This window comes from Acanthopagrus latus, chromosome 24 (assembly GCF_904848185.1).
Source record: "Acanthopagrus latus isolate v.2019 chromosome 24, fAcaLat1.1, whole genome shotgun sequence".
Classification (NCBI taxonomy): Eukaryota; Metazoa; Chordata; class Actinopteri; order Spariformes; family Sparidae; genus Acanthopagrus; species Acanthopagrus latus.
Window position 1 is genome coordinate 4,059,414 of NC_051062.1, and position 143,400 is coordinate 4,202,813.

The 143,400-nt window shown below is 45.1% G+C and overlaps 6 protein-coding genes across 9 annotated transcripts; all 6 read right to left on the reverse strand.

Moving 5' to 3' along the window:
• Positions 1 to 981: 981 nt before the first annotated feature.
• Positions 982 to 3,148, reverse strand: atp5pf (ATP synthase peripheral stalk subunit F6). Of its 3 annotated transcripts, none has more exons than XM_037091696.1 (4): positions 3,075 to 3,148; positions 2,240 to 2,409; positions 1,849 to 1,973; positions 982 to 1,089 (listed from the first exon to the last, which is right to left on the reverse strand). In XM_037091696.1, the coding sequence occupies exons 2-4, from the start codon at positions 2,407 to 2,409 to the stop codon at positions 1,061 to 1,063; spliced, it is 324 nt and encodes a 107-aa protein (XP_036947591.1). In that variant the 5' UTR covers positions 3,075 to 3,148; the 3' UTR covers positions 982 to 1,060. The 3 variants fall into 3 exon arrangements, with proteins under 3 accessions (XP_036947591.1, XP_036947593.1, XP_036947592.1); XM_037091698.1 differs by lacking the exon at positions 3,075 to 3,148 and adding an exon at positions 3,010 to 3,034; XM_037091697.1 differs by lacking the exon at positions 3,075 to 3,148 and adding an exon at positions 2,617 to 2,770.
• A 642-nt stretch (positions 3,149 to 3,790) lies between these two features.
• Positions 3,791 to 43,686, reverse strand: appa (amyloid beta (A4) precursor protein a). Of its 2 annotated transcripts, XM_037091692.1 has the most exons (17): positions 43,415 to 43,685; positions 24,333 to 24,500; positions 22,104 to 22,233; positions 21,741 to 21,853; positions 21,055 to 21,245; positions 20,385 to 20,716; positions 19,655 to 19,822; positions 15,794 to 15,927; positions 14,808 to 14,882; positions 14,553 to 14,711; positions 13,282 to 13,410; positions 13,081 to 13,180; positions 11,940 to 12,152; positions 11,407 to 11,460; positions 10,091 to 10,182; positions 6,830 to 6,976; positions 3,791 to 6,339 (listed from the first exon to the last, which is right to left on the reverse strand). In XM_037091692.1, exons 1-17 carry the CDS (start codon positions 43,472 to 43,474, stop codon positions 6,238 to 6,240), a joined length of 2,367 nt encoding a protein of 788 aa, XP_036947587.1. In that variant the 5' UTR covers positions 43,475 to 43,685; the 3' UTR covers positions 3,791 to 6,237. The 2 variants fall into 2 exon arrangements, with proteins under 2 accessions (XP_036947587.1, XP_036947588.1); XM_037091693.1 differs by lacking the exon at positions 19,655 to 19,822 and having other exon boundaries at positions 43,415 to 43,686.
• A 271-nt stretch (positions 43,687 to 43,957) lies between these two features.
• On the reverse strand, positions 43,958 to 52,385 carry cyyr1 (cysteine/tyrosine-rich 1). Its single transcript, XM_037091695.1, has 4 exons — positions 51,946 to 52,385; positions 48,616 to 48,715; positions 47,469 to 47,629; positions 43,958 to 45,428 (listed from the first exon to the last, which is right to left on the reverse strand). The coding sequence occupies exons 1-4, from the start codon at positions 52,016 to 52,018 to the stop codon at positions 45,295 to 45,297; spliced, it is 468 nt and encodes a 155-aa protein (XP_036947590.1). The 5' UTR covers positions 52,019 to 52,385; the 3' UTR covers positions 43,958 to 45,294.
• Positions 52,386 to 56,831: 4,446 nt separating this feature from the next.
• Positions 56,832 to 63,057, reverse strand: adamts1 (ADAM metallopeptidase with thrombospondin type 1 motif, 1). The gene is made up of 8 exons (XM_037091704.1): positions 62,026 to 63,057; positions 60,797 to 61,137; positions 60,551 to 60,683; positions 59,978 to 60,435; positions 59,631 to 59,817; positions 59,247 to 59,425; positions 58,789 to 58,964; positions 56,832 to 58,683 (listed from the first exon to the last, which is right to left on the reverse strand). The coding sequence occupies exons 1-8, from the start codon at positions 62,648 to 62,650 to the stop codon at positions 57,942 to 57,944; spliced, it is 2,841 nt and encodes a 946-aa protein (XP_036947599.1). The 5' UTR covers positions 62,651 to 63,057; the 3' UTR covers positions 56,832 to 57,941.
• A 2,503-nt stretch (positions 63,058 to 65,560) lies between these two features.
• On the reverse strand, positions 65,561 to 82,612 carry LOC119015605 (A disintegrin and metalloproteinase with thrombospondin motifs 5). Its single transcript, XM_037091768.1, has 8 exons — positions 81,151 to 82,612; positions 74,136 to 74,268; positions 73,743 to 73,910; positions 72,891 to 73,174; positions 70,950 to 71,133; positions 70,686 to 70,861; positions 70,428 to 70,603; positions 65,561 to 69,751 (listed from the first exon to the last, which is right to left on the reverse strand). The coding sequence occupies exons 1-8, from the start codon at positions 82,228 to 82,230 to the stop codon at positions 69,061 to 69,063; spliced, it is 2,892 nt and encodes a 963-aa protein (XP_036947663.1). The 5' UTR covers positions 82,231 to 82,612; the 3' UTR covers positions 65,561 to 69,060.
• A 2,706-nt stretch (positions 82,613 to 85,318) lies between these two features.
• LOC119015465 (sodium- and chloride-dependent GABA transporter 2-like) lies at positions 85,319 to 103,836 on the reverse strand. The gene is made up of 15 exons (XM_037091450.1): positions 103,343 to 103,836; positions 102,976 to 103,223; positions 102,553 to 102,687; positions 99,773 to 99,913; positions 99,594 to 99,681; positions 99,355 to 99,487; positions 97,244 to 97,378; positions 96,152 to 96,255; positions 95,538 to 95,662; positions 94,267 to 94,379; positions 94,013 to 94,150; positions 93,803 to 93,905; positions 90,303 to 90,403; positions 89,253 to 89,423; positions 85,319 to 89,126 (listed from the first exon to the last, which is right to left on the reverse strand). Coding segments are annotated over exons 1-15 (1,857 nt in total). The 5' UTR covers positions 103,345 to 103,836; the 3' UTR covers positions 85,319 to 89,006.
• Between the last annotated feature and the right edge of the window lie 39,564 nt (positions 103,837 to 143,400).

Below are 143,400 nucleotides of genomic sequence, written 5' to 3' on the forward strand. Positions count from 1 at the left end.
ATCTGATTAGAATGGTATCGCACACGAGGATAACACTTTTCTAGAGTTACCTACTGGTGGCCATCAGAATAAATAAGATTTAACATGCAGCGTGCATGTTGTGCCTTCTTTTACTCTGGACCCCGCATAGCTGCAAATCGGTGACCCAAGTCTTGGTCCATTTTCTGAGCTAGACATTAAAGCTCGCTAAAATTCTAGGCATCAGGTCAGAGGGAAACGCAACTTTTCAGATGCTTTTTTTTGTTTTGTTTTTTCAGTTTCAAAAACTCATCCTGGGGAGAGGCTTCATGCGTTTCTAACCTCATAATGCAGCACACTTCAGAAAGATTCAGAGCGATAGCCAATTTCAACCCAAGTCAATCAAAACCTTGACACTGTAATATATAAGTTATTAAATACATCTACATATCAATTACAAACAATTCTAATGCAAATTTAGCATAGTCTCACTTATGCTTAATAGCATATGTGGGTATATCTACAAGAGATTTCAAATACGGGTGCCATCTGTGATTATCATCCCATTGTCTATTAAGCTGTTCTCAATTCATGCGTTATTTCTTTGGTCGATAAAATGTCAGAAAATGGGGAAATATGTTGTTCTGTATTTTCCAAAGTCATCAAATGTCTCATTTTGTCCACAGCCCAAAGATCTTTAGTTTACCATCATAAAGGAGTAAAGATACTACTACTCCAAGCGATTAATTTAATACTTGACAACTAATTGATTCATCTTTGCAGCTCGACTTTGAGCGACCTTTTACTTATCTGAGTAAACACTTTCAAATCCATGGCATCTTCTAATTTTGGCAGGCACAGGCGCTTGTATCTGAAAATATTCTGACAGATCACAAAACATAAAATGAGATATTTGACAAGTTACACAACAGTAAGTGTGACATTTAAAGATAATGTGTGCAGTTATGATTACAGTGTCACAAAATGAGTGTGTGGGAATCATCAACAAGCAGCTTCACTGTGTATCATGGTTTAATCCACTATCTTTTTATTAAATACAACATATTGGTGACATGTAGGAGATATACAACATGGAAAGCAGTTACTTGGCTCCTTCATCAAACTTGGGATCTGAAAAAAAGAGACAACCATAAGTGATAGTTGTAGATTGAATCCCCTAGTGAAAGTGAGACGTACTGCAGCGGTCCAAACCCTTGATATGAGATTTTACATGTAGACACAGACCACAGGGATATATAGCAACTAACTAAATGTAGGATCATCAAAAATGCATTGAAGCTCTTAAATAAAGGCTTCCCAAACCAGTTTCAAACAGAATGAGAAAATCATCTGGCTTTGATATGTGTCACTATATATAGACACAGACAAAGCCCCAAATCACAGTGCATCTCTGCAGTGGCAAGGGATACATATTTATGAGGGGGAACTGTGAGAGAGCAAAGAATAACTTCAAAGCACACACAGTCATTCCGACTGTGTGGCACATCAAATGTCACAACTTTTCTCTCATGTGATGGACAATTTTTATCCAATATCTCGTTTTAGACATATGCAGCTTTCAGACTAAGATACAACAATTAAGAGATACAGTGTGTGTCACTTGGTCCTTCAAAAGCTCCTTTGTACGTCAGTAAGCCAAGGCCAATGTTAACCCTTTGCTGATTGCTCTGGCAATGCTATGTTTAAAAAATAAATCAGTGATCCCCGTACTCATTACTTCTAAGCAGTGATCAGTAAATTAAACCCTGTCCAAATTAAGAGGTCCTATTTTACACATTCCTGCCACTTGTCTTTTTAACTGATAAATATATTAAACAATCAGAAAACACTCAAAGTACACAGGGAAAACCAGTATAAACTCAAACTAACCTGTGAACTTGAAATCGGGGAACTTGACGAGGTCGCCTCCTCCATATAGCCTCTGCAGTTTGGTGACCTCCTCAGACACGTTCTTCTGGTAATCAGGTCCTGCATCCACAAGGCCGCCTGAGGTCCTGGGAGAGCAGAGGCATCAAATAAATATCACCAAATGTTCGAGGGATGAGTGTGATGGCAATAATACAACGCAGGACTCACGGTAAGTTGCATGTAATGCTCTAGAAGCCATACAGTAGTTTCAAACAGCTTTCAAGGGCATTGAGTTAATATTTCACTAATGGCCGAACTTCTATCTGTACTCTGATCTAAAAGCTAGCCTGCCCAAACAAATCAGGGACGTTTAATGTGTGTGTATGACAGAAGTTGTGTAGGATCCACTAACTTGCTCTTGCTCTTGTAGTCGCGGATCTTGTCCAGGAACAGCTTCTGGACGGGGTCGAGCTCCTTGGCCCGCTGGAACAGGATAGCAGACATGCCGATGTTCCTGCGAAGGGTGAGGCTCACTGCGGAGCGCAGCACGGAGGACAGCTGGAATAGCCGGTGTAGTGCCATCTGAAGGAGCAAAGATCCGTGTTTTCAGGACAATATACTGTCTCCACATTACACTTAAACCAATAGGAAACGCGTAGCCTGAAATTGCATTAGGAGGAAGTAACTGCTAGTGCACAACTAGCTGGGGTTTGGAAACAAAGTCCTGCAAAATGAAATGCTAAACCATTTAAATGTATCGAAACTTGAAGGACTCCGTCACCTACTAACCTCACAACATCACAAATATGGACGAGCTGCTGTTGGCTAGCTAGCTTTCAAGTTAATATGAGTCAGCTGCTCTCCTCAACATCGCTTAATTAGCGTAATGACATTGAGTTAGCTACACAAAAGACAGCTGGGGCATAATAAGCAATTATTGAAAGCACAATTTAATTGGCAATTTACATCAAATAGAGCCAAGAAAGCGTTATACGTGGCTAGAATGTTTGATTATAGCTTTCTAAGCTACATGTTTACAACTGCTATTGCTAACACGCTAAGCTAACTTTAGCTGACGCGACACAGCTTTCAAACTGTGTCCTCCGTCGTTTATTGAGCTACAGGAAATAATTTCAGCGTTTCTCTCATGATAGAAATAAACAAGCGTCTGTCAGTATGCACCGTTGTGAAAAACGGGGTCAGTTTGAAATGTTTGACAGCATTTCTTTCTGCAGCGCGGTACTCACCTTGGATTTGACACTTTAGCAGAGGATACCAAATGTGGAGGAGCGCGGTGGATTGTGGGATTGTGGGGGGGGGGGGGGGGTGAAAAGAAGGCGTTCGCGGACGTCAAGTTGGCAGCTCCTTTGCGCAGCGCTGCGCAGATTTAGGTTGACCTCACATAACACCAAGGTGTCCTCAACATGCTAATACAGCAAATTCTATAGGTTTATTTGAACTGGGAAACAAGTTTTTAATGTTGTCCAGATTCACTCAAGTATTTTTTATTCTGGCTTTTTTCTTGGTTTTTTTTTTCTTACTTTTAACCACACTATATTTGCAGTTTTCCTGGACTTACTAAACTTTTTTTTTTTAATGTCACTTGGAAAAAGGCACAAGTAGCCCCCCCCCAGGATCTCCAGATTTTATTTCATTGAATTTATAATGTATCATGTTGGTGTGGCTGTGGATTTGGTCCACCCATTTTGCAATAATAATTCAACCTTTAGTGAGATGAGCTGGGTTCATCTGTGTCAAGAAGCCCTGTCAGCTCTGCTCTGCTGTTTTCTGTGTGAGTCTGACCTCTCACCTCTTCTACATAAAGAAAAAGAAAACTGACCGACAGTCAGTTCTCACATTATTATCACCTCCCTGATATTAAAAGACCATACAAAGACACTAAGTATGATAATATGCGTTGTGAAGTAAACATTATAAAAAAAAAAACAACAAAGACACAGCATCTGTATGTACATTCAAAACTTTATTATGGAATACAGTGTAGAAAGCGTTTTCCCAGTCAATGCAAATGGCCTGCACAATATTACACAGTGGAAAACAAAACCAATATATAATCCACAGAAAAAGATAGAAAGAAAATCCTGCTTCCTCTTCTACTCTACTGCCCTCTGTTGGGCTTCTAATGAGCACCCTCTGAAAACCAAGGACCCACCCCACTGCAGCCTCCTTATGTACATTTCACTCACCGTTCCCTCAAAGATTTTACTCGCCATTAGCTCTAATGACAGAGTGAGGGGTCACACTGCTTTTCTTTCGATGACAAAACTTTACCATGAGCTGACAGTGTGAAGATGAACGGGGGGATTCTCAACGTTTTGCCTCGGACGAATGTTTGACCCCTGCTTTCACGTCCCCGCCTGCCTCTCAAGCTCTCCCACGGTGGTGAGCGCCCATCATCTATATACAGACTACAGTGCTCTGCCTCTGAGGAGTCAAGTGTGCATTGATGGCAGAGAGGTGAGCAGCATGCCTGAGGGGAAGTGAAGGCAAAGGATGGAGAAGTAAGGGAGGTGTTGTTGGGGGGGGAGTGAAAATCCATTATATATACAGACTGCCTGCCTAGCTGACTATCCATCCGGAACTGCAAGTCATTTCCTCTCTACCTCGCCACCCTCCTTCCTCCTCCTCCTCCTCCCAGTGCTCCACCTGTTCTATCAGCAGACAGCAAAATGATTACAAAAAATAGACAGCGTCGGCTTACAACTGGACGAAACACCAGACTGAAAATGACAAAACACATACAGGCAGAGATAATCCTGACCCCCCCCCCCCCCCCCCCCCCCCCCCCCCCATTCCCGGATTCCTCCTATTTTTCACGTTCCCTTCCCGCTCCCTTTAACCTTCACGCCCACAACATGCCCTTTAAAAAAAAAAGAGAAAAAAAACCCCACAGTGACATGGATTAAACAAAGAAGCGAAAATGAAAGGGGGTGATTCTTAACACAATATATCTCAGTGAATAATATACAAACAGAGATGAAGCCAGCCCCCCTCCTGTTAGCTTCAGGAACGTAGCATGGTTTAAAAAAAATAATAATAATACAAGAAATGAGGAACACACTTAATTTCCAAAAATCACAGACCTTGTTTTTTTAAATGTGTATTTTACATGATATCAAAGCAGAGCCCGTTCATCTAGATTTTATATATATTTTTCATCATTGTTTGAAGTCACGTGATCACGAGAAGATACTAAATGTACAATCTTGCTAGAATGACAATCTATACGTGAGAAAGGATCTCAAGAGAGAGAGAGAGAGCAGCGATAAGATCTTGGTTTTTTTTTTTCTTCTGTTTTTTCCCAAATCCTTGTTGTTGTCATCGTTGTCATGCACTACATAGGAACAGCTAAAGACTTCAGCATTACTTCAGTAACATTACACGCAATTTAAAAAAAGGACTTTACATCGGTTTTTGACTTCTTCTTTTTGATTTTTTTTCTCCATTTTCACTCTTTTTTGAAAAACAAAACTGGAAACGAAAGAGAAAAAAAAAATTAAAAAACAGCTCATTCAGAATACATAATTACTACTGTCGTCGTCAACATATTCGTTTATCATCAGCGTCTCCAGATATCCTTGAGCCTTGTGTGACTTAGCACAGCCCAGCTGTCGTAAGAATGCGTAAAGAAAAGAGGATGCAGGGAGGGATGGAGGAGGGGGAGGAGGGGGAGGGAGGGGAGGCTCACTTATACTCCAGTGTAGACTGTAGAGTGAGTGCAGTAGTGGTGCATCTTGTGGGGAAAACGCTGGGCTTCATTTATAAAAACCATGCTGTTTGGTTTAATTCATTCTATCATTACTACAACGAATATGATGAACCAAATGGTTTGAGATGATTCTGAAGCTTCCAGTTTTTGTAAATGAGGCCCAGATGAGCGTGTGCCAAAAAATCCTACTGATCAGTGGTCAGATTTGCCTGCACAAGTCCACACCTTCAAACCATCCCAAGCCAAAAAAACCCAAGTATACACTGGCCCTGAATCAGTGTGGAGAGAGCACGCTTCTTCCCCCAGAGAGTGGGTTTTGTTTTAATGCGCTGGGCGGGGCCTTCCTTTCCGTACATCAGCAGGCCCAGATGGAGCAAACATATAAAAACACCTTTCTTTGATTAAAAGGCGTCCTGCTCCGATAAAGTGAACAAAACTTGGTGCAAACTGGCTCGGCCCAGGCATAAAAACCCTGGCTACAGTCGCTCTGTGCGCTTGTGACTATTTCAGTCACGCAAATCATCTAAGCCACACTGCCTTCTGGAGACGTGGGACTAGTCTGGGAGGAGGAGGAGGAGGAGGAGGAGGAGGAGGAGGAGGGAGAGGAGAGGAGGTGCTTGATGTGTGGGGGAGGAGATGTTTGTGTGTGTTTATGTGTGTGTGAATGTGAGACATTCTCCTCAGTTCTGCATCTGCTCAAAGAACTTGTAGGTCGGGTTCTCATAGCCGTTCTGCTGCATCTTAGACAGGTGGCGCTCTTCGGGGGTGACCGCAGCATCCACCTGGAGGGGAGCCAGAGAGAGGGGGGGGGGGGGGGGGGGGGGGGGGGGGGGGGGTTTACATCAGCACATATGAATGTAAAGACAATTGACATTTTAAGACATTTGAATCCCCACTTAAGTGTTGTTTAATTGGAAAAGCGAATGAAGGAAATTAATCCCTTTATTATTTGTAAGCGGATAGAATTTCAAAATAATAGTGTGCAAAGTGCACAGTAAAAAAAAAAAAAAAAATATATATATATATATATATATATATATATATATATATATATATATATATATATATATATATATATATATATATATATATATATATATATATATATATATATATATATAAAAATCTGATACACATACAACAGATTGTACTCATATGTGCATGCATGTGCACAGCATCACCCCCACACACCAGACTGCGTGCCTTATAGAACAGCTTGTCCACACACGCACACACACGCGCACACACACACACAGGTCAGCCGTTTCTCACCTCGATGACTCCGTGGTGGATGGAAGTGTACTGCTTCTTCCTCAGCATCACCAAGGTGATGACGATCACGGTTGCTATGACGACACCTCCGACCATCAGGCCGATAATGGCGCCCTTGTTGGAGCCCACATCCTCGGCGAAGAAGACCTGCGGAAGGCGAGGGACAGACAGTGGTCGGCCGACCTGTCAGTCACATGCACTCGACCAATCGCAGCCAGCTGGATGGTTTTATTACATGGAAAGTAGAAATGCAGCGGCGTGGTCTTTTCTTGATACAGTTAGCTTCTTTATCTCATTGAAGTGCTGAGTAATGAGCGCAGTGTTCAGCCCAGCGGGACAGAGAGCTAGCCTTGCTTGGAAATACTTTGCATGTCACGTCTCCCGTCCCAGTGAGCTCCAGTAGCTGCGACTACCCACTGCTGGAATGTAGTACGTTTACTCAAGTGCAAATTCTAGGTACTTGTACTCTACACAAGTACTTTCTACTTCAGCTCCACTATATCTCAGAGGGGAAAATTGTACTATCATACATTTACCCGACAGCTTTACTTACTAGTTACTTTACTTATTACAGTTTGGATGTTTTGTTATACATTCAACTATCCAGCAGTTTTTTGATCAATGAGTCAATTAACAGAAAATACATTTTTAATTAATTTGATGATGGTTTAAGTCCTTTTTCATTTTACAGCTCTGCAAATATACTTTTCCTTTGAATGACTTAAATCTTTTGAAAGTTTTTTCAATCATTTTGTTATCAAAAAATAATAATTGTGAAAACAAAACAAACAAAAGTTTCATTTACATTACTCCTGGCACAAAATAAGCATTGTGAGGGCGTCACCTTGAGCCCTGAGTGACAGTATTCATCACTATTTTCAGAGTTGTTCCAAACCATAAATCAATTAATGGCGAAAAATAATCAGCTGATGAATCCATAATGATAATCATTTCTGGGGTTCACTTCAACCAACTAATACTGTAAAATCCTGCTTTTGACATTAAGGCATGAGTCATAATAGAATACTGTAGTCATGAGTCATAAAAGCAGGAAATCAGTTCGCCTTGTTGGTCTTCTGGTTCTCTCGCCAGGAAGCCTATGGGTTTTCTGAATTGGGTCTCAGTTTAATACCTTAAATAAGATGTGTGGTTACCATGATTGAAAATATTTGCATGTTTTATTCTAAAGACATTAAACACATCATTAAATGTCCCACAATTCAATTATACACCACTTATGTGTCTTATATGGCAGTTGTCAACAAGCGGCTAAATGAGACTACAGAAGTTGTCGGGGAATTTAAACATCATCACACTGAACACAGAGACTCATCAAGTCACTACTCCATCTTTGCAGGTGGATTTTACTGTACATTGTCCAGTCTATAGAAAATGTGTTTAATAACTGTGTAATAAGACGCCGAGTTGTGGTGGCGTTTAAGTCATGAAACCATATTGTAGTCTGATCACAGCCCACCATCAGCTTTTTACTTCTAGAGATTTAATTCACACTGCAAAAATCATAAAAGTAGTGAAGATTATGTTGCTGAACCAAACGTGCAAGTGTCATAACTGTGTGTTTGTCACGGAGATTATTTCCGATGATAATCCAAAATCCAATTGAAAAATCCCAAAGGCTTTCTGATGCTAACTTGTGGCTTAGCCCACCAAAACACGTCATCCCACCACCGCTCTATAGCCTGATGATACAATATAACAATGCAGTGGGTATTTTTTACTTGACATACCTGAAGTACATTGACCTGATTACACTTACTTCTATTTGTAACATATTCAATGCAGTACTGGTAGGAGTCATCCTGTAAGAGTAGCACTTTGACTGAACACTTCCTCCATCACTGTTACGAACTCTGGAGGAGATTAGTTGCGACCTTCAGAGTTCCATCCCATTTATTTCCACTTCTTTCCACTTTTCATTTTCTTAAATCATTTTGCAGTGCATGCTGTGTGTAATTCTTTTTGTCGTTTTTTAAAATAAAATCATTACGGAGTGAAATCTAGCGTGAAAATTACCCCTATGCTTCTGAGGGGGAAAAAAGATGTGCAACAGAAATACACATTAAAATAACTGTGGGGGACTTCTTGAGGGGTAATTTCACTGGCCGAGATTTTAATTTCTTCCTGCGGCTGTCAGGTGATTTACAGGGAGAGGAGCAGAACATAAGACAACAGGAATGCAGTATGACTCAGCTGCAAAACAATACGATTAAAAAAAGAAAATCACAAAAAGCAAATGAAAGCTTTGGCTCCTCTGTCACAGATTATGCTTCTCCGTCATACAGAACAAAGAAAATAGAGGCAAATGGCTTCTGAAGGGAGGAAAACAACTCGTGGTAGCTACCTGCGCTGACGGGGATAACGGGGCGGAAAACGCAGTCGGCTGGCACCAACTTCAAAACGGCACTAAACTGCAGATAATCTAACAGAAATGCGTGCTGACATCTCCGGCGCTGCTACCCCTGCTGGTGTCAAACACGGCACAGAGTGGGGGACTTAATTTGGGGCTGCTGAGCCTCCTCCAGAATAATCCTACAGAAAGCTGATTGGGGTTACCGTGAATATCAAATCAAGGAGTTGAGTTGAGGAGACTGTCGACACTCTGACTGCTCATTGTGAACGCAAGAAATGTGATATGTAATAAAATGTAGGGATTAAGAGATTAAAGCCTTTAGGTGAGAGGAATAAGGTACACGGATTTGGATTTGACTGAGGATGGATTGAGGTTTTTGTGCTGGCATTACAATGCTGGATGAGATTAATGAATGAATGGTGAAGTGGGTCAGAAAGCCGCGGAATGTTGAGTACAATCACCTGTGGCTGACCAGGAAAAACACTTACAAATGCAGATGGCACGGAACTTCACTCTGATCAGAGGACGGAGGAATTCAGAGAAGTGTGACGCACGCATTATAGTGGCCGTCTCCATGGACACCTGTCTCCATGGTGACAACCTTGGGAGTTTACCGGGAGGACAGAGTGGAGACATGGACCTGGCTGTGTGTGTGTGTGTGTGTGTGTGTGTGTTTGCTTGCTTGTGGATATTGGAGAGCAGAGTGCAAATTCCCATGTGTCAGTAAATGCATCTTCCTGTGTGTGTGTGTGCATGTTTGTGTCGATTTATGTATGAATCTGTGAATTTTAAATGAGTCTGCATGTGTCAGAGTGAGCAGCTGTATGTGTATGTGTGTGTGTGTGTGTGTGTGTGTGTGTGTGTGTGTGTGTGTGTGTTTGTTTGTTTACCAGTTTCTGGTGGTGAACTTCATATTCAGTGCTCTGTCTGTCCTCTGTCTCCATCCGCAGCTCAGGAATAGTTTCCATCTTCATTCCAGTCACTGGCAGGGGGAAGGAAAAGTACCATCTATTATGGATGGTGACGCTCAGCCGCTTTTTCTTTATCTCATAGACACACACACGCACACACTCTTACTGGACTCAAACTCACCCACACAAGCCGGACAGACAGCGGAGAGTTGGCAGTAACTGTGGTACGAACTGAATATGGCACATATATATAGCACAGTAAGCACAGACCCTGCAGCAGTGTCACAAGTCTCCTGGCAAACACAACGGGCTCCTTCACGGAGGTCAAGTAGAGTTGGCTGTGTGCAAATAATGATGTGGAGCTAGTCGAAACACACTGTCTGGACTTTACCACAAGAATGCACTCTCAAACGATCTCGTGATGTATTTTAAGGGAACGGACTTAACCAGAAGAAATGGTAGTTTTTAGCCTGGAAGCTTCTTTAAAAATCACTCTTCCACTCTTATACACTGTATGTTTTCATGACAACGCCTGCTACTAAAGCAGATAATATAATTTACTGTCCAGAAACATTAATGACTAACTACACATGTGGGTAGCATGCTCTAATGGAGCATCCTTTATTTTGGCTTCACAAATTACTAAGAGTGAAAAATGATTTACCAATCATATAGAGCAGTAATAAGCCACCTATGAAGTGCAATTTTTGGGCTGCCAGATTGCTGTTGAGTCGTAAGAAATGCCAATAATAATAATAAGTTCGCTACCAATTGTGCAGTTACACCTGTTCATAAAGTAATTATTACATGTTAATTAATGTATTATGTTATTGTAAGCCATTTGCTGAAGGTAACAGCAGTTATGGCAGTCAGTAAACAACAACATGGCAATGCAAACGCTCTTAAAACTGATCTCTGAAGCATCACTAGGAGAGAGTGAGTAATTCATCAAGGTTTTATTTACAACTTGTACACCCGTAAAGCTAAATTGGACTGTGCTTTTGAGATTAAATCAGCTGTTTAACTATAAGTCCTGCGGCTCATGCGTGGCCACCGAACCAGAGCTAAAGGAGCTCTGATATTACCACCAGAGGGTGCATTGTTTCATATCAAGACCCATCTTTACACATAAGTGAGCAAACATGATAATGGACCTGGAAGAAGGAGTCTTTGCACTTTAGAGCTAGTAGCCTAGCAACAGACTAATATCTGCAGGCCATAGACCCTATCCATCTGGTTTCATAAATACATTTAAATATGTAATATTGGCACAGTTGTATAACAATAGTACCAACCTGGCCGTGTGGGAATGCCTCTGTCAAGACTGGGGCGAGAGTCCACTGGTTCAACTAGAGAGAGAAAGAGAGAGAGAGACAGAAAAAATATTTATATTTTCTGCATAAAAATGTGAAAGTGTACAAATAAGAAGAATTTATCTCATGAAACCTCCTACAAAACCAAAATTAGAGCCCTTAATCAGGGTTTGTATAGTTTTGTAAAGATTCAAGCACTTTTCAAGGTATCTACACTATACTCAAAGCTTTTTTCATCACATCTGCATTGTTACTATTAATGCCAATGCAAAAAAATAAAGATTTGTGGATTACGTGAGTGATGTACATGTGCATGGATGAAACACCTTTGGTAATGACAAATCCATATTATTTCAGGATTATATTCAAATCAAGGCATATTACTTACTTAAAAACAAGCATTTTCCAATTTCTGTTTTTAAAGACTTTGTTCAGACCCTGCATGTTGCTTTACAGGCTCTAAGAGTTTCATTTCTATCAACTGTGATTCAAACTGTGAGAGCTTCAGTGAGTACCTTGGTTCTCGGTGTTGGGCTGGTTGAAGCTCTCAGGGTGGACGAAGCCGACTCCCCCCAGGCCCAGCGTGTCCTCCTGGGGCAGCAGGTCGGTCTGGCCGTCTCCCAGCTCCTGGTCGGGCATCAGGGCGTCGTTGCCGTAGCTCATTCTCACGTCCGTCTGCAGGTTGGCCAGCTGCTGGGCCATCTCCGCCTGCTCCCTCTGTAGGAGCTCTGGACAGAGACAACGGGGGAGGGAGAGAGGTCAGACGAGACGAGACAGAAGAGAAGTGGAGGGGGGATTTCTTCTGTCTTTGCTTTGATTTATATTTAACACTTCAATGATAAAAATATGGCTGGTGATAAAAGAAAAAAAAAAAACTTCTTTGGATCTTTTTTGGATGGAATCTTTAAAGTGGCTAATGTGTTTATATTTGTGCGGAAAGGACAGGCGGCCTCCAAGAAATGTTGTTTCGCTCTAATTTTGTAATAGACCTGGCACCTAGCAGTGATTGAATGGTGTCCTGTCTTCTGTGTGTGTGTTTGTTTTGCCGTGCAGCACAGAATGTGACAGTCTCCGAGACAGAGACACAGATGGCCGCGTGACGCATGCAACTCCAATAAACCCAAAAACCCACAGAAACCTTGCAAAACACAGGGCCTGGGAGGGGTGGAGGGAGGGAGGGGAGGGGATTTATCTTCCCTACAAACAGTTTCATTTGACTCTGAGCAGGAAGAATTAGGCCAAATGGCTCCAAAACCTTATCAACCCCCACAAAAAAGGAAAAAAAAAATTACATTTTTCTGCAAGCTGGAATTTAGAGCATTCAATCTCTCTGTTACATGCAGCACAATCAGGACAGTGTGTCTTCCCTCGTATCTCTCTCATGTCAGGGTCAGCAGGAAAGGCGTCCAGAGCTCAGATTTACAGGATGTGGTTCGTGTCATTCTGTCAGATTTTTACCAACTGCTCTCTAAACCAAAAACTCCTCTCTATTTTTCTCAGTTTAACTTCCATAGTTATTTGACTGTATCCTGGAAGTTTTATAGTCTCTATTTTTTCTGGTTTTACCTCCAGTGTTTACTACTAATTGGATTCTATGTTCAAAAACAGCAAATAGCAATGGATTCATTTTTAAGAACAACAAACAAACAAACTCACCAACTTGGTCCTGGATGTCGTCGGCCACGCCAGGCACCTTGTAGAGAAGTCCCAGAGACTGGTTCATACGCTCCTCGATGACGCGCAGGTGGGTCAACACCTTTCACACGCATAAATACATATAAAGCTGCATCAGCTTCTTCAGACAAAACAAAATACACACAATGTTTTTGTGAGTGAGTGTAATGTGTCAGATGCTACCTGAGGTCTGATCTGCGCGGCCTTCTTGGGATCCACCATGCGGACGTGCTCGAAGTGTTTGAGGGTGTGCTGCCTGTCCTTCTGCTCGGCACGCACGTACTTCTTCAGCAGGCTGAAGACGTGGCGAGGCTACAGGGGACACGCAGAGAGGACAAGATGAGACTGACGGCGAAGAGCAGAGGGCGGACAGCGTGGTGTTTCAATCCGAAGCCAAAATCCAAATCCAGAAATCAGTCAGTGACAGTGACTATGTTTACACCAACAGGACAATATATGGGTCATGTAAACAGCACTTTCCATATGGATATTCCTAATTAGGCTGCATTCCAACTGTAGCATCCTCCAACTGAAGATATGTGGGATATGTTGATATGTATGCAGCTCATTCAGAATGCGTGACACAGAGGTCAGCTGTGTGCGATAACTAGCCAAGGGCTCGACGAGAAACATGCCTGCTCTCAAAACATTATGAAAGACTTGAATATTAACAAGTTTGGGGATGTGTGCAGCTATCACAATGCTCACTTCTTCAATTAGGAATAGTATTAGGAATAATGTTAATTAACACTAGAGTAGAATATTGTCTTTTTCAGAATAAAGGCGACAAGGTTAATTAATATATTTAGGATGTTTATCAAACCTCACACATCTGTCAAATGTGTCAGAATGATGCGTATTCAAATTTCAGGACTTACTTTTATGTGTGTATGAGTTTGGTGGCATTTTATTTATTGTGTTAATTAATTGGAAAAGGACAAGTTGAGCCAAGTTTTAAAGGAGGAGAAAAATGGTGTTTTTATAGGTTGGAATCCTACACATTTTATCTGATTGCATGGCATCTTCTGTATGATGGGCTCCATTAGTTAGGTGATTAAAATGCCTTTATTGCCACATGGTTATGGTTAGGCTTTCTTCAGGGTGTCAAGACTAGACTATGGTGAACATCTAACTGTGAAAATAATGGCATATTAAAAGAGATCGCATTGGAGTGTTCTTGAGACTTTTAACTCTACATGCATCCCCATCTGCTTACAAACTCAATTTGGGTTCAGTACGCCTTCCTACCCTGACAGTTTTTGACATATCGCACTTCAAATACAAACAGGAACAAGAAATATATCAATGAATAGCTGGCAATCTCAAACGACAGCAACAAGGTTGGAAATGGCAGGACAAGATAAGATTTGCAAGAAAAAAAATGTATAAAAAGTGCTGATAGAAGGATTGCTTTGCTGTCAGACATCTGGCTGCTGAACTGTTATACATCGTACCCTGGGTGGGTCCTGCTGCAGCGCGGTCAGGTAGCTCTCCAGAGCCAGGCGGCGGCGGTCGTTGAGCAGGGCCTCCACCCGTGCCATGTGGGTCTCCACCAGCTGCTGCCGCTCGCTGGCCGCCTCCTGCTCCAGCGCCTCCACCTTCTCCTGGAAACGCTGCGTGCACACACGCGAAGGCATCAACGTTAACATCAGCCAAGGGACTCGAAGAACACGGGGTATATTTCTGTATAAGAGTCCAGCAGGTCTCACCTGGATGACAGCTTTCTTGTCAGCCCGTGGAAGGTTCTTCGCTTCCCTCTCAGCCTCCTCCCACTCTCGCATCACCTGAGCACAAGAAAAGGAAGGAAAACATTGATTAAACTTGTCAATCTGCTTTATCGCTCCATATGTTTTAACACAGTCCGATTTCACACTTGAGTGAAACATGTCGTCGCTCTGTGTGGCGTGGACGTGATGTTTGCACGGCTGTCAAAAAGGAAGATAATCTGACATTTTACATGGCTATGAAACGTGTGGGCTGCAGGAGGGAACAGTAGACCCTTGCTGTTTGAGTAATCCTGTCAGATTGAGAATGTTTATATGAAGGAGTTTCTGCTTTTTTTAAATCACAGGGGGTTTATATGCTGGGTCAGTGCAGTATGACACAAATCAACAGTTTCTATTCCCCTTTTTCTGTCAGTTACATCTTACATCCTCTGAGAGATGACTGTACATCCGGCCTCAGTTCCATCCTCCTTGACTGGCTAGCTTCTTTAATGTGACCAGGGACTTTACTCAAGACAATATTTCTGAGGGCAAAGTCAACTGTGCGAAATCGGACGACGCTGCGCCTGTAGCTACCCATGCAACGCAAACAGAGCAATCCAGAGTGACGCACAAACACATGAAAAAGATTTTGATCTTTGGAAACGGTGACGTTGCTGCGGACCATCTGGCTCTCTTCCGGAGAGCGAGCCCCTTGATTAAAGAATACAATTAAAGATGAATTGGCTCCGTCGGATCACCCGGGAGGGATTAACAAACACACCTATTCATTTTACTTGACACACCTCCGTTCTATTGATAGACATATCTTTGTCCTTCTCCTGGTCTAAAGAAAATCCTGCTTTCTGTTCTCCCTGCTGATCAGCTTCCAGTCTACTCAAATTAAAATACATTAACATTAAAAGTGTAACATCCTCCCTCCTCATTCATTCCAGTTATCTATCTAGCTATCTGCTAATTTCCATCAGTACCTGGGACATCCTCTCGCGGTGCTTGGCCTCCAGGCTCTCTTTGGCCTTCTGGAAGTGGGCGTGCTCATTTTCGTCAGCGGGCGTCTCTAGGTAGTGGTCCACGGCGTCAGGGGAGCTAGGTGTGGCTGTGGGTACTGTAGAGAGAGAGGAATAAAAAGGGAGGCAGGGAGGTGAAAAGACTTTCAATGCAGCAGCTTTTCATTTAGCTTATCTAGGACTGGCTGCGCAGCATAGGCACAGACAAAGACAAAAGGTCCAAAATGGGTTAATAGGGTTAGTGTTAGATCAGGGAAGAAAGAACACAAGATAGTAGCTGGAAGCCAGCACCCTCCAAAAGCAAACAAGTGAATGCCTCAGATGACCCTCAGTCCTTTGTAAAAGATAGACAAAACCGCTCTCTCATTTCTATAACTTTATTCAGTGCTGCTCTTGTGTATAAACACTGGCGCTGGAATATATCCTGTGGGCTCAAAGAGCAGACTGAGCTGTGGTCGACTCAGCAGCGAGAAATATAAATGGACCGCCAACTGCATGAAACCTGGGTTTAATCGGTGGAAAGTTGATTATCTTTCACAAGAGCTCTATCAAAAGTGGTCCGCGGTGCGTGTGTGAATCTGTGTGTGGCGGCTGTGCATCATGTGAAATTGGTTATGTCGGATGAGAGCGCATGACTGCACCAGACAGAAAAACAACAGGGAGATGTTTTTTTCCTTTGACCTGAGCCGAGTGTTTTGTTAGCCTCTGTTCCTTAAAATCACTCAAAAAGGATCAGTCCACCCAAGATACGAAGCATTTCTTCCTGGTGATCACAATCTTGGTTTTTATTTATCCAGTTTCAGAAATCTCTGAGATTTCCACTTCCATCTAATATAATGGTGGTGAGGGGGATTTAGCTAGTGATGCTGAAAAAACTGAAAATTCTGATTAAAAACAGTCTTGTGTTTTTGTTGCTCTGGATCATCCACAGAACACACAGGACACTTTTCACAGGGACTATTTCTGCATGGTTGGATAAACTAGGGGTAAGTGAGAATGTCCTTGTTTTGTAATTGGGTGAACTGATCCTGTACACTCCACTGCAAAGTGGCAACAAAAAAACCCCCCAAAAAACCGAAGCACGGTGACATGTCTTCTTTTGAAATTCCCCGTTTGCTACCTGATCTTCTATTCTATAAAGTCTATTGTACACAGCCTAAAGAGCAGGAGATGCTGTATACATAAGCACATATACTACCTCTAGCTAAATAATTCCCACAATGCAATGCCATGATTGTGTAAATTACAGTTATGAGACACTTCAGCTGTCGGTGTTGGCGCTAAGTAGGGCTGGGTAATTTATTGATACAGCATAAGTGTTTCTGTTCCCTGGTTTTAAAGGCTTCATCACAGTAACGAGATGCGATTTACTTAATGATACTTGCCTTTTCCCACTTAGTCATTATATTAATGATGATTATTTATGAAAAACCCATTGTGCCAATAATTAGTCAAAGTACCAATCCCTTGAATACTGTCGCAATATCATCACTGGGGCATTTTGTCAGAAATATGGGGGCATGGTATATCAAAATACAGAGGTAATATAAAATACAGAGAAAGATAAATCCAAGGCCATTATCTTAAGGCAATACTTTCCAGCACTGGTGCAAAGTGATGGCTTTTTGATACCATGTGTTTAAATGACACAATATTAAGCATTTAATGGTATCAAAAGTATCTTAGCTATAAAAGACACGGATGCAAAGTCGGATTTTCAACCCAAGGCTGCACAGATATGAACATTACTTGAAATGTGTTGGTATTTGTGGTCGGTCACTGTTTCTGTGTCTGTTTATATAATTATCATATGCTTTATATTTATAAAAACCTGCTTTAAACAATAGAACAGTTGTGAATCATTGTTAGTTAACCACACATGCAAGTGCAGTGCGTGTGTGTGTGTGTGCTGGTGTGGGGGATAAAAGAGACACTGCAGCACTTTCTCACCTCCACTATGCTCAGCAGAGCAGAAATCGTGCACACATGCACGCTCACACCTAAACACACAGACACACAGACACAGACACACACTCTGGATAAAATTAGATCAAAATAAAGGGAGATGGAGATAGCATGACTCCATTTCGCTGTGGGGCATATCATGCACTTCGTGACTCAGACACACACACACACACACACACACACACACACACCCACACACGCACACACGCACACACACACACACACACAGAGCAAGGTCGCTGAACCTTACACAACACTAAAATCATCATCAGAGCACTTAAAGCGCCTTCCTCTCCTCATCTGTAACACACAACTCCACCCCCCCACCAGTAAAAAAAAAAAGAAAAAAAAGAAACAGGAGTTACTATTTGGAATCCAATCAGTTCACTTTGTGACTGAATGGTCGCATCAGGCTCAACAGGAAGTGGCGAGAAATGTTGTTTCTTTAAAACCAAAACACAAACGTCTAATGGCCACATATAGTGACAAGATGAGAAAACCATCGAGCAGACGCCCCATTTTCCGTGTTGCCACTGAAAATCAATCATCACAGTGTGATGCAGCAGGCAGGTGTGTGCTGAGAGCGTGTAATGATGTATTGATGAGCTTTTTTGCCTTACCACTACCTTGGAAACGTCTCTTATTTTTTTTTTACGGCAATTTAACATTAACCGGAGCTGATTTCCTCCAGGAAAGGAGTGATGTAAGTGAGGCGGCGACGCGTCAGGGATGTGAGGCGAGGGGGGTGCAGGTGAGGATAAGTGCTAAATTATTTCTGCCTGGATGATTTTACAGCTCATATTCGTGTTAAAGTAATATACAAGACGATGCCCATGAGATGACTGCAATCACAAAAATTACAGAAGTTATCATACATGCTCTTAACACTGTAACCCCGAGTTTACTCAGCCCTGAAGGCAAGTCTTCTGTATGCAGCCGTAGTTATCAGGGCATACTGTGTAGTTTTCTGGCGCCATGTTTCACTGCTAATATGGATAGAAATCAATACATTTTAGGGCTTTGTCATTAACGATTAATCTTTAGTTATTTTCTTGATAAATTATTAGTAGTTGGTCTATCAAATGTCAGAAAACGGTGGAAAACGTTCCTCAGATGTCTTGTTTTGTCCACAACCCAGAGATATTCAGTTCACTGTCACGGGGGAGTAAAGGAAACCAGGAAATATTCATGTTTAAGAAGCTGGAATCAAATAATATGCCTCTTGTTTCTTAAAAACTTAAACCGACTGATCGATTATCAAAGTAGATGTGACGGTTGAGGTCTAAACAAGTCATCCTTGCAGCTCAAAGAAGTTTGACTTAATCAGAAACACCAAACCGAGGAGAATCCTTTACTCAGAATTCAGAGAAAGCTTTTCATCGCTGTGACTTTAACGTTACTGTTAAAACACCTCTGCAGCTCTTTACAGCTTTCAAAACACAACTAGGTACAGTTTGGCTCGAGGGAACATGTACTTCACAAAACATCATATAGCTTTCTTACACGCTACAAGGATTCCACCTACAAGCGTCAAACTGAGTGTGAATGTAGAGGGAACAGTGAGACAATCAGGTTGGTGGCTTTACGGATCCACGAGGGATTACAAGAAAGGTGCAGTCTGTTTTTAGTGCAAACATATATTTGTCTGACAGACACACACAGAGACGGTGAGTGAATAAGTGCAGGTTAGCCAGGAAAGGAAGCCGACAGGGAAGCACACCGAGTGAACATTTGTGAAGGTCTGGAAGCTAGCGGACAGCTCAGAAAGACGGTCAGTGAACATGAGGGTTAGAGACAAACCAGAGATTGAAACGACCGGCATTCAGAACGAGCGAGCTGCCGGTCGAGGTCAGGACTTACTGACGCTGCTGCAGACAGACAGGCAGTACTCCTCTGACTCAAAGTTATTCCTGTTGCCTCCGCAGCCGCCGTAGATAAACTGAGCACAGCGGCCCTCCTGGCGGTCAAAGTACCAGCGGGGCAGCATGGCCCGGCACGGACCGGTCTCTGCGTTGGCCCAGCACACATCTTGGAGAACACACATACACACTTGTCACCACACTCTTCTAGCTCACCAAAATCCCTTTTCAGTGCGTCATCTTTTAGTGGCGTGTTCACCTACAAAACATGCCACTTCAATTCAGAGACACATTAAAAATCACAAGACTTGATGTTACAGAACAGGGCGGTCGAATTGAGGAGCAATTTAACACTGAAATGAAGAAAACAAGGCTGGAACAACCAATCCCGGTTCTAATGGGACGTAGCTAATAGGAGCTCTGAGATGACAAATGAGCACAATAAGAAAAATGACAGCGGGAAATTAATTGTTGAGGAACACGAGGTTCAGTTGTGTTAAGCAAAGCATAAAAAATGGAGAAGAAAACATGTTCCGATGTTGTACTGCTGAGCTTGTTCCAAATTAATCTAAATGTGAAGAAGCCTGTCGTCTGATTGCTGTGTTTTCTTTCTTTTTTAAATTTGAAATGGTTTCAGAGCTTTTCAAAGACCTCAAGGCAGCCTGAGAAGTTTATATATAAGATTTAGACCAAAACTGGACACGCGTGCCCATGTCTGAAATGTTCCTCACCTCTGACAACCTCCTCCACGGACTCAGTGGTGGTGGTGGTAGTGGTGGTCGTCATGGCAATGTTGGTGGTTGGCTCATCGTCGCTGTCGTCCAGCGTGTCGATGATGTCATCGTCATCGTCTCCCTCCTCCTCCTCTTCCTCCTCCTCCTCCTCCTCCACTGGCTCCTCGTCCTCCTCGCCGTCTCCGTCCTGGTCGTTGTCCAGCACGTCCTCCTCGTCCTCCTCTTCCTCGTTGTCTTCCTCGGGTGCCTCCTCCTCTTCCTCGTCCTCCTCTACCACAGATGGCCTGGTTTCCTCTTGCTGCTCTGCTGGCTCGGGCTCCCGCACCATACTGAGGAGGGGGGGAGGGTGAAAAATGGAGGTAAGGGAGGGACAGGGTAAAGAGACATATGGAGAGAACATGAGCAATTTAGGGAAGGAGAGGTGACAGAGAAAGAGGGATGATGAAATGAGGAAGGCGGGGAGGATGAATAGGAGGGAGGGAGGGGAGGGAAGAGACTTTAAATTAGAACCAACCTGCAGTTTGCTTCCAAGGAGAGAAATTCTATCCTCACGGCAATGTTGAAAATGAAAGTGGCAGTATCTATGATCATCTGATGTATTACTATGCTGCCGCTGTGCCCTCATTTATCTGTGTCTGTGTGTGTGTGTGTGTGTGTGTGTGTGTACCTGTTGTCAGAGTAGTCAGTCTCCGCTCCACCCCACCAGACATCGGAATCATCAGCGTCCTGCTCGGCGCTGTCGGCGTCACGCTCGGCCTCGGCGGGACAGCACACAAACTCCACGCCTCGGAAGCGGTCGATGCCGCAAGGAAGCAGCATGCCGTAGTCATGGAGGTTCATGGCGCGGTCGCCGCAGGACTACACAGACATAGAATAAATCAGTTGCTGGCCCTGATAAGTCTATCACTACATTTCCACAGAAAGCACCAGGATCTTTTAGTCCCAGGAACTAAAAGGCTTGTTGTTGTCTGCGTTTGCATATTTTGTGTCTTGCGCAGGAGAATGCAACAAAGATTGACAACCGCTCTAATGAATGCCTTTTTTCTGTAACTGAAGAACAAAAGCTGCAGATTTAAAAAGGAAAATGGTAGAACAAAATGCTGCAAGTGCCCGTCCAATCAGAAATGTTCACATCACAGCAAGCCCCACCCTCAAAGTTGCTGTACTCTCACAAAAACACTACACACCACAGGGACTTTTTTGGGGGTAAAATTACGCCTCGGGATCATCATCATCTAGACCCTGATCCCTGCGGTGGAAAAACATCGGCTTCCTCTGAAGGTTCCCAGTCTCTGGGGAAAGTTCCTGCAGTGGAAACATGGCTTGTGTGTCTGTGTGTGTGTGTGTACTCACCTCCTTAGCTACAGTGTGCCAGTGCAGGTGGCTCTCACACTGGTTCATGCGCTCCTGGTGCAGGAACTTGCACTTGTCAGGCACCAGCAGAGCGTCGCTCACAAATTCTCCCACTGCAGCGAAAAAAAAAAAAAAAAAAACAATATTCATATCTATAATTCATACACAATGGGCAGCTTCAGCCTGGCTTTCTGACGGCTTAAAGACATACTTTAACTGACGCTGACAACTCCCATTAAAGCAGAGCTGACTCCAGCTCCGGTAACCACAGCGAGATCCGGCCTTCTCTTGTCTCTCTTGCTTTCCTAGAAATGTTTCACGTGAGAGCTAAAACTGCAGATCAGTAAAATACACAGGACTCACCCAGGCAGCGGTAGGGCACCACAATGTGCATGTGACTGCGACACTGCTTGCGTCCCTTCTTGCACCAGCTCTGGATGCTGACTGGCTGGTTGGCCTCCACCACGTTGGTAATCTGGAGCTCTGGGTACACCTGCACGCACAGAATTTATATCAAAACGGTGTCACGTAGTTACAAGCATCTGAAAAGCGCTTAATAGTTTGAGATATTCACATATTGTGCTCCGATACTTCAGTAAATTTGTATTTTCTCCGAGGTATTTCCATCTTTACATTACCGTGGTGTTCCCAGATGCTGTTTCCGCTCGGCAGACTCGGCTGTGTTTACCTCTATGTTCCTCTCAGCCATGCATGACATCTGCCTCTGCACAATATATTCTGAGTCGACGCGTCGTCCCTCCCCAAGTACCTCTTCCCCTCATTCTTTTTCCCGACGCCTCCTCTTCTGTTTTCTCTCCCTTCAAGCCTCCCTGAATGCAGATATTAATTCCCCCTTGGTTCCTTGTCACTCTCACGTTTGCCAAATCGGCTTTTCCATTCAGCTCCGGGCGGGGAAAATCCTCCTCTTCATATCTCTACTTTCAATTTTTGATATTATAAGTTCAAAATGTTAAAACGTGTAAAAGCTGGGACTTTTAGACCGATTGTTTGTTATCGCTGGATTTATTATCCGTGGTAACAACGGAAAGATAGCTTATCTTCCTCTGAGTCTCTCTTACATGCTTTTCAGAGCAATCTCATTATGCATCACCTCTTATCACACAACTTTTCAGATATGGCGCATTTGCTCAGTGAAAGCCTGCTGAAATATTCTACCACAGACACGTGGTCTTGCGGTTTGACGACGACAGTAGCTGAAGGCTACTTCCAGTCACCACAACAGTTTATTTATGACCGTCAACCATGTGCGGTGTGTTCAAAGCATCAGTTTTTCTTTGGCCAAACAACGAGGTCACTGTGTTATGTTCCTGCCTTTCGTTGGGTTGCTTCATGCTGCCTAATTAAAAGCCCTTCCAGAGCTTTTAAAATGAAGTCACAAGGACTTAAGCAGCTTGTTTACTGAGCAGAGTTTTGGCTTCGTGTCATCCTGCCAAATTGGGGGATTTTGGTGAGTAAAAAACAAATCTGTTTGCAGACTCTATAACCCACTCACTTTGCTGAGCTCTCATATCATCTCAAAGAAGCGAGAACGAACTGTTCTGTCTGCCCTCTAATATCCACAATACTTTTCTTTTTGCTGATTTGCTTGATTGTAGAGAGAAGAGTGGAACTTTTACTCCAGGGAACGTGTTTTTAAAGAACAAAAGGTTCTATTGACCCAAGAAGATGAGGCAAATGCGTCTGCTGAGGTATGAAAAGCTGTCGTTACATCATCATGATCAGCATGACAATCCAACAATGCTGATCATAAGTCCATTTGTTGTATGCGTTTTTCTGTAACTCCATATTGATGTGTCAAAGCACAATAAATAATTTGGTCGCAGATTTTAAAAAATGGTTCCTGAAACAAAATGCCAGTAAAAGCTGTAAGTCCCACCCCAAAAGTTCTTGCTGCTGAAAAGTGCCACCCTCTCGAGCAGGGACTTTTTTGAAACACAGAGAAAATCTCCCATTCTGAGCCTTTTTTTTTTGATACCATTGGAAAAGTGTCCTTACTTGTCCAAACATGTCAAAATAAAATTGTAAAACTCCTAGAAATTCAAAAAAAAGCAACAACACACAATCCAATTTTGCTTGCTGTGCACTCCCCTAAAGTGTTCTCAATAAAGTAGCTGCGCTGCTACCTGCTCAATCATTCTAATTTGCGCTGAAGCTGTCAGCTTAATGGCTGAAAATGTAAATTATCCAACCCAAAAATCCCTCTAAAATGTCACGACTATAAAAATTTATCACCCACGGCTTATTGCTCTCTCAGAACAAAATAAACACTGGGTAATTACAGTTTAAGGATTCCATATATCACAGGACACGTAGCCAAATGAGAGCCGGTTTGAGGGTATGACAGGCACTAAAAATGATGATTACAAATGGTCACTAAACCAACAACCCCTACATTCTTTATCTATATATCTATACCCCTTTAGGCAGATTTAGTAGAATACACAATCGTGATTCATATGGGCTTGAAAGGGTGGATTAATACGACTGTGTGATATCAGATTTAATTGATTCTACAGGGGAAATAAACATTTGGGGGTATTAAAAATCGCCTGCACACTCCCCACACTTTACCTCCTGGCAGTATTGCAGGATGCCCTCCTTGGTGCCGATGCAGCTCTTGGTGCCCGAGGGGTCCGGCTCCCACTTGCCGCTCTGCACGTTGATGTGCATGTTGAGTTTGCCGCAAAACATGGCCACCTGCGGCTCCGCCAGCAGACCCATGGAAACGTCTGTAGGCACCTAGGAGTGGGAACACAGACAGGAGAAGGCAGGTTTTAATGAGATATACCACTCGTGTTAAAACCTCCTTGAGAACTTGTGCTGAAAAAGATTCAAGACGGATGCAATTAAAATTTATTGCTTAGATAGAGACGGAAGAGGAGAGGAGATTAGCGCGTTTGATGAAAAGTGAGATGAGAGGAGAGACGAAGATGAGGGGCTGAGAGGAGCACAGGGGCGAAATTCGCCTCTTCCGATCGCATCGACATTTCGGGTTTGATCTCAGTGTTTTCCCCCTACCATCACAACTCCTAACCACTGCAGTGCTAGCATCATGCTCCACACCTATGTTCATATTTGGTGTTGGGAGTTGTCAAAGATCTTGTTGAAGAATGCTGGTAAAAAAAAACAAAACAAAAAAAACGCAGTGATGGACACAAGAATCAATAGCTTCAGAGAAATAAATTGCCTCAAACAACAGGCCTGGAGCAATCCAGTACACCCTCTGTTGTCTGTGATGTTCATGCACAAGAACACACACCCACGCAGCTGCCCTGCGCAGTGCCATTTATGGGAATAGTGTACATCTCTGGGTCCGCGCAGGCTTTTTAAAAAGAGTGCTTCCAGGACAGTATAGTGTTTATGTAACCTCTGTTGATTTGTTTTCGGTTCATTTCTCTCTGTTAGCGCAGCACACAGTGAGCAGGTTGGCTGAAGGGAAGGAGAATGTGCGTGTGTGTGTGTGTGCATGTGTGTATGATAGCGAGTGAGAGAGAGACACAGAAAGTCCGCCCCTGGCATGCATATATTAATTTTTTGTGTTAATTTACGCTCCTGTGTGCTGGTTTCTGCCTCTGCATGTGCGTGCGTATGCGTGTGTGTGTGTGTGTGTGTGCCACTGCTGTCTGCCTGCATGAAGAGGTTTTGTGCTGAAGTTCCCTCAGGAGAGGAGGTGCAGACAAACCACTGAATGTCTGCATTGTACTGGCAAATGAGCGAGAACAAAATGGGAGGGAAAAAAGGGGGGGGGGAGAAGGAGACAGAGGGAGGGAGGAGAGGGACTGTTGCCATTGTGCGCTCCCTAATCTTGTTAATGGTTTTGAAGGCCCTGGCAGGCAAACAAACGCTGTTTTGTGAGATGGATAGCATATTTTTTCCTCCAGACTTGAAGCGGCCGGGGGGCATGAAGGCCTCTCCTCCAATATGAGAATAGCTGCTGGGGGCCATCGGCTTGAATACAAGCTCGAATCCTGAATCAGTTTAGCAGGCGTCTACCTGCTCTATCATCTGAAAGATGAACTTTATCAGTTCCTATTATTTATCATTTATACACATCAACTGTATTCATACACTAAGTGGAAGAATAGGAAGACGACTCAGGCTCAGAGACGCAGAACGGGAGCTTCGGATTCACATAAATCAACACCTGTATGATTAATTCAGCTCTGCGTCATATTTTGTCGAGCCTCCAGAGGCGAAAGGGTGCGGATTGGTGGAGGTCACGACAGATGCAAAATATTAATAAGATTCACAAACAAAGAAGTTATTGTGGGGATATTGCGCTGGATTGCCTGCGAGATCACCTGTGCATTACCTGATGCTATTCCTATCCTGCAGATTCACACCTGAGACCTGCAGACATCACAACGCATTCCAGGTGATAACTTTGTATCTGTGCAGGCAAGAGCTGACTGTCAACAGTTGGGAATTTGCTCATTCAGACCACGGACGCTATATGAAATCGACTAAAGTAACAGCCAATCACTCATTTAGTCATGTTTCTCTTCAATCAGGGTGTCCACAGGCATTACACTTCATGCTTTTAGGAGCTTTTCAAATTCATTATTCACCAAATTTAAGATGTTTCTCTAATCAATGCGCAGTAAAAAGGTAAGTGTTCCTGGATGTGCAGAATAAGGGTTTTTGCGAGAATATGGTTATTAGAGTGAGTTATGTTTATCTGCGTTTTGCCAACGGGTAAGTGCTGATATATGGTAAATACACAGCACTCGGTTCAGTGTTATGTTTGAAGATCTGAAACATCAGAATGGTGGACTTTCATTCAGAGGAGCTTGACTCATTTTTGACAAAAATTAATGAAATATGGTAATTTGTGTAACAGACATTTTGAATATCTGTCTGAGTGATAAGAAACAGAATGACATATTTTCTAAGACTGAGCAGAGTTTTAAAATATCAGTGATCACTATTCCATCGGTATATTACAAATTTCTCCATCTTTACTAATACGACTTTTCCCTCTGACTTATTTATGTTTTCAACATTGAACACTGCTCTTTTCCATCTGTCAGTTAGCACATTCCTCCTGCTTGCTTCAGCCTTTAAGAATGCCACCAGAAAGTAATTGCAAAATGTGTTTTGGGAGTTCACGAACTTGAGTCCCACCTCTGGTGTTGAGAAATACACTCAGTGAGGCAGTTCAGGATGGGCGTGTTGGTTTATTATGAACTATATCAGAGTTCATCGAGGTTTAGATCTGCTTATGCTTCAGATTGTGTCTTGTGGCCACCAGATATGGCAATCTACTAATAGAGCTGCAAAATGAATTGCTAAATCGGTCCGAGGGTTTCTAAGAAAAGAAAAAGATAAAATTGTGTGATTCCTGTTTTATGACAGTAAACCTAAAATTTTTGGGTTGTGGGCAAAAACAGATATTTGAGGACATCGTTTTAGGCTCTGGGAAAGACTGCTTGTAACGATTTTCTGACATTTATTAATTGACAAAAATATCAACAGATTGCTTTCACACACTCCCAGATGCAAGGAAGCCTTATATCCACATCATTTGTTCTGTGTTAATTTGTCTCCTGGTGGCAGTTAACTTTCACTCTGAACTCATTCCCACTTAAAGAAAAGTCAGTCACCTGAACATTTAACTGTACTTCGGACCCATGTGGCTCATTTTCTCCACCTCACAGTTACTGCTTCTCTATGAATAAAGGAAAGTGCAATCATAAAAGTCTAAAAAAGTGTCCCTGGAGGTCTAACATCAACCGACCGACTGTCAAATGGGGGTAGAAACGGCAAACAGACAGATCGGTGTAACCTGATTCCAGCGGTCAAATATGCACCTGCAAAGTTCACATGCGTCACAGGCCGACATGGTGAGCCGCAAGCTGTAGTAGCACGGAAATGAGTAAATCCCCGACGTGCACACACACACGCACACAAAGTAGGTAAAATCCCCTCTTGCCCCCTCCTCAGCTCCAACACATGGCAACTTAACACTGGTGGTCATCAGTCTTGACACTGAGCCATCTGCAACACACAGGGTTATTTAGGGCTTTTGTCGCTCGATTCCCACACGGCCATCTGGGAGTGAGCAGCGCTAACGGGGGCATAGATCAAATCCCATCCTGCTCGTTAAAAAAACCCAAAGCAAACGGAGAGCGAGAAAGTTTTCAAATTATCTTGAAAAAGTCAATCTGCATGTGAGCTATCTTTTAATTAACTTACTTTCTGGGTGCCCAGTTTCATTTTGACCTTATCTGCGCACCCTCTGGCCTCTCCCTGTCGCTTATTGAAAGAGATAACCGAGCTTCCTCTCTGCTGCAGGCACAGGTAGGCAAATCAGTGCCAAGAGCTCGCTGACATTCAAATTCTTTGTGTCATCCTCTTTTGGCTGGCAAATCATATCCTCGCCAATCGCTCTGCCTTCTCCTTCCTGCCTCTCAGCCGCTATCTCTCCACTGCTCTGTCTTCTGCTGAAGGAGAAGGAGGAGGAGGAGGAGGAGGAGGAGGAGGAGGAGGTGGAGGAGGGGAGGTTTGGCCAAGCCTTCGCTGCAAGCTTATAAATCAGGGTCCCAGGATGATGGCGAAGGGCTGGAGTGCGAGGAGAAAGTGAGAGAAAGAACAATAACCACAATGGCCGAGAGCCGGAGAGAGATTGGAGAACAGATGAATTGGACAATAAGCCTTCGGGCTCGAGCGGAAGGTCAAGCACTCTGTAAAACAGAAAAGGATGTGGGGACACAGGGCCTGAGACAGAGAGGGAGGCTGGAGGAAATCAGGCGGGGCTGAGCGGAGAAAGGATGGGGAATTCTGGTGTCAGACAGAGGTAGTTTAGAGAAAAAGAATGACTGCATCTTTTTCTCTGTGAAGTTCAGCGCCGGTTTACCATGAAATTATGAAGGATCCTCCAGACAAACAGTACGGTTGATTATAGTGCGCGCGGAAATAATCACAGCGCCTCCCTTCTATGTCTTCAAACGACTGGAGGAATAAGGGATTGCATTCAATTTGCATTCTGCAAATCCTGGCCGTAAAGAAGAGATAATGACAGCGAGAGTAAAAAGGGTTATGGTTTTTTTTGTTGTTGTTGTTTTTCTCCTGGCGGGGCTGGGAATCCACAAACCCAGCGAGCAACAGATGGACTGGAAGAAAAGGCAGACTGACAATTGGTGAGACACATCAGCGGCGGAGTGTTAGACAAATCTATATTATAGCAGGAGACGCAGGCTTCCCTCATCTCCTTCCCTCTCTCTCTCCATCTTTATCCGATCTCAGCTCTGGTTCACAGTGTTGCCAGTCTGCCAGCCCGGCCGTCCTGCTGGGAGGGGAGGGAGCAGTAATCTGGGCACTGAGGATTAGGACAGCAGCCTGGTCAGGAGAAATATCCCCCTTTGGTCTCAATCTGGCATGATAGCCATCACCGTATCGACAGGGAATAAGCCAGGGGAAAGGAGGCTGATGCTTTATGAGATTGACCCCGAGAAGATAGCTGAATTAAAGTCAGCAGAAACCCTGCTCACATATTGCTTGGCGTGCTAATTCTCCCCTTCCCCCCCGACAAAGAAATTACAAGTGACGCAACCGAAGCAGTGATCCATCAAAAAATGTTTCCCAGCTTCTTGCGGGTTTTCATTATCCACGTTGTCTGACGCAATGCTTCTACAGCTCGAAGAGAAGAAAGAAGAAATGGGGAGCCACGGACCAAACAGCTGCAGTCGAGGGACGCTAGCAAACAAATTCCACAATAAAACAGAAAAACATTCAGCCGCGCGTCCAAAATCGAGTCGGTCACGGAAAGAAAACACAGACCTAAGCTCCCAGGCCTGCTGACGCATATGAGACCACAGAAATTAAATTGCACATAGACCATGTCTGAGTTGTTAAAGCCGGGCATGCAATGTTGGTTTATAAACTATACAAAGCAGTCAACATCCCCATAATAATTTGAGGATGAATGGAATTTGTTTTACCCCGAGGGAGGTGCATAAAGGAAAGAAAACACAAAAGGACAGAGCAACAATCTAATCATGTAATACAATAATAATACAAGTTTGTGATGCGATTAAAGTGAGATTATTTGTGAGTGCAATTTGACAAAGTGCTCTGCTACCCTAAGGACGTTTATGATGAGGACGACACGCTCGCTGCAGCGTTTTCGCACGAACTGTGTACGTGTGTTTAATGTCACGCCACGAGTCGAGAAATCAAGGTCCCCCCGTCTCAGACAGGTGACCCACTTCCACAGCTGGATACCGCAACCTGAATTGCAATCAGGCGAAGCCAAGATACGATGGGCTGTCAAATGTTCTGCCTTGAAAATCACCTACACACGTAAAGAAGGAGACGTTCGCCTGAAAATGAAAATTCAGTCATTACATGCTCACCCTCCCTCCATGCAGAGAGAAAGTTGGGTAAGGTTTCATAGTTCATAAAACATTTCTGGAGCTTTACAACAAAAAAGAAGTAGGAGGGGACATGTTTTTTACTGAAAGAAAATCAACATAAAGTGGCTCCATAAAGCTCGTCGGGCGTAATCCAACTCTTCGGAATCCCAAATTGATTAGAAAGGATGCTATTTACACCTACTTTAGAACAAAATCTCCACTGTGATGCTAATAGCATTAGTGCAAACCTTGACTGTGGTGGGTGTAAATAATGCCTTCTCAAAATCAATTTGGGATCTCAGGGCTTCTGGAGACTTAGATTACGCAGAACGAGCTGTATGGAGAAGTTCTATGTTATTGGGGTATTTTTTTGCGGGTTGTTTTTAAAGTTTTTAAATCAAGTCCCCGTGCTGCAGACTGCTGCATCGCTTTATCTGCTGTGAAGCTCCAGAAAATATTTTGTGGATCCTGAAAGACTGAGACTGAATTTCTTACTGAGGATGATCAAATTGTCTTTTGCTTGTCTGACTTGGATTTTGCAGCAAAGTATAACTGGAGTTGAGACCACAAATCCAGACGAAAAGTTAATTCTTAATTTGTTTATTTAAGATTCATTCATTTTCTAAATTTAAATTAATTTTACAACAGGGTTGTATAATGAGATGATCTTTGCAGTCCCTACATGCTACTCACCAAAAAATAAATTACATAGATATGGAAATCATTATAAATGAAACAATTCTTTTAAATATTTGAAGTGGGAATGAGTTCAGGAAGTGTTTTTCGATCCTGGTCCTGGGTGGACCCCCTGCCCTGCATGTTTTAGACATTTCCCGGCTCAGACAGGCCTGATTTGAATGATCAGCACGTCATAGAGCTCTGCTGAAGCCTGATAAGGACCCGTTAATTTGAGGCAGCGTGTTGGAGCAGGGAAACATCGAAAAACACACAGGGCAGGGGCCCACCCAGGACCAGGATCGAAAAAACACTGAGTTAAGCGGTTGATCAATGGAGAAAATCCTCAGTCCAAGTCAAGATAACACGGCTAATGTCCATCTGTCTTAAAATGTTGGTTTGCTTTCAACCTGTGTGACTGCAACCAAGTTACCAATTAAGAGTACCATGCCATCATAATGGAAAGAAAAGACGTCGCATAAGGCCTTCAGCTATCGATTACAGCATTACATTTTCCTAAAGTGACCCCTACACATTGCTTCTGTCATCCAACCAACAGTCCAACATACAAAAACTCATCATTTACCGTCATAAACGACGAGTCATTAATCAACTAATGGCTGCTGCTCTGCTCTACCGGAATTCAGCCATTACTTCTAAAACTAAAAAAAAAAATCTTCTTCTTCTCTTCTTTCTATGGAACTGCACAGGCCCCTCTACATGTGTGGCTCTTTTGTGAAACATAAAGAAAACGGGCAGGAGCAGGTTCATCACCCATTAAATGTAAATGAGGAGTGTCAGGGAGAGAAATATTGCGTCACACTTACAAACCAAAAACACGGACGCGAATCCTCTCGCTCACACACACACTTTAATGCATTCGAGTGCACAGTAAGCACACACACACACACACACACACATACAATCTTTGAAGTGTCCCCATGGGCGCTGGTCCTGCGGTGCTATTAATTGTACAGTCTTATCTGAGTGGCCCAGGCCTGCCATGGGGAGTTGGGTGAAGGTGGTGGAGGAGGAGGGGGGTGGCGACGAGGGGGGAGGGTGTTTTAGATCAGCTCTCATCCCGGGGGAGACTCCCTGGTGAGCAAGATGTGTTGCAGGAGCTCTACACGCACGCACGCACGCACCCACGCACGCACGCACACACACACACACACACACACACTCTCTCTCCCTCTCTCTCTCTCTATCTGCTGGCACACATCTTAAACAGGAATCCACAGCTACGTCCAGGCTAGCAGCTAACAAGACAAGGCTTCATTGTCCGGGCTGGGGACACAATGTACCACGCCCAAGATCATGTCAACTGGTGACGGCTGACAATGGCACCCATACACAATCAATGTGTGGAGGAGAGAGAGAAAAAAAAAGGCATCTCTTCTTTTTTTGCGAGAGGCAGTAAACACAATGCAAATAAGGTCTTTATGAGTTATCCTGGGTAGCCTTTAAACATTTATGACCGGGATAACGTGTTATGCAATACAATAAAGTTAAGATTGCTTCCGCTTTGAGCCGTTAATCAATCAATTGCGGTGGAATTGGGCGGAAGCGCGGCTGTCTGCGGGTTGTTTACAAGATGCATCACTGTGGGAATTTGTTTGCTTTAGCTCTGGAGGATGTGTGACGGCCGAATTAGATAAGACTGGCGAGGTGACAGAGAGGCTCGACGCTCGCGGCGGCGACGCACGTCCACACACACACACACTCACACACACTCTGGAGTCACCTTGGCAAGCAGACATGGCCGTTACTTAAACCCCTCAGATCATCTTTGACTGGGCTTTAAGTGTGGGTGCTAAATTATCCTGCTCCGGTGTTTGTATGTGTGTGTGTGTGTGTGTGTGTGTGTGTGTGTGTGTATGTGTGTGTGTGTGTGTGTGTATGTGTGTTTGTGTGTGTGTGTGTGTGTGTGTGTATGTGTGTGTGTGTGTGTGTGAGTGTGTGTGTGTGAGAGAGATGCTATCTGAGCCTTTGGGAAGTAGATCCAGTAGGTAGTGCGTTTCGCTGATTACAGAGCAGACGGACCCTCTCTCCCCCCCCGGCCTCACACTCCCCGCTGGCCGAACGTTCAATTACAGACCTGATGTAAAACCAGACGGAATGCCTTCATCAAATAAATAAATAAATGCCGGGGCGAATGCCAGCTCTGAACCTAATATGTGAGGGAGAAAAATAACGTACTCCTGGAGGTGGGATTGGCTGCCCGGCTCATCCTCTGGCAGGCTGGAGTGAAATGAGGCAGGTGGAACAGGTAATGATGAAACCCCGAGCACCTCAAGAACCTTAGACTCCATTGCATCATGTTCATTCGAGCATAAATCAATACATCTGAGTCAGTCTGGGATAAATATTGGGCATAAAGTGTACAAAGTAACCCTTGCAATGTTTCTTCCAAGTTCAGTTTGTACTGTAAACATGGCGATTTGCCTAATATCAACCACGCCCGCCTGGTGCTGGCTCCCTTAGTGCGTCTCTTACTACGCAGAGCTCGTCCCCGCAGTCCTCCCCTTCAAAAGTTTTTCATGGAGTCTTTGAGGGAGAAATTTAAGTTTGTTTGAAGCATTATCTTCATTCATATGCAACGCGATTAAGCTTTGTCTCGGGGGGTTCCTCGGGAATTAGCATCTCAGACAAATCTGCTTCAAATCTGATTAGAAGAAGTGTGTAAGAGAAATAGTTCTGACTTCTGCCCGCTTAATTTGTCTAGACCTGATGGAGGGGACTCTTGGTTTCCTTAGTTATAATCGCCATGGAGATGGAGCCAGCTCTCAGCCCGCCGGGGAACTGCCTGTTATAACCTCCCTCTGAGCGACACCCATTATCCAAGTCACCCGGGAGCAGGAATTTCATCATCGGGCCGGTTTGCTGACGTGAGGGAAGTGTGTGTGCAGGTCTTCTGAGTACCGTAAGAGTTTAGACTAAGCTGGTGCGATGGCCGACTCGTTCAGCACCAGACTGCTAAACTGACTCTGACCTCACTGGCGTCCGGCTTAGCGGCGCCCTGCCGAGGACCGCCAACACACACAGATGGACCCACGCGCACACTGAGGAGGCACTCAGTGATCGCACCATGAACTGTGGCTGCTCAGATCAGGAACTGGGAAAATCTGTTTATGATCTCACCCAAAAATATGTTAACGATTGCTGCTTTTCTGCCAAAACGGAAAAGATGCATCAATGTCCCATGTCATGAGGCAGCTGACTGATGATTTAGTCAGAGTCGGTCCATGATATGAGCTTGTTCTTGTAATGATGCTGATCTTATTCGGGGGGGAGGAAGGCAGCTGAAAACCTTGATGTGACAGATGAGTGAGATCAAATATTATTCACTTATTTTGCTGCTACTATTCCCATCTTCTTCTCAAGCTTTCTCCACCTAGAAGACACATCAAAATATCCCCCTGCTTTACATAATGTCACAGCATCTATTGTTTCCAATGGGCTTTTTCACAATAATAAAAACTCCCAACAGAGTGCCACAGGAGTGAGTCCTAAATCATTCACATACGTTTTTATTTTTTTTATGCAGTTCCAGTTCCCTTTTCTTGAAGTCAGTGGGTTTTTTTGAAAGGGTTTTTTGGTTAGATACCTAAAATAAAGGCTGTGGTGTTCAGATATTATGAAAGTGGCGTTCATCTGTGGAGAGCACCATAAACTTGTGATTGCCACAGAGATTTTTTTCTGCCATAATAAAGTCCAACTGAAAAATCCTATTTTGCTTTTTGTTGAGAGGAGCCAGGGCAATACTAATTTCATCCCTGGAGAACTATACTTAGCTACCCTTTTGTTGGATGCGCACATGTCAACCCTTCCCCCATCATGCATCTGTAGCAACAGCATCTTCATTCTCTGATTGTAAAGCGGTGTTCTTTTCCCCAGCAGGAAACACTGAAAACTCGTTTTACATCGTTTCTTATCCGACTCAATTGCTGGTGGAAAAAAGCACAAAATAAACAACATGTTTTAACTTAGTCAGTTCCCCTAATGTGCTCACCACCCTCAATCTCAGAAGAGGCTAAATGAAGCTGAAAGCGGCAATTTTCTGTCCTTGAAAAGACTGCAGAATGCCATTTTAAAAAGGCTGAAATTAAATATGTACAAACGAGAAGCTAAATAACCATGTTTAAAGCGAAAAATATGATTGTGAGTCGAGGGAACGGCTAATCAGTGTCATTGTGAATCACGGCCCTGGGGTGTTGATGGGTGTGTGTATGACTGGAATTATCATCAGTGGCTATGAGCACTGCCTCCACAGGACCGGCAGGTAAACAGTCAGTGTTTCCACCAGGATCATCATCATCCACAACGAGTCATTAGTCACTTACACTCTCTGTATCGAGAGGGTCCTACTTACCTACATCCACATTACATTATTCATAATTACTACTAAAAGAATTCAATTATGATTAATGTTAGCTTAAGAGGAGAGCTCTGTATTTCAGAAATCAACAACCAACACACACACACACGCACACACACTTGGCTAGCTCTGCATCACGCCTTTCGACTTCACAAACACAGGAAGTCCGTCTCTACCATGGAGACCAAACAGGAAACACTTCCAGAAATAGTAGGGCTCGGTCAAGAATACCCGTCCATTTTCTGACGCAAATCTCCATCTCGCCCTCTCTCATTTACACCCACCCACACATCCACAGCCCCCCCCCCCCCCACACACACACACACAACTTGGCATTTTAAACGAGTGTTCCAATTTCACACTTGGACTCCGAGAGGACTTGTCATCTACAATTGATGGTGTGTCGCCCGACACGAATAGGTACTAGTTTCATAAACCCTCTGAACTGTGAATCTCAAGCCGAGGGCATGCAGCACATCAGTAACATACTGTATGGATGACACAGCGTTTTGGAGAAAAGAGAAAATGTGAGAAATCGCTCTGGTGGAAAATGGTAAAAGGAGGGAGAAAGAAGGGAGGAATGGGTGTGAAGAACGACAGGAATAACACACAAGCAGCCTAATTATAGTCCAAGTGCCAGGCACCTGGGGAAGACTCCAGTGCTATGGCAACCCTGAACACCCAGGACGATGAGGGGAGAGGAGACTGGGATGAGAGAAGTGAGAGGACGAGGTGATGAGATCATTTCTGAAATGGAGGAAAACAAGGGCCCTCATGGGCATTTCTGTGTGTCGGTAGAGTTGGTTAAACGAAAGAACTTCACCACAGAGCAGAAACTTTCTCAAAAAGAGCCCGAATTACTTTAACGGAAAGGTTAAAGTAATGAGTCAGCAACCTCAGCAGGAATCAAAGATGTACTGGGGCAAAGCGATTTCTTGGTGTGAATCCATTTAATGAAAAAAAATAAGAGTGCTGAGAAGATGAAAATATGAGAACGACAGAAGCTAGTAAAAGGAAAAAGAGAGAACAGAGTCAAGCTCCACTGTGGTTCCAGGAAATATCTCTAAGGTTCATTAGGAGGAATCGGTTTGTACGGGTTCTGATGGAAAGATTGTGCTTTGAGCGTTGAGCTGTCATATCAAACTGCTACAATAATATAAAGAATTCTAAATTTAATGGGTTTCTTTTCATTTTAATTCAGCGCCAACGTTCAACCAAGCAGACATTTAATCCAACAGCATCATGGGACATACTTTAAAATATATCTATATTTACTCCTACTTCTGCAGTCCATTTCTGCACTTTTCGGAAGCTTTCTGACCTTTTGGTCGCAAACCTCGACTGCCTCTGGCAACGTGTCTGGTGTTGGCAGTGGTCAGTGAAAGTTGCATTAGAAGTACATGCTCTTCCTGAACTCTGCCTTACAAATTTAAACTAATAGATTCATGAATTAACATTCATTTATGCAAGATTTTTTTTGTATTAATTCAAAGTGGAAATATGTGCATGACAAATTTCTGACACCTGCACACAACCTCTGTGGGCACTAATGCAATTCTAATCCAATTCTTTTTGTTTTCATGGGGTAGGGGGTTAGGGTCAGTCTTCTGACTGACTGCTATTGTGACTATATTTTTATACTCATACTCAGGGTTTGTCAAAAAGCATAATCACATCATTATGGACCATATGGACATACACACCTTATAATTTTACATAAAAGTTGGAAAAGCTAGAGCAGGTAAACCATAAAAACTCCAAAAACTTGCTGAACAAGTCTGTTGTTTACCACCTACATCCATCAGATCTGGTAAAAGGTCATTTAGCTAATTTTGAAGCTCTCCTCAACTTAGGTGGTGCTTACATTTTATTATGGTGGGTATGGATCCACGTTATGGTAAAATTACAATTATTCTGGACAGATATTGCGTTTGCCGTGTAAATCAAGATTAGTGGCAATATCCATTTTTGTGTAACTATCCTTTGTCGGTTGGAGCAGAGAGAAGGCAGACTGGATACATAAAGGGAAAAAGGGGGCAGACGTGCAACAACGATCTGCTTGCAACTGAATCTGGGATGTTGCGACTGTATTGTATTCTCCTTAGTTACTAAACTGAAAGTAGAGATGCGTCTCCAACCCACTTTTGAGCTTTTATGCTTTTATACGACAGACGTATCAAATATGCTGCATGCCACTCTGGTTTCATGGATTCATCTCAAGGCCGAGCCGCTATCTATCAGCCTTAATGCGCTTTACCCCAAATAAATACCAAAAGTCGCACAGAGGTGCCGGCAGGACCTTTTCTCTCTTATAACTGAGAGCTCAGAGGTGAGCCGGCTCTTCGTTGCTTCATTTCTCATCTCCAGTCTAGGATCCAACACAGAGGACACAGAGCATGCTGAATGGGCTGCATCATTAAGTCAGATACCTCTGAGGCGAGCCCGAGGATGTGTGGATGACATGCGCACACACACACAGACACCATAAAATATACTGATTGCAACACAAGCTACGCTATCTACACATACACAGTTAAATTCATATACTGACTCATCCATCACACGCTGACAGCATTGCATCTGTGAGGCCAAATCCATGATTAACACCTGATTGTATTGGCCTTGGTCAGATTATGACAGGCTGGGTCATATCACAGGTCAGGTGGAGGGTCACACACACACACACACACACACACACACACACACACACACACACACACACACACACACACACACACACACACACACACACACACACACACACACACACACACACACACACACACACACACACACACACACACCACAGCCTTGACTGAGACACCTGACACTTACAGGATGCGATGTGCATGCAGGGTGTGCAGCTGCCCCGGTGATGAAGCGAAAGGTGGATGTGCCGCTGAGTAATTGTGCAGGTCACAGCGACCCGTTTCTCGGGCTTATTATTCAGATTCTCTACCAACAGCTGCTTACTCAGCAGTAGCGAGAATGAAGAGTGTGTCTTCGTGGCGCACTGCTGATATTTACAGATGGAAAAAATGCACCAATGGTGATGAATGGTGTTGCCTGGTGGGAGAATCGCTCTAATGTGAGGAGTGGGAGGGATAATGTTGGTTTCCCTGAAGACTGCCAGGCGCTAACGCCAGGAGTGTGTACATGTTTGACCTAATGGAGCTCATTATGAGCCAGTCATAAAGAGATGAGCATGATGAAGAGGCTTTTTCCTGGGACTGACTCGCAACTTCAAAGTAGCCAGTTGGAACGTTCTGTACACGAGCTGTATCATTCACATTTTGTCTTGGCATGATTTAATGCAACCAGACTTCAACTCTACAAAAGTCCATGTAGAAGCCATCTTTTACAACTTGGCAATACTGTATCTGTACTGCGCTGGTTTGCTCTTCATGACAGTCCAAAAAATGAGGCTCTTAAGACTGAAAAATGTCCCTTTTACATATGAAAATAGAAAGAAATCAATCTCAATGATATGGCCACAACTGCTCACGTACTTGCATCCTTGATGTTGGGATGAATGTTCAGCAGGATTTGCAGAAGACGCCATCATTCACATGTCTTTGTCATGTCCTATGGTTGTCTTGCTTTACATATTAGCTATGCTATCCACCATGATTACGGATGGTATCCCTGTGTTTCATCCGCATCTATGCATTAAATAATGGACACGATATGGATGAAATGAACGCAGAGCAGAGACGGGGGGCTTCATCTGTGTCCCTATACGTATCTAACATTGAGCACAAATGAGCTTTCGATCCAATCCCCAAACTGGCTAAACAACACTTCTCTAACAGTGGCTGAGCACCTCGATCACTGCTCAGTGGCCAGCATTTTTTCCTTGGTGCTGCTCTCGGTAAAGCATTTCAGCACAGACCTGCACTATAAATCAGAATGTTCTCTTCAGTCAACAAGCGAGGAAACGGTTTCTCCTGCTATCAGATACTTGTTGAATCTAATCAAACCTTCTGGCATCGAGCTGTATCTCATTCAGAGACCTGGTTGCACAACACAAAGCACGCCTATGAGCGATGCACTGGTCTGTTACCACTGAAATCAGCACTACCAGATTCCTAACATGCTTTGAAAGGGGGGGATGCTACCTTTCAGTAGGAAAACACACAAAGAAGCCTCAGGATAGAGGAAATTATATAAAATTGCCACAGAGAAAGAAGCAAAGACTATTAGATCAAAACATTTCCAGTGTTCATGAACAGCTGATTCCCATCACTGCCCGGAAACCTGATTGTCTGAAGCGTCATTAGGGGGACAGAGAAGAGAAACAGTGGCCATGCAGCTCCAAAAGACAGCAAACACATCAGCGTCATCCCCGTTTCCAGGGACCATGACAACAGAAACAACAGTATCAAAAGGTCAGGAATTCTTTTCTCCAGGACAGACAGAGGGGGATACAGGGGGAACATTAATTGGGAACGCTGCGGTGTCATTGTTGCTGTTGACACAACCAAGATGGACATCATGTGCCATCTGAACAGGGAACGTTTTAACACTGGTGGGACATGAAGGTTAAGAGAAAGAACGTCAGAGACACAAACAAAAAAAAGAAACAGGGAGCGCTGGAGACTAACTGCTCTCGTGTCTCATTATGAAGAGGACATCCAGCCCCTCCATATGACAATATCCACTGTTTACTGAGAGGAACGAGAGGCACATAGAGAGCAAGCTAATATCGCTACACTGACCGGCACAACCAGCTCCTATTTTCTCATTTTCTATGGCAGCTTTTTCATTTACAAGACGAATCGCGCGGTCAGAATGTCAATGACAAATTCTGAGAGCTGAAGGTGAAGAGTATGAATTGCTCATTTTGTCCAACGATCCAAAGCCTGAGGACATTCAATTCATAAGGAGATACAACAGAGAAGATGGAATGTAGCATCTGAAAGCAGCGTGTTTGGCAGCCCTGAGTGCTTTTTAATTTGATTGTTTTTTAATAATCGAATGAGTGATTGGTCAACATTATGTTTCAGATAATGTTTGTGTTGGAGTGAGTGATAAAAAAATGGTATCGGTGTATCAATACCGGAAAAAAATATGTACTGAAACCGCTTTGATGCTCAGAATCGACATGGAGATAAAGACATTTTTGACAGTGCAGCTACACACGAGTTAAATATAGCAAACAAGACAACAAACACAGCAGCAAACATCTGGTTTTTGGTGTCAGTCTCTCAGAATGGGAGCAGAGGCGTCTCTGGTACCAGGTCAGCTCAACAGTCAACAATCAGAAATAAATCCACAGATTGAGAAACTGAATTATTCAACGATATTAGCCTCAGCTGACCTGGATACAGCACTGCCACAAGATGTGCTGCGTTCTGATTATGAGCTTTCTTACGCCGGACAACTCTGGATTCTGCAAAATGCAAATTACAAACTGAAGCAGAAGTTCTGGGCAAGGCAGTCGAAAGTGGGCCCAATAAAAAAGTGAAATAAGAAAATGGAAAGCGAGGGGGAGATATATTAGTGTCGGCTGGGTTTCTCCTTCAAAGAAATGAAACTGCAGCGTGAGCAGCGGAGGAAGGTGCCAGAGAGAAACACTGGCAGTGCCAATAGGGATAATGGCATTAAACTCACTAATAAGGGGAGAGGGCTGGTCCGCCCCAGGCTGAAAGACTGCAGTATGCACACAAACAGGCTGCCTGCGCCCATCCAAGAGCCATTTCCCAAGGATTTACAAATATACAAAGGCTGGCATCCAACTCCCACGCTCCGCACCGCGGGCCCGTCAGGAGAAGTGGCTTCCTGGAGCCGTGTGTTCAAAAAGAGTGTGAATGCAGCGGCGAAAGGCTCTAAACAGGCCCGGACAAGATCAAAAACGCTTGCAACATCTAATTTTTTAAGTCTGATTTAGTCTTCCTTACATTACTCCAGAAACTTTAAACAAAGCATTCAATCGCATTTCATAACTTCTGCCTTTGATGCTTGTAATGTAAATACTGGAGTCCAAGGGTAAGGAGTGCCTAAAGTAAGCTAAGCGACGGATTATGAACAAAGCCAACGCTCCTGCTTGATGAGGAGCCCAAACTGTTCATTCCAAGTGCACTGATTATAGGCCGCGTGAGGAGAGACAGTGAAGGTCAGCTTCCACGTTTCGAGACAGCAAAACAAAGGGGCCTAAAAGGGGGTATGATAGCAATCGTTTGGCAGCATTGATCTATTACAAGCTAACACCTTTATCATAACGCGAGCTGTAATTGCTCCAGCCAGAAATCCCACATGAAAACGGTGAACTGTAGCTGCTCCCTGACCACGACCGCAGGTCCCGCCTGAAACAATGTGGCTCCCTGCGGTCACACAGGAATGTGTCATTTCTCTCAACAACAAAGCCACACTGTGAATATCTGAAGGCAGCGTGGCCAGCTCGAAAAACTCCCATCAGCAGCTCGACCTGAAGTGTTAAAAACAATCACCCGTTAGTATGGGTGACAGGGGAAAAAAATAAATAAATAAATAACACCCAACACTCATGCGTCAAGTGTTTCACTTGTGTTGGGTATTTTCTAGATGCACAAAAAATAGCAGCCTTACACCAAAAGGGGAAATGAGACCCTACCAAGACGAGAACACAGCGATGACATGACATTTGATGACATCTATGCGCGTCAAAATGGCTGAAAATGGTGACATAAGGGGGATTTGAGTCATTTAAGTGACATGTCAGACGTGTTAAAAATAGATGGGCTATTTTTTGCAGTGTGTATCAACAAAGCGGTATTCTTGGTTAGGAGAAGAAGAAGAAAAAAAACCCAAAACATGGATGTGCAGTGATTATGTGACCCTCGGTCCGCTGTTAAGACGTTACTACAGAACGACGTGCATTCCCAGCGTGGATATTCTCACGCAAACTCTGCCACGAAAAGGAGAAAAAGGCAGCAGTCGTGGCTCCTGTTGGGCTTCCCAGCTTCCCGACCCCTCGATAAATGCTGCAGTGCACCGCCGCCATCTTACTTCTCTATTCTCCTCTCTCCCTGGCTGAAATATGACGGAGAGCGATGATCGGGGTTTTTTTTTGTTTTTTTGCGAGGGATGGTGTCATCTTCACGGCTTCGTTGACACGACCACAACAGAATAAGCCACTGAGTCTTCATCAATTAAAAAGGGCACAGAAACGTCATATTATATTTTCATTCCCAAAACACGCCCACTCCCTAAGAAAATCAGCCCTGGAGATATGGAAAATGAGACTTTTATTTACCGTGATGACTTTTAACTAGCCTGAATTAGCCCGGATGTACAGTAAAAACAAACAAAAAACAACAACACGCGTGTTGCGTTCAGGACCATTATCCCGCAGAATTAGTGAGGGTAAAATCATTTGTTGACAAGCGGGCAGCTCGTTTTGGATCGCTGAAATCAGCAAAGAGGCAAGTTGCTTCTGGGTTTTACACAAAAGAAGAAAAGGGAAACACTGTGGGTGTAGCTTCAAATCAAGGGTGTCGGGACGTTTTTCCCCATTGTCACACACTCCCAATAAATCAGTTCCGACAGCCTTTAAAGGGAGACTTTAACCAGGGAGAAGGCATTACAGAGAATCGGAGCAGGCGTGTTTTGAACAAATTCGCATTTATTCATCTACATCTCGTGTTTCTGAGGGTTAATCATTACTCATCAAACGACAACGAATATAAAAATTATACCTTAGTGGTTGTGTAATGTACAAAAATGTATGTAGTCTCTGATTTAGAAACACCCAAGTGCTCACAATCAGGGTCAAGATGGCGAGGGTTTTTTTACACAAGGCTTCCGGTTAAAACCTTCAAGATAAAACGACGGGCAAAAGACCTTGCTCGTTTAATTTCAGTTTCCACTTCTCTAAGTATCAATGTGTGAATAAGACCAGCTTTGGCAACTCGTGAAAATAACTTCTCTTTTTTTTTGCTTTAATGTGCGTAATTTTCGCATTGTTGAAGCCTTTAAGCGAATGGAGATGTAAATGGTTAACGATATATACAAATTAACACACGCAACAGAAGATTTAAAGAACAAACGAAATGCTGTTATATACAATATCACGAGTTCATCTAATTTAATTTAAATGACCTGCTTTTTTAATACCCTCCCTCAAACGCATTCTCGGCTTGAGCTCCGAAGGTGCAATCGATTAGCTTCCGGTCTCCTCGCAGCTAGCGCCAGCTAGCTTGACTCAACAATATGGTGGAAAAAACTACAAATTCTTCCACTGAAAAAAAAACACGAAATTTTCTTACCTCGGCAGCCAGGGCCGACGCCGCCACGGCCAGCAGCAGTAAAGCTACTCGGTCCCCCATGTCGTTTCGCTGACAGGACGCTCCTGAAGGCAGCGTTTCACCGAACGGTTTGACGTTTGCGTGCGGGCGAGAGGTTGAGTGTGCTCGGCGCCGGTGACTCCCGTTGTCTGATGGAGAGCGATACCGAGGCTGCACAGCTGCTGAGCGCCGGATCACCTGACCACAGCGGAGTGGGATTAGCGCACGCGCGTGCGCACGCACGCAATCGCACACATACACACGCAGTCTACCACGTTATCTCTCCGCCACACGCGCTTTTATGGCCTGTGCGCGCGCTCACACGCACACAGACTCCATCAACACGCCCGTTTTTACGCACTGAACATTCCCACAGTCAAACATTTATCGATCATTCATGTGAACAAATGGAGACAGGGGGGGTCGTCACCGGTCGTACTCAATCGCGTCTTTAATTTACAACACAGGCACTAAAAAAAAGAAAAACAGTAAGGAAACACTCGGAATCATTCATCCGACACGTTATAAGCAGTTAAGTCTTTTCCATCAATCAGAGGCATCCATCAGCATGAATCAGTCACAGCACTGTGAGGTCAGTTCATTTTTCAATTGTCTTAATCAGCCTAAAACTGCCATTGAACACATGGATGCTACATCATTTTTATGAATTTGGCAAAAAAAAAAAAGCAATAAAATGGTATACATTTTTTTTATTTTACATTTTAATAAAATACACTTTGGTTCAAATGAACATGACCCCCCCAGCTCACACTCATAGTTTCAAGTAAGGCAATTAAGAACAGTTCACTACCAACAGCACAGTCCTTTCAAGTCATCCATGCCAAAAGGTGCACTATGTAGTTTTGGAGAAGAAATCCAAACGCAGAATTTTCAGATTTACAACATTAATGAGTAGATAATTCAAATTCAGAAATATTATTTTTTTCTGTAACAGAATAAACAAGCTGTTCTCAGTTTGAGTCTAGAAGTGGCGGGGTCCGCCAAATAAAAACTAAGCGGTACAGTATGAAATTCCGTCGGTAGGTTGTTTATTCAGTTTGCTCAGTCATGAAAACAAAGAGATTGTTAATTTAGTTTGTTTAGGCATAAGAAATTAGTCAATTAAATCTGATTTAAGTTTCTTCCCCAAAACTACATACTGCACCTTTAATGTCAGTGTTATTACACATTATATTCAAGTCATTGTGTCTACAAATGAGGGGTCCAGACCTGACTCATTTTAATCCTCAGATCAGACCTCAGTCACTGACATACATCAAGTTTTAAAAGAAATTGTTGGGGGGAACAAATAGATAACTTTCACAAAGTCTCCACTGTGTCCTGGAAAGACTTGTGTCCTCCGGTGGTGTGAGGTGAGGTGAGGCACATGTTCTGCGCTGACAAAAGTGGTCTTCACCTGCATCAAAGCGCCGCTGTCCGTTTGATGTGCGCAGCCGAGGCCAGCTAAGGATATTGGTTATTAGTGTGTGGAGGGGGGAAAAAAAGTACCAGCTGCGGGGCTGGCATGGCTGCGAAACAGGTGAGTCCATCAGAATGTGGATGTGTCAGGGTGGTTTACCTGCCAACATTGTGTTAAGTGTTATTTATTTCCCCACCATTGGGTCCAGACAGCAGAAACGCAGTGACATTTACACCCTTGCAGGCTTGTCGCTGGAAAGTCAGGCCTGCTGAACAATATTGCACTGGGCCACCCTTCTCGTGAAAAATATGGAGATTTCTGTGAGCCTCTTAAACGGTCTTTAACCCTGTTAGTGACAGCGCTGCTTTTAGAGGGCCGTGGAGAGCCCGGCCATGAGAGTTTCCTTTGAGCTGGCTGATGGATGATCTGTGCCACCGGGGATTCACTTGCGAGCGCAGCCCGGGTAAGGAGGAGGGGGGGAGCAGTTGGCCGGCCGGGGCTGAGTCGGGGTGTAAGGTGGTGGGTGCATCGCCGGGGGGTACATCTCGTAGTCATAGGTGTACGGAGGTGGAGGACCTGAGTTCAAGAACAAGACATAAATGGAGAAGTGTGAGTTCAGATGGGAGGTCGAAGGCATTCCTCTCCTCCATTATCACAAACTTCACATGTCAGATTGTGAATGAGGCCCATTTAAGCTCAGAGAAACCTGCCCCTATTTCCACAAAAGGGTTTGATAGCACGGCGGCTCCCTCTAGTGGCCGAGCTGAGGAACTGCAGCGAGGGACCTGCACTGTAGATCAAAAAATATGGCAGCAAAAAGTCCTTTTGTTGACCACAATGCATCAGTCTAACCGGGAGGAACTTGCATTATTCACTGAAACATCAAAGCGGCAGAGATGAAAGCGGAGATGAATGGAGTCCTGACTCCGAACCAAAGGGCTGCCTCAGCTAAACCTCAACTTTTATGACACTATTATTATTAATAAGGCTCAGCCAGACAGGTAACAGATGAGCTTTATTTTGAAATGTCATGGGCTGACCTGAAACGAGATGCTTTCCGAGAAAACGTGACTCTCCACGCCGATTAAAGAGCCACTTAATAAATAATTAACTTTTTTTTATAACATTACATAAATAAAGCGATTTGCGGCAAGTCGCTTTCTGATCAAAACCCATCTGTGAATACAGATTAACTCCTCTTCCCTGGGAAAATAAAAGCACAGCTCTTCCTCACATCTTTTGTCAAGCCGGAAAATAATTCCTACCGCTGTAGCGACATGCATACGCATCCATATTGCATCGCTTTGTGTGTCTGAGCGTCATGTTTATGAAACACGATCAGAGCTGCAAGGAGAGAGCGAAGACTGCTGGCTCAGTGTAGCGTGAGGGCGATACACCGAGGAGAATGAAACGTCGTGAATAAATGATGATCCCCCCCACCCTAGAAAAAAAAAAAAGGCATTCCTGTGGCTGGAGAGTGTCACAGAGTACAGAGTCACAGTCTGATGTGCAGACAGTGTCTCCCACAAGTACAGTAAAGGAAACAGGGTGGAACAGACAGGGAAACAGAAACATCATGCTTGTGTAGGAGGCAGTAGGTAACAGAAATGATGCTTACTTATGTGAATTTAAAAAAAAAGGACTTGTGGGTGTGAGACCATCGAGCTCATGGTTAAGTTGAGACGGCTTGACAGAAATAGCTCCCTTTGTGTTAGGAGTGAGGAGCAGTGCCCGAGGCCAAGGCGGGTCATGCAACACAGTACGGCAATTCATCTTTCAGAGCTGCTGTGTTCTTTTCGTGCGGTTGGACACAAGGACAGGAGACGGGGTTTGGGTGGGGGGGTCACTATGGGGGAGTTTGTAACCGATCACTCTGTAAATGGTAGTAAATCATGATGTGGGCGATGATGATTACACTGGAGCCACTGATTAGTAATACTGTGTGAAGATTTATTCATGTTAATAAAGAATTTATCAGTAGTTTATGGATCAGTGAGAAATTATTCATGATAGGGAAGTTCTTTTCAGCGCGCTGTCTGCCCACTTTCTGTTAAGTCACACTTTGGACGCCAAGTGTGTAACGTTGTACCCTGTAATGCTTCACTAACATTTATGAATTATTAATGTCATTTATATTGTGGGAAAAAAAAGTTTGGGCTGGCTATATCATGAAAAGAAATGTGTGTGCTAAGCTGGTATCACTTTCTAATAAGTCACACTTAGGAGACTCACTTAAAAAAGGGGTTTTAAAGTAAGTCTATTATATGTATTATTGGGTTTGGATTAAGAGCGGTGGATTTTTCCAGACCATCGCTGCCCAACCAGCCTTTTTGAACACCCAGCCGCAGCAGCCGGCCCACCCAGGGAGGTGGCGAAACAAGATCCAGGATGGGAGCCAGTGTCTGGTCGCGGGAAAATTAACTGAACAAAATGGGTCCAACGCTGGCCGAGCAAACGGGCAACATGAGATTTGTTGTGCCTACATGTTTACAGAGACCCGTCTCCGCCACACCATGGATGCGTATGTATTTATGAACATCAATAAGTGGAATTTTCATTTCCTTGCGCAACCCAGTGTTGTTGAAGGGCAAACGTGCACCCTGATCCTTGACCCACCTGGGTAGCCCTGGCTCACAGTGTTGATGTAGGAGGTGCTGAAGACGCCGACGCGTGCTCCCCGCCCGTTCTTCATGCACATGCACACGCACAGGAACAGGGCCGCCACCGCCCCCATCAGGAACACCACGCCGAAAACGATGCCGGAGATGGCGGTGCCTCTGAAACACACACACAAACAAACAAACTGTGAGCCACCCAGTCAAGTGTGATGAGAGGCAGCTGTCTCAAACAGACGCGCAACCGGTACTTCTCCGTTGCTGCCATGGAGATTGGACTGCTTCATCTGATGTAACCGAGCGGTGTGATGCGTGCATGTGCTAAGTGTGTGACGACGTGACAGCGTGCGTGCGTGACACCGCAGAGGAGTTTGTCAGTTGGCACCGCACAGAACTGGAGAAATCACTCATCATTAGCAGGTTTGTCAGCGTGCTCAGCGTTTAGTCAGCGTGTCAGATTCGGCCCCGGCTTCTTTCAAGAGCAGCAGATCGTGACTTCTACCCAGTCATTCACCGAGTTTGCGTTGAGAATATTCATACAAATACACAACTTTGTAACCAGAGGTTAGAAATACACACATGCTACCCTATCTTAAAGGAAACATAAGTCTGAGAGCGAGGTGAAAGTGTTGAGGCAGCTGTGCTGAATCAAGGCAGGCAGAGGTCAAAGGTCAAATCCTTTGAAGGGTCCTCTGGCATGCTAAAGGACAGCTGGTGTGCGAGTTAGTTGTTCTCTGTCGTTTTTTAATCTTACCGCCAGACCCAGAGCCGCAACAGCCCAAAGGCCGTGTGTGCAAATAATAAAAAGAAAAAACATTCAGGTTGAACAGTGTTTGGTGCTAAATAAATAAATAAACAAACAAACAAACAAACAAACAAACAAACAAATATCATACAATCTGGTGAGAAGCTGTACAGATACATTCATGCTGCTGGTCTGACCACCAGCTTGGCTTGGCCAGTCTGGATCACTAACTGCACAGCTAACCGAGCTAACGACAGCTATCCAAGTGGTTCCTCTAATGACAAGCTGCCCCCTTACTTGTTGTAAGTATGTACTGGACAAATGATCTATTCTTACATACTGCACCTTTAATGCAGAAGCGTCACATATGATATCTTGTGCTTGTGTCCGAGCGTTAACTCACGAGAGGACGTCCCCGACGTAGGCGTAGTAGGAGCAGCAGAAGGGTGGCGTTCCATCGCAGCAGTACTCTATGCAGCCGTCACACTGGGCGTCGCTGCCACCTGCAACACACACACACACACACACACACACACACAAAGATCACTTGAAATTGAAAGTGAATTCTGGTACATAGAATAGAAAACAGAAAAAACCTTTGACAAAAACACTTACACAAAACACTTTTTTTTCAAGTTAAAGACGGTTATTAAGACAAAATACTTGGTACTTTAATAATTGAAGCCGTTAATAGTCAGAAGTGTCCACTTATAAATAAAGAAGCCCTTCAAAGAAACCATAAAGTCACGTTTCGTTATCTGGGGAACTTTTTTTTTTTTAAACCATCCCTTTCAAAATACCTTGAAAGCTATAATGAAACCTTTCATGAACGAACCTCAAAGCACACATCCCTCAACCGGCAGCCTCTATTTATACCCTCAAAAGGCTGATTTAAAGGCACGGAGACAGTCGATTTATTATGAGCTCGGAGAACTGGAGAAGCACTCGCCGGTTTTAAAAAAAGAAGCAAATCAATACCTGCGGAGCGTCGGGGGAAATGAGGAAGTTAAAGAAAAAGATCTCTGCGGCGAACTTGAACAGGGACCTGGGGGAGGTTCTGATCCAATAACCTCAGTCACCCCTGCGGGTCTGTGCAAGGACATTTTAATCAAGAACCAAAATGAAACCACTGGGAGATGTAAAGAAGTGGCAGGACGCCTCCTAATTGTCTTTCAAGCAGAAGTTTGTGAGGACTTACAAAGTCCTGTTTCTGGTGATTTGATCCTCTCTTGAATTCACAAGTACAAATGACACATATGACATATTATACAAAACAAAGATTACATGGCAACAACCAACTGTTGCCCGTGGAAAAGCTGAGTTAATCGTAGACGTGCTTGATTTATTTTCTCCGTGTCCTGGCCGACAGCGAGTCAGCACACATGGCCGAGCAGCTGAATCCAACGCCAAGACCGACGAGCCCTTGTCGCGGCCTGAAAAATGTGTAATTTCCTCACGATTGTGTGGCATTATTGATGAGCTCAGACCATATTTAGTTGCCCAGATTGCCTGATGAAATTTGCTGACATCATAGCTGCTTTTTTTTTTTTTTTTTTTAAATGAAAGTTTTGCATCCATATGTTGATCAGTTTGTCTGGTCGGAAAGGACGGCTTGATGACGGGATCTTGATAAAACAGCCTTTGTTTGATGTTAATGATGAGTCAAGCCGCAGAAAAATGAAGCGGCTTTAGAAATCGGTCAATCATCGGGCACAAATGACAAACATACACTGGTTCCAGCTTCTCAGATGAATCAGTGATGAACATTATCATTAGACGCCACCCTAATGGGGCCAGATGGACCAAACTGATGTAAGAGAATTATTGGGGATGCAGGTTAACTGTTGCATTGCCTAACGTTGCCTGTGTCTCCATCAGAATAACTGGACTTGAACACAGCGCGGAGACAGCTGACATCCAGCGAGTTTCTATGGTTACGCAATTGCGTGAACGGAAATACCTTTCCTCGTCAGCAGGTGGCGGTAGACTGTATTCATCGTTCAAAAAGGTCAGCTGGAACGTTCAGAAACAAGGATGCACTGGTGAAACCATAAATTCATTGAGAACAAGATGATTAATCAAGTAAAAAGTAGAGTCATTTTCTCATAAGCTTAACTACACTCAGACTTCTTTTTGCAACCATTGCATTTAGAAAGAATGAAGAACTAAAAAGGGACGCCAGCATCTGCTTTGCTTTTCAGACCCAGAAGCTGCATTCATATTTTATACAGTTAAAGGTCGATGCCTTTACCAGGCAGCACTGCACTCTGGGAACTGTAGTTCCGGTGTATCCAGTGTTTTAAGAGCCTGATGGAGGTTGCTTTAAAACCTTGCCCAGAGACGGAGAGTGTGAAAACTGTGCAAGTTTGCTGCGGAATCGTGAGCCACAGTGACCCAACAGCTGAATTAATTACTTCTTTGAGTGGGAGGTCATTAAAGCAGGAGACAGAATGACTGGTGTGTGTTCGTGTGTGTGTTTGTGTGTGTGTGGGGGGGCGGGGGGGTCAGAGGAACACGATTCCAAGGGCCACCATTTTTTTTTTTTTTTTTACCACTCATGCACCAGCACGACCGATTCACATGCAACGCGCTTTTGTGTGTGTGATTAATGTGGTTCATTACACAAACCCCCACCTCGTCCCTGCTCAGCCATATTTAAAAAAGGAAAAGAAAAAAAAAAATCATTGTACACACAGCTGCGCTCCTCTGTGTACTCGTCTCAACCTGCTGCCACGACATGAGCCTTTTCTACACACACACTGGAAGGCTCCTCTCCCCTCCACCTCCGCCACCACCCTGTGAGCTGACAACATTTGGAGTCGTTTCACGATCTGGAGAGCGTCAACACACGCTTCAAATGGAGGGACGCGCCGCAAAGCAAGCCAGCTCGGTGCATACGTGTGAGAGTGTTTGCCGAGGATCTGCTTTCTCTCAGCAATCGAACGCACGCACCCAAAATGATGTGTGCCCGGAGGCGTTATGTGCACATCTCCAGACAGAGGGTCAACATAAGAGGTCGAAAATGTAGTGATTTTCCAAAAAAGTCTGTAGAGAGCAGAGAAAAGTGAGCGTGCACACGTTTTTTCTGTACTTTAAAGGGACAATGCATGTTTCTTTGGAGGTCAAAGCAAGCTCTGATGGATGTTTCCTGTACGATGGAGGTCAGAGTGGACCCACCCTTTCAAGCCCCCCCCGCCCCATGTAAATGCCTACAAGGAGGCAGACTCGTGGTGTTGCTCCGTCTGTCTGGGTGGTCCCTCGGAGGTCCTGGCTCCTGTCTCTCCACACGCCTGGAGACAATGGCACCACGTCCTTCACCCCACCCCACCCCCTTTTTTTTCTCTCTCTCTCCCTCTCTCACAACACCACCACCCCCCACTCCACAGGACCATATCCCACACTTGATTCAGAAAATTCACTTTAAAAAAAAAAAAAAAAAGTTTGCAGCACTTTTCAGGATTGGTTAGCACTCTGGAGGATTTTCAAACTGATCCCCCAAATGACATTAAACATCACACATCACTGACTTTTAAGGAGTTTCTTGACTTTTCTGTGGGTTACCCCCCCTACCACACACACACACACACACACACACACACACACACACACACACACACACACACACACACACTAACACTTCCCTGAGGCTGCATGAGTCACATTAATATTAAAACATGCCTGTGGGGTAAATAATAGTCAGGGGCTGTTCAGACTGATCGAACGGAGAACTCACCGGTCAGTAAACACAGCAGCAGTGAGCTCCTCGCCGCCTGCGTCCTCCACCTCCCCCTCCGCTGGGTCTCCATGAGCCTGCCGCCCCCCCTCCGGCGCGGCCTCTCTCCCCGCTGCTGGTGTGCGCTTCCTCGGTGACAGAAGGCGGCAGGACAGCGCTCCTTCCTCCCCGGGGGCTGGGACAAGTCACCTCCTCGGCTCTTCCTCCAGGAGCATTGCTGTGACCTCCTCCTCCTCCTCCTCCACCTCCTCCTCCTCCAGGCCCACAAGTGAACGCAGCCAACAGGTCGCCGTAACTTCGGGTCTTCTTCACATGTCCGTCCGCGGCGGTGGAGCTCCGGGTGTTCCTCCACGTGTGAGCGTCCTCCGAGCCGTTGTGTCGTCCTGCTCCCACACCTCCGCCTGCCTGCTGGGCTCTTTATTCCCCTCCCCTACTCTCCTCTCCTCCCCTCTCCTCCCCTGCCATGCCCCGACCGCTCAGATTACCCGCTAGAGTTTACTGTGGAGGGAGAGAGAGGGAGGGAGACAGATAGAGAGAGAGAGAGAGAGACAGGGAAAGAGAGGAAAAGAGGGGGGAGAGAGAGAGACAGAGAGAAGGGAGGGTGGGCAGAGGGGGACAGAGTGAGGAGGGAGACAGAGAGGGGGATAGAGAGACATAGAGGGGGATGGAGAGACAGAGAAGGGGGGCAGAGGGAAAGAGAGGAGGAGACAGAGAGAAAGGGGTGAGAGAAAGAGAGATGGGAGATAGAGAGAGAGAAAGACAGAGAGAGAGAGGGGGAGACAGAAAGAGGGAGATAGGGAGATCAGTGTGACATGAGACACTTTCGGTGAATACGCTAATATTATTTGTGTGTATCTCCAGCCCATAATATTTGTTCATTTGTTTGTATTTCTAGTAGAAATCCCATTAACAGGCCTATCATGTTGTGTCTCTTTGCTTCAGACCAGTGTGTGTGTTCATTCAATACTCAGTCATGAAAACAAAGGGAGCTTATTTAGTGTGTTAAAGCATGAGAATCAGTCAGTGGAGACTTTTCCCTCCAAACTACAGTGTATAGTGCAAAAAAAATAATAAAAAAATATATCATTATTAAAAGCAAACTTTTCAAATTTCTGACATACATGTATGCCCTTTTCCCTCTTAACTGTGGTTATTTATCCATCTAGATTGTGTTTGGTGTGAGTTTTGAATATGATATGCCACAGAGATGTCCCGCTCGAGGGTCTCTCCCTTTCATTTTCCGCCCTCTTCCTGTGCACTGATTGACTGAGCCGGTCAGCCGAACTGATGATTCAACATGCTCGCTCAGCTGAAAACCCACCGACAGTGTCAACAGTGCGGGAAGTGCTGGGACAAAAAAAAAGAGAAAAAAAAAGCTGGTGCCACAGATGGTCACCAGCAGATCCAACAGAGTGGTGGAGATATGTCTGTGCTCTCTCAGATATAATGGAGCTGGATGCCACTTGGCTGGTGCTCAACGCGCCGAGAAAAAACACATGTGTCTTTCAGAAATTAGTAGTTATTTTGCATTTTACTAAGGTTTAGCAATAGTCATGTCAAGTGAAGTTTGTTGATGCTTTTATTATGACGGCTGAATTACCAAACTTGCTGCACATTTGTTCCTGTGTGCAGGCCCCTGCTCTGCATGCTGCCGTCACATCGGCGAACTTCACTGGGGTGAAAGAGGAGTCAGACTGAAATGACCTGTACGTGACTCAGTTCTATTTTCAGGATCCAAAACAACATGAATCGCCCTGCTTTCTTGTTTGGTTCAGTGTTTCCGGGAACCATTATGTCAGAGATCTGCTAACCCGAAAAAAACATCATCCCATTAACACTAATGCGACACACAGCTTTTTTTTTTCCCAAATGTGAAAAAACAGGACACACGCCTGATAAGACCGGAGAGATCCTTTGTTGTTTTGATGTCGCAAAGTTCTTGTTATCTCTGGCGAGGAGGGGCACGGGAAAGTAATCTAACCCAAGACATAGAGGGCCATACCCAACAGTAAGTGGAGCAGAAAGGGCAACGAAGGGGCAATGTAGCTGGAAGACAAAATCTAAAGTAAATGAATAAATAAAGCTTGGAAACTGATGCTCTCTGGGCCAAGAGTGATGTGGTACTGCCACTGCCTTGATTATATTTGAGATTTGAGATACAAACTCATCATTTTAGGATAAGAAGTAACTATTTTTAAGACACTAAGTCGATATTTCACTATGCTAAGTCATTATTTTGAGATACTGAGTCTCTACTTCTAGACACAAACGGAATATTTTGTACTACTAAATAATTATTAAGAGTTACAGATGAATTATTTTGAGATTATACACGAAACGATATACTTAGTACTATATATATACTGTGTTATTTCCATAGGGAAATTTGTCATGGACTCGTGCTCTTACTTTGAGATACTTAATAATTATGTCGAGATACTAACTTATTATGTTAAGAAACTAAGTCATTATTTCTAGATACCAACTTGATGTTTTTAAATACTTAATCATTAAAATTGTCTAAATATTATTTTACATACTGCGTCATTATTTTGGGATACTGTGCCATATATTTATGTTAAGATTACAACCTTATTTTTTTAGATACCAAGTGATTATCAAGAGATTCTGAGTAATAATTTAGAGAAGTAATTATATTAAAAATGTAATGCTTCACAGGATCTTTGTCTTTTTTTTTTTTCATCACAATCGCAGAAGTGGGCTTCCATAGTTAGGATACCCTTGCACCCATGGAGAGAAAGGGCTGCAGCAGACCACCAACACCCCCCCAATACACCTCCCTCTGTTCTGGGAAATACTGGATCAAAAAGGCGACTTGTGCGAACACGCGGGGACTTGACTACCGTCATAAAACTGATACCTAAAGAGCTTAATTACAATTCTGAAACTGATTTAAGAGTTATATATATTTTTTTATCAGTAGATTATACATGTGCACGTAGGCAAGATCGATAATTTGCCTGGACATTTCTTGTATAAATGAAGCTTTTGGTCACAGTGGTATTTAGACCTTTTCAAACACCAACACTGCTCCTCGTGGAGTTTGAGAAAACTGGATCAAATCTGCCACAATTCAAACGAACTTTTTTTTTATTTTTTTTTTATGGGAAACCAAGGGTGGCAAAAGGAGGAAGATAATTCCGTCTCAGGAAATGCCACCCACACTGAGCAGTGATGATTCATAATGCCTTCCAGATGTTCCTTTTGAGCTGCAGTCGTGTGACGCTGAGACGTGGACACGCGAGCAGGTAAAGAAGGCCTGCATGCATTTAGGCGCACACATTAATGATGACTTTTTCCTCACATATTGTGCGTTTTTCTTTGTCGAATGTTAAAAACAAAACAACAAAAAGGCGCGGTGTAGCCTACATTCGCGCCTACAGCAGTTGTTTGGATTTACAGAGTCTGCCGACACATTATGCTATTATGCAGATTACAGAGATGGCCAATCTTCTTCGTAACCATCTATAATTACAGGATAATGATTTCCTTTGTGCTGCAGCGGGAGCCAACAAGGCGGGAGATCATCTTCCTCGGGGGGCCCGACAGGAAGTGACGGTGCTGAGATTTCTTTCCAGTCCCAGCTGGGGTCTGGAGAGTTCGGGGGAGATGCCCGACCGCAGGGATTTTAAAACAAAGTTACCAAAGTGTTAAAGAGAAGCAGGGATGCGTTTGGGTATAAATCACAGTCCAACTGGTGTCAAAATGTTGTATTTCTATGTGATGTCATGTCAAATATTGAAGCACCCGAGGCTAACAAGTAGCTCATTACATTCACAGTCCATGCGAACATTGCTATGAACTAGGCAGCATGATATACTAGCAAACAAACTGCATTTTAGACTCAGGGCTGGTTTACAAACCTGCCTAACACAGTATCCCATAACCCTCAGATGCTATAGGGGCCCCAAAAAAGTGACCCTGAGCCTGCAAGGTCAGTTTTACCCTCTAGCAGTTCAATACAATGCTGACCTTTGACCTTTTCATGAAATGTTGAGAGGTTGTGGAGGGATTGGGCATCCAAACTGTATAACATACTGAAATACTCCCATCTAGTGGATGAAACCTGAATTAAACACACACATACACATACACATACACACACACACGCACGCACGCACACGCGCACATGCACACACACACACACACACACACACACACACAGGGACTTTACTTCACCCTGTTTTTAAGAGTTAAGGGTAGGGGCTAGTGAGTGCATTTTCTTAATGAAGGTCTTCACAAGTATAAACAGAAACACTCCTATGTGGTGTATGGATTATTTAATGTTTCTCATGACCTGTTCTATAACATATCATACACTCCTGGCACTGACTGATTGTCTGCATAAAGGCAGAAGAAAAGTGTTAATCAGAGATGAGCTTTTTCTGATAAACCGATCAAGATTCAGTTCCTGTTGACAAAGTTGGCCCAAGATATGAATGTAGATTAGTGATACTGATATTTGGCAGCCCCGGACATGGTCACAAACAGAATCTCAGTGGGTTATGACTGGATTTCCTACCAAGGACAGATGGTGAAATTTGTTTGGCGTGGGCGGCGTCCATTATTTCCCTCAGAGGGTCAAAGAATATGTCAGGCGTCAGTAAATATTCAAGTCCTATACACACTGTGTGTGTGTGTGTGTGTGTGTGTGTGTGTGTGTGTGTGTGTGCGTGTGTGTGTGTGTGTGTAAATCACTATGCATTCCACCATCAAACAAACAAACCACTCTGGAGACATTAGCTGCACAAGTCAATGTGATACTTTATTCACGAACCTAGGACCATATATATATATATATATATATATATATATATATATATATATATATATATATATATATATATATATATATATATATCAATATAACACTGTATAAATACTCTATATATTCTACTCCCTTCTGTGATCTCAATAACAAATAAAAAATAATATTTAAAAAAAAAAGCCACATGATTATATTTAACAGGCTGTACAAAAATAAATAATGTTTGGATATTCTGTACAAAAGGAAAAGACTTGATAGAAAAAAAAACAAGGTGCCTTCGCAGAAGGCAGGAGAGACTTACTTATGAAGTAGTAGCAGGAGACAAGTCCCTCTTTAGGTCTCCACACACGCACACACACACTCACACACTCGCACATACACTCGCACACTCTCACACTCCTCTTTGGTCTTTGAAGAGTTCCCTCATTGAAGGTTGTGTAGATGAGGGCAAGATATGGCTAAAGGATAAAGTACTGTGTACTGAGGCATTTAGAGACATCTGGGTGTTGCAATGTGCCGCTGGCAAAAACAAAGATGAAGTGCTACAGGTCTGTGATAAATAAACGTAGACTGGCAAGTTTTAACATAAACACTCTGACTATAAGCTATGTTATTTTCCATACCTGATGGGGTGAGCAAGTAGAATATGAGCTATTCTCTTTCATTTGTTTCTTTATATACTCTGCGATAACCTCCCCCACCCTAACCCTTAAGTGTTGGTCCAGCCCAGCTTGGACAAACATCATATACATGCATTAACAAAAAAAAATTGACACACACACAGTCTCGCACTCACGCACACAAAAGCGTGACATTGGCACGGTAAGCAGCACGCTCCTCTCGGAAATCAGGAATGTCCATGCTTTCTTCCCCTACTGGGAGGCAAAATGTGCCAGACAGGCAGCAAGCTGCTATCAGTCTTTATTGCTGCAACTTAGTGGCAGCGACACTGCGGTCCAGCGTCTGGCCTCAGGATGGATGGAGGGAATGGTTAAAAAATTGGCCTTTACAGTCACGGTGGCTGTGGACCCACTGACATGTGGGACTGTCAGACAACCGTTTTCGCAGTGATCTTGCTCTGGGTGTAAACATTCATCAGCCTCCGCTTGTCCATGGGAGAGAAAGAGGCACTGAAGATCAGAGTCTTTATCTGGAGTCTTTCTGAAAGCTGGCTGTGTCAAAGGAGGTTAGATTGTGGAAGCAGTCCTCAACAGGCAGCCTGATTGCAGAGCTCCAGCAGGGGTCGCGGCCGGTCTTTGGGGTCACAGCTGTCGTGGGATAGCATGCGTCCATCATGGCCGATGCAGCGCAGCTGGCGTTTGCGGAAGCCTCGGCCACAGGTTTTGGAGCATAAGGACCATTCTCCGAGAAGCCAGGAGGGACAAGGCTGAGAGGCGCAGGACCTGGAGGCCAAGGGGCGCAGCTCCTCTGGGCAGTCTCTGGAGGGACGGCCCTGGGGATCTAGACAGACCACTTCTCTCTGCTGCGTACCCCCTCCACAGGTCTGGGAGCATGGCCCCCACTCCCTCAGGGTCCACTCAGCTCCACCCACCTCTCGGATGGCATTGATAGACTGGCGGCGGCCTCCGTTACTGCTGGATCCTGAAGCAGCATTATTGGGTCTGGGTGCAAAGTAGCTGTACTTCACCCGGGGCCGTGGGGCTTCTCCCACAGAAAGCACCTGGATGGTGAGGGGCTCAGGGAGCGGGGCAAAGCTCCGGATGCGCTCCAGGGCGGCAGAGGAGCCGCTGTATCGCAATAGTGCCCCTCGCAAGGCGATGTCGGTTTCCATGGTCATCAGTTTGTATTCACCGTTTAACAGATAGCTTCCATCCTGGCGACGCACTGCCAAGTAGCTGTTATCATGACGACCATTGCCTGGGGCGTGTTGCTTGACGTCCACATGTGTGGCACCGGCAGGAATAGTTACAACATCCTGGTAGCCAGGCCTGAGACAGAAACAGACGGACGTCAGACTCAGCCATTACAATTATTTTGACATACATGTAATGAGGTTCCAAAGGATGTTAACACAACGGCTGCTGGATGTTTACCTGGCACGCTCCAGAGAGCCAGACACTTTCTTGCAGGTAGAGCCATCTCCACCACACACGCCGCACTTATCAAAGCGCCGGCTAGAGCCGATGATGCGGTCACATCCGGCCTTGACACACTGGCCTTGAACACACACTGTGGTGGAGTCTGGGCTGCAGGGTGTGCCGTCAGCCACCTGGGGGCAGCAGAGAGACACAAACGGAATTTTAGATTTATGTTGAGTAAAGCTGTTACATAAGAGTCTGAGTCAAAGAGTAAAGAAGTAAAAAAATCTTTCCCCCTGCAAAACTGTAGCCTAGGGACTGAAAGAAATTACAATAACTAAACCTTCAACTTGCAGGCCTACACATGTAAGAGGACTGCTGTGAGATAAGACCCCAGAGTGCTTTAACACCACTCCAAAACAAAGTAATAAGAACAGTTTATTAATAAAAATCTAGCATCTAGCAAGTCTCACCTTTGATTTGAGGACAAAGAAGTATCCAGTCCCCTTGGCCCGGCACACCAGCTTGCAGCGGTCTTTGGGTGAAACTCCAGCATACTTGGGCACCCACTCAACACCCTCGCCCGAACCCAGCGACACTTGGGCTGACATATCGTTGTGGGCCAGGCACTGTTCCTCACGGAACGACAGGCCTGAGAAAGAGAGACAGAGAGGTCAGATTTACTGCTTGTTCAGCCTGACCGACACCTCTAACTTTCACACTAATGTGCCAGGTCCATCAAAACCTGACTTCTAGACTCGAGCTAAAGATCAGACCTCCAAGAAAGTGTTCAGAGCGTTTCTCAAATTATATGTAAGACACTTTTTTTTTCTTTTTTCTAAACAAACATCTCTTACCATTAGTATCAGGGCAGGTCTCAGTGTTACAGGAGCGATACTGGATCCTCTTGCCCTCACAGTACTTGCCCCCGTTTTTAGGCAAAGGGTTGTCACAGGAACGAAATGAATACTGCACTCCTCCACCACAGGTCCTAGAGCAGTCACCCCAGGGACCCCACACTCCCCAGCCACCGTTTACAGGAGTCTGAAAGCACAAAAGACATGACAATTATAATTTTAAACTGGGCTGGAGTTAAATATGTGCGCTAAAATAGGACAGGCACAAGGCATTTTTGCTGCAGTATTCTAACTACTTTATGATTATGCGTGTTTTGAGGTGTACTTGGGTTGGGTCTCGTTCCCACCTGGTGTTTGGCTGCTTGGTTCTTGGTGAGACACTGTCCTGCCAGGCAGTAGCTGTCGTGTCCGCATGGTGTTCCGTCAGCCCAGGGGAAATTCTTTGTCTGGCACACCAGCAAACCGTTGGACGTAGTCACAGTGCACCACAGAGCTGCACACGTGGTGCTCAGATCCGGGCAGTGCTGGGAGTCCTCGCCAAAGGTCAGCCGACACTGATGGTCAGCGTCGTAGACGGTCCCGGGCAGCGGCTGGGGCAGTTGCTGAGGTTTGACCGGTTTGTCCAGCAGGCACTGACCATGGCCGTTGTCCAGGAAGGTGGTGACCATGAGGGCGGAGCACGGGGACCACGGCTGCTGCTGGTCCAGGTTGGACAGGGTGGAGGCCATCATGTGGGAGCCCCAGTGGGCACCATTGACGCCGGAGCACAGCTGGGCATCGTCATGAGGCATGTTGAAGACGTGGCCTGCAGGACAAAGATGAAATAAGAGGTTTTTTTTGAGCACCTCGAATCCAAGTGACACATAAAATGCATTTGAAAGGTTTATTACACACAGGAACAAGGATCTTTTTCTACTTACCCAGTTCATGTGCCACAGTAAATGCTGCTTGCAGCCCATCGTCTTCGATAATAGAGCAGCTTCTGTCAGGGTCGCACACTGTGCCAACATCAGCCATGCCCAGAGTGTCACATGAGTGGGCACCACACAGGTCCTAAACAGGAAGCGAGAGAACAAAGTTAATATTTGACTACTCTCGAATGCTGCTTGTCTTGCTCTTTTTTTTCCAATCCCTAACAGACTTCCTCTTCCTCCAGTCCAGCTTACCGTCCTGGTGAAGAGCACAGCCGTGTCATAATGCTCAGGGTGGCGGTCGCTCGGCGGGTTGTGCTGCCGCTGCCACTGGCAGAAGTTGCGGAGGGTCATGGCGGCGTTGGATGACACCTGAGGGCCTCGCTCCTCCTCGTACACCACCAGCAGCTTCACCACTGCCAGGCTGATGGAGTTGTGGATGCTGGGGTGGCGGTAGAGGCGGGAAGCCACCGCCATGATGGTCAAGAGGTAGGGTTTGAGCCCGGCACCGTGGAACTCGGCCATGGACTGGTCGGCTACCAGCATGATCTCCAGGTAGCGAGGGGTGGAAACGAAACGCCTGGTCCTGTGGTGGGCTGAAGGGAGAGAAGAAAGAGGAGGTCAGATCAAACTAGGTTCATGAGTCATGGAGCTGACATCAGGTTTCAGTTCTGGTTCTAATGCAAGTTCAACTTTTGGAGCATTTAATAGAAATGGGTCATATTTTTGGATCATTCTGTCTACTGGACAGCTCTGCCAGTGCTCTAAATAGCAGATACAAAGGCTAGGTTTTGTTATTTCAGGCTCCAAAAAGAGCTCCGGATGTGCCTGGAGGAGCCTGGCTGTGACTCAGCCTCACACCACCGGCGGCTCCTCCTCCTCAGGGTCCACATTCCTGCAATGACCTTTTCTGGTGGAAAATTATGCGAGTTATAGAGGGCGACGGGAGAAAATCCTTTTCTGGGGAAAAATGTCTGCCGGTGCGAGTTGTACCAGGAGGCGAGTTTACACGTCTCAGCGCTGCCGGGCTCTGGCTGGTCCCGACCCCGCTGCTCCCCTCCCCTTCCTCCGTCACTCCTCCTCCTCCTCCTCTTTCCCCCTGAAGAAGTTTCCCCCCCGCTCTCTCTCTGCTCTCCTCCCATCCCTTCCTCATCTCTGGTAGCGCAAAGAGGCGCTGTCAAGAAAGGGAGTTCATTGCGCACGCTGTGCGCTCTGGCGCACGCACAACTCCAGCTGACAGGAGTTTGGTCTGCATATTCACTATAGCCCGTGATTTATTTAGAAGTAATCTTGTTTGTATTCAGCTGTAGAAAAGCTTAGTACATCTCGCGACATTTTATAACAAATAAATGACTTTTTCTGTTTCTTTTGTCAATTAAAAAGTTTCTGAAAAGTTTCTGCCTTTTTTTTCTTTCTTTCTTTCTTTTTTTTTTTTTTACAAGAGCTAGTGTGAGAAATGCGCGTATGTGTTTCTCCAGCCTTACCTGTCTGGTCTGCGTCAGCGGCTCCCTGCCCGGCCTCTTTCTCCAGATTCGTTGGCACCCTCTCCTCGTCCTCGTTAACCCCGCACTTGGAGCTCCCCTCCTCTGCCAAAGCTGCCCGACCTCTCCGGCGGACTGAGTGGACATCCTCCTCGGTGCCGAGGAAGTCACTGGAGTTAAGGGGCTGAATAAAATACTCTTCACCCAGATAGTAGAATCCGCCCCTGAGTCCCTGGCACAGGTTGAGCGCGGCGGCAGAGTGCTCCTCTCCGTTCACCTTGCCCGAGAAGAAACACCCCGGTTCGGCTCCGGTCTTGGGTTCCTGCGTCGGTTCGGATTCAGGACTCCCCACAATGTGGAAGACAAAACCCGGTGCCAAGAAAGTCTGGTCAGGCTCTAGTTGCAAGACCAGCTCTTTGCCAAATACGTCCAACCGGTACACCCTCATCTCCGCCTCCTTCTCCTTCTCCTCGGGGGAGAGAGTCCGCCACGGTTCGGTTTCGCTCTCTGACCGGGCCGACGGGTCTAGTCTGACCGGCACCACGGTGCTCTCCTCCCAGGCGCTGTGCGCCATGCCGACGCACAGAGCGGCGATCACACCAATTGAAACTTGTAAAAACATCATCATATAACTGAAATCCGACAAGGGAATATAAATTGACAATAAAGTCTCTACGAGGAAGCAAGTAAATCCTTTAAAAGGTTTTCCACTATAAGCTACAAACCCAAAGTCTTTTCAGCTTCCACACAACTGTCCCCAAAAATTACGCACGCGCACAAAAAAATTCTAAAAAGGGATCAAATCCAGTGCAAAACTCATTCAAAGTTATGTGCAGGTCTGACTTGCTGCAAAAAAGGTCATTTCGTGAAATGAAAAGAAAAGCTGGCTCTTGGCAGTAAATTCCAACAGGTCTCCTTCTCTCCAAAGCTCAGCAGATGTCTCAGTTTCTAGCTCTGTCTTTGAGTTCAGGGGGCAGGTTTGTCCTCTGCTGGCCCGTTTAGTCTGTTCTCTGCTCTTGCATTGCAGTCTGAACACAGCCGGTGCCTCCTTTATATCCCGTCTGCCTCGGGACCACCCCTTTCCTGAGGGCCCTTTGATGTGAGCCGGGCCAAATCCCGTGCGCAACGAAAACGCACCAGTGATCTGGAGCGTCTCGATAATAATCAATCATTGTGGAGGAAAGAAAGCCTCTGGGCAGAGAAAACGAGGTCTTCTTCAAAACTCTGTTTGTGTGTCACAAGATGGGAGCCACACACACACACACACACACACACACACACACACACACACACACACACTACATAAATAATAACTGAGTATATTCATATCTTTTATATAGTCTGAAAGATTTCTTACATGTGCCGGGAGTGTATTGGAATGTATTTATTTCGCAGTTGTTCTACTTTTTTAACTTTATTAATGAGAGGCAAAGCGCTTATTAAGCTCATTCCTGCTCCAACATAAATCAGGCTGACAGGCAGCAGGGGCTGATGTGGAGCAGTGTTGTAGTGTCAGTGCAACCGGAGAAGGGAGATGGCAGCGGGTCGGGAATGGTAACCATATCGTGCTGGCCGAGGCTCCGGGAGCCGTACTCACCTTCCCCGTGCCAAGCCGGCTGTGGTGCGCCGTGGCCGGGTTCCGCAGCTCCGCTCCCCGGGGAGAGGGAGCAGAGAGGGGCCGCCGAGGTCTTAAGGTGGAGCGGGCGCTCCGTCGCGCTCGCCCCTGCGCGCAAGTCAAGGCGGGCAGAGCCCCTGTCCTCCGGCGTCTCCCCCCGCCCGCCCGGGCCGATCCCCCTCTCCAGAAGACAGGAAGAGTTTACGCTGGAGTTTCATTAAAAATAACTGGCAAGACTGGAACGCTATTATCAAGTGTGCGGCCAGAGACATCAGAAACCAATTAAACTCCAGTCACAGCAAATAAAAATAACCCTTTTCTCTGTAATTCAGACGGTTATTTAGGGAAGTTAATACATCTTTTGATATTCATTTTAATATTCTGAAGGGCAGAGTATCACCTATGCCCGAAACTAAACAAATAATGATAGAATTATTACCAAAATATAAGAAAATAATAATAATCTGACAGTGATGGTGATTTCCACTGTGGTGTAACTTTCCTCTCGGTGGAGCGATCCTCCCTGTCAGCCTCTCAAGAGTCGGATTATGGAAGTCCACCTTAAAAGCAACAGGTCAGAAAAAGCGACTGGGTGTGATTTTGCCATTTTCCAGTAGATGGTAGGCATGAGTTAAGGAACGCTGCTGCGGATGTTTCTCCATGACTTCATGGACCGATCACAAGTTCATCCGACAGGCGGCGCCTCGGCATCACATTCTGGGAGCGTGCAGGAGGCACAAGGCGCCACGAGGGGGCGGCCCTGGTTCACTAATGTGCTGTGTGGCTTGAGAGCGCAGACCCTGGGTCAGCACTGCAGGTTAGGGAGATGATGAACAACACTGAAAAGTGTATTTTTAACATCATTTTAGCTCTGGATGAGCAGAATATACCAACTCTTTCCACTGACTGACTGCATCAGTTGCATGTGTGGAGTTAAGCTCACTCTGCTATCAGTGTAAACAAAGCAACCAGATATTGTCTTATAGATCATTCATCATAAGTATTAAACAATCAATGTGATGTCAACAAAAGACTGCCAGTGTTTCTGACATGGTGTAGAAGTCACGCTTCTGCTGCTATAAACATCTTTTTATAGCCATTGCCGGTGGTGGAATGTATTTGTGTACATGTACTAAAGTATATTGTACTTGTAATTATTTGCCATCTGTCAATTTCATACCCCCAAACAAAGACTAAGAGAAAAACTACAGACTACAGAAAAGACTACAGAAAAACTAATCGAAAGACTCCTAGAACTTCATTGATATTTTCATCAGCAACAGGCAGCTCTGGCTCAGAAGGACCCAAACGCGGCCTGAATGCGAAGACTAAATACAAACACACTAACGAGGGGATCAGGAACAGGTGAGGTGAGGGAGGAGGGAAGCGGACAGGTGAGGTAACGAAGGGAAACACAGAGGGGAACTGAAGAAGAGACACACAAGGGCATAATATCAAAACTAAATAAGGTACAGAATCATGACAGCGGAGGCAGCGTCTCGTTATCTGAGGGTTGCTAGCTCGACTCCCCTGGCCTGCATGCCGAAGTGTCCTCGGGCAAGGCACCGAGCCCCAAACTGCTCCTGATGTGCTGGTCGGCAGACACTGCCATCAGTGTACGTACGGATTACAAAAAGCATCTGCTAAGCGGAAGATCAACAAAGACAGCAACTCCCATGATCCCACACTGACCGAAAGACCCAAGCTGCATACACTTCATGCTGTGCTCACTTGTAATGGGGTATATTTAGTAGGTTTCAGTACTTCGTTCACTACTGCTTCCCACTACAGAAGGCCGTATTCGCGCGATGAATCCATCTTTGATCTTCGACATGCTCAATTCATGTGTGCGTGTGACGGCGGCGAGGCAAACAAAATATGAACGCACTGAAGGCGTGACAAAATGAACAACACACACAAAGGTATTTAAATATATAGATTTTATGTACATATATTCATGTGGATGACTAGAAAAGAAACACTATATTCTTACAAAGGAATGATTCTGCACAGTCATACTCCTAAAGTTAAATAGTAATTTGATACAAAATTACTATAATAAATAAAACTCATCTCATTGTTTTCTTTATTCACACATACCAGTTGTACAAACAATAAATTACAAGTTCAGTGCTGTGTTTCTGTCGTTCAGCGAGAGGGGTTTCCCCCACTGGAAGAGTCAGAGTAGGTTGTGTGTTTGTGTGTATGTGTGTGTGTGTGTGCGTGTGTGAGAGAGGGTTTTCTGTGAATACAGAAATACTGCGTAGATGGATTGTGTTTTGGATGGCGTGTGTTCGCGTGTGTACATTTTGATGTAAATATGAGTTGAATACTAACAAATATATGATCGATCTAGTCATTGTACAAAAATGTCTACATAATGTAAAATAAAATCTGAGTGTGTGAGGGGAGGAAATAAAGAGAACGCTTTGTGAGTGGTATGTTGTGAGAGCCTCTCTCATGCTTTGTTCTCTCCTGCACAGAAGGGTGAAGTTTACCACACAGGAAAATGTATCAGGTGCCAGAAATTTAAACACAATTGCAGGAAGGTATTTTAGGTCCATTAGGTATATGTAATTAAGGTCACATCGTAATGCTGGGGCATGATTACCATTCAGGAGTGTTGAGGTAATAAAAATGTTGTCAACAGAAGCTCTGCCTTGAGCCCTGTGTTCATTGTCTACCTTCTTAAATGCCTTGCTTATTAAATAACCCAATTAATGCTTTTGGTGGAGGACCTTAAAGGGTAAGTTCACCAAAATGACACAAAAAAGCACATTTTCACATTTCAAACCTTTTGGCTTATAGTAATGCACATCATTCTATTCCTTTACTTAGAAGAATTAACATTACTATTCACTGTCTTGAGAATTAGACAAGAAGAGTGATATCTCACTCGAATTTGTCTGTTCAACATGAACCTAGAACAAGTAGCCTGTTAGCTTAGCATTAAGAGAGTAAACAGGGGAAAATAGTCATTTTTACACTTTGACTTTAAAAAAACAAAATGGTAATTAACAACTTGTTAAGAGGCGTTGGCAAGTGTATTTTCAGTCTTTTGACCCAGCCACGCAAGCTGGCTCCCTTTGCTTTACATCTTCATGCTAAGCTACGCTAACCATTGCCTGCCTCTGGATTTTTATTTAAAGGACAGGCATGAGAGTGGTATCAATCCTCTCATCTTTTTTGTACGAGAAAGAACGAATAATTGTTTACCAAAAATGTTAAGCAACTTCTTTAGGCCAACCATAACATCACTTCCCAAAATCAGTGTCACTCATCTATGGGGGTTGTATTTTGATTGAAGTGACCCTTTAAACTAATCCATTCTGTGGCACAGTCTGATTTGATGTAATGTGGCAAACAGCACCCATCAGGAAACAGGTTAAAACAATCTTTTTTTAAATCCGGGATGTCAAGTAGTAAAGTACAGAGTGAGTGATAAAAAGAGAATGAAGAGAGAGTTGAATTGCAAAAGGACATTAATGACTGCATTAGTATCTCTCTTGCTTTTGTTTTGCGAGTATCCAGGGCACACATTGTCATATTAGCATCGCTTCTTACACAGATAAACAGACAAACAAACAGATATTGACCCACACACACACACACACACACACACACAAATGAGGACCGTAAACCTCCCAGCACCAGCTTAATGATTGATACAAATGGAACTGAGAGTGAAGTAAGATTCAAGACGCAGGAGAGGACGAAAAAACATCACGTTCCTGGTACATACTGCATGTGCTGACAACACAGGCCTGGATACATGAATGTGCTGGCACACAACAAACACACACACACACACACACACACACACACACACACTTAACACAGACACACACATAAAAATCAAGCATTGCCCCAAACCTGTGAGTCATCATTAACCTCCATAAAAGTTGTGGAGTGTCGTGGTTACTTTGCCCCTTTGTCAATTTAATTGTTAAAAAGTTTGTCCTCTGAAGGCCACCGTACGCTCCCATCGCACCATGCAGCCGTTTTTTTTTTGTTTTTTTTTACACTGTACAGTTGATTATCAGTTTAAGCACAATCAATACTACTTTCATTAGGAAGACTTTCCTTCCCAACTTCTTAAAGGCTTAAGAAAGAAGAATTATCTGAACATTTGAAGATTGGGTACAATCAATCTATTTTGGTCGCAAAGTAAACCTCCCGTCGGGGTTGTTCCGATAGCAATACCAGTATCAGAAATGCGTCCGATGCTGTATAAAATGCTGGAATCGGTATCGGCGAGTAGACGAGTCTATGCACCCATTCAAAACCACGTAATTCATTAATGAGAAATGGAGCCCGTCTACGTCTCAACAGCCGCTAAAATTCGCCAATACACAGGTAGTCCAGGTGTCATAATAAGTTTTGTGAAGGAGAAAAAAGTACTGATACGTCTCGACCTTCAACCATCTCCTCGGGCTCCTTTCCGTTTTTTTTTTTGGCTGGACAGATCAGTCAATAAAAAGACACGAACACGTATAGTCGGGGCAGATGGGTAGCCCTGATCCAGGACCGTCACACACACTATGTACGCACATCTCCTGCTACTTGGACATTTTGGTCACGTAGCGGCTCATGAAGGGAGGATATTTGGTTGGCAATCTTCTTAGCACCTGGAAGATACGGAGACCACCGTTCTCTTCAGTAATAATGCACACTCAAATGCACCCTCTGGCAATCAGTAGTTCCACTGACAGCACTTGGTCAACGAAACATATTCCTGTGCAGCCTTTGGACTTTACGCAAATCATGCATCTAGCGAGCCATTCAGCCAGAGAAATGTCCAAGTACCAGTCCAGGACCGTGGAATGTAGCGTGACGGTGGTGGGACAGGGCTATAACGTTGGGGCTCTTGTCTCGGACACACACACACATACACACACAACAAAAGACAAAAGGGGTGCCACCTCCAAATCCCCACAGTGATTAGAACACATGGAATAGCATAGAAAACAAAACAAAACAACAACAAAAAAACACGACAGGCATGCCATTACAGGGCAACACACACTAAGCCTCCAGGATCTGGAGACAGAAGTAAAGACAATCAGTTACTGTCCATGTGGAAATGACATGCAATTAAGTCCTTAGCTATGCCAGGGCCATGCTTGTCATTATCATACGGAAATTGTCCTCCGTCCTACTTGTGCTCCGCATAGCCACTATGATTCCAGGACATTCCTCTGGCATATAGTCAGGCACATCCATGCCAATCTGTCTCTGAGTCTCTGTGTATCTGGTCTGGGCGCTTTCAGCCAACATTCACAGTCCTGTTGAAGGATCTATGACCTAAATTCATTGGTCCACAGTCCCACTTTCAACTCTTGAGGCGTCTATCAAAACGTACAGATTAAGGTTCTTTTAACAAAGTGTTTCTTGTCGCACAAAGTTTTTGCTCTCCCGCCGCCTCAACATTTCTTCACCAGACAGTGTTTGAAGGCAGAGGGGCGGGAACCCAGCAGGCAGCCCTTGGACAGCTTCCCGTCCCGGTCCTTGCACTGCACCGTCCGGCTCTGCCAGCCAGTGTCACAAGTCCTAGAGCAGGTCATCCAGGTCCCCGTTACCCACTGGGGCCCTGGTGTTGGTGTGGAGGGACCTGGGGCTGTAGGTAGCCTCGCGAGGAGGACAGGGGGAGCGGTCGTAGTGGTGCTACTGGTGGTGGTGGTGGTGGTTCTTGTCGTTGTTGAGACTGTTGTCGTGCTCTGCACAGGGACTGATTTTGGGTTGGGGATGAGTGGAGCTGACGGCTGCTGTGGGGCTGTCCGGCGAGGCATAAAGAAGCTATAACGGACATCCAGGGGCTTTTTAGCATCTGTCGCTAGAATCTGGACCACCAAGGGTTCTTGCAGGGCCCCAGGACCCATGCTGTGAAGCCACTCGTCCCTTTGGCTCCAGCCACTGTAGTTGAGCACAGAACCGTTGAGTGGGATGATTGTCTCGGAGGTGGAGATCATGAACTTTCCATTCAGGAGGTACTCGTTGTTGGGGCGTCTGAGCGCCAGGTAGGCGGTGTAGCGGGTCTGGTCCTTGGCCTTGTGCTGACGAACCTTGATGTGGGTGGAGCCTGCGGGGATCTTCACCACATCGGTGTAGCCCTTACTGTTTGTCAAGAAATAAAGTAGAAGAGGGGTCAGAATAATACGTACAACAGTGTTGTCGTGGTGTTGACTTCTTGCAGTTGGACCACTATATTATATTAGTTGATTTGTTAATTTTCTTCCTGGGTTTACTAGCTTTAGATCAAAATACGAGCTGATATTAACGATTATACAACTAGTTCAGCTAACTCAGACGATGAGGTGGACTTTTTTGTAAGTTATGTTAGCTGCCTTGCTAGTTTTGTTGCTCGCTTGGCTTACATATACCCAATTTAGCTAATTCAGATACTGAGCTTGATGTATTTGACATCATACATGGAAAGTCCTTGCAGTATCAATACCACCACAAATCTGAAGCAACCTGTTTGCTCGTTACTCAGGTGAGGAAGCAGAGGTGCAAGGTTTTAAGCCATGTGGGTTGCATTCAGGTAATTTCCAACAATAAACATGTCCTTGTCTCTGGAGCTTTTTCATGTTCTTCCCACTCTGCCCACATGAAGCGAATGCAGCATTATCGTGTCATCACACTGTGAAACCCATGAGATAGCTCCTGAAAAGCACTTTTCTCCAAATTCTGCATGTGCTAACCTGCCCTCACCGGACCGAGACTCCATGCTGTATGCGCGTGTAATGTAAAGGCATGCAGTGCGCGGTTCAGGCATTCACATTTTCCATACCTCTTCTTGGTGAAGTTGCCCACCACGCGCACACACCCCGTGCTGTCGCCTCCACATATGCCGCACTTGTCGAACTGGAGCTTGGAGCCGATGATGCCGTCGCAGCCGGTCCGCACGCATTTCCCTTTCACGCACACCGAGCTGCTGTATGGACGACACTCGGTCCCGTCTACCACCTGAAGACAAGCAGTTTCAAGATCAATACTGCGTTTTTTTCCCTCTCCATTAAATACACTGTACCCTTAAAAGAAAACTTACCCTCTGGGAGAACACCACATAGTATCCGGTGCCTTTCGCTCTGCAGGTCAGCTTGCACACATCTTTCGGGAGGACTCCCGCGTACTTTGGCACCCACTCAACAAAGGTCTTCACCCCTTTAGGATCTGTCTGGGGGCCGTTGCGCACCTCACACTGCTCCTGCCGGAAACTCTTATCTGCAGAAAAGTTCCGTTCCAAAGGTTAAAAATGAAACTCTGTATTCGGTTCTATGAATCAGCGCTATCACCAAGCTGTCACACTCACTTGATGGAGGGCACTGTGTGACGCTGCAGGACCGATAGATGGCTCTCTTGCCCGTGCAGTAGCGGCCGTTGTTCCGCGGCGGCGGATTGTTGCACAGACGCTGGGCGAACTGCACCCCGCCTCCGCACGTTCTGGAGCACGCACCCCAAGGACCCCAGGAGCTCCAGCTGCCGTGGTTGGACGCCTGGGAGAGCAAGGAGAGGAGGAGCGAAGAGGAGAGGGGAGATGAAAGATGAGATGAGGAGTTCGCGTGCGGGGGGTGGGGGTGACAGCGGAGGAGAGATCAGAGAGTAGAGAGGGATGAAGAGAAAGGAAAGAAGGAGAATGGAGGAGATGAGAGAGGACAATTAGTGCTTATCACGCTGGGAGTCAGAGCGGTTGCTGGCCAAGCCACGTGTCACAGGGAAAGCCCTTTGGAGAGAGATTTGTGATAAAGAAAATGTGGCAATAATTGCGGCGCGGAGGACAGAAAAAGGAACGAGGCTATCCTTGTTAAGACAGCGTGACTGGATCGGTGGCGTAACGGCTCACATGCTTCCCTGGAGGAACAGCCTGAATGGAATACTTCAGGTGATAAACTTATTTGAGTCATCAGTGATAAAAAAAAAAAAACAACCACTGGATCAGTAGCATTTAGTTCTGCAAAGCTTTTGGGAAAAAAGGCTTTTCCATTCAGTTCCACTGCTGAGGCCTTTTTGGTTTTTTTTTTTCTTTTCCACAGTAAAGGCTACTTAATCCGCAATCATACTACAAGAAATATATGGAGGTTTAAAGAGTTCTGAAGTCTAAAATGGAGGGGCTTAACGTCGCTCCGAGCAGTAAACTGGTCGTCATACAAGGCAGTGAAAATGAAGCGTGTCAGGACTTGGGCCGGATCCACACTCGCAGTCGTCTGCCAAGGATCGAGTCAGACCCATCAAACGTCATGTGACAAATAATCTCAAAGAAAATACTTTTTCCCCCTCTCTCTTTCTCTCTCTCTCTCATTCTTTTTGACTTTCTCTCACTTTCCCCTCCCCAACAGACACGCGCACACACACACACACGCACAAACACACACCCGCAGTGACGACAGCCTGCCAAGAGCAGATCTGGTCCTTTAACTCATTACGGCCAAATTCAATTTAGATCTGTTTAAGTGAGGCCAAGAGCATAAATAGCACAGTTCAGCAGTGGCATAAATAACACAGACCACACAGTGAAGTCACATAAAGAATCCGTGACTTATTTTTCCCCTTCAAGTGTCTCGCTGTCTTTCTACTTCTTCTTTTCCAAGGTGCCCTGTGCACTTTGTCTCCCGCAGACAAATTTGGACAATACGTGCTTAAAATATCAGTTTTTGAACTATAAAAAGGAATCTATTTTCGATTTTGTCTCTCTTTTTGTCTCACCGACTAACTCTGCGTCTTCTTCCGATTCTCACTCCTGGCCAAGTCGCACTGGTACAGGGTTCATACAGCAGGCACATAACACATTGACGTTTCTGCAAGACTCGTCATATTATGTTCCAATCCCTATGAGCGGACTTTCACAGGGCTCCAGACTAACTTTTCACACTGGTTGCACTGGTGTGTCTTACTGTTTTCGTCGAGGTGCGTTTAGTCTTAGGCGCGTTTTGTCGCCAATTTTGGGGAAGAGTGCAACCCATTTTTTTTTTTAAGTAGGAATACCTGTGCGCCCTGGGTGTTTTTGCTTTTTATAAAGTGAAATTGTCCTTTTGGATGCCTCTATGGGTACCCTTCCAGTTCACTATAAACCCTAACCCCATCTGCCCCTCCAACACCATGAGTCCTAACTCTAACCAAGTGCTTTTTGTGCCTAAACCTAACCAGACCATAAGCCTGGTGTGACATAAAAAAAGAGAAATGAACCTTTAGACACCAACATTTTTCTGGCCATTGGGTTGCTACCATATATTCTCATACCGTCCATCTGTCTTACCGAGTAGTGTCTCTTCCGGGTCTTGTCCACGCACTTCCCCTGCAGGCAGATGCGTCCCTTCCCACAGGGCGTTCCCTCCACGGCCGGCAGCTTCTTGGTCAGGCACACCATCTGGCCCTGGCGAATCACGGCGCACCACAGCCGAGAGCACACGTCCATGCCGGGGCAGACCGTGTACTCGGGGCCGAAGGCCAGCCGACACTGGCGGACGGCGTCGTAGCTCTGCCCTGGGAGCTCCTCGGGGCCCAACAGGGGCTGACGGGGAGAGTCTAGGAGACACTCGGCTGTGGCAGGAAAAAAAAGAAGGGAGGGATTTTAAAGAAGGGCTCTGCTACCTCAGTACTCTCAGCTGGTGACTGGCGTATGAAAATCTATTTTAGCTTATAAGGTCACCAGAAGTGTTGGAGCTGCAGCAGCTGCACTGTCAAATCTGAAACAATGCTGTTGCCACATGAGTAATGCCAAAACCCGTTTCTTAGCAAAATGTCAACGGGCGATGCTTTATGGCCGCGATGAATGAAACTACTTGATGAAACGGGAAAGCAAAGAATGAGTCAACTTGATTCCCTGCCAGTGATCTGTCTTTGGCTGCACTGTAACTCCATTTTTTTTTTTTAACAAAGTTAATAGGATTGTAAATAACTCTTTTGTAGCAGAGATTAAAGCTTTGTTTCTTGGTAAACAGCGCTCAGTGACAGGTACTGTGGGAGCAAAGCAAATTCACATGGATGCAATTTGTACACAGAGAAAATAAAACTCATGCCGGCTGGGAAAAGTTCGCACTAGTAAAAGAACTAAGAGCCCCTCTTTTTCCATGCTTTTATTTTCCCTACTTTTTTCTCCCACACCCACCGTTTCCATCGTCGAAGAAGTCCGTGATGGTGGCCGAGGTGCAGCGGCTCCACGGTTTGGAGGCGTCGATGGAGGTGAGGATGGACGACATGAGCCGCTTGTCGCTGTTCACGCCGAAGCGCTCCTCGCAGAACTTGGAGTCGTCGTGGGACAAGCCGAGCAGGTGACCTGTGGCGCAGAGGGGAGATGGGATGATAAGCGATGGGTCCTGATGTGTTGTGTTTGCACATGCAGCACGATTGGGAGAAGAAAACACACCGAGCGCTGAGGCATATCAGGTGTGTGACATCAGACATTACCCCCCTGATATTAATCAACACGAGAGATGTGCTGACAGACGGCACATTCAAGCCCCGGCGTGCTTTGTTGTGTGTGCTGCGTATCCATGCCTACCTATCTCGTGAGCGACGGTGAAGGCGGCATGAAGGCCGTCGTCCTCGATGACGGCGCAGCTTCTCTCCGGGGAGCAGATGGTGCCGACGTCCGCCATGCCCAGGGTGTCGCAGGAGTGGTGGCCGCAGAGGTCCTGGACAGAAGAAGCGCTGTAAGTTTCAATAAGCACTTCACAGAAAGTCAGTGGAGAAAAACTCACCACCGCACCAGAGGGGATAACTGTGTGTAACAGCAGCACATGGACAGAATCAAGTAAATCAAGAATAAAGTTAACTTCAGGATGAACAGGTGCGTGTCAGCGGTGCTGGCTCGGGCGTGTGTGAGCTGACCAATCAGAGGCGTATACAGGGAAATCAACTTTAATAAAGGCCTCCTGTCTTGCGATGCGATTACACTGGCGGGTTTGTGAGGGACAGATTTAAAGACAGTCGCGCTCCAAAAAAACAGCTGGTACACCTCCCACAATTCACTGCTTAAGAGCCTTCCTGCCTGTCAAACTCCACAAGCTCCCAGCTCGTACACTCAGATCGCCCAAGCTGGGACATTCAAGCGTTGTCAGCGGAGCGTCCCTTTAGAACGCCTTTAAAACCCACTTCCTTCCTGTGCCTCCACCATCTCTGTCTGCCTCGTGGGGTGCCACAGCGCATAGTATTGATCTTTGTTTTGATTCCCACACATGTCCATGCAGATGAGGCCTCGGGGCGCGGGCTGAAAGCGCCACGATCGATCACTTTTAATCACGGCGGGGCTCACGCGCCTGCACACGGGCCCCGTCTTGCGTGCGCGCCCGGAGCAGGCTTTGAGCAGACGTATGGAGACAACAAACGTCCATGCATGTGCACATGAGAACATCCAAAAAAAAAAGGGGGAGAAAGAAAAAAAAAAAAAAAAACACACACACACACCCCGTGGGGAGGATGGATCGTCATGTTAAGTGGCGCTGACAGGCCTGCTGGGTCGTGTGTGAGAGGCTCTCCGGGGAGGGTGTTTACCCGTTCGGGGCAGATCGCTGCGGAACAAACTGCCTTGTGTTCTGCGCTCACACACATGACTGACTGGGTGGGACCACAACACACACACACACACACACACACACACACACACACAAGCACACTCGTACCTGTCAACAAATGGCACTCTCACATGTAAATACCATAGACACACATGTTCTGACACACACACACATTTGGAGAGCAGGAAGACAGCGCTCGGCTTTTTCCTGCCAAGTGTCTGCTGGATGCACATGAAGCAAACAAAGAGCGAGTCAAGCGCGCCCGCTGCATGGTCGGATGGCAGCTGATGCGGGCCAAACTGTGCCGAAGCTCCTCTGAACTTTTTTTTTCCACCCAAGAACTACAGAGGGGGAAGCCTGTTTGTTTTCACGACGAGAACGTATAGAGGCTCCGCATCTCGCCTGTTGCTCTTTCCCCCCCGTTTCCCACACTCTTTCAACCCGATGTCCTTCACGCCTCCCTCCATTTTTCATTTATTTATTCATTCCCCCCCCCACGCTCTGGTACGAGAACTGTTTGGGTTTCGATCTTGCTCGTCCACGCGGCTTTCATTATGACAGCCCAGTGTAACAGGAGACACGTGGGCGGGGAAGTAGAAAGTGGAAATGTCCCGTTAGAAATTAAACAGCCACATGAAAAAATAAATGAAATTACCCCAGAACTCAAATCTTAACTCTGTGATATTCACTCCCTCCCTCCAGCAAGTCTTGATGCCTCTCGAGCATGAGGGAGGGAGGGAGGGAGGGATATGCTCAGGAATGGTGGGTGGGGATGGAGGGCCGCAGGAAATTAAAGAGAAGAACTGAGAGAACAATGAGTTACAGAAATATTGGCAGAAATAACATGAGAACAGGTGGCAAGCTGGCGGCGCAGGTCAGGAGACTATCTGAGCTGTGTGTGTGTGTGCCTGAGTGTGTGTGTGTGTGTGTGTGTGCAACAAGATCACTTACAATCTAAGCCAAGGCGTGTGTTAAACAAACAGCCAGCCAGACCCAGACACACACAAACCACACACACACTCTCTCGCAGGGAGAGTTTAGCTCAGTCTGTGTGATGAAAACACACTTCAGGCTGATTCAACAAACCTGCTAATCAAAGTCAACAAAATCAGCCCTCCATCTTTGCTCATGATTGGTCTCCAGCGATTCACAGCTTGTCTGTACATTTCATTCCATGCATACTTGTATACTACACTTGCATTCTGGTTATATTTCCGTGGGAAATATCGCCACGCTAGCTTCTGAGATGTAGAGATGCAAATATGGACCAATACCTGAGGAGCACCATATTTAACTTTAGGAAAGGAGGTTGTAACATTACTATATTTAACAGTTCTGCCACTCAGATATGAGCCGGACCACTCAAACTCCGGCTTGAAATCCATGATGTTCCTAAAACACTCTAAATCTGTGTGTCTTTGAAACTCATACTGACACCCGAGATCTATTTGGCATTTCCACCTCAGGCAGCGCTCCTGTAGGTAAGCTCGTCACTTTTCCGGCATTTGGGAAACAACGTGAGACTTTTCTTGGTGTTGAGTAGCTGCAATATGTATCCACTGACACACTGTAACCGATACTACACATTACTTCTAGTCTGACACAAGAAGACTGCTGAAAAAAGCCCCAGGAGTTTTGAAGCACAGATGGCTGCGACTATGGCTGCTCCAATTCTTCCAGACATCACTGATCTGCAGTGTTTTCACTTGAACTTTTAGTATCGTCTCAGCTTTCATGGACCCTCAACAGACGTGAAATAATAGCATGGAATGGAGCTGTTCTATTGGTACCATCCACAACTTTTGCCAATGGAAATGCAGCAAGGCTGCTTTCTGTTTGAGCGACGATCGAGTTTTTAAAAGCTGAACTGAAACCACTTACTAAGTCATTAAAAGTATGACTAGTTGAGCTGAGTAAATGGTGTAATTTTCCTTTGCAAGGAAACCGTTCCCGCTTAAAGGAAACCTGAGGTCATGGTAGCAAACAGGAGCGCAGCTTACAGTCACTGATGCATCACAGCGCAAAGAGGGTGAGGCTCGCGTGTTGTTACTGTCGGGCAGGCGGAACTCCCCGGCCAGTCGCGTCTGTCGACAGACCCGGGGGTCGAGGCCTCGGGATCCGAGGAGCTGTCTGCAGGCCGTCAACATATGCCAGTGGACGTATAGCACGTGTGAAATATCAAGAACAGTTACAACAAATAGAGGGACTAGCTGCGATGGGGGCGAGGCCTGGGAAATGTACACTTTAATGCAGAGACCCACACAAACACATGGAGGAGAGGAGGAAGACGAGTGCACGGGAGTCCAAACGGCACATGTGCACATTCACACATTCACTGTAGAACTCTGAACGATATAACTATGTGTTTGACACGTGTGGAGGAAATTGATTGTGCATACGTACGTGTCATGCCTACATGAGCGTGTATCTTACATCAATCATTATTACATAAGGGCCATCTATGTGTTTCTGCAGTCTATATTCAGCTCTCAGTGGAGTCGTGCAGAATTATCTTATCGTGCCATTTGTTTTCCTTTGGGCTCGTGTATTACATAGCTGTGGCATCCAGTAACGACTCCGGAAAATCTGATTATCCATATGTCACTTTGAAATACATTTGGTTTCCGTTTGCCATATAAGGTCTCCCCGTTAAAGGAAAAGTTCACCCAAAAAATTAAAAATGCAGTCAAACTCGGTCAACTCGAGGCCAAACATGCAAAGGAAAAAAAAAAGCGCCATATTTCACATGTATTATTGCAAATCTGACAGCGTCCTGACCTCAAACCAGGTTGAAAAGGTGAGCGCTTCAATATCTCTGGCGTCGCAAGTACCTGCTAGTTATGTCTATCCAAATATTTAAACTAACGCTGCAAGAAGCAAAAAGAAAAAAACTAAAAACAAAAAAATCTCAATGGACACGGACGTCAGTATCCCCGAAGCCCTGCAGCTCTCCTCTGGCCACCTTACAGTAGGGCTTTGTCTACTGTCCCAGCTCACAACAACTGAACACAGCCATGCATAACACTTAATGTTCCCATATACACGAATGCACGCTCAGAGCGCTCCCGAGTCCCTTCAATGTGCCCGTTGTTTTGTTCCGGTGCTGGTATGTGTGGAACAGGGTGACACCGCCACACGGGTCAGCTCACCGCGGGTACGGGGTGTTAGAGTAATTGGACCTGACCACAAAGAGACAAGGTTCTCCCCCCCACCACCACCCAACCCCAGCCCTGTCCACTCCTCCTCCCACCTCCCATCTGGGGAACAATGGGCTGGTCTGACTTCACAGTCACAAAGTCCTCAGTGGGCTTCAGTTCGAGCTCAGCGGACCACTTCACAGAGGAAAAAGGTTATTTCTTCACGGGCATAATAAACTACTATTTGGCTACTCGGCACCTCTGACTTTCCACACAATGGAGGCAGACGGTTTCCCATAACACATCTGACCTGAATCTACGGCACGACAATGTTTGCCTTCCCCAAAAGTTATTTGGTATGAGAAAATCACTGACACGTCCGACTGCTTTTTCCTGTCTCAACCTGAGATGCGTAAGGTATGACGCACCTGAGCAAAATCCAGTTATTTCCTAAGTGGGAAACTCTAATGGCCGAGAAAAAGAAAAAGAAGAAGAAGAAAAAAAAAAAAACTCAGATGAATTCCGCACAGGTCTCGACACTGAATCTTCTTCTCGCGGCCGGTCTTTTTAAAAATGATTGATGGCGAAAAAAGGAAAGTGTGGTTCTCATAAAGGATGTCACCGTCTCCACATTCCACATTCCTCGAGCAAAATGACTCAAGAATGTGACTCTTTAAATTTCACTCTCACTCAGTCACACAGTTGGACGGCGCCGCTCCTCTCTGGCGTGTAGTGATGATTGACAAGGTGAAGTTAAAACTCCTGCGAGTTAATGCGAGGCAGCGTCTGCTTTCCTTGGCTCGTTAAAGGCGCATTATGTAGTTTTGGGGAATAAAATTCAGCAGAAATGCTACAGACAGGGATCAGAAACCCACCTCATAATGTCGATCAGAGGTCTGCTTGTCTGCTACGCTTCCTGCACATGAGACTGGGATCACCTGCTTCTGCTGCTGACAGGTAACATCTACAGTACGACCTCCACGGTCAACAAGTGCAGATGAGTCGTGTGTGACTGAAGGTCAGGAGACAGGTGGATGAATAATGCAAGTGTCTGCGACAGGTGAGACAGACAGTCAGTGCTGGTTGGGCCCATGTGGGGTTATAAAACACTGTCTGCAAAACTTGGATATTCTTCATCAAAAGGCCGATGTTATCTTTCTGCCATTAATCAATACTGTAGGTTAAATTGCGTGTTTCGTGTGCCTGCGTACAGCTTCAGAGGTTTAAAGGGACAGTTCACCCCAAATGCAAAAATACACATTCTTTTTTGATGATGACTCGAGGTGTAAACATTAATGGCGTCCTCCTCAGCTGAGATGTAACGTCAGCCGGACAGAATAACAGCAATATAAACATGATGCTATGCTACCACTGCCTAAAATAACCATTAGTGAATATAATACACTAGCTGTGCAAGACGGTGCTTGAGCTACGCTATTGCTAACCAGTAAGTTGGACTGGGTATTTTAATAGGATCATAGCCGAGGAAGAATAGAGTAGCATCAACACTATACCTCCTGTCATGTTTCATTAGTTTCCTGCCAATATTGACTTTTTGCCTCCCTGTCCTGCTGCCTCAGAAGTATCTGGATAACTGCTCCCATGCCCGCCTGACCCCGCCAACCCCTGCCAAACCCCAACCACCAGAGGATGGCACCGTCCTCTGCCCTGGCTCTTTCCCGTCTTGCCCTTGCAGGTGTAACGGCAACGGGGTTGGTAAGGTTGGCACACGAGAGCCGGGCGACGTCGCCAGCTCGCTGACCTCAGGTATGAGCTACCAGCTGCCTCGCCAGCACATGACGCCGCCAGCCTCGAATGCCAAAACGCCAAGGAGATCCGAGGTAATACCCCTGGCGCTCGCTTTTCTTTTCCGCCCAGAAGGCCAGTGCGAGACCCTGCATGAGCTTAACACAACCACAGTCCAAGGCGAGCTATCCAAGCAAAACCACCATGAAGCCACACCCGAGGAGAGGTGAAGAATGCACGGAGATGTGCGGCAGGCTGCTCCACCGGGGGGAAAGAAAGGGGATGGCGAGGAGCAAGAGAAGGAGGAGGAGGAGGAGGAGGAGGAGGGATAGATGAGTGTGGTCTCGGTAAACGTACGGCTTCTCGCAGGACGGATGTGTTTGTTTTTCTGACAGCTCCCCAGCCCCGGCTGACAGACGCTGGAGAAGTAACTGGGAAAAAATGTGCAGACTGGAGTGATGAGGGAGGGAAAGGAGGGAGGGAGGGAGAGGGGGGAGGCTGGGATGACTGCCTAATTAAGTGCAGTTTCAGGGGGGAGTTTCAGGGATATTTCTGCAGTGCACCCAGCGGCTGATTTCAAACCTCCTGCCATGGGAAGAATGTGCGTGCACGCGCCTCGGATCACACACACACACACACACACACACACACACACACACACACACTTGGAGGCTGTCAGGGGACTGGGAGGGGGGAAGGCTGGAGACAGAAGAGCCCGCCTAGAAAAAAAACACACCAGACGCAGGAAATACATTTTTTTTTTGGAATCCTGCGTGCGTAAAGCAAGGAGGGGAGAGAAAAACCATACACGGGACGGGTGGATGTAACCGGCTGGGGACATGTGTGGAGCAGGTGGAGCAGCTCACGGGGAGGGAGGTGAGGAGCGGACCAGACTGGAGAAGATGATGTGTGCCAGTCATTTTCACTACAGTGTGTTTTTTGCCGTTTATAAGCTATTTGCGTTAAGCCAGCCGGGGACTAATCTGCTGCCGCTTAGCCGCAGTCAGCCAGCTGCCACCGCGTGCGCCATCAAAATAAAAACAAACCGTGGCGTCACGCCGGACAGGTGGAGGAGGAGGAGGAGGAGGAGGAGGAGGAGGAGGAAGGGAAGTCTGTTTACCTGCCTGGTGAAGAGGATGGCGGCGTCGTGGTGGTGCTGGTGGTCGTCGTCCAGCGGGTTCTGCTGGTTCTGCCACTTGCAGAAGCTCTTGAGCGTCGCCGCGGCGTTCTTGGACACCTCGAGCCCCTTCTCCCTCTCCGTCACCGTGGTCACCTTCACCACCGTCAGCCGGATGGGGTTCTCGATGCTGGCGTGCCCGTACAGCTTGGAGGCGATGGAGGCCAGCGTGAGCAGGTAGTGGTTCAGGTCCTTGCCGTACTTCTTGGCCATGGTGTCGTCGGCCACCAGGAGCAGCTCCACGTGCCTGGCGCGAGAGACCGACCGCTTGCGCCGCGCGCCACGCTCCGAACCGGCCGCCGTGGAGAGCTGGCTCCACCATCTCCGCCCGCGCGCTCCGTGGCCATCTCCGTCCCGCGACACCTTCCCGCGACCCCTCTGCCGGCGTCTCCGCACCGCGTCCCTGCGTCCCCTGCGGCCGTCGCGCGTCCCGCAGCTCTCGCGACCCTCGCGCTCGGCTTCGAAGCTGAAACCCTCGCGCGTGAACACGTGGAGCGCGCTCTCCGCGTCCTTGTCCTGCAGGGCGCGCACGTCGCGCTCGTGTCCCCTCGCCCTGATGATCGGCGTGATGGTGTAGCGTGCATGGCGCACGGCGAAGAAGCCCTCGAGACCCCCTCCGCAGAGGTTGAAGACCGCCAGGGACTCCGGGCTGGAGTCCACTGTCCCGCGGTACACGCACTCCCGCTGCAGAGGCGCGGGGCTGTCCCCCATCATGGCGAGCACGTACTGGGGGCTGAAATGATGCGACAGCACCGACTCGTCTCGCTCCATGTCCAGCTGAAAGCGGCTCCCATCCAGGTACACCAGGTAGCCCACCTTCCCTCCTCCGTGGTAAATCCGGTCAATGGTCCGCACGACCCCGTCCGTCCTCCGGGCAGGTGCGAGCAGCGACCCGTTCGCAGGTGGAAGATAGAAACCCTGGAAAGTAGACAGCCCGGCTCCCAGCTCCAGCTCCACGACGCACAGCAACAGTAGCCGAAACCAGAGCATGCCCTCGGCCAGAGCACCAAGGAGCCGCACCATTGTTCATTCCAACCCGCAGCACATCTACGTGTCCGCTAAAACGAGCCGGGACCGGCCGGAGAGACAACTTTGAGCGTGCGTTCCTCCGAAAAGCGCATCCTCCGGGTGTCCAAATCCCCCATGAAAACACACACAGGAGTAACCAACAGGCGAGCAAACAAAACCATTGAGGAGGAGAGACAGAGAGAGAGAGACAGAGAGGGAGAGAGAGGGAGAGAGAGAGAGGGGAGAGGAAGAAAAAAAAATGGAAAAAGAAAAAAAAAAGAGCAGCAGAGAGGAACTGTGTGCAGGCTGGAGAGCACCGAGCTGAACTTGGAGAACAAAAACACAAAGTTTGCTCTTAATAGGACCCGGAGAGAAAAAGTCCTGCCCCCTTTGCGCTCAATCACCACTCCTCCACCCCCCCCTCTCTCTCACTCTCCCCCCTCTCCTCTCTCTCTCTCTCTCTCTCTCTCTCCTCCTCAAATCAGAGTAAAATCAAGTGCTGAAGGAGAGGAGAGGAGAGAAAAACCTGAACAATGCTGTCACTGGAGGGTTTTCCCAGTGGCTCGGCGCAGGGAAAAGAAGAGTCCGGCACAGAGCTTCTTTAATCATACATATATATAGAGAGAAGAAGAAGTCTGAGGGAACAGATCAGACACTCATGGGCTGACTCACTTCATGGTATCAACAAAACAAAGCTCCAGGTCCAACACCAGTAACGTCGGCTCCAAAGCGTCCCCATTAAACGCCCGCCTGTTATTTTTAACACTTGCGCCACTTTAGGCTCCTTTAATAATTGAAGGCTGCAAAGTCCAACGCAGAATCGGGAGTTTCAGCAAACTAGAGGGGGGAGAAATAGATAATTTATGGCCGTGCCTGAATAAGAGTTCTGGGAGTTCACCGTTCCTGTGTGAGAGACGTTTAATGGTGTGTGTGTGTGTGTGTGTGTGTGTGCAGGTGTGTGACTGGAGCTGTCTCGGTTGTTTATCGTGCCTGTAGGGAGCTGTGTGTGCCGCTGCCAATGGGATGTCATACTTGTGCGCTGAGAGCAGATTTAGCCACGCGTAGCTCACTCTCACACACACACACACACACACACTCTCAGAGGGGCAGCCGAGTGGAGAGTGGCTTTTCTTAAAAGTCCTAAAAGTTCCGAGACACTGCTCATTTGCTGAGTCACCTCACAGCGATTACCTTTGCACGCCGCTGAGGGGGGTGTTACTCGGTGTGTGTCTTGCATGCCGAGAGGGAGGCCTCTCTTTGCGGATGCACTCGAGAACAGATATTACGTTTCGGCTCCCTGTCGTGAAACCCCCCCCCAAGTTGACAGCCCCACGGCGGCTCTCCTTTAATCCAAAGCCCCTTCTACGTGACTGAGCGGTGTGGGTAGCGTGGCCCGCTGCATGGCGAGGGGACGCAGCCAGGGAGAGTGGGCGTGAGAGCGCGGCGGGGAGCGCATGCTGCCCAGAGCGGAACACGGTGTGCTGCCGCCGTAAGCCTCAACCCCCACCTCCTGTAACTCTGTTGTTTTCAGGAGGGGGGCCCCCCGTGAAAAAAAGGGCAAGGGCCCCGTTACTGAAATCTCCGCTACGGCCCTGCTGCCCAATATCACACTTAAAAGAAAAATACAGTGCCCTCATGTTCCACAACCTCACGGTGGTGAACACTGCAGAGTGGATCCAGTATCGAGCTCAACTCCCCGTCCATATCACCCCGCTGTTATGCAACGCGCCTCCCGCCTCCACCACCCGCCTCTTTTTTCTCTCTGTCCTCGAGTCTCGTCTCCAGCCGCCAGCCGCCACCCCCAATCCACCCCCCCCGCCCCACCACCACTGCCGCCTGCTTCTCCTTTACACCAAACTGTCAAGTGTATTACCTGCAGTAAAAGGGGAAGAAAAAAAAATCAAAATCCCGGACGCCTGTAAAGTTGGCACAAACCGAGGCCCCCGTGTGAGAGAGGATGTTTGATCAGGACGCTGTGATGTCAAGACGGACCCCTCGCGAGTGTGTGACTAAGTGACCGTGGCCCCCCTGTGTGATGAGTGTGTGCACACAAACAGGGTGGTTAATACGTGTGGTGGAATGTGTTGCAGCTGCAAAGCAGTGGCACAGCCCGAGCACAAATTAGGCAACTTTCCACAGAATCTTTCAATGCTACACTGGAACGACACACACACACACGCATGCGTTGGCTCGTCCTCCTCCCCCCCCCCACACACACATTTGAATCTCACACACTCAGCCCATTGGATCATTTTTAATCCCCATCATCTGAAACCGAGATGTATGCCAAAGCCACCATATGGACATAAACCGCCCCCGTTCATCCACACACACACACACACACACACACAATTACACAGTAACCCGGATCACACGTGCAAAGCGGGTTCCATACAGTATTGAGCGTCACCAAAACAAGTTGTGTGTGTGTGTGTGTGCGATCCCCGCGTGCCGAGCCACGTGTGTGAGTGGGACCGGCCCACTTCCTATGGCGACCGGGGAGGGGAGGGAATCCAATACGGTTAATTGACAAGCCGAGCCGTTTACATAACCGCCAGGCTATATCTAAGTGGTGGTGTCAGAATTCATCACCCCCGCGGCGCTGCAACTCTCCCTCCCGTTTTTAGTCTCCATGACTCCCTCTCCTCCTCTACACACACACACACACACGCACATGCACGTACACACAAACACACACTCCATCCTCCTCTTGCTCCATCTCTCCCCTCCGTCCCTTCACTTCTGGTCCCTTCACGGATGTTAAACCGGTAATTCCCATCAGGATGAAAACGCTTCAGATGAAGGCAATCACAGCGCTTGTTCCTGTGATGGTTGAATGGCTGATGGTGTGTGTGTGTGTGTGTGTGTATATTTGTACTCTCCCAACTCCTCTCTCCTCCATCATTCTTATATATACAAACATGTATACATGCCAGGTGTGTTCTTAGCATCTGTTACCATGGCGCCAAGGGAGAGGCGCAGTGTCTCCTGGGTGACAACCAGCATCGACCGCAAGTATACTCTGTTCTCAAACACACACACCTGCCCACACACACACACACAATTGACACACGCAACTTGAAAGAAATGACAAAACAAACTCTTTTTATCCACAATGTATATGTATATTTAAATTTTAAAAAAGAAAATAACAATAGTGCATACAAAAGAAGCCCATTTTTAAAATAAAGAGGTGCATCACTACACCTGTAAACGGAGACAACAACACACCTGGATCAACTGGAAGTAAATGAAAGCCTTTTTTTCTGTAAAAGAGACACCAGATGGGTTTAGCACTTTGTTTCTCGTTAAATTAATCTCAGAGGAGCGTGTGAAGAGGATCTCAATTGAGTGACAGTTTGAGGAAACACAGCAGCTTCAAGTTTGTATTATCAAACACATCACACCCAAGAAAAAAAAAATCCCCGTCCCTCAGCTTTTGGATATTACGATGTTTTCCCAGTGAAGAGTACATTCTGTCCTAGACTTAAAAGTTTGCGGTGATTTCATAACCCAAAGTCCGCTGAGACTCTGTAAAGACCTCACGGTGATGGGAAAAAAAAAAGCAAAAGGCAAAGTCAATTATTCAGAACACCTTCTTTGCACAGTGTTTCCCCCTGGATGCGTTTAACTGCAGCGCAGCACCACGGCTAACTGATTCACGCCGCGGCCTCTATAAAAGTCTCCATAAAACTCATGATCTCTACTTAAAAAAGGTGCAATATGTAATAATTTTAGCTGGAAACATCGCCGCGTCAACAGAATGTGAAGAAATAACAGTTTGGATGTCATGATCAAGTTAGTGTGCTGACTAGCTAGCCATGGCCCGTGCCGGTCAGAAGGTGATGTGCTAGCAGCCTAGGTAACAAAATTTGCCTGTGGTCCAAGTTCACATTCAGGAACGCCGGCTGCACGGCTAACCGAGCTAACAACAGCTACATTCCACAGCAGTTGGAGGTTATTCTGTTAATTTGCTCATACCTATATTTTGAGAACTAGCCAATTTTTACATGCTGCACCTTTAAATAGGCAAGAGTCTGGGAAGGTCGCGGATTATAGATCTGACATCCCTGGGCATTGCCACCATTTAGTCTGTTGTAAATAAACAAAGGCAGCATAGAGAGAGCTCTATTGTGTGATCTCATGTAATAAAGGGCCACAGAGAGGTTGTGTGTTTGTTAGCGGATGTGACTGGGAGTTCTTTATGTGGCGCAGGCGTTGGTTTTGGCTGATTCAATAATGTCCAAATATTCAACACATGCTCATTAAAAAAAACAGAAAGCACATTTCAATTTCTGTATTTACTTCAGATCAATGTAATTTTTGGCCAGTGTTGACATATCCTGTGTAGATTGTACTGCGACAGCCCTTCTTGTGTGAACGGATGCGCAAAGTAAACACACACACACACACACTTAGCTGCTGTTAGAATTCCCGGGGGAAACACTGCCTTCTGACATTTTAAAGCCTCTATAAAAGTGATATATGAAAAGGAACATTATGAACTTAAGTTGTTTTTATGTACAAGGTATGGAGAAATGATTATAAACTAGAAGCAGATATGTCTTTTTTTTGATAGAAACACAGCACTGTCGATTTAAACAGAGGACACTCTTGTTTTCTCTCTGCATCAGAAGGTTGATGAAGGAAAAAGACAAACATTGTAACACATAACAATAAATCTGACATGATGTTTCACTACACTCTCCTGAAAAATATAAACATCCGTACTCTGCAGAGAGGTCTTTTCTTCACTTACTGCATGTTGCCATGCCTAAGATTGATTCACGTCGGAGTGATTCAGTTATTTTGCAGTCATTTTCTCATTAAAATCTACTTTGAAATTTTTAGTTAAACATCTGTGGCATAGAATAAAAACTGTTTTGTCAACAAGACAGCAGCGATAATTCAAATTGTTTGCTGGTTTAGATACTATGATTGCATGTTTCCCAGCTTGATAAGTTATAATTATTTTTGGTACAGTACAAAGATATTCTGATAATGCTTTCTATTTTGCAGAAACTACACATAAAATGGATGCATTTAAGACAGCAGCTCACGACTAAATAAAAAGTATGATCAACTTTCCTTCCCACTTTCTTTAAACAAGACAAATCTGTAGAATGGATGAAGACAATTACTGCACATTTCAATGTTTGTTTTCAGTGATAACGTAGAACCATGACACCAAGTTGAGCACTTGATATATTGGCAGTAAGAAGTTGTATTTGTCTAATGCAACTCTTGCATTAGCACCACTTGGTCTCGATGTAAGGCATGTTATGAACCATTTGAACTCCATGATATGCCAGTCACAAATGGTGCAGCATACATACAAAAGACAAATGACTTTATAAAACATGTCTGACTCACAGAGCCAGATGACACCAGAAATATTCAGTGGAGAGCTAAGCACACAAGCTAACGCATACTGTCATCTCTCATGGAGAGCAGAGTGGTAGGCTAAGTTACCCTAATGCTGGCAAAATAAAGAAAAAAGGAAAACATTAGCGTTACTACTTAGCTAGATGGCTAGCGGTGCTGTGATTAAATGGTCCGCGAGTACAGTGATTCAACTGGTAAACAGAAACGTTTTGGATTTTAAGCAAAAGATTGAGGAGTGTGTGCTGTCTAGAATAACTGTCTCTGGTAGCTGGTAACAGGAGGTGGGACAGGTCTTAAGGGTAAGGTAAACTGTCTCCCAATTTAGGTACCTGGTAAGAATCACCTCAGTGCTCTATTACACAACAGATCACTGAGGTGAAATATGCATCTGCAGTCTGTTACACCATGTTTAGTCTGCAGTAGTGGACCAAAGGGCATTTAGCCCCACAATGGAACGGATTTCCCATAAAGTAAAATTCGGCCCTGTGCTGATGGAAAGTCAGGTAAAGCTTTGCAGCATCACAGCAAAACAGTGTAGCAGGATTCTTCTAAACAACTGAAGTACATGGGGACTTGCTTTAATACATGGTTTCTAATATGGGGTGCATGCTAAATTTAGCATAGCAGTTATAGTTAAGGTTTAAGATCACTTTATCTTTCTGTTGTCTTATTACTTCTAAAAGAGGTCATGTTATGCAAATGTTCTTGTCCATACTCGTATTCCGTGCTCCTAGTGGAATAGGTTTACATGAATTCATTTTCAAAAAACACATTATTTTTCTCATACGGTGCATAGCTGCAGCATCCCTTTTCACACTGTCATTGTGAGATATCTCGCTCCTGTTCAATTTTTAGTGCGAGTTGCACATGTGCATTACTTCACAGGCAGGATGTAGCCAATCAGAGGCAGTGTAGGGTGGGTCATGCTGAGGAAGGTACATGCTACAGCAGGAGCAACTGTATGTCTGCTGACTGACTGGAGCGTATATATTTCACCAGGCGTTTCAGGCAGTGCAGGATAAGTGTTTTCTGTGGGAGAGAGGAACTCCCTTTGGCCTGGAATCTGGGTCTTTTCACTTTAAAGACTGTTCTGAAATGCTTCAGAACACAATAAAGTAAAAGCAAAGACCCCAAAAGCACAATATGACCTCTTCAAAACAAGTCCCCAATTTGCTGTGAAGCTCCATGAAGGTTTTGTGAACTATGAAACTTCCCTCGACTTTCCATCGGCATGGGAGTGGGAGTTTTCATTTTTGGGTGAGCTTATCTTTCAACTGGGACCCGGGGCATTAACTCTAACCTCGACCCTCCCCTTCGCCACACCTGACTGGCTGACCAGGATCCAGTGTTACATCGTCACTGACCACTTATCAGGTCATATGATCCTGGATGATGTTGTTGATTGGCTACTTTGGCTTCTCAGTCAGGGGCATTGCAGGACCGTAGGGGAGTGCAGAGTTGTTGTTGGGGAAGTGGCGGGAGGGCAGCGATGAGGTTTTGGCAGGGCTGCACAGCTGTTTGAAGCGCTGGGGGGCAAAAAATAAATGAAATGAAAAAGTTAGTTGATTAATTTTTTTAATCTTCAGCACCGAGAAAAAAATATAATCAGTGGCACATGGTACTAAATTAATTAATAAGAGTTCTGGTGTAACCTGTGGTAGGGTTCCCGGGGTGGTGGCCATGGCGTAGATGGCCCAGATGGGAATCAGGGAGACGGAGGAAAGTGTAAGTAACCAGCCCAGTGTGGTGGCCCAGGTTGGAGCAACCAGACCTTTCCCCAGCTTCAGTGGAGACCACTGCAAGACGGAAAACAGAAAGGTAGCCTACAGGAGACAGAAAGAAGCAGTGGGTCTGTTAGTCTTTGCAAGTAGAAATCTGAATCAATATGAAATGTCTTAGGATGGAAGCCCACTAGGACAGCACCTAAATGAACAGTTAAACATACTCTGAAATAAGCTTTTCTCATTACTCTCCAATTATTGAGAAGATTGAAATCACTCTGATGTTTTTTTATGGTAAATATGTGCTTCAGCCAGCAGCCAGTTATTTTAGCATAGCCCAAAGACAGGAAAGAAAAAATTCACAGCTTGCTGGCTCAGTCCAAAGGGAATGAAATCCACCTGCCAGCACCTTTAAAGCTTACTATATCCCCTTTCCTCCAAAGTGAACCAAGAGCTGGTTCTGGGTTGGTGCCAGTGCTGGTTTGGTGTTTGAACCATTTTTTTCCCACGGGCATGAGTTACCGTAGTCACAGATCTTTCCAGGAACACCTCGGGGATAAAAGTTTTTGTTTTTGTATGTGTATATCTCTATAACTATAGCTTTGTTAATGCAAACTTCAACTCAGCACTGACTTCAATGAAGTTACTACAGTTACTATCATTGCTGGCTGCTCATCAGGAGACCTGTAAAAAAAATTGTGTAAAAATCCAAAAAGGATGCAGAAAACTCACTATAGACGGGAGACTCACACCCTTTTCCCCTGATAATGTTACAACAACAAATCTGAAGTGCAAACAATCACTGATTGGTGTAACATAAGTATGTAGACACGTGGAAAGACCACACATGTCACCAGAGTTTGACAGGCACGAGTGGAAATTTGTACGCCATCACAAACATGTGTTTATGTGTATACTATTTCACAGCGAGCAGGCAGCAAACAGTGTGACAGCACGTCAGCAGGGGAGGGGGTCACTCACAGTGCACACAGCTGGGGTCAAGTATTTCCAGCACAGCTTGAAGACAGGCAGCGGGCTGTAGCCGGTCATGTCTCTGATGTTGGCACTGAAGCGGTCGGTTCCTGTGGGCAACAACAACTTCACCATGAGTGGTTGTGGCTCGGTTTGACATCATGCTTTGCTTTATGACTTGCTTGTTGTTTTTGGTGGCGGTGGCCGACTCTGGTTAGAATACATTTATTTTGCCAGTACCCACCACAAGAGAATAAGGTACCAGAGAAAGGTCTTGAAAAAGGAAGCGTTTATCTGACATTGAATTGATTCTACTTTGTAGAACAAGCACTAGGAGTGGTGTCGGTGACAAGTAGCAGTAAAAGTAGATTTTAGTATTGTAGTAGTAGCAGTGCTTATAGTAGCTATGGCTAGAAGGAAGGAATCAATTATCTAAAGTAAGTGAAGACAAACTAACATACTTTATTGCCGACTGCTTTTAACACAAAGAACTAAAACAAACCAATCTAAATATAGATATATATAAAATAATAATTACATTTCATATTTTATTTAGAGACTAAACAAACTCAACCTGCTGATAAAGATCACTGGATGTGGTTCGAAGCTGTAGAAAAAGCTACTAAAGCAAACACTGGAGCAGTTCTACATCTCAGTCAAAACAGGAAGAAGCTCTGAAAGATTTGGCAGAATTTACTCAAGACAATTTGTGAAATAATACAAAACAGTCGGCTTGGTTTTCACTTCCAATTATGTTGTTTTGAACTCCAAGATTTAAATTACAGCCTGACGTCTGATGGCATTGGCAGCTATTTTGTTGACACTCTGTGGCTCTATATCTCAGTTATTTTGTTGGCAAATATAAAAGGTATCACAAAAATATACAAAAATAAGGGACGTAAGAACATTCCAATTTCCTTAAAAGGTGTACTATATATAATATTAGCTAAAATGATCAACAGAGTGTGAAAAAATAACAGTTTTGACATTATGACAAAGACGTCTGTGTATTGTGTTGCAAAGATATCTACTGAACATGCATGCTAACCAGCTAGCCTCGGGCGTGAGAACCTCTTTCTCCTAGCAGTCCTGTGATAGCGGACAGGTGCCCAATTTTGACATATTGCACCTTTAACAAATCAATTAAACAATAACTGTCTTTGACATTAATGGGCTTTATCATAAACAAAGTGTTTAATGTATGGAAGCCAAGAACCAGCATGCCCACAAATAGATTCTTCCCCCTATTATCTCAAGATCAGGAATGAATGAAGTTGCTCTCAAGAGAAAGAAAACAACACAAACTGTCTTATCTACAGAAGCCAAGAACCACCATGCTTTACCCCATTATCACAACATCACAAGTTCATTATCTCGTTTCCTTCAGCAAGAAAATGTGTTACTCATGAGAAGAAAAAGAACTTGTTTCCTCTTTATTATCAGAATGGTTTTTCAGAGATCAGCAGTGCCACGCCAGCAGGCAGAGATGACATCCTGACAAGTGTAGCAACTGGTTGAAGTGGAGAACAGGCCAGACTCTATTTCAGTCTTATTTACATACATACTTTATATTACGGCCTGCTTTCAATACTCTCAAACCCACCCCACATAGCAGTGTGTTTGTCATTTCCACTTATCTTTCTAGAGATCAAGATAACTAGATCATTAACTCGAGATCTCAATAAAAAGAACAAATAAATGCAAGCGTGACCTTTCACAGCTTCCATACTTGAGGCATGTGGAACTTGTTCAAAGCCTGTTCTTGGTAGTAAGTACTTCATATGTGTAGTTTTTTTTTTTTTTACCCTTTCTGTTTGTATTTCTTTGTGAGCAGCTTTTAACATGTTGATGATCCACTGATTGACAGTGGGTGTCCCTTTTCTAAAACAACAGAACCCGTGGAGCGAAATTCCTGCAGGAGGACATAACCGGCGGCGGAGCAGAGGAGTGTCAGTGTATGTTAGAGTCCTTAGAAAACCGTGAAATCCCACAGTCATAAAGAGAGGGGAAAGGTGCGCTGGAGTCCTGACCGCTGTGTTACCCAGTCCATTTAAAACCCTTCTGCTGCTCCACTCGCCTACTGCTGGGAGAGCCGTAAAAACAGGCTTCCTTGGTATTCATATTCACCCCCCCTCACACACACACACACACACACACACACACACACTGCTAATCTACTTGACATATTTGTTTTCACCTGTGATACCACGGCACTGTTTTATATATATTTCACAACTTTTCTGGCTTTATTCTCTACCAAACATGAAGTTAGTTGTCCTGATGACGTGAATGTGGCGTCCTGATGTACATACATGGCGCATTCCACCCATCTCACACTTAAACAAACAATGTTTTTGTAAAATGCTCTTGAGCCCCAGGTCTGGCTGGGATAGGGGCTCCCTGGGGCCGCCAGGCTGAGACTGAGAGGCGACGGGGCCCGGGGGCTGATTTAGGGCCCGGAGGAGACAGACAGGGGCCTGGCTAGGAGCCAGTCTCCTTACAACAGTGGGTAGCTGCAGCCATGTTAATATACTGTCTACTGACTCCAAGTGGAATGCAGAAGGAGGGGAGGAAGTGGACCGTTTGACTGGGTGTGTTTATCAGATTTTAGGAACTACTTTCATTAGTGGAGTGATAATAAAAAACTCCAGTCTGTCTTTATATTCTCTTTATGTCCTGAATACAATAAGCCTGAGATTTATTAAGGAATTTTCAAATTTAACAGAATCTGGAGTCCCTTTGTCAGACTAATGAGAGTCAACTGAATTTCATTAAATTCTGACATTGGATGGGGTGGTGGGTTAAATTCTACAGACAAAATGGGTTAAGAAGCAACAAGATACAGGATTAAAAGATGAAAACAACAAAGAGACTGTGTGAGGCTGTAGAAGAGGGGAAGACAGGAAGGAAGGAAGAAGGAAGAAGAAAGAAACGAAAAAGAGAAGAGAAGAGAAGAGGAAAGGACAGAGGAGGGAGAGAAGAAGGAAAGGGGATAGTGAAGAGGAGGGTGTAGGAGATGTTGAAAGGAAAGGAAATGAAAAGCAAGGATTGGAGAATAAAGGGCAGGAAAGGAAGAAATGAAAGGTAAGGTAAGAAGAGGGAGAAATTAAGAGGAGAGAAAGGGAACAAAAACAAGGAAAACAAGGAATGACAGGAGAGAAAAGGGGAGAGGAAGTTAGTGTAGATGGGAGGCAAGGAAGTGGAAATAAGGAAAGGAAAAGAGGAGAGGAGAGGAGGAAAGGAAAGGAAATGACACGAAAGAAAGGGAAATTAGAGGAGAAGAGAGGGAAGGATAAGAAGAAAGGAAAGGAGAGAAGAAAATGAAAGGTAAGGTAAAAGAGAGAGGGGAGGAGGACGGATAGAACGAAAGAAAAGAATGATAGGAAAGAAATGGAAAGAAAGCAGAGGAGCAGGGAGAGAAAATTATAAGAGAGGAGTGGCAAAGAGGTCAAATAAAGTAAAGGAGAGAAGAGGTCAGAAGATAGAAGGATTGGAGTTGGGATTTGTACCGTAAATCCAGCCGATGGCCACAGACTGGCAGATGGCGAGCAGCAGCAGGCTGGCTCCACTGCAGGAGAAGTGGTCGTAGATCTGGAACACATACAGGCCACCCTGCATCGGGTGGACACAAACATGCACACGAAAGGCGGAAAATGACATTACTCCATAACAAGTAAGTCGGAGGATCACGTACACCACGTTCACACCCATCCACTTACCGGCGTGACCATGACCAGCCCGAGCAGGAAGCAGACGATGCAGACAAACAGCAGCAGCAGCTCTCTGCGGTGGCCTCGTCGGATCAGATGAGGATACAGGTCAGACACCGACGTCATCAGGGCCTCCAGGCTCACAAACTGAGTGACGGAAGGGGACACGGGGTCGATACGTTTTACGCCATACTACATCAATGCCACCAAAAGTGATTCATCATAGTCGGAGTGTGAGCGTGATTGTGAGTGTGTATCTCTACCTGTGTGTCCAGTCCCAGCATAATGATCATGAGGAAGAAGCAGACAGCCCAGAGCTGGGGTACAGGCATCATGGCTACAGCTCTCGGGTAGGCAATGAAGGCAAGGCCCGGCCCTGAGAGGAAACACGCCACCGAAGGAAAAGCATGATGAAAATACATCTTCGTCAAACATAGAAATGTGAAACAGTAGTCTTGTCTTGATTTTATGGATTCAGATTATTCCTGTCCGACAAAGGTATTATCGATAGTTGGTAGATTATCCAAGTATAAACAAGTATGTATGGAAACAAAACAGCCACACACAAGGTGTTTTTTTGTCTTAAATAAAGGAAAATATTATAAATATTTGCATTTATAAGAAGAAGATGGCTGGATTTATGTCAGCAGTGCGGCCAAGGACGTGTGAAAATTAGATGAAAATAAGAAGCCAGTCTGTTGCTTTGGACCGTCCTGGCCCCACCTTTGGGTGGCCACCCAAAGTTTTTCAGTGGACCCCTCTGTCCCTTTCAGGGGCATCCCTGCTTTATCATATAATTTCTGACCATTAGCAATTCCATCAAAAAGACCAAAACCAGTGATGCATCCACATCTTGCGGAACTTTTCAACTTCCCTACCCTGTCTGTGGCACTCAGCTCTGCGCATCATTTCCTTTTTTTGTTGTAAAAGTGTGCTGGCCACAAAGCAGGATGTTGTAATGGAGTGGCACTTCAACGGGCAGAACAGAGTTCTATAAAATTGGATGTCATATAATATGATTGCTTCTTCCATTTTGGATTCCCTTTGTTCCATTTATTATTATCCATGGCATACATTTGTGTGTCAAAATTCACAGGAATTAAAAAAGTGCACAGATTCCACTTAAGCATTAGTGGGTCTTCGCATTAGCTGATTTTGTAACGTTTCTGACATTTAAAATGCTCTTTCCTTAATACGGATGGCAGGAATCGCTTTCTCATGGAAAAACCTCCTGACTGGCATGAACTTATTTTGTGTGATTACATTTTGCTGTATCACCTTTTTTAAAAAAAAATTTTAAGTTAATGAGGCTTTGCTAGAATGTGAGACCTGGCAAAAACTCGGCCTCTGTGCCACCCGTGCACCCAGGGAAGCTTTTATCTAAGACTGCCTATGGCATGTGTTAATACCTTCAACTAAGCCCTACAATTTTTAATCTTGCCTGTTCTCATACTTCTAGATTACTATTTAGGTACGGTCAGCATGACATACTGCACCTATTTCACCACCAACAGCGCTTTATTTATTTTTCTACCTGACTGGGCCACGGTGGATATGTCCACACCCTGCTCCTCAGCCATGAAGCCCAGCACAGAGAAGATGGCAAAACCTGCCAGGAAGCTGGTGAAGCTGTTCAGGAGGCACAGGACGAAAGAGTCCCTGCAGGGCAACACACACACAAAGCGTAATTAATTTCGCATTATCACAAGACACAGCTTGAAGAAGTTGGATTAGCAGTTCAGACAACGTGACACAAAAGCCAGAAAGTAGTAAGTGGCGTTAGGGAAACTGGCTTTGTAGCAGAAACAGGTGAGGTCTTGATGTTGGGCTCTGGCCTTGTGTTGTAGAGCTCCGGCCTGTTACTGTAAATACACACTAAGTGTAAGGCGTTCTCTCTATGTGTGTGTGGGAGCACCAGAGTGTGGGAAACATGGCAGCGAGGGCTTTTCTTTTGAGGTGTGGCTGTGTCAGTGTGTTTTCTCTGACCATTCCAGCCATTCCTCGTGGAAGCCATCTGACCAGTGGGAGCCTGCGTCGTATATTTCAGTGAGCGTGGTGTGTCTGGAGTGGAGTGTGAGTGCAGATGCTGAGTGGCTAAGGACGGCTGTTGTGTGTTTTTTTTTTTGTGTGCGTGACAAAGTGCCTCACTTATAGCAGTCATTGTTGTATTTGTTGTAACTGCCGAGGGCTGTCAGACTTCCCAAACAGATCCCATATGAGAAAAATATCTGGGTACCTGCATCCATCCATACCTACAGAGAGAGAGGGACAGAGACAGACACAGACAGAGGGTTTACTTGGAATAAAGTAAGCTAATTTCAAATTTTATCACTAGAAGTAAACAAATATGTAAAGGCAATATTTTATCAGACAATTACGTTGTCATTGTGGTGATAATGATAAAGATAATAATGCTCAATTCTGACTGTTCGACTATTCAGAGTTTAAACTGTCAGTCAAATGTCTGAGCTACTAGTCGACTAGTTCAGAATGTCCATGATTAACTTTTAATCACCACTCTGTTAATATTTGGACATAACATGTACAAAACAAAGTGCAGATTTATATAAAGCTGAGAAATCACAAAAGTCAGAATAGCTAAAATCAACCTGTCAACGTCTTGACGGTCTGTATAGTGACAACAGAAGATAATAATCTGTGTTTCATTGCGGTTTTGGTGATTGCTCCCGTATCTTGTCAAAAACACCAGTTATATATCTATTTCTAATTCAAAAATCTTCATCTTGTTTATTAATGCTACATTTTGGGCAAAAACAAAATCCTATAGATACATACCAAAGTCAAAAAACAAAAAAGTATATTCAGTAAAAACTCACCATTTTATCTTATAAGAGGACATAATGTGTCTCTTGTTAGCTCTCATTGATTAAAAGTAAAGGCATCTATGGGCATCTGTTTTTTGCTATGAGAAATGGTTGAGAATAGACAGTTTATTTTCACTGTTTTGGGCTTATACACTGTCTGTGCATGGTGCGATGCCAAAGACAAGGGTCCATGATTCTTTCCTACTGCGCTGTAGACCTAACAATACACCTTCTCACCTGACAGGTAAGGCCCTCCTGACTGTAGAAGCTGCTATACCACCTGGAAGAATTTCTCCAAAAGAGAGTTTTCTTTTTTGTTTTGTTTTGTTTTTTTTTTTTAGTGGTGCATAGTCTCAACACATTCAAAGCATGTGTGTGTTTGTGTGTGTGTATGTGTGTGTGTGTATGTCTGTACCTGTGGGTCCGCCAGGCGGGTGTGGTTGGGTTTGAGGTAGTAGATGATGCCCTGGGTCGCCCCGGGCAGGGTGGCACCGCGCACCAGCAGCACAAACAGCATGACATATGGAAAGGTGGCTGTCAGGTACACCACCTAGAATGTACACAGAGGGCGGGGGGGGGGGGGGATGTGGTCAGGATGCCAGGTAGACAGGAGGGACACGTCTGTAATGTCCTCAAACAGAGCTAAAATACAACTAGAGGGAACCCTGGAAAGTTGGAGTCTTAAAACTTGTTGACGGATGGTAGCGGTGACACAACAAACAAGCTCTGCAGAATTATTGCAGTGCCCGGTCCCTTATTTCATTTACTAGCCATATGAAAGAGGAAGATTTATGTTCTGTTTTCGACTTTGCTAACAGTCAGTGTTTTGCCATTTCCAAAAAAAGACTTTCTGTTGCACAAGTTTATGCTACTAGATGTGGCCTGGTTTAGAGCAAATTAAAGGATTTCTCAATATGTAATCGTAAATCTCTAAAGAGTAATGATTCAATCAAATGACTTCCTTCACGGCCTTGTGTGCACATTCTCTTCACTTAAAGCAGAAACATGTTACTTATATTGAAAAGGTACTAAAGCATGAAAGGGAATTTTCTGGCAATAAATGTACTTTAGGGGCTTTGTGAACGTTTGGAGGCGAAATTCAAACTCAGAATTGTAATTTACAATATAAATAAAGTAATAATACAAACTTATAAATATGTGTTTTTTCACAGCTGAATAAACAATCTGTTCTCAGAGGACAATAAGGCCACCAGTAAAACAACAATTCCTGGTCAACCCCCTGCACCAGTCCTTCCTGATCACCCAGGAAGTATTGGGAGGACAGAGTGTTGAGTGTAAAACTTGCATTTCAAACAAATCAAGCCTAACTTGACGGCTCAGGTAGGAAAACCGGAAAAAGCAGCTTTTAAAGCGAGGAACTGTTTTATCAAGATGCCATCAGTGCTGCTGACACAAACAAGCAAGCATCTGCTTCTTTTCTGCCGAAAAGCCTTCGAGCAAGACGCTGAGATGCTGCCAGTCTCATGGACACTGTTTATCTGACCTTGTCATCTCTGCTGTCTGAAGAAAGGAGATTCCTCAAAAACAGATTTTTTTATTCTTATTTTCATTACTGAACCCTCTAACAGCCCCCCTTGGATAATCATGCTCTCAGTTTTGGAGCTACAGTTCCCATCATGCTTTGTGAGATGTTTTTATGGATTCAGTAGGTTACACTACGGGCTTGAGCATGAGCGCTGTCATTTTAGTTGTCGAGTTTACTTTGGCGATTTGTTATGTTCTAGGCATCACTGGATCACTTTGAAAATGTGATGTTGTCACGCTTCTGTTTTATATGGTTTCTGAAATTGCGTTACAGATTTTTAATACAGACAGAGATAATACCATCATAAATGACTACGTCTGTGTGTTCAGATTAGACCGATTTATGGTTCTAGAAGCAGCATTAACTGACTTCCTGTTGTTTTCAATACGCCGGCATGCACCTGTCCCTGTCAGCTGCTGCTAAACATCCTTGCTGCAACCACAATGTTTGTGAAATGTTCATATCAGAAACAAGTCTACTAACTTAAAGGGTAACTCCACCAATTTTACGCATTGAAGCGTATTTACAGGTGTTGGGGAGAACTACTGCATATGTGATGAAGAAAAATGTATGAAGCCTTTTGTGGCTCAAGGGGAGAACACATGTAATCTGATAAAATACCTCCATTGATGTCGCTCAGTGGCAGTGCATTGTGGGTAGTGTAGGCACAGGGTTTTGAAAAGAAGTCCGCTGGTCTAACGTTGCACTCCTATAACACAGCTTGATTGAACCAGAGAATCCACCTTCTTTATTTCACGCATTCTCCCTCCTTTTCATAACCTGGTCCCTAAATTACCCACAATACAATTTAGCCCTCAAGTGGAGGTCATTTATTAGATTACACGCAGCTTCGACAGGAGCCACGAAAGGCTTTATGCTACTTTTCTTCACATATGCAGTAGTACTCCGCAAGACCTGTGAACACACTTTAATGTGTACAATTGCATTGTGTTGCTGATGTTGCTGTGGTTTCTGCTCACCTTTCCGGTGGACTTCACTCCCTTCCAGACACAGAAGTAACAGACGAGCCAGACGACGGCCAGACACAGAGCCAGCTTATAGCTGATTGGTCCCAGCTCGTCTAAATTGCTGGAGAGACGGAGCACCTCCCGCCTAGAGCGCAGGCGCGCACACACACACACACACACACAAACTACTGTTAATGCATGATCAATACCACAAAAGAACATTGATGAGAAATCAAGGATGCTAGACTCACTCCCAAAACTCCATGACAGGGGAGGTGGCGTTCTCCGGCACGCTGCTCACATTGCCTGTCTGATTGTGGTTGAACAGTACACAAGACTCTGCAGGTGGACACACACACAACACATTCTAATTACCCCTTTAGGTTTGCACAGCTGCCTCAAACTGCAATGAGACAACGTCTCTACCGACCGGTGTTCCATGTGTTGTTACAGTGTGACCAGGGCAGCTCCGCCTGGAAGCTGTAGGACAGGTAGAAGAGAGCCCAGGCCAGGATGACGATGTAGTACACACAGGCATGAAGGATCATCACTTGGCTGGCATAACCGAGACCTGCATGGACATAAGGAGATGCAAGACACACATATATAGGGTGTGATCGCTGGCCGATGTACAGCACGATAACGCAGCCAGATAAGTCACAGACACACAAATAAATGCATCAAAGCACTCATGCACAAATGATGTATTATCCCTTCCAAGTCACTTGAGCTCCAAATGAAAGCAGCCATTGATTCAGACACTCCACTTGCAGCCCACATCTAGTATATCTTTATTAAGAATGAATGATGGTCTTATAATGCACTGAGTGGGTTAGAGGGTGTGGGGCTGGAGACAAACAGCTGTTTGTGGGACCTTCTAATGAAATTCAAGCCATTATCTGATGACGCCACATTGAAATGTGCAGCGTGTCTATATACGAACACGTGTGCCCGAGGCAGCGCTGCACAGTCTCTGCTACGGCAGAGTTTGTCCCAGTGCTAAAAACGCATGGCCTTCACATGACTAGCTGTCAACAATGAATTGCTGACACGGTGAGCATATGCAAATGTTTGTGTGTATCTGTGGGTCATATGGACCGAGGGGCAGAGCAACACACTCAAATATTTGTCAATGAGTAGGGTGAAAAAAAAAGAAGAAGAAAAAGCAGTATGGAGCAGTTCAACTGGAACATTTTGTCTCCTGTAACATCTCTGAGCCTCCTGAAAGGCTGAACTGCATGGTAGGCAGTAGAAGTGTCACTGAGTGAAAATAAAACTGGGCTGTTAAAGGTCCAAATATCAAAATATAAGACAAAAAACAATCTCCACACAAGATGAATTTCAGTGGCTGCTCTGGCTATTCTCTCTCAATCATATGACCAGAATTTGTGGTGGTAGAGCAGCACGGCTTTGTGTCTTAAGATCACATCCAGTCATGTCTGAGCCCCCTGACCTCGGACTGGTTTTGTGAAAAAGCAAAGTCTGGACTAGCAGGTTAGCATGCTAACTTCTGTACATACCTCTGCAACACAATACATGGCCGTCTTCGATATAACACCAAAACGTTTCCTTCTTCACACTGATAACTTTAGTTCATTTTCGAGCGTCATTTAAAAATTTTACATATCACACCTTTAAACATCAACCACTATCTAATGTATAGAAAGGGCAGCATGGATATCAGCTAATGATGATCAATTACTTGATACTTGAATGTTTTGACCATCCTAATGTTTAATGGCAAACCAGCTTCCATTACTGAAGGGTTTGGATCATCTGTGATAAGTTTTAAAAATCATCACACTGATCCCAGCACGGTCTGTTTCAATGGTCTATTGTGCGCTGGTTAATACCTAACTACAATCCTTTGTTTGGATAGCCGGATAACATGAAAACAAGAGTGTTTTTGTTGGCAGGCAGCGAGTGTGTTGCCTTCTGAACCTTTTAAATTGTTTTGATACACAGACTGAAATTCAATATGGTCTGCACACGCAAGCAGCTGGCATGGCATGACAGACCCTCAGATTGTAGTCATACTGATATTATTATGTGCGTCTGCAGTGTTTTGCACTGATGTCGACGAAGTAATGGAGAGAAAGATCAAGGAAAAAAGACAAGGGGAAGGAAAGGAGAATGCAGAAGGGAGGGGAAGTGAGAGTGAGAGAGGAAAGGAAATGCAGTCTAAGAGGAAGGAAAAGATGGAAAAGAAGATAGTGGCAACAGGCCGGTTTAATGCCTCAAGGCATGTCACCTCAAACTACAAGTCACCATTACACTGCAGTTATCTCCATGTGTGTCCAAACTTCTACCTTATCTGTGTGTTTTAGCTTAATATAACTAATTTAATTGCTTTGCAAATATATGTGTCAGCTAGCACTGGGCCAAATGACCTTAAATAATATTGCAGTATTTGTAGACTATATCCCGGTGCAGGATTAATATCTAAAAAACACTACACTGCTAGGACTTGGAAACTTAATCAATATTTTTGACAAAATCCCATTGTTGTGACATTATAGGGATGACAACTGGTACTTTGACAATCTGTCCCAGCCCCCTAACTTATTATACATTAACAAACAGTAGTAGTCCATTCCACAAGTGTTGGTGCACCAAATTAGGAATAGCAATAATGAATAAGAACAACACAAGTGGGGCTAAAAGGATTCGGCAACAAACCGCCTAGTCAATTGGAAGAAAATGATATGGCAAAGATTTTGATACATGTTTAACCTTTTGTGTTCACGTTATTCATGAGATTGCTTTTTGCTTTTCTCTGTCAAATACGACTATCACTGGTGATTTAGACTAAACAAGATGTTTAAATAGGTCATTGTCGGCTCTGGAAAATTATAGTTAGTTCCTGAGCGATCTTGGGACGATAGCTGAAACCATTAAAATGGGGTACAAATATCGATATATCAGATAATAGACACACATTTTGCATCAACAAAATGTAGTTATGAAGTGTGTGACATATCTAATAATCATAATGTTTGAAATGTCATCAGTGCACTTAAATAAAAGGAATATTAATAATAAAATACCATGAGCATTTCTTCTGTATAATATTCTGAAAAAGTATGCAATACAGTATACATCTGTGATATCGATTACTGTAACACGTAACTATATGTGATGCAACACAACAACAACAGCGCAATCTGCAGCCAAAAATAGTCTACTGATGACCTAGTAAGATAAGCGTACCTCCAAATAATGGGCAGATAGTCCTCCAGGCGCTGACCCCTCCCAGGCTGGTGAACTGTCCCAGTGAGGTCTCCATGAGGAACAGGGGGATGCCGCACAGCACCAGGAACAGCAGGTACGGTACAAAGAACACACCTGGACGCCGGAAAAATGAAGGTGCTATTAGCGTGGGAAAACTTCAGGGATTACATTCAGTCAGTTATCTAACGCTAAAATAACTTTAACCCCATTCTTGTTTTCACTCTTCACCCAAAACTTAATCCAAACTTAATCTTCACACTGCTATACTACTTAAATCAAATTCCCAGTTCTCCGAGACATTTGAGAAAAAGAGGAAGAAAGAAAGAGGACAAGATGATAGACAGAGGGAGAAAATTTTTCACACTTTCTAGCTGAAACTTTCTCTCTTCCCTCACGCTTTACCTCCTCCATTCTTGTAGCAGAGGTAAGGGAACCTCCAGACGTTTCCCAGGCCGATGATCTGGCCCGCCACGGCCAGGAGGAACTCAGCCTTGCTGGCCCACTGGCCCCTGGCATGCAGGCCCTCTTCTTTGGTGGCCTCTTTCCCGTTGGGCAGGCTCCCCTGGTTAAACTTATCCAGCAGCGCGTCTCCTTGCTCTGGAGGCATTTTGTCAATGATCACCGGTTCTGGCAGAGACACACACACGCCCCTGGGGAGAGAGAAACAAAGGAAGTGTGGAGAAAAGTTAACGGGCAGAACAGGCCAGAAAAAAAAAAAGATCCCTGAAGGGAATGACAGTTAAGTTACTATGAGTTACTATTCACTCACATCTTTACAGCCAGGACTGACTGAGAGCGGGTGTACTTTCTGACAGTTTGTTTGGTCGCCTCACTTATCTGCGATGTGTGTCTCAAGGACGTGGGTGTGTGTCCCTTATCTGTGCCTCACAAGCGCGCTCAAGGACCTAAAACGTTGATTTTGGATGCACAAACTGGGCCGGGAGCAATTTCTCCCGCTACTTCAAATAGCAAATTCGCAAAGAAACTTGTGCATTGTTGATAAATGATCTGTTCACACCTTTAATGCCATGTCATGTGGTGGTATGGGGGTGATTTTATGGTGTATTAAGCATCACACAGACATGTATAGGTGTGATTTGTCTTTCTGTCAGACAAACCCTGTACATGTCCACTCCCTCAAGATCATACCCCTCAGTTATAACACCGTTGAAGGGGGGGTTGCTCTTGCTGCAGATGTAGCAGCAGAACTTCTTTGCCTTGTAGTTGTGACCATGACCTCAGTCTCACGCTTCCTCCCTTTCCCACACTGAGCACAAGCCACAAATAAAAATCGCTTCAATAAGCGGATAATGACGTTGAAGAAACACAAACACACGGACGAACTTGTAAGCATGGCTGTCCCCCAAATTGAAGGCTACACATGTAACCGTTCCGTAACAGTGCTACGCTATCAGTGAGGAAATGCAGGCAGGCGTGATGCGAGGCTCGCGGTGTTCTGCAATTGATGCCTCACGCACAAACGGCCATAACTGAACATTGACCTTCACCGGGCGTGTCGTGCGAAAGGATAAATTGCGGAGAATTCGACGCTACGTTGCCTACCTCTGCGTTTCCTGGAGGTCTCCACACCGCCGCCACCCCCGTGTCAGGGTGGTCGAATGGTTTGTTCCGGGCTCTGTGTGGAGCTGCTCGCCGGTGTGCTGTGCAGCGCGAGCCCTTCAGAGACAACTCTATGTTGGGAGATAGAGCCCCGCGCGTGTTTACTTCCCAGCAACGCGCCGGTTATGAAAGCACCCCGGAGATAATGTTACAAAACAGCGAATTATTATTTATTTCAACAAAAGCTCCGACACTTGCTGTGTATATTAATTGTGAACTTGAGACTTGTTACTGAAGTTCTTCTTTAAAATCTTCAACGTCATGATTTTATGGACTTTGACACTTAATGAGGATATTACAAGTCATGAATTGTGATTGTACTTCCGTTATGTAGAGATTTCAACCTGCTGCTTTAAGTCGTGACGTCACCACACACAGGACACACCCCCCATCCCCTCCCCACCCGAGTGAGTTTATATTTAAAGGATGAGTTCACCCAAAAGGGAAAAATTCAGTCATTATCCACTCAGCCAATGACGATGGAGAGTAGGGTGTCCACCGAACGTGTCGGCATTCTCTGAATAAACCCGAAGTAGATGGGTGCTACATTAAAAACATATTAAAAGCTCTCACAAGTCTCCAGAAACCCAGAGCTTTTATGGGTAACTCAAGTCTCTTGAAGCCCAGAGAGCCCAAATTGATTTGAAAAGACGTTGATTACACCCTCTACAAACGGATGTGCTCCTGCAGTCACTTAAGACAGGGTGTGCTGAGCCTTTTTATCTTAGCAGCTACAGTCCAAATTTCAGCATTAAAAAGGAGCATTATGCAGTTTGGGGGAAGACATTTTAATCAGAAAGGGCAACACAGTTTCATACCGTTTTACTTTTTTAATATTTGGCGGACCCTGCCATCTTTCTAGCTTCATTATTACCTCATTAATATGTTCAAAACCACATAGTGTACCTTTAAAAACAGTGTAAATAATGCCTTTTAAATCAGTTTGGATCTGGGGGCTTCTAGAGACTTGGATTCCACCAGGCGGGCTTAAAGAGAAATATTTAAGTACATTTTTTAATTTTTCTTTTATGTTTTGAAACAAAACCCTATCGACTTCAGTTCTTAGGAAGAAAATGCTGTGACGCTGTTTTGCTGCGAAGCTCCAGAAATATTTTCCAGATGATGACGCAACCTCATCCACCTTTCCATGGGCATGGGAGTGAGTAGATAATGACTGAATCCTGATAGTTTGGGCGACTTTCTCCTTTAATATGGACAGACTCATGTGAGAATATCATATAGAGGGACCCTGTCCTGTATATGGTCTGTGCGTCTTAACCATTTAGGCCACGTCAAGCAGCTCACAGCAAATTTAATTGCCTGTGTCACTGCCTGAGCTCATTCAGCTGAGCATTTACAGCCTCCGTTAAAAAGTTCCAGGCTCCAGCTTACACTCTGCTCCCAAGGACTTCATTCAGAATAAAAAACTTGCATTCCACTGTATAATCCTATTAGGTTATATTACAAGGTGTATAAATCACATGCTAACATGGAATTCATTGCACTTGAACTTGTGGTTACATGCACGCACAACATACCTGTGTTTCAGGTTACAGGGGGCATACGATATAGCAATGGTACTTTCAAACTTTATTAAAACCCAAGCCCCTACAGAACCTAACCAAGCTGGCATTTTGACACAATTCCATAACTGCTCATTGCTATTGTAATTAAAATAAGCTCACTTTACCTTTCCAAACAATCATAAAAAAAATACTGCTCCAATTCTCCTGATAAACTCATCGGAAATAAATACAAACAACTAAAGTTTTTTTTTTTTGCTTTATGCAGATAAATCCCAGCTCCCTTCATGACCACAAAACCTGTAGCCTAATGTTGTTTAGAAGAAAATGGCTGAATTTGCTTTACACGGACTTTGGGTTACAAGATAAATGATTCTGAATTTGTCAGATCCATCCCAGTTTTACTTTTGCTACCCACAGTTGCCATTATCTGTTGTCTCATCAGGTCTGACTTGAGCAGGAGACCGGGAGAGCTGGTTTTACAAGAAACATTCTGCTGGTTTGGTTTCACCATATTTCCAGTAAGCAAGTTGTGTCTCCTGGTTAAATGTGAATTCCGGCTCCTCTGTAATTACACCTGGGAGAGGAAGCACTGCTGCCGATGACACTCCCTTGCGGGAAGACCTTTCTTCAGCTTTGGATCATGCAGATTATACAAATGGAACAAAACAAAGAAGAAAAAATGTTTTTATTTTTTACAAAAATAGATTTTTAACGTTTGACGTTTCTTCACCTGAGTGGCTCGAATCAAACACAGTTTTTGTGTCACCGGTGTTGTTGTCATGATCATTCACAGACAGCGAGAACAGGATGTCTTATCTAGTTTTTCCAGTACTGTGGACGGCAGCCCTTTATGGTAATGTTGATTCGCGTTTTATGAGTGGATACCATTCAAATATGAAACATAATGTGTTCAGGTCACATTACAAAAGGCAACAATAACACAAAAGCTCACATCTATACGCTCTCAGATCACACCCATAACTGCGTACACAAATCCATACACATAGATTCAGAACAAAACACCAGTGCTAATTGGAAAAAAGCCTGTTATCTACAGTCCAGGGAACATATACGACTCGATCAAGGAGGTTATGTTTTTGTTGGTTTTGTTGGTTATTATTTGTTGGTTGGTTGAATGGTTCGTGAGCAAGATTACACACAAAAAAACCATTCATAACAGATACCCATAAAGCTTGAATGGAGGACGGGTCTCAGCCCAGACGGATGGATCTAGGAATATTGTCGAACTTTCTTTAACGTTGCTAGAGGGGCGACATTTTTCATTAAGCAAGTTACGGTTGTTCGGGTATGCTTGTTACTGAGTGCTATACTAGTATTAAAGGGGAACTGACTTACTAATAATTCATCTGAAATGATAATATATACTAAAATATAATTTACTTAGTAAATTTAAGGTAAAAAGAACAACAACCACATAATGCTGCCTTAGTTACTGCTAATCTGATGAATGTAATAAGATCACAAAATGCACAAAGACACTGACATTCATCAAGCTAAAGAAATGGATATACAGAGTTGTTAAAATAACACTATTCCTGTGTGCGGCTTGAGTCCGCAATTAAGGCCCTCATTAAATTATGCCCAAATTTACTTTAGTCGCCCTCATTAGTCGAGAACCACCACCCTCACTCCCCCCGACTCCTTAAAGAAAACAAAAAAATCCAAAAGTCAAGGGTCAAGAGTCAGGAAGTGGTAAAAAGTCTTGCAATCATATACAATGCGCAAATTCCTCAACGCACACGTGCACACTCCACTTAAGTAGGCCTGCACATGCACAGCCTGCGTATTGTCTCTTTAAATTCAGACTCTGCTTTGCCTCCCAGGGGCCAAATAAAACTCCCAGCATTAAGGGTCCTTCAATACAGTCGCCATTGTTCTGTCCTGACAAACCTGCAGCCCCTGTAAATGTGGTGCCACGGCGTGTAACTCAGACCAGCCGTAGCCGTACACAGTTTCTGCATGCTTTATGGCTGCTTTTATTGGTGTCTGGCATCCAAGACAAGGTTAGTGGGTCACTGATATACAGTGGTAGGCATTGTGAAACTCTTCCAGCCCGCGTCCATCATGTTGTCAAGCTGCAAGGTTTTTAATGGGAAGCATCTCAAATAGTAGTGGCCGACATTTAGCTTTGATTACGATATCTGCTCAGGGCACTCGAGTTTATACCCAGGTAGTTTGCAATACACATGAAAACATGCGACTATAGCCCTCAATTACATACTTGCTCTTATTACACACAGTTTTTGAGTCCAAATTGAGTTCAGCTGCTAGATGAAAACTTGAAATTGAACTTAAAGGTACAGTATGTAAGAATTGGCGCCTGTCACCTTTAAAGTAGTTCAGCCTGAGCTGGGAAGCCAAGGCCTGTGTTTAATCATTCCAAGTTAAAGGAATTGTGAGGAATTGAAATCCTTGAATTACAGTTATCAACCGACACCAACGCCTGCGAGTTTTGGGATTGGTTAAGCAGATCGTCTGACAAGCGGAAGGTCTCAGGTTCACTACGGCGTCCAGCATTGATGTCTCATGATGTCGGGTGTTCAGAAAAGATATCCGACACCTGTTCATTCACTGTAAGCCAACCGCATTGCTGCCAGCCATATGTCTAATGTGACACGACTATACAAATACACTCCTGATGCAGGGACACTTTTGGCTCAGAGACATGCTTACTGGTCACAGACACACCCGTGCTTGTGCTATGATGACCTGCATATTACAGGAGGTACTGGTAGGTACAACATTGAGGGTTGCATTGGTGCAAAGACAGCTGAACAGGTTTGCTACATGTGACTGGTATGATCTGTACCATGACAATCTTTAGAAAAAGATGTAATCTGTTTTGTGGGTTTTCACTGGCAGACACAATCCTATCTATCTATCTCCAACCTTAAACCTCCAGAATCTGATGATGCATAAGTGTACTTTATTTCTTTACAAATTACAATTCTCCTGTTCAGTCACATGAGTAGATAAGAGCACAGATTCTGGTATAGGCCTCTGTGCAGGCATGACTGCAACAAGCAAACACATCCTGACAAGGATGCACAGCTGGGTGTGTTGGGCTTAAAGGGCTGACCAGCCTCTGTCCTCGAAAACAGAGGACTAGTGGGTGGGGTGAGTGCCCCTTTTTTCTCTTGAGCCTCTGCCCCTTCAAAATGTCTACGTACGTCCCAGGATGAATGCAGTTCAGTCCTCGGAGGATGGCTACAACCTTCACATCACAACACACTGTACGGAATTAAAGTGCCTCCTTTGAACCCTGTGCAAGTGGAGGTCCTGATGTGGTCGACATCAGACCTCTAAATCCTTACCTCCATCCCATACCCTACTTCCCATGTCCTAAATAGGTAAACATTCCTGTGGCTTCACCCCTTTCCTCTCCAGCCTGCCTGAAAAGCATGCCTTGTAAAAGAGGACTCATTTAAATGTAACCTCTGGCCTTATGTCCACACTGTACAGGGCTCCCCCGAGGCTTGTGGCAGGCCAGATATTTGGTGCTGATAATCTTTCCTGGAGATTTTATGGGAATGTTTCGAGGGGCAATTCCCTGCATGAGTCGTAAAACCACATTGGGCCGCTCCGTGATGTGTTACCGCTGCTCTCAGTCTGGAAAACTTAAAGGTAATGTTCGTTTCTTTTTTTTGTTTTTGAGGTTCACCTTGAAATATCCAAATCCCCATACACTAGCACACTTCATATGTGAGTGCTGTTCTGTGCAGTAAAAGTTTGATCAGCGATCGGTTGATCGGTTGGTCAGTCTGGACCTGCGGTTAAGCGCTTCGACAAACAATTTAAAGTACTCACAAATATTTCTTTGTGTATGTGCGGCTTAAGGAGTCTTTACACTCTGACACCAGTCAACAATGGGAGCAGTCATGATATGGAACAATGCCCATTTTACATTCTTTCAAGTATTATCAGAGGTATTTGCTCTGTATGCCGCTCGGAATGACCAATAAGTGATTGCAACTCACTGCTAACCTGCTCCAGTCAATTCACAGAAAGAACATTGTTATTCAATGTGTTATTCAGTAAATGTCCACCTGTGGAAATGCACGCTAGACTATAGGCAAAGTAGTGCAGATAGCTAAGTCATACGTCGCCTAATGCAAATGATTAGCCCAAAGCAACTGCTTTTGGTTGTACACAAGCACCTTTTGACAGCACTTTTTTGTCCTTTTTCCAGACGCACGCCAAGCTAACAGTTTGCTGGCTTGCACATACATGAAATGTATAAATTTCAATTAAATTTCATACAGACATCTCAGTCTGAATGCAGTAGGTGAAAACCAGCTAAGAAAATTCAGTTGAATTAAACTTGTTAAGCTGTAAAGAAAAACCTAAAAAAAATTCAAACCTTTTGACAGAGCAAAGCCAGCAATTTCCCTCCTTTTTACAGTCCACTATGATAATGCTCTGTTGGCTCCTGCTGCAATTAGTGCACAGCTATGACAGTAGTATTATCTTTTTTGAGCTGACTGAGGAAAATATAAAATACTTAACCATCAACATCCCCACCGGGACAGAGTGTCATATCATGCGATAACCAACGTCTAAAACAAACGAAATAAACCTAAGAATGTGATTTAAAAAACAGTCTGAGCATCGTTTCATTGGACGCCAGCATGTTTCCACTGATGATGAACTTCAAAGTCTTAAGACCTCACGTCCTGGAATAGCCACTACACTGAGGAGCTAAATCACACAGGTACAGTCATGCTGAAACAATGATTTCACAAGATATTCAAGGGAGTGTGATGCTCGAGCAAAGGCTTGTCCGTGTGCTGAACTTACCTCTGTTCATGTGGATTCTCACTGAGCCTCCAGTGTAGCACCTTGATGTGATGTATTATTTACAACTGCTCATCAGGATCATTTTACACACAAGCGAGTGCAGCCCTGCCTCTCCCCTCGCCTATCCAGCTTTCTGCCGAGTCAGGATGACTGGGAAGTCTAGGCGCGCTAAACAAACCAGACCCGTTTCACATCCTCTTTGTGTCGCCCAGGAAGCTGACCTTGACGCTGCAGCAGCAACAGTGGTGTTTTTTTATTTACAATACAGGACACGCGAGTGCAATACTTGATACAGTTGAACATGTATCAGCTGTGCTGTACATACTCATGGGGCTAGTTCGATTGATTTTTACCAAAAGAAGGATAAGAGTGAAAGTGTGGGCAAGGCTCCCAGACCTTCACACTCCGAGCCCAGGTTGCCCCAGGGAGGAATGCAGCGCTGGATTATCTCAAAACATCAAATAATAAGCCCCCCGTCCTGCTACCACTGACAGCAAACACAAAGACTCCTGTTTTTCATTCCCCCGACGGGAGAAGACTAAAGAAGAAAAACTCTGCGGGAATCTAACTTTGTGGGCAGGTTGATGAATTAACTGGATGGAAGCTGCTAAGTCGTCAAAATAACAGTTTGATTAATTTTCAGCGACTTCAGCCCCACATATCTCGGTTCTCGCGCGCATGACAGCGTTGCGGGGTACCTGCGAGGTAATTATATCATTACAGGCCATCGCTTCCATTATAACCTGATTTGATTATTTCATTACTGAGCTCTTTGCTCTCGCTGGCAAAGGTACTGCATTCCACTGACAGCCGTTACATACGCTCGGATGGCGAGGGACTTAATAGAGGTTAAGCGCCTTGGTCAAGGGGCTCTGAGGGCCACTCTGCTCCACTGGGGATTTGTAGAGGGGGCCCCTTGATTCTCTGACCGGTGAGGTTACAGGAAGAATGGCAGAGAAAGGTAACGCGGCGCATTCAATGTGTTTGGACAAAGTCAAAATTCGATGTACTCTATTAGGGAAAGTGGGTGTTTGAACAGCCATTCACATTTTACAGCTCCATACAAATCACCAACAGCCGAGGATGGAGTGTGTGGAGCCTTGTTCTGAAATGCGTTTGCATCAAAATACTTAGCTCTGACAACGGATTTATTTTTGGGGAAGCCTCACATTCAACACTGAACACTTGACATTTGCTTTTCTGAGGGAATATTCATGCACCGTACAAAATAAATGCCATCTTCTGACCTCAAAATTAAAAAAAAAAACAAAACAAGAGCATAGCTGCGAAACTCAAACAGCAAAATGTATGAAACTACATACACTTGCATAATCTCCAAGTTTAATTCTGCCCCAGATACAACAAACACTAAGGTGGACATTATGTACATTTTCCATCTTATTTTTGGGATATGAATGAGTGCAGGCCAGGGAACTGAATGGTAAGCGGCTAGCCTCAGTAGATAGCCTTTTTTGACACACAACTCAAATTAAGTTCTCCCATATTCAGCCACAATTGGAGGATAACACAGCTATATTAGCTCACCTGTACACAGCCATGGTTCATGAACGCACCGTAGCAGCAAGTGTCCCATTGGCATACAGTGGGTCTATGTGGATCTTGGCGACTGTTCAGTGCTGTTGGGAGGGAGGGGGATACTGGGGCTGTATGACTGCTTACGGTTATTTTGTACAATTCGTCAAATCTACACAGTGATGATAGAGAAGCGCATTTGCCCAATCCAAGTAGCTGTGGTTGGATCACAGATCCGTGGTCATATTGGCAGGCACCACAATGTCCATGAAGCTAAATAGGGCCCATAAATAAAACACGCTTGCTGTAACACAAGTGACATCATACTGTCGCAGTACAAAGAGGTGAAGTATAGGTGAAGAAATGACTTACATGTGTTTTCGTCTGTGTTGCAAACAGGTTGTGCAGTGTTTGCACCGGGCATTTACATTGGCTAGGTGCCCACAGCACATGGTTAAAAGACTCTTACTGCAGCACAACAAAGCCAGGTGAAAGCAGATAATAAATAAGATCTGACATAAGCCATGTGCTGACAGAGGACCAGCCAAGTCTTGCTATTTATTGTCATGCTTTACATACATCTGCAATCCCGCCGTTGATAATCTGACTGCTGATTAACTGAACTTTGGCTGAGTCATGCAGGTGTGGGGTTGTGGCCCCAGGGCACACACAAGTGATTCAACGCAGGCGCTAGAGGGTTAGGGTAAGCCAAGCTCAAAAGAACTGTCAGGTTGAAATTTTACTCGTGATGAGAGCCCTGAAATCAAATTTTTCATCACGGTGGGATGGTGACTTGCTGGTTAACACCACTGACCCTTAAATCACAACAACAAATTGTGTGATTTTGGGATATCTGGTGTGACATAATCTTTTTATTTATCTTTTTATTTTCACAAAATCTGCCCAATGAAATAAATAATTGAATTCATGGCAGTTCCCAGGAAAAAAAAGGCATAATTACATACTGTTCCTTTAAAACTCTCCTTGATGAAGCAATGCAGTTTAGCTTCTGGTCAGTATATGAGCAATGCTGTTCAGCTCCCAGCCAATATGAAAGCAATGCAGATGCAGATTAGCTCCCAGCCAGTATGAAGGCAATATACATTTAGCTCCTAGCCAATATAAAAGCAATGCAGTTCAGCTCCCAACCAGTATAAAAGCAATGCAGTTCAGCTCCCAGTCATTATAAAAGCAATGCAGTTCAGCTCCCAGTCATTATAAAAGCAATGCAGTTCAGCTCCCAGTCATTGTAAAAGCAATGCAGTTTAGCTCCCAGTCAGTATAAAGGCAATACAAATTAAGCTCCTAACCAATATAAATGAAATGTAGTTCAGCTCCCAGCCAATGTAAATGAAATGCAGTTCAGCTCCCAGTGAGGAATGCGCTGGAAATGATTTCATGTTTGTCTGTCCAAAGCTTTACCTTTGGTCACTATATACTTGGTTTCAGAGTCATGTTGTCATTTTGGATTTATTGACATAAGTATCTAGAAAGTCGCTGTCTTTCACCTTGTTCACGTCTCTTGAAGGGTCAGTACGCTTCAAAGTTTTTGTCTGTATCATGTATTTGAGCGTGTGCTCCAGGAGTGTTTGTCGCGGCTGCATGGTTTTGGTCGAGCTAAGCACTTTCTGATTTTACCCTTGCATTCATCAACATGGTGCTCACATTACTTGGTTGATGACTCAAAACAAAGCCAGGTGGTAACATCTCATAAATAACTTCTGACATAAGCCCTCGCTGTGTCATGTGCCTGTTGGTTTGCGGCTGTGGGTCACTCAAAAACCACCCATACAATGGAGCAGTAAGATACACGAGAACACATATGAAAACAAACCTGCCTAACATTGCTAAATAATCTATCTGGCTTCATTAAAATTGAGGACACTTTTCATTATATTATCATTACAACTGTCAACACTTCGATGACAACAGTTTGTGTGGTTTATGGGTATTGGGTGTGAAGGAGAGTACTTTTTTTTTTTCACAAGATCTGCTAAAGAAATTAAATTCATTTCACGACAGTCCTCAGAAAACAAAAATAAAAGTAATAAAAAGTAATAATGGTAACCTGAACACACCATTCACCCTATTCCAAGAGACTATGGCATCCAAATGAGTTTAAAGCTGTTATTTTTAGGTTGAGAAAAATGACGTAATGTGTCATTAAAGTCTCCTTGGTGAAGCCATGCAGTTTAGCTCCCAGCCATTATGCAGGCTGTATAGTAACAGTTACATCCTCTCGGACCAGCATGCTGTTCTAGTTCTCAAACGTGTCGCCAAGTATATTTATAGGTATTTGTGTCACAGTCTTGTAGATTATGATAATTGATATTTTGCTGTGTCATGCGGCTGTGGGATCGTGGCCACAAGATGAATGTTATTCAACAGAGTAGTGATACTCAGGACCACACTGGAGCGTGGAGGCGATAGAAAACAAGCGTTCCTAGCATATAAGCTCAAGAACCTGTAGAAGAACTTTGAAACTTGCATCTGGACTATCAATCATGTCTCTTGCCATTATATATTTTACGTGGTATATTATACTGTCATTTCATTTATGTATCTTAAATGTATGTAAATATCTTGTACTTACCGGTGGAAACTTGTACTGTCTGCAGTCTTCTCAGGGGTTGGATCACAGAAATCAGTCAGTGGAGTGGCGGCAATAAACACACGCACGCACGCCAGGCAGGGAGGAGCTAAGCCTCAAACATTAAGGTGAGGTGGATTTGTTTTCATTTGGTTAGGGCTCAAAGCCAGACAATGACAGTTAATAAAGTGTGTTTGAAAGGGCAGATGCTCCCTCCCTCTCTCGGTCCTGCAGGCTCCCGGCAGCTTCAGTTCTTGTCCTCACTTGAAGAGGGGCTGAGTTAAAGTACGCTGAGGACACTAACGACATCGCAGGTGTATTGGATGAAGGAGGAGGAGCTGACAGGAGCTGACAGCGCCTTGAGGCTCTTTGTCAGTGTGGCCGGTGACACCTCTTGGTCAATATGTGCTCGTTCGGCGATGCTTTTTAAAACCCAAGAACGGCGCAAATATGAGGTTGTCAGGAGGCTGACAAGGTTTATGCACACTTTTATACGCGCCGTGACACAATATTAAGACGATCGATAATTCACCTCAAATGCATGCAATGAATGAGACCTGAAAAACTAAAAAGCACTCGCACTTCATACATGACATATTACACACTGTACCTTTAAACTAACAGAATTTTGCAATAACACGTAATAGGCAACGTCCTTTACAAACTGGTCACATATTATGACTTTTGGACTGTCATTACGTTGTGAAACGGTTGTGGTTTTGTTGGACTCAGGCACAAATAGCACTCAGTTTTGGAAAATATCCTATTTAAAGTGACGTACAGTAAGCAAGAAAGGGCTGGCACACGGTTTATAGTGAACATGTGTGAAGTGGTTTTCATCTTCTCTTCTCCTTTTCATGTCTGTTTTTGGGTGTGACCTCCCTTCCTGATATCTTCAGGGGCTTTAACTGGTTTCTTCTATTCCAAGTGATTAAATGCCGAAGATGGAAGTACGAACGTGTGTGTGCATGGTTATAAAATCACATTAGATGCCTCGTATATGCTGGGTGGAAGAGGCCTGAATCACACACAGGTCCGCTATAAATTTACACTGAAAACCTTGTAGTACGGCATTTTATAGCTAAATAATTGCAAAGTGGCTCTTAAATTCTGATATTTACCCATTATCTGCACAGTATTTTACTTAACAAAAAACAAACGAAGAAGAACACATTGCACACAACATATTGTATGGTACTCAAGTGCAACAAGAGTGAATCACCGACTGGCGAGTGGTGATTGATTCCCTTTGTTCCATTGTCTTTGCACTCGGAAACACGTTTCTGCTTTCTCATCTATGACTGTTCACCGTGACTGTGCATTGTTGGGCCTGCCTCACCTGCCTGAAAACAGCAGCCCAGATGTTGGCAGATATGATGGACAAAAAAAATAAATCCTTTCAAGGTGAAAAATGACAGTGTAAAGATTTAGGACAATGTCTTTGTGCCTCTAATTTTAAAAGCTTTAACTCAACATGTGCTGTCTCTGAAATGGCGGCTCACTTTGGAAACGTTACTGGGTCCCGCTCTTGGCAAATATTAAAAGGTCTGAACTAATACCTCGAATGACACATGGACACACATCACATTTTACCCTGTAGCACACTTAATGATAAGTTTAAACGTACACACTGCCAGTTACGAGTCAGCCAACTGCAAATTTGTTTTGTAACTTTGTTGGATGTAAATGACATCAGCAAAGTGACCCAGAGCAACGTATGAAGCACACCCCTTCCAAGTGCTGTGTATTTAGGAATGTCACACAGCTTGTCTGACAGCGGCCGCAGCAGCTTCGATGTAAGTTAGGGGTAATTAGCAGTAGTTATGGAAATGCAACAGGGTTCCTGGCAGGGATGACTGGCGTTGAAATGATCAGATCACGTTGAGCGGCAGAGGATTCTGATTGGGTCCGATAAGTACTGTGATTTTCAGGCTGGTATCATTCAATTTGACCATTTAAAACAGGGGGAATGCATCCTGACAGCTTGGAATACTACTGTCAGATACTGTTCCCCCTCTGTTCAATATATAACTGAATAACTGTATGACCAGAGGATGTGGCTCTTACTGTCTCTTGCCTTGTCACCTAAATTCTTCTCTGCCATGAAGCTGTGCATGGAAACACCCCTCACACAGGTCAGCGGGCCGGGCAGAAACCAAAACCAGCACCCTTAATGCTCTGCTGCCTGCGTTTAGAGAGGAACCCTGTCGATATGAGAGGGTGCCATCTGGACCTTGAGACGATCCCCTTGGAGTCATGGCGAGGACTGTCCAGCAACGTTTCAGGGAATAATGGCGCATAATTCAGTTTCAGAGGAAGGTGACAGACAGGTTTGGCGATATAAGAGAGTGAAAAGAAGAGAGGATCAGCCACATGCAACATTCCACAGTCTGTCTTTGTCACTTGTACCTGTTCGTCCTCTGTCATTTATTGGCCTGTCATCGCAGACTATTGCGGCACGCTGATGACCCCCCTGCTGCTTCATAATCTCAACACATACAGGCTGGCAGTGCTCATGTAAACACAGGTTTACAACATCTCTGTGTGTCATGCGCTCCGGAGTGAGTCCAGGTAGAAAATGGTATGTTCCCAGTCACTTACCCTTGATATTACTATTTCATCGTGGTTATTTAATGGGAGCACAAGCAGTCCTCAAACCATATAAATCAGCTTGATCCGTGAAACGAGTCTTTTGCCAGCGCTGCCTAAGAAAACCTTTGCCCACTCGGGCCGCAGTGTGTTGTGGAACTCAGTGTGTGTGTGTGTGTGCATTGTGACTGTAAAACCCCAATTAAGCCTCTATCTGTTTCACCTCAGTGGTTTTCTGGGAAAGCGAGAGAGCGAGAGATGCCGGCTGATAGAGGACCGGAGCGGTCTGTCATTAGGAGCGCAGGGCCCCATCAAAACAAGACCAACATGCTCTAATAACCAGCTTTCCACCGCACTCTGTCTCCGCCGCTCCCTCTGCATCTCCCTGGTCGGGTGGCCTGTTTTTTTCCATATCTTGATCCCTCTGCAGCTCCACTTTCGAATTCTGTTTTGGCGATTTCTCCCAAATGTCAGTAAGAATGTCCACGTGACATTAAATATATGGCGACATGAAATAAAATGTAGTATACGCTATTGTGTTTTAAAGGAGCAATTCACCCACACATAAAGAAGTTATGTCACATGTAAAGGTGGATATCAACCTCACACCTTCTTCTCCTTATGTGTGCCATTCACATCTTTGTCTCATTCCTGAAGGATGACATGATGTGACCTCTGCTCAGAGCCGCTATCTTCTATATCTGGCTATGTTTTCTCAACATTAAATTATTTGGAATTTTCCCAAGCACTGAACCAGAGGTTAGACTTTTTGTGCAACACAGACACGTGTCCTTGAGGACAGTATTTCCTAAACTTGTCCAAAGAGCTTTAGTTTTTCAAATGGCGACAGTGTCAAAGTGTGCAAAATGGCCTCGGCTGGAATAAAAAAAAAACTGTTATCAAACAGATGGTGGCTATAGACTGTCTAATACGACTGTTTGCAGGTCTAATGCTGCCCTTGAATGTTCAAGGTTTAGAGCTTCTGGCTCCAACGTAGACTTCAGAAGTGGAAGAACCCAGATTAGACTGCGTCAGTCTCCTGTTTCAGTCTGTCTGGTTGTTTGGGGTCACGGAGCTGGAATGGAAATGGACAGACTGCAGAAACCCATTTGGCACAGCGGCGTGGTCACAGAGGCAGAGAGGAGGGAAAACATCCAGAGAAACTGGGTTGGTCAATAATAAAGGCAAAGAGATGGCAAGAACATGGGGAAACATGGCACTTAGTCTGCGGTTAAATTGTTTGCTTCATTCAATAGCCTTCAGTACTGTCAAGTATGTATTCCACAGCCTGCTTAAAATCCCATCAGACCCAAATAAAGCTATGCCGAGCCCCTTGCCACAACACACTGAGCAACTGCCAGGCCAGATCTCGGGGCCTGAAATGATGAATAATTTTTCCAGTTTAGCTTGATTCTGCTGCTTACTGTTTACAGATGAAATTTACCGTCAAGGCTGCCTGAAAAAAAAAAAAAAAAAAGAAAAAAAAAAAGAAAGCAATAGCAAACATGTGGGTCTCCGAATAATGAGCAGCACATAGCGTTTGTCATCCTGTTTCTATCCAGCTCTATCCCTTTGGCATAATAAATAACTTCCAAAATCTGCACAGCTTTGTATCCAATAACTCATTCGACACTTAGACACAGGAGACAAATTATCAGCAGCGTCCACCCTGCAGATAGTTTGTGCAGTTTTGTAAATATAATCAAGGGTGAGATACATCATTCCTTTAATTTGGGAATGTTGATGATGTCATTTATGATGGACGGATGGAACTGATCCATATTGCCTCTCTGCACGTCCACTGGCACCAAATTAAGAGACACATCAAATATATTCAGCACTGAATGGCAGTTCCCTCACGAAACACTGTGCTGAGCTGTCAGCTGTAATTACTGTATTATCGGTGAGCGTTGACACAGAGTCAGTTTTATTGTGTATCCCCACCCTTTTTGTTCTTTCTGACAATGGGAGGGATGCATTGCGCGAATATTTGCTTAAAGAGTTTACTTCAGTCTGTCATGCCGTCGCATTTCCAATTTGACTGCTTAATCTGACAAAGTAGATGAACCTGAGGGACTGCACGTGCTTTGTCGTACAACACCTTTGTCTGAAACACGCAGAGATAGAAGCATACAAACACATGCACGTGTATGAAAGGCTTATGAGATGTCCCAGCACTATAAAGACATTGGTTGCATTCAAAAACCTATTTGGCCAAAAGTTATGCATTTGGACCAGTCTTCCTCATGCACTGTCCCACAATGCAAAGCACTGGAATGGTCAGAGCGGTCACCATTTCCGTATGCTATTTACGAGAAATGACTGCGTAGACTTCAAACATTGGTAACTTTACAAAATTGATGGCAAATCCCCAAATGTTCTTAAAGAGTTATGGAGTTGCGAAGTTGGAGACTGGGAACACACAAGCAGGCGGGCGAGGAACAAAAAGCGATCTTTATTAAATAAAGCTTGAAAACCAGATTCCGGCAACAGTGCAAGGCAGGCAAAGGCGAATAGCAAAAACAGACAGAATCCAGGAAACAAAAGCAAAACCGAGTGCGAACCAAGAAAAATGAAGTACAAATCAAAAGCAAAGCACAAACCGGGAATGACAAGAGGAATCAAAAGCCAGAAATGCGCCGAGGGGAGATGGGACAGGGAGACACAGGAACAGACGCAGGAAAAACAAAACAGACAAACTGACAAAGCGAGTGAGTGTTAGTGAGCACTTGATATATGTAAGTGTAATCAAAAAGCTCATAACAGACTGATTAGCATGCTAACACTTTGTCAAACAGTGCATTTTTACTTTAATTCATACAAGACACATCTCTTGGATCTTAATAATTCAATGCTTTTTAACCATCAAATACCAGAAGTGACACCAAATCATCCAGGACTGGAATTTCAAGGTCTTTTAAGGTGTGATATGTAATAATGTAGCTGTAATGTGGCAAAATTCATCACTAGAGTACCTGCTAACTGCTGCGAAGCAACTAGCCACTTAGCTCAGTTAGCAATGCAACTAGTGGTCCCGAGTGGGAGAAGGGAATATCTGGGAAGCGTTGGTGTTTAATCTTTAAATTCATTCATTTCCATTTTCTCACATGATGCACCTTAATGTCTAACTTTGCCAAATCTCTGTCATGTAGTCTGGCCTGTGATTTGTCATCATGACAAACAGGGGAGCATACACCAGCTGCCCATCTCGCCTGTGCTAGAACGGAACTCTCACACCTGTGAACTGAAGTCCTCTCTTTATGGGGGAACATTTACAAGCTCTCGTTCGCGAAAACAAGCGCCGAGATTCGGTCTTTCCACAAGCACTTATCTGACAGAGCAGGCGGTGGGAGGGGAGCAGAGCCCTTGTCTTTTAATGACACATTCGGATTCCTGAGCAGTATACAAAAGGTCTGTGATCAACGACCACCATTCTCAAGCAAAAATATGTGAAGCCTGTAAAGAGAACTGAGAAGACGGGGGTGGGTAGAGGCTACTTTGGCTATAGGGCAAATCTAAGTTTTTAGAGCGCACGTGGGACTTTTCGAAACCCTTGAAAACTGTACTGACTGTGTGGCGCAAAAGGAGACAAATCGGATTTTCATAGGAAACATATCTGACGACCGGAGGGAGGGTCCGCCTCTCTGGTCCAAATCTAGGCTTATAATCTTACTATCCTCTGCTGGGATCTCATTTATAAAAGCCTCTGTGTAGTTTCTGTCCTTTCGCCCTCGTCCGAGCCAGAGCGGTGATTCATGAAAAGCCCGAGTGTTTCATTTCGAAAGGAGCTATGTCATAACATAGTAACCTCTTGCAAAACTCGACTCCACAGATCCTCATCAGACAGCAAGGGAGCAATATAGACAGCAACGTACTCTCCGCAGCCTGGGTCAGGCTGAAAACACTTAATCATCATCATCATCATCGTATCTGAGGAGGACGACGGGAACATCTGGGCAGCGAACGCACAACACGGGAAACCAAACCTCAAAACGACAGAGTAATCATTCAGTGTGGAGGATGAAATTGATAAGCGGTTGGAAACCCGATGACAAGGACAAGAAAAGCATGGAAATTTGTTGAAAAATGTGGCGCGATGTAGCCAAAATAATATGTTATTACGGCAGTGAAAAGACACACACACACACACACACTTCACATCCATAATTGTACTCAAGTTAACAGTGTGTTTCGTTTGGTTTTCTGTCTTTAAATAGTGTGGGGGAGACATCAGATGATATATCAGAGAGTTGGGGAGGGAAGTCTCAACGCAAAGTAAATACAACTTTAAAGGGGTAATTATGTATAACACATATTCAGAGTTTTAGTTCCAAAAATGTCAAAACAACCTTGTCAACAGGGTGTGGGGAAACAAATAAGAGCATTTCTGTTCCCATTAACTGGGAAGGTATGAAGTGTATGCAACATCAACAGCGTGTGTGCCGTGGCGGCATGTTTCGTTCTTGTATTTCCAGTTGTTTCCTCCCTACCTGTTTCGTTAGCCCGCAGTCTCACCTGCGCGTTTGGAGCCTCGCCTTGCCGCCACCAGGCCACGCCCTCCACGCCCTCCACGCCCTCCACGCCCTCCACCTCTGCCTCCGAGTTTGTTGGTTGTAAATAAACCCTTTTAGGACTTTCTCCGTTCTCTGCACCTGGGTCCAACGAAACTCAACCACACTAAACACTGTATAACATCATATTTAACATATACAGGTTAAGGTAACTAAGTAAAAAAAAACAACTGCCAAAAATATATATTAGGTCATTTGCTTGTTTTTATGTTGCCGGAGTGGAAAGAATAAGCGAGGAGCTGTCACACACACACACACACACACACACACACACACACACACTTTGACAGACAGGCACATCGGCGCTGATTTAGTGCTCCGGCCTGCAGCTCATTGCGGCTTGGCTAGATTTACAGTCACCTCTCACGTCCCCTCCAGGCTTTTCATTACCTTCCCCTTGTGATGAATTGCCCCCAGACACAATAGGAACCCGCCGGCCTCCGGCTCTCGCAAACAGCGATGGCACTCTTCAAGGCCAGAGCTGGAACTTTAAGGAATGCAAAGTTCAATGCGCAGGTTGGCAGGTTCCTAACCAAATAAGTGTGTCTTCTTTTGCATTCCTCGGACCATAAATCTGTCAGACAATACTGAGAATTGTCCCCGCGCAGCTGCTTTGTCTTGCTTTTCCTTGATAAAAACCAGAGCTGATTGCCTTTACCTCAAGGAATGTCCTCCAAATAAAGCAGTACATCAAGAGACTGAACTTGACCCCTTACAAGGTGAGAGGACATTTTTCTCTGCTGATACTCTCAGCTCATAGTTTAAACTTGACCTTGCACGACATGCCGCCGCTCACGTTTCTATTAGAGATTTTTTTTTCTTTTTCCTGAACTTAAGGGCCTCTTTCCTATCTGAGCTCTTAATAGCTGGCCGAATAGCATTCCTTGACATTAGCACGTCATAAAACCAAAAACGGCTTTCCTCGTGAATCCGTGGCCTTGTGTTCAGCGGCGGCCCATGTGCAAGGAGTTTTACGCCAAATGAAGCTTCGCATTACAGCGATCGTGTCGCGATTGGGAGTTTGCAGACTGTGAAATAGTGGATCTTCATGTGTTCCTGCCAATCAACATGAATAATGAGTACACAGCCACTTCGATAAGTACATTTTAGGCAAGACGCTCCTAACGCAGTCAAACAAACAGACAAATTACTTAGTCCATTTGTGGCAGCCGCTGATTTCGTGGTATGTTGCCCTCCGAGCAAAAAAAAAAGCAAGGAAAGAAGAGAGGGGGGAGAAAAAAAAAAGGCAAAATGTGTGGATGTAAGGAGATCCGTCTGGAATGCCGTGTGAGAGAATGCATGACCGAAAACCACAGAGGCAAACTCTTGCCTGGCCCGCGCCCAAAAAACATGAGCTGAGGAGACAGAGACCCAGACAGCGGCAGGAGATAGCGGAGCATGCCCCACAAAAATGTGGCTTAACCCTGGCAGAAACAAACACGATTCCAACCTCCCCCGACACCCAAGAAAAAAAAATCAAGAGATGTCTCTGGTTATCAGCCGTGGGGATTTGTGCAGCAATGTTATCTGATGGAGAAGAATTTGGCCTAATGGAATATGAGCCCTTGGAAAAAAATATGATACCATAAATATACCTGTGGGAAGAGGTCCAAGTGGCTTCTTTAGATAACGACAGTGACATAAAAACAATGCTTGTAATTCCGTCATTCCTAACAATTATTTATACTATGCAAATGGAATTTCTGTCAGACTTCAGTCTGCTTTGTAAATACAGTTTTCAATTAAAGAGTTCCAAAAAAGGTTTGGTGGGTGTGGTTGAGATTTTGTGCCACATGGGTCAAATTAAAACTCTCAGGGAAAAACACTTTAGTCTATTTTAGAAGTGGCCTACTGGTGACTATGTGGACACAACATTCATTTTTTAAAGTCTGTCTGTGCGGACATCTCGCTCCTGTGATGTCACTGATGTTCCATAGATGGGTACCAGTGATGTTCTTGGCCAGTTTGTGATGTTTCCAGTCAGGATGCTTTCTATTGCTCCTCTGCAGAAGCTGGCCATGATCTTGCTCCGAAGTTTCCGGAGCAAATAGAGCCTTTTCTGTTTTTCTTAACCAGGGCGATGATGTGTGATGACGTTAGAAAGGTTCTCAGTGATTGTAATTCCAAATAACCAACAGGAACAGACAGGGGTGTGTGTCTTTGGTTACACCACTGTAAGACTGTTATTTTCCTTCACAGTACAGGTCTCTTAATGCCTGGGAGTGCAGTCATGGGTGTACAAATTAAAAAGTCTGATATGCTGACTTGCAAATCCATCCTGTCAGGCTATAAGCGCTGTAGCTGAACGCGTTAAACAATCTCAGCAGAAGACAGCATAACAGAAAAGATGTATACTTTATGAGTGTAGAACTAAATAAAGAAAAAAAGAAATGTTTAAAAAGTTACTTTTAGAAGATGTATTTTTTTTTTTTAGCCCTTACTGGTCACTGCAGGCAGTGCAAAACAGGGAAGTTTTTAACTGTGATTTAAAAGAAGTCATGGCTTGTCTAATGTCAACAGGGAGATTATTCCAGGGCCTGGGCTGCAAGATAACAATATGATGATCTGCCATGTTTTGTTTCGACTCTGCCGGATCTCTTTCTGGATGGTTCATACGGAAAGAGCATGTCAGAGATGTCCTTTTGTCCGGAGCCATGGACTGACTTGCAGACAAGTTACAGGAATTTGAAGACAATCCTCTGAGTTACCAGAAGGCAGCGTGAAGATTGTGGGAGAGTTGTAATATGGTCACATTTCTTAGTTTTCGTCAGGACCCTGGCAGCGGCAATCTGAAGTTGTTGGAGTTGACGAAACACTTATTTTGGAACACTGGCAGCTCCTCAAGAGGTAAGTGAGCTGCTGTAGCATCAGTAACTAGAGAGTATACCAGAACTGGAGAGTATATTTCAGCTAAAGAAGAGTAAAGACAACACTAAAGATTTTTTTTCGGAGGACCACAGTCTCAACACAGAGAACAAATTACAGGCACGGGTATTATTGATTTGAGGCTTTATTTAGGAAGTTGTACATTTTTATTAAAGTTGGCAAAAGAAGTCCCAATGCAAGCAAAACCGAAACTACCTGCACAGCGAGGTTCCAATTGGAAGAACACAGGAGTATATTTTTTGTAATTTGGGTGAACCTAGACATAAACAAAGGTAGACTTCGTGTTTTACTCTGTGATTGGAGTTAAATAAAATGTGTAATGAATCCATTAGTACTCGGTTTCTCCCACTGTGGGATTGTCTCTTATGTCCTAGAGCTCCTTTCCTCTGGGAGGATGTTAAACAGGAAGTGGAACTGGCCAGGATCCCTTGTGGGGCTCAGGCAGCCATTTCCTGTGCCAACCCATGCCACGCCGTGCCAGCTAATGGCTCAGCCCAGACCACCGTGAGAAAAACAGTCTACAGCATCCTCTGGGAAACACGAACTAGGCCTTCCCCTTCCTCTGCTGTGGTCCCAGAAACACTCACATGTACATATGGAGAGTGGATGCGTCCAATAAACCAGATCAAACATTGATATGCTGAGATGCCAGCGACGTTTTGAGGTCAAAAGGTGCAAATGCTTGAAGAGGTGCTAAACAGAAAGAGCCGGTTCATGACTTCTGATCACAGTTTGCTGAAAGACAAAAGTGAAAATGTCTGAGAGGAGTGAGTGCAAGAAATCTGACCAGCGGCCCAGGCAAAGAACTGATAAAAAAAAAGGGGTGGGAAGTACAAAGGTGATAGTGTGGAGGGGCGAGGGGAAAGCAGATGGAGGATCGCGGGGAGAAAGAGCTGGAAAACAGAGCGGTGGAGGAGAGCGGCAGCCTGGGAGGAAGACGGGAGGTTTGGCGGTGAGGCTTTCCCTGATGAAGCACAGCTGACGGCGCGAACCTACAGCGCTCTCATGACAGGCCTCACCACATCAACCCGTTGACATTATTATTCAGCCGTCCAGGGCCGGGGCCCACACACACACTCCTGACCCGCTGCACTGCTCTGCACTGCCAGCGTGTGTGTGTGTGTGTGTGTGTGTGTGTGTGTGTGTGTGTGTGTGATCTTGAATTCAAAAGGTACGCACGCGGCGGAGCACATGCACGAAATGCTTATTCATGCTCCTGCAATCAGGTATACACACAACCCATCACACTCACACACACACACACTGCTCTTTCTACACAGTCTGCTGCTGTGTTCTTTGGCCGTGGGCTCGGCTTCTTTTGGACTGAAGTCGCAGCAGCACCAGCGGAATGATTCAGGTGCAATTGTGCGAAGGTGCATGTGTGTGTGTGTGTGTGTGTGTGTGTGTGTGTGTGTGCATGCGTTCACGCAGGCACGCTTGTTATACTGCGAGCATGGCTTTATGCTGCAAATGGAAACATGCTCGGTATTATCTTGGTTGCCAGGTGCGCAGCCCTCCCATCCGTCTTCCTATCCAAATTGCCACCCTCAGAGTTTTAAAGGTCCCATATTGTAGAAAGTGGGATTTAATGTTTTGATTATGAAGCAGGTCTAGCTGCTGTATAAATACTGTGAAAGTTTCAAAACACTCCAAGAAATGGACACAGCCTGTACTCAGAAACTGGGCCTTCAAACAAGCCGTTGGGACTCACATGATTGTGATGTCACAACTATACTCTCATCACCCTCAGCCACGCCCACCTCCAGCACGGCCATGGTTGCAGAGCTGATAAAGAAACACGATGAGGGGTGTTTGCTCGGGCCTGTGAGAGCTGACCAATCAGAGCAGACTGGGCCTTTCGGGAGGGCCTTAAAGAGACAGACACTGAAATTGAGAAAGAGGGGGAATAAAGGTGTTGCACAACTGGACAGTATGAGCTAATTAATGTGTTTTTCAAACATTAAACCATGTAAACACGTTCAGTTTTCAAAATAAGTCAAACATAACCAAAAAAAGGAGACATTTTTCCATATTTATTGCCTGAATGTGACAATAAAAACATCCCAAACTGCACATCTTTTCTATCCTTTGCATCAATGTTGGTGTTTTACATTGCGTGTGTGTGTGTTTGTCTGAGCTATATGTGAGGTCTTGATTGGCCTGACATGCACCTAATGTACTGTGCCATTCCTGTATGATGTAACTGTCTTGTGGTGTTTCTGCAGGTTGCCTAAGTTGAATTCTGCGTGCGTGCCTGGCAAATTAAAGAGATTCCTCAAATGATTCTGATGTGCATGCATGTGTGTTTAAGTTCCGTGCGATGTGTCTGGGTTTATGCCCGCCAAATACGGGTGTGTATCTACCTCGCCAAGACCTGCGCTTGAAAACAGTCTGCAGCCGCGCCGCAGGTAGCCGGCCACGAACACCACCTGACGAGCCATGTGAACAGTCAGCCCCCTTGATGAACACTGCAGACACACGCTCGCTCACCAAGAGATCGCTCATCAATCTTGACAAGATGGTCAGTGGGCAAGTTGTGTTTAAAGTCTGGGGTCTGGGATTTGCTGTTGGCCGGTGCTGTTAATATGGATGAAAAGTACGGGTGTGTGTGATGATGTGCCTGCGCTTGACCCCTGCCTGTCTATGTGTGTAGAGCTCAGCAGACTGTTGGGTTGGAGGGCTGATAGGAGGGCTCCTGACTTGCGCTTACACATTGATATGTATGTAATTGATATACAGTAATGCACTACTTGAATACTAAAGAATGCGTAGAGTGCAACATATAGAATTCCTCTGTCAATTATTACATATAGCATTTCTTTTTTTACTCTTTTCAGATAAAAATAAACAAATAGCATGACTCTTTTGTAAGAAATGAAAAAGATACATTCGTTTTAAATGCACGTTATGTCATTTTTCTGCTGAGGAGAGTTGGGGGCAGAGCCAGAGAGGATTCTGCTCTGTTCCTGAGCTGGTTACAGACGAGGAGAGCTCACAGATGACTTTTAAACTACTGTCATTACTACAAAAACTCCCTCACACTGTTCACCTCACTTGCAATCAAGCAAGTGCACACCTGTGGATCAACAGGTACGTAGGAGAAGACCCAAGGGGAACTGGGAATTAATTCTAATAACGTTTTGGTACCAAAACTGTGTTACCACATGACAACCTGCTAGCTTATGGTTATTTCCCTCCTGTTTGCCGACTTCTGTATTCTCTCCTGAAGTGACTGTGACAGGCCATTGAATAAAATGCACCACTGATCTTGTGTAAACCTGTGTGTTTGAACACTTTTGGAAAGACATGGGATAATGTGCACACCTGAAGAAACTTTATAAAAATGTAGTCAACGTGCTTTTTAATCGAAATTTCTGACTTGGCTGCACATGACGTGCCCCGTGTGTGTGGTGTTCATAAAAACAGAATGAAAGTTTGTCCTTGGTTGCCATGGGCGTGAGGGCTGGAATGTGAAACAGCGACAGTTCCCACAGCCTGAAACACACATGCACATGCACACATGCACACTCGCGTGTGGTGGGAGGAAACAGGGGCGAATGCCTCACAGCGCCTCCGTTCGCCTTTGGGTTTTTTGTCTGACGTTTACGCTCACGTCGCTGCTCCAACAACTCCGAGACGTGCATCGGTCAACGACACCAGCTGCAAAAATGTCGCAGGTCTTATTTTTGTCCAAAAAAGTGACATTAGGTTAGTGCTGATTGCAAATCTAAGGGAGAAAATGCAAATAAGGGAAGGAAAATGAGATTTGTCTCAACACAGCAAGATTCTCAAAGTCGACGATGTATTAAATGAGTCACCAATCATGAACACACACACACACACACACACACACACATACAAAACACCCTCTGAGATCATGTCCATGTCCAATTTCTTTTAAGAAAACACACCGGGGCAGAGCAACGTGTGAAGCTGAACAATAGGAAGGGCCAAAGGTTAATGAACGTGCACCCATCATGACGTAGATGGCGGTCATTACCTTGTCCTCTTCCTGTCTGTGAGCACTGACACGCCCAGGCTCAAAACACACACCACCGATACGTTGCCTTGACCCTTTTTTGGAGGAAGAGCCGTGACGGAATAACACGGGAGGGAACAATTAGCGAGCTCTGCCCTGGATCGGCTGCCCCATTCCTGGGCGACAGAGCCAGTGAGGCCTGGGTGGAGGTCTGGAGGGTGTGGGGGCGAGGAAGCGGAAAGCTTGGAAGGGAGGGTCCCCTCGCTGAGGGATCCTTTTTAGATGCAGCCAGGCGGTCACACACACACACACACACATATGGAAACACGCATACTGTACACATTGCTCTTCTCCCCCGGTGACAGGAGCAGCTTCCTCTTTCACACACTCAGCGGGGCCAATATCAATACGCCCACATTGTGTTTGATCTGCGTCGGGTCCACAAGCCCCGATCTTCCAGCTTTCAGAGTCAGAAAACCCTCAGTTTGTTAGCGAAAACACTGCTGGACGTCACGCCTCATGAAGAACGACTCCCCCTGCTCCGGCGCTACAGAAGTCACTGAGCGAGTTTGCTATGTTTCTCTTCAACCTTTTAAGTTTAAGGAAACATACCCTGACTGGAATACATCAGGTAAATCATCCCGCCGGGGGGGAAGTGGCCCTTTTAAGGATTCAGTACAAGCATAACATGCCATTCAGTGTTAGTATATTTGAACAAATTAGAAAGGCTCGTTCATGAGACATGAGGACGCACAACGAGCATTCATCAGTTAAAAACCACCCGGTCGCTCTCATGGGAGAGGCGAGCTGACGTTTTACCTAATTACATTCTGTGTCAATAAATGGTACATTGCACCCGTATGACATTTACAGGCGTGTTTGACTCGCGGTGCAGATGACAGCGAAAAATGTAGGTGCTTCCACTGGGTAGTTTCTCAGAAAAAACTCCATCATGTGGTTCTGGTTTGGTCTTCTGGGAAAGCTGTTGAAAAATATGCCGTGCGTGGCGCTCGCTGGCCCAGACCGCTGGACCCGTCCCGAGCGCCAAAAGAATGTCTCCCCGCCTTCAGCGATGATGATAATGGCCGGGGTGATATCACTCGCTGGGTACTGATTGGTCACGCAGTTTGGCCAACGGAGCGGTGATGCAAGACGGTGCGGCTAATGTGATTAGGAACAGGTGGAAGGTGGACTGCTTTTCAGGACTCGTAAGCATGCGACACACTATATTTATTATAGGATATAGAGACAGAGGACGCAGAGGAAAGAGGTTTCACATAAATTATAAAATACGGACAAATAGTTTGTTTACCATGAATGAATTGTTTAAAAAAAACAATGCAGAATGAAAGCCAATCAAGACCACAGACAGACCATCACAAGGCAAGGATCTTGAATGTGTAAAATAATTAGACTTTTAGTTTAAAACATTAAAAGTCCCCGAGCGATTGAGCTAATATGACTGCTAACTGCATGGCTAACTGGGTTTACTGGCTAATGAGAGCTACAAATAGCTACATACTGCACTTTTAAAAGAATAGTTCAACATAGACTAAATAGCTTTCTTACTCAGAGTTAGATATGCTCGTCTACCAGCTGCTTTGTTTAACTTGGCAATCAGAATGGAAACAGGGACCACAGGTGGTGTAGAGGATGCAAATAAATTTCTATCCTACCTATGAAAACATTTTTTTCCCACAATATTCTGCTTTTTAGAAGCTTAATAATGAATTGATTAATTCAAAAGAATCACTAGATTAACTGGTGGTGACTGTGACTGCCGGTTGCAGCCCTCCTAGCCGCTGTTACGCTATCGCTACCGAGGAAGCGAGATGAATAACGCGAGATTTACAGTATGTCATGTCCTGTCTCAGTGTGCCTGGAACAAGTTCACATACATACAAACAGCCATAGCAGCCGTAAGCCTCTCCCATCCCAGCACCTGTTGTCAATAAACGAAGGATTAGCAGGAGGTCCCTGCTTTGGAACGCCACCAAAGCTACACTCGTTTAGAAAGAGGCCATGGTGGTCTCAGGAATGCCTTTCATTCTCATCCAGGGAGGATAATGTCGAGACATATACAGTGAGATGTGATACGGGCCTGTTCTCTCTCTCTTTCTCCCCCCTTTTATCTCATCTTTTCTGTTTTTCGCGTCATGTCCTCCCGTCCTCCTCCTCTCCCCCCAAAAACCAGAGTCAGACGCTACGCCACATCTGTCGAGGAGAGACCTAAAAAAAAAAAAAAAACTCTTTCCAGATGACATTCAGCTGGCAGGTTGTCCGTCCTCTCATCTCCTTCGCTCTTTTCTATTCGTCTGGCCATATCAGGGACAGAGAAAACGCTCTATCTTTATCCGTCCTCACTTTCTGTCTTTTTCTCTCTCTCCGTCCGCCCGTCAGAAAAAACATCCTGCTCTTGTTAGCCAAGTGCCTCTTTTTCTTTTATTTTGCCCATCCATTATTTCCAACCACCTGTATGTAGTTTTCAGTTCTCCTCCTTTTTTAAATATATAACCCACTTTTAAAAGCGGGATGGCATGCCGTTGAGGGTTTTGATGAAAGCACACCAGTCGAGAATCGAGCTGAAAGAGGGGAAACACAGCTGGAGCACGTTACCGCGGTTGAATCGGCTCCATAAACTGACGTGACCCGATATTGAAATCGTGCCGCGGTCCAACTTCAAAATGAGGACCTGAGACACCCAGCCGGCGTGAACTCGACTTTGAAAGGTGCCACGATCAATCCGCTCAGTTTGAGCACGTACCCGACAACAGCAAACCAATGAGCGCAGGTGTCAGGTGGCACTGTTCACCTCTACCTGACACTACTGCTATTGTTGCCATTGGCCAAGTCCACCAAGTCCACGTTTCCATCTAGGGTAACTGCTGTAAGAGGAAGTTCGGTTTTTCCCCCTCCCTCTCTTTTTAGGACGTTACAGTTTCTTCTTTTTTTTTTTTTTTGCTTTACCAGTATGATATACAGCTACGAGGCCTCCCCTTCAACAGATATTTCATGCGAGGTTCCCCTCTTTTCTTTCTTTCAACCCACCTAGATTACCATCAAGTCCCCACGGAAAGGGTTGAGCTGTGAGGTGATATAGAGCAGCGAGGTCCCTCCCCCCGCTGGTCGACCACCGTGGGACCATGTTTCAGGAAAAAGTTGGCCTATGTGCAGTAGTGAATGGTGAGAAACACTCAATTTTTGGATCCTGTTTGAGTCATGCATCACACTTAAGATGTTTTTCATCCATTTTTCGACTGGAGAATCCATTTTGTCATTAAACCGTTGACGTATAACACTATGGAATTACAAATAGCCCTTATGCTCTCCCTAATCCCCTTTCACTTTGCTTAAGTACCAACCATATTAGTGTTGGTGACGTTTACCATGGGAGACTGAATTTTTGCTAAAAGTACCACACATTGCTTAGGCTGTTCAAAATAATTTGTGATGTAAACGGCTGGAAAGTTAGTATGAAGATCGACACCAAAGTACAGTGCCAAAGTCCATTTAAATTCCATCATTTTCAGTTTTGTCCCGACAAATTTGGTGTGCCAAATGTTTCCTGCCTGTTAAAAAAAAGGCCCAGCTGTGCATCGGTCGACTCACAGCTCTGTCGTACATCGACTGTGGTTTATTCTGGCAGATTGTTTTCATAGAAATTTGAATGGGGTGATCGGGTCTCTGGGGGGGGGGGCTTTAAAAGCAGCAACCACTTGTGATCACATTTGATAGGCGGGAGTCTGACACGGGCAGAGAAAGTCCAGCCATGTTGGTCGTTAATGGAGAGCACTGGAAGAGTTCATTGTCTCCCACGGAGATACGATCAGTGAGAACCTCCCTGCGATGTTAGCCGGCTGCTCGCAGAGATAACCCTTCACACTGGCCCCTTCGTAATCTTTAGCATCATCCCACAGGCTTTGGGCTTTGTGTGAATGTCAGTTACAAAGGGATGGAATGAAAACAGAAGGGTTTTATATGTTTAACAAATGCTTTATTATGGTTTCACAGAATATGATGCCTGGACAGACAAGAAACTTGGCATTGATATGAAATACATACATTTATAATTAGCTGATGCAGTAGGATTCCATATAGTGGATAAGCAAGTACACAGTATGATAACTCAATTGTCATGCCAACAGCTTCAACTCTAATATTTAGACCATTTTAACAAACCATGTGTACAAATAAAGAGCCAATCACAATACTTGGCCGTTTTCTTTTTTACTTAAAGGGCCAGTATGTACTAATTGGCCATCCACCCAGTTCTTAATAAAAAAAACAAAAAAAACAGGGTCAGCATTTCACCAGAGTAGCCATGAATTGTTGCTGCCAGTAGCTAGTTAGCTCAGTTAGCCATGCATCTAGTGGTCTGGACTGGGACTATGTCAAAACTGTTCAGTCTCACATGTTGGACTACATTTGTTTGATACTGCACCTTTGAGAGACCTACGTGCATCTCTCACTGTTCAGACTCGTTGGCCTCTTCTTAAGCACCAATCGGAATTTGGCAACGTTCATATTAGAATCCGATCCAGGTCAGTGGGGTTGTTTGCTCACTGTTATCCTATCTGATAAAACCACATGCACCCACACAGCCTTGATAACGCCAATAAACCATCAATAAAGTCATTGGACATCATGTTCCACAAACTTTTACTGTGACTGTTGCATATTAAATCCAGTGTCACTATTTGTCACAACAAAAGAAGTAGAAGAAGTCCATATGTAATAGTGTGCTTTTGCATTTGTACGAACGTGTGTGTGTGTGTGTGTGTGCGTGTGCGTGTGTGTGTCAGCAGTGGTTAATCTGCAAAGACAGGCAGCCACGAGCCTCTCATCTGATTCAGCCTGACTTTGTGGCTCTCCCCTCTCCGCCATTGTTACCCTATTTATGTCTCTCTCCAATTAGACATCTGGAGACGATCTGCACCCTGCGTGTTGTGTGTCTTCATGTGTGTGTGTATGTGTCCGTCAAAATGCTGACTGTAGAGTTTTCCGCGGGGGGGGGGGGGGGAAGCTGGATGCTGGTAAGAGAACGACGGAGAGGAAGAGGGAGAGCTTTCTGTTTTTGGTGGTTCCACGATGAGTCAGGTCAGGTCGGTTACGTTGGTCACGTTTGAAGAGAACGATGAAAAATGGTTAAATGACTTTGATAGTTAGCGGTCAGCCGAGGGTGATTTACGCCGCTCTTTCCCATAAAACCCTCCTCTCTTCTTTGAGGTGTGTGTGTGTGTGTGTGTGTGTGTGTGTTTCCAGTCGACAGGGCACTCGCTTAATCGCACACATATGGATCCTTCTTCCGGTCTCGTTGCATCGGCGTGTGGCCATGTCGTCTGCAGGTGCCAAACCAGCGCTCTCACAGCGTTACATTGGGATTGTGTAAGCACTGCTGCAAGCGGCGAGGGGCCAAGACGACGAGGTCAGCGGCCGCAGCTGTTCGCATGTCCTCATCCCTGGAAGCAACCATGACTTCACTGTGGGCGCCGGTTCCGCCTCGCTTCAAGAATGAACTTTGCACTTCGCGGCTTAGCGCTCAGCGGCCCTCGGAGGTCCGGTGAAATGTCGCCCTGTGCTGTCTTGTTCTTTTATTCTCTTGATGGGTGCCTTTTCCAGTCTGTTTTCTCTGGTGTGACATGGCTTGGACATGGTCTTAATGGCGTGTTGAGTAATTTAAGTTGTGTCAGCGTCTTGGAGCACTTGCGCGAGCGTGTTCTGCCAGATGGGTGGGCCCATTCCTCCACATATTTCAGATCGACTTCAAAATATTATTGAATTCTTTCCCCATCAGTAGCCAACTTGCACTCTGATCTAAATACTTGTTGCTTTTCCATTTTTGCTGCCAGAGCGTTTCTCAAGTATCAGATATGTCCCCTCCAATGGAGCGCATCACTGCTCCTCTTGACCTCCACAGTAACCGCTGGCTCCTCCCCTCCCTCCACCCGTTGACTCGCTGTGATGCTGTCCAGAGGCTGTGCTCTGTTTTTCCTCACCTCCCCCTTTAATGGCTCCTGATGCTCCCCAGCTCCCAGGATCGTGTTCCCACCCCGCTAATAACCCCCCCCCGGACGAATTAGCAAAACACAGCCGCTTGGGATTGCTCCTCGAACAACTGCACCAAGTTGTAATGCTTAAAGGGGCAGTTCAATCAAAAACACATATTGGGCACTGTAGTTTTGGAGAGAGAACTACATAGTGTCCCGTTTAAGCATTCTACTTCAAAACACACACTGTGTCTTTGTTGGGGATGTTTGGGTGCCCTCCCTCCCATGGATCACCTCACCGGCCGCCTGTCTATCAGCATCAACCCTTGACTCTGACTGTTTACTCTGCGCTAAGTGGGAACTCCTCTTATGGACTCGGCCTCCCCACATGAAAGAATGTTATTGGACTCGCGGGTCAGAAGTTTGTTTACCGAGGCATTCTTTGCGGTTTTTTTTAGAGGGCGAAAAACACCACGCAGATACAGGAAAATGAGGCTGTAGTCGGTAATGCGATATCTAACTCGCGGGGCCCCTCGTCCCTTCTGTTTGGCCGGCTGTTGTTGAGGTTGTGCGACTCCGCGGCGGTGTCGTGCCGCGGTCACTCGCAAGCCTCTGCTGCCTGCGAGGGGAGAGCGTGCAGGATCAGCGTCTGTTGGCCTGATTTAGCACGGAGGGGGGGAAAAAAAAAAAAAAAAAGAACACTTCCTGTTGTTGTGTGTCTGGGTCTCACGGTCAACGACCTCGGGGTCAAAGGCCGACTTCCTGCGAGAGTGCCCCCGTCTGGTTCGCTTACAGTACAGTAGGCTGAGGATTAGAGAGGACACCCGTGGCAAGTGCTCCAACGGGTGGGGGCTCTCTTGTTGCGTCTGTCAACATGCTTTAAGTGCGTGTGCGCGTCTGAAAGAAGATTGATGACAGGAAGTCACAGGCTCTGTTGGCAAAACTGTGTCACCCGCCCATGCCCGGTGCTCTCTGACACACTGACACACTGACAGACTGACACACTCACGCATTAAATCCACCGAGGCACACAAACACACACACGCGCGCACACACACACACACACACACACACACACACACACACACACACTGGTCTGGTAAATCATTATGAGCTGCCTAAAAAGAACAGCGAGCTCTTGGAGAAGTAGGTCAGTGCCCGTGGGCAGCGGTCAGGCTGCCAGCACCGCACCACAATTATCAGAACAGCCAAAACATGGTGTTTGATAAATCCGGACACGAGGGTGTGAATTTAAAAGGAAAATTCCAGCCTGGAGCCAGCTGAGAAGCTCCTGGAATCAAACGTTAAGGGAACATCAGAGAAGCACCTCACTTATTATGTCATTGATTATGAAAATACGAACTTAAATCAGCGCCCCCTTCTGATTATTCTATGGCTGTGACCTCAAAATGGCACGAGGCGAAAAACACCCCAGCATCCTGTCAACCAGTGAAATCGGGTTTATTGAATATCTGGTGCGAGATGTTAGGACTCTAATCTGTAACCCGGTGTCATCCTTTGACCTCGTTGTGCTGAGTAACGAAAAAGCGCAGCGCCGCTCTGTGTAGCCGCGAGCCGTATCTAACACACAACCATCCACACGGGAGCTCGAAATCACACACACACACACACACACACACACTGAGGGGCGCGTTGTCATTATCTCATTACATACAGTACAAAGCAAACGCCAGAGCAGCAGCATGGCTCATGTCAGCGAGACATTTAACATCAACAGCGCCACCGGCCGTGTATGTGTGTATGTGTGTATGTGTGTATGTGTCTTCATCAGCTCTCTGACATGTCGTGACATTTCTGCAGCGACCGAGCGTCTCTCACACTCTTAAACACGTCAGAATGCCTTTGTGGACGTTAAAGTTTTCTGCACAGCACCGGCGAGAGAGAGTCAGAGAGGACGTTCATCTAAAATCCTGCAAAAAAAAGAAAAAAAAGAAATGTAATTGATGTTATTCTACTGGAGGAGGAACAGCTGTTTATGTAATGTGAAAGTCTTGGCAGATCACTCCACCTTGCAAGATAAGGGTCACACGACTGAGGGAGACAGCCAAAAGTGAAAGTAGGCTACTAGTCACGCTGGCCTGCATCCCAGAAGGTAAAAAGTGAAAAGGTGCTTTACAAAAACTGTCCTTGGAAAGTCACTAAAATCATGCAGGAAAAGTAAAAACACTGGCAAATCAGTTTTTAAAAACTGCTGTGTTTCCTACTGTTTCCTATTCAGGCCTGACAATCGTGCTTCCATCACTGCAAAGAAAAGTTAAAAACACAAGGAGGATCAAACTAAAGCCTTGTAGCAAGCTTGCCTTCCTCCAGGATATGACACTAAGTATAATATGTGGGTCTATCACCTAAGACTCACACAGACTCAGTTCAGCTCTCTGATTACTAATAATTAATATTCTCCGCCTTGAAAAACCAAATTGTTGATCACCATTTACAACATTAAAAAAATGTACTAAATTTATCAACAAAATGTAAAAAAAATTACACTGTTTACTCCACATTTTGTATAGTGTTGTTGAGGTATTGACTTTTATTTAGCGTGCTAACCAGCTAGCCCAGTCCTGTCCTGGCTTGTAACACAGTAAAGCTCATGCCTCTGGAGGTGGACGCCAATAGGACCGCTAGATGCACGGCTAACTAAGCTAAGTCGCTAACAACGGCTAAAGTCAGCAGTAGCTAGTGGTCACCTTGCTGATTTTTCTACATGTTTAAAGGATGAATTCCACAGGTGGCCAAGTCTTACGTGCTGCACATTCAAATGAGACCCTCTAAAACGACAGCGTCAGACCCACAGCCTGTGCTCAGTGAGCCCGTTTAGCTCTTTAAAAGGGGTCAGTAGGAGATTAGCTCCCTAGCCGTGGTGCTAGCTTGCTTATAATTTACACTGAAAGTTTTATCGAGTGTGACAGATTTGGATCAGGAGCTCTTTCAGGAATGCGGCCCTTCGACGCGAGGCGATGTGAGGACACAGACACGAGACATTCGCACCCGGAGAACAAAAGCAACACGGGCTGGAAAAAAAAAATTGTATTTGGGGCGAGAGGTTAAAACATACATCACACCCACACACACACATAGCATTCGGGCTGGAGTGGAGAATTTGCCACTTGCTTTTGAATCCTAACTATTCAAATAGCAGGGGGGAGAAAAGCGATGTTATGGCATCTGTCACCGATCTCGGAGGCAAATCCATCATCTGTGGACGGTCTGAAGTGATACACTGTGAACCGGAGTGAGCCGCTGTCAAACAGCAGGAGTCCAGATCACTTCATGGGAGTCAGGCGTGTTTTATCTAAGGATTACCGTATCTCTTAAAGTTAAACCTGTAGCTCAGAAATGAAGTTTCCAGTGACCTTGTTCAATGATTTACTGTCTGGCTCCTTTTCTTCCTTCATCTTTACCTGCTCCTGACCCGTCTTCCTGTCTTCCCCCCCCACCCTTTCTCATGCTTTCTGAGTAAAGCGCACTCACTTCCCTCTCATCTGCTTCCACAGGAATCATATGAACGTTCAGAGGCTGGAATGTGTTTTTGTGACCCATATTCTCTCGACCCAAAGTGTGCGGCAAGGCGAGCGAAAGAGGAGCGAAGCTGCTGACTTTCTTTTCCGACGCTCCCCTCCGCCCTCCGTCTCCTCGCTCTTTCCTTCCCCTTTCCCTCTCTTCTCGCTCCCTCTACCTTTTTCTCCCCGTCCCTCTATTATTTTGACCCGCAGCAGGAAATCTAATCAGGCGAGGGAGTGTCCTGGCCGATAGCTGAGGGTGAGGGGTTAGTTGTGGCTGGCGCTGATAAAACTTCACAGGACTGCGGGTGTTTGGAGTGGATGGGGTGTGGATGTGCGGACGCCGGACACTGTGTTAAACTTCTCCAAGTGTCCTGCTGTAGGCCTCCTGCAGCTGGGTGCCGGGGAATTCGGGTGGTAAAGGAGCATTCTGGCATGTTTTTGGGTTCGCATTTTCAGTGTTTTGGTCGTCTCTCCAATTGGTTGTGATTCTTATGTTTAATTATGGGCTAAAATTAAATTGTTTCTGAAAAAAAAGGGGGGCATTCCAACAGTTTTACAAATGAAGGAACTGGCCAGAAGGGTCTAATAAAAAAAATTAAAAAATTAAAAAAACTAACGAGTTGCATTCTGGGAAGTGTAGGATGCAGCGCAGACAGTAGAATATGAGCTTAGTGTGATAAAAACGAGCTTGATGTGAAGAAACAGAGCAAAACGTTGAGACTATATCAGTCAGTGTTGACATCCATTCAGGTGCCTTGCTCATGTGCACCCCGATGGCAGACGTTGAAAGATAGCAGCCATCTAGACATTCATGCTTCACGCACCGCTTTCATGATAGTGTGTGTGTGTGTGTGAGATGCATGTGTAGATGTGTTGCAGGTCTCTTATCTGTGTCCGTGTTGTACATGTTTTTCTCATGTATGTGTGGGTGTCCTCCCGACAGAGATCCTCCCCGTCTGTCAGCGGAGCCCCATTAATTCTTACAACTTATGACTCCCCACACACACACACACACACACACACACACACACACACGCTATAAAAACTCCTCTGTCAGCACCTTTGATTAAAGCTTACATGTTTGGGTGGGGGGGCGGACATAGATTTGAAATTCCTAGAAGTCCATCCAACTCAAACAAGAACTTCAATGGATCTTTCCGAATAAACAAGCCACATGGTGAACGGGAGTCGTTATTACATCCTGGTTACAATGATGTCAGCTAAACGCTGAAATGATTGCAGTTGGCAAGCTGAGTTTATATCGCAAATGTGATTTTTCTTGTTTTCTTTCACAACCCTGAGAAGCATTTGCAGTCAGGTTGAAGTCGACGCTCTTTTCCAGATGGATGTAAAGTTACATTTCAATTAGTAAAACAGCAAAAACCTTCATCTCTGTTGATGCACGTTTACAATCTGCGTCTCTCGGCTCTGTGCTCAGCCGGATCCGTCCGGCCGGTCCCGACCGAGATAAAGTGCTGAGCCAGACACACAGTCAGTCGGTGAGGTCAGTCTGCACAGCGGGATGCCGGTTGCAAGCCAGAAAACTGTGTACCTCCCTTTAGCAGGAGTCACCATGTGGTAGGTTCACTGATGGCAGAAGTGCTCAGATCTTATACTCATTATGAAATAAGTGTTGTATACACAATGCAATGAACCTTTCATTATTAGTCTGCAATAGGCTTGTTTCTATTCATTTTTTGTGGGATAAATAGTGCACCATTTGCCCCCAAGTGAAGCAGAAGTGTAAAACTAGTCAGTTAAAGTCAAAGTACCCAAAAAGCGTACTTAAGTATAATGCTCGAGTATAAGTACCCAGTTACTTTCCATCACTGCGTAGGTTAGATGTTCGCGTCCAGTGATGGAGGCTGACGGGGAGAGTAATAAGAGAAGAAAACAGGAGGAGAAGAAGATACGCTCAACATGTGTGACCTCTTTTCACTGGCTCTGCTCTCTGCTTCTAATGTGTTCTGCAGACGGAGGGAAGACAAAAACACAGAGCTGTTGAGAGGAGAGGGAGTCGAGGCCGTCAGTTAGCCGTGCAGCCAGCAGTCCGGACAGGGAGCCCGAAGCACTGGACGAGTCTTAGCATGTTACACATGCTTTGCAATGCGATATGTAGATGCCATAATGCCAAAACTGTTATTCCTTCATATTCTGTTGTTTTTCTCCCAATTATATATTGCACCTCTATGAAATACTGCAACTGAATGAGAAAATTGCGCATAAAAAGCTATTGAATATTTTTTTTCTCTTTAACTTTATTTTTCTTTAAAGGTTTATCTCCACCAAGCGTTCCGCCTGGACACAGTGTTTCAGGTGCTCGTGCACGATGCTGCCGTGACTCACAGAGGCAGCGACCTTTCCACTTGCGGGTGGCCTCCCTGACCTTCTCCCTGATGACAAAACAAACAGGGATATGCACTAAAATGTTCTGCACATACGAACAGACACACAGACAAACAGTTTATACACTGTGGCTATGGCTGGCACCAGATGATGTCAACGTGTGTGTGTGTGTGGGGGGGGGGAACACCAGACTAATCCCGTGGGACAAGCTGTCTGTCTCAATGTGTAACATGAGTGATGTCAGCCTACTGCTGTAGTCCTGGTGAAGGCTGGGAAAAATGTGTGTTTTCTTGTCTGCGCGCGCGTGTGTGTGTGTGTGTGTGTGTGTGTGTGTGTGTGCTCAGGGTGGTGTGAGATTTGAGAATACCTCTCATCGGTCCGTCTGCCGGCTGCAGGGAAATGGCTTTTCACAGTCGGGAGCGTCTGAAGACACAACAAAGGTTCAAACTGAGAACCCGCTGACGGTGCTTTTGGTGGCGACCCGTTTGCTTGAGAGTGTGTGTTGGTTTTGCCTCCGAGGCTCTTTATCTATCTGCTTCTGTGTGTGTGTGTGAGCATCAATTAGCCTCTAGAAATAGGTTTGCGTCAGCCTGTTAGGTTAGCTGACCATAAGACAGGAAACAGGGCAACTTTGTCCAAAGGTAACTAAATCGCCCTACCAGCACCTCAAATCAACACATTATGTTTAATCGGTGTAAAAGTGGAAGGTGCTGGTGAGGTTGCCAACCAGTGGAAACTTTGGAAATACTTGCTTCTGGCAACAAACCTCCAGACACGTGACGTCCACACAACCGCAATTTGGTAAATTGGACTCTCCTTTTCCAGTCTGCAGACGGTCTTTGCAACAATTGTCGCATTCACCGTTCACACTGTGATGTCAGAGGCTGCCATGCGAGGTGTCAACTGCTCATCAGGAGCAATTTTGGGGTTCAGTATCTTGACCACTGGACGGCCCGCTCTGCCCCCTTGACAGAGCCAAGGCGGCCGTTGGCACCTTGTTTCTACTCCTTACATTAAGCTAACCAGCTGCTAGCTGTAGCTTTATATCAGCAAGTAAGACACGAAGAGCAATTGCCCAAAAATGTCTAGAAATTGCCAAATTAAGCCACGCTGGAGCTTGTATAGCTGGTGCTACTGGGTGCAGTGCTCACAGCCTGTGTCCCATTTGTCCCACATACCTAAGCAAACATGGCCGGTTTATCCAAGTCGGATAAGTTATCATACATCCCGCAAAACAGCTGAGCCAAGCATTTTTGGAGTGCACAGATGACAGGTGTGTGGTGACAGGAGTGTATATTTAACAAGAGCCGGTGTGGCACTGAGTTTTGGCATCGCATGTAAGTCACCAACTGCTGAATCACCCAAAATGATTCCAACTGGGATGTCTTTTCCCTAACTTGTGTTGTAGAGGATCTCTGTCTCATGGGCAGGCTGACACTGTGTAGAGAGTCAGTCAGTTTAGGGGATTGGTACCATTTAGAGTTACAATTGTTTTTTTGCTCATGGCCCACCACTAAGCTTCAGTTTTGGCTCTCAGCAGAAAACAAATTTGGGCATCCCTGACCGAAGCAAGGGTTTTGAGTTGTGACACATGCTTTAGTCACCAGTGTGAAGGGATTCTCGAGAACTGGTCAAGCCGCTACTGAATAAGGCTCGGGAGGCGTGGAAGTATTACGAGAACACTGCGTGGTGCTGTACCAGTTCAATGCAATTACACCGTTTGGCCACTATGAAAACTGGCCTCAAAGCCGGACTCTATTCCCGCAGGCTTGTTTCAGAGCCGTGAGATTTTATGCGTCCAAAAAAAAAAGGTCAGGCCTGCTACATGTTGTACTTTCTCCCTGATCGTTGGGTGTCATTACAGTTCCAGCTTCCTCCGCCGTCTTCCCCAGTCTATAAATCTCAATCATTTGATTGACAGCTACAGTGTTAATCAGCAGGATGTTATTTTAGTGTTTTGAGCGTCAAGCGTTTTACGTTCCTCGCCCAGGTGTCATGGACTCCCCGGAGCCGAGGAGCGAGCTGGGCTTACTGCCGTGTGAGTCGGAGGAGTTTGGGGGATTCCATGGGAGTTGCTGGCTTTTATATCCTGCCTACTGCAGCTGCTCTCTTACTTAACTCCAGCTAGCCTCCCGGGAGGCGTGCAAATACTAAGAAGTCCAGGTCTCTCCCAGCTCTTCGGCTCACTTCATCTCAATCCATCATACAGTATCTCCATCGTATCATTTCACTGACTTTCTTGGAAAAAACGTCTTATTTAGCATGGTTCTCACCCTCAGCCGCAATAACCTTGTCAAATACATTCAAGTGAAATAGAGGTGAATCTGTTCTCTGTTTGTGTCATCTCTCTCTCTCACGCTGCATTCGTTTTCTCTCTTTATTTCAGTCTCCGTTGCTTCCGACCTATGTCAGCTCCAAACCACAAAGCCATGTGTCTGATCGGCTGGGTGTTGAGCTGTAAATCCCCATTGACGTGGGTGAGTTCAAACTCGGAATCTCACTCTCTCCAACTTTCCCAGAGCTCGCTGGCCTGTATGTATGTATATAGGCCATGAAAAGGTCCCAAAAGCTTATTTGGTATATACACCGCATGCACATTGTTTATTTTGCGCGCCTGGAACGGAGACAAGGTTGTGACACAGTTTTTTGGCGGTAATCTTTCAAACACATGACTGCAAACCAAACTGAAATTGGCGATGTAACAGTGCTATGGATTGTATTTCCAGCCCTCTCCTGCCTTTCTTCGCGCACCTCCGTCAGACGGCCCGGGCAGGACGGGAGCAGGGGGGTCTCGGTCCCCGCGGCACCGAGCCAGCAGCTGGATAAACACAACATAACAGCCGCGGTCTGCGGAGCGA

Excerpts from the sequence above, each read along its gene's own strand:
- cyyr1 (XM_037091695.1), bottom strand. The coding sequence starts at position 52,018 with ATGGAGACCCAGCGGAGGGGGAGGTGGAGGACGCAGGCGGCGAGGAGC. Across the intron at positions 48,716-51,945 it reads GCTGCTGTGTTTACTGACCG|GTGGCAGCGACGCCCAGTGT; the intron begins GTGAGTTCTCCG and ends TGTGTGTTGCAG. Across the intron at positions 47,630-48,615 it reads TACGTCGGGGACGTCCTCTC|AGGCACCGCCATCTCCGGCA; the intron begins GTGAGTTAACGC and ends TGTGTGTTTCAG.
- LOC119015465 (XM_037091450.1), bottom strand. Across the intron at positions 94,380-95,537 it reads ATCCACCGTGGCCCAGTCAG|GGCCGGGCCTTGCCTTCATT; the intron begins GTAGAAAAATAA and ends GTTTCCTCTCAG. Across the intron at positions 90,404-93,802 it reads GGCCATCGGCTGGATTTACG|GAACCGACCGCTTCAGTGCC; the intron begins GTACAAATCCCA and ends TGTTGCCCACAG.
- adamts1 (XM_037091704.1), bottom strand. The coding sequence starts at position 62,650 with ATGATGATGTTTTTACAAGTTTCAATTGGTGTGATCGCCGCTCTGTGC. Across the intron at positions 61,138-62,025 it reads CGCTGACGCAGACCAGACAG|CCCACCACAGGACCAGGCGT; the intron begins GTAAGGCTGGAG and ends CTCTCCCTTCAG. Across the intron at positions 58,965-59,246 it reads TCTTTGTCCTCAAATCAAAG|GTGGCTGACGGCACACCCTG; the intron begins GTGAGACTTGCT and ends TGCTGCCCCCAG.
- LOC119015605 (XM_037091768.1), bottom strand. The coding sequence starts at position 82,230 with ATGGTGCGGCTCCTTGGTGCTCTGGCCGAGGGCATGCTCTGGTTTCGG. Across the intron at positions 74,269-81,150 it reads CCATCCTCTTCACCAGGCAG|GACCTCTGCGGCCACCACTC; the intron begins GTAAACAGACTT and ends TCTTCTGTCCAG. Across the intron at positions 70,604-70,685 it reads ATGTGGTGTTCTCCCAGAGG|GTGGTAGACGGGACCGAGTG; the intron begins GTAAGTTTTCTT and ends GCTTGTCTTCAG.
- appa (XM_037091692.1), bottom strand. The coding sequence starts at position 43,474 with ATGGGGGACCGAGTAGCTTTACTGCTGCTGGCCGTGGCGGCGTCGGCC. Across the intron at positions 19,823-20,384 it reads CGTGGAGGAGGTTGTCAGAG|ATGTGTGCTGGGCCAACGCA; the intron begins GTGAGGAACATT and ends GTGTTCTCCAAG. Across the intron at positions 14,883-15,793 it reads ACCGCGAGAGGATGTCCCAG|GTGATGCGAGAGTGGGAGGA; the intron begins GTACTGATGGAA and ends TCTTGTGCTCAG.
- atp5pf (XM_037091696.1), bottom strand. The coding sequence starts at position 2,409 with ATGGCACTACACCGGCTATTCCAGCTGTCCTCCGTGCTGCGCTCCGCA. Across the intron at positions 1,974-2,239 it reads GACTACAAGAGCAAGAGCAA|GACCTCAGGCGGCCTTGTGG; the intron begins GTTAGTGGATCC and ends CTGCTCTCCCAG. Across the intron at positions 1,090-1,848 it reads CCCCGATTTCAAGTTCACAG|ATCCCAAGTTTGATGAAGGA; the intron begins GTTAGTTTGAGT and ends TCTTTTTTTCAG.